The 144,179-nt window shown below is 38.7% G+C and overlaps 1 protein-coding gene across 2 annotated transcripts; it reads right to left on the bottom strand.

Annotated features, from left to right (window-relative positions):
- Positions 1 to 24,222: 24,222 nt before the first annotated feature.
- Positions 24,223 to 127,039, bottom strand: Atp11b (ATPase phospholipid transporting 11B (putative)). 2 transcript variants are annotated; one of them, XM_038347541.1, is made up of 30 exons: positions 126,744 to 127,039; positions 113,786 to 113,902; positions 108,842 to 108,931; positions 106,442 to 106,522; positions 93,239 to 93,346; positions 92,835 to 92,963; positions 91,573 to 91,676; positions 88,311 to 88,358; positions 85,904 to 85,968; positions 84,092 to 84,173; positions 76,976 to 77,126; positions 75,851 to 76,048; positions 72,640 to 72,882; positions 71,959 to 72,134; positions 71,531 to 71,599; positions 69,530 to 69,603; positions 69,246 to 69,349; positions 67,130 to 67,311; positions 65,722 to 65,925; positions 60,543 to 60,696; positions 58,836 to 58,938; positions 47,787 to 47,932; positions 46,360 to 46,419; positions 43,678 to 43,805; positions 42,690 to 42,828; positions 41,237 to 41,302; positions 40,465 to 40,568; positions 38,886 to 39,051; positions 28,429 to 28,559; positions 24,223 to 25,495 (listed from the first exon to the last, which is right to left on the bottom strand). In XM_038347541.1, the coding sequence occupies exons 1-30, from the start codon at positions 126,768 to 126,770 to the stop codon at positions 25,414 to 25,416; spliced, it is 3,531 nt and encodes a 1,176-aa protein (XP_038203469.1). In that variant the 5' UTR covers positions 126,771 to 127,039; the 3' UTR covers positions 24,223 to 25,413. The 2 variants fall into 2 exon arrangements, with proteins under 2 accessions (XP_038203469.1, XP_038203470.1); XM_038347542.1 differs by lacking the exons at positions 75,851 to 76,048; positions 76,976 to 77,126; positions 85,904 to 85,968.
- Positions 127,040 to 144,179: the final 17,140 nt, after the last annotated feature.

Here is a 144,179-nt window from a genome sequence, read left to right as displayed (position 1 = left end):
TCTGCTAACGGGCACAGGCTTATTTGGAGGATGACGATATTGTGAAATTAGATAAATGTCCACACTGAATCTTATGCTTTAGAAGGGCATATAAATTGAATATCATTAGCTTTTTTTTATGACAATATGTAGGATTGACGCACAAGGGGCCTCAATTTCCCCTTCAGAATGTTTCCTTTAAGAAAGATCTGACATTGCAATCTGATGAAAGGAACTTGGTCAACGCCTGCAGTGGGAACCACTGGTAAGCTCAAGTCTAGTCTTCCAGTCTTTGGAAGAGGCTGGCCTGGGACGGGCCTGCCTTGCTCCTCTTTGTGGAGCAAGAGAAAGTAGAAGAGCGCTCCTGTCCAGACGTTCACCTGCACTCGGCTTAGGCGTCTCCCAGCTGCACTGCTATTGAACAGCAAGGGAAGTGGTTGGTATTTCCTATGTCCTACTATTACCTGGGATAAATGCCAAACTGTCTTGATACCCTACAGAGTTTCCAAAAGAAGCCGTGAAGTCTACATTAAGAGAGTTCTTTGAATTAACTTTTCATGGCATTGTGATGTATATGCGGGAGGGTTGATTCTGTATGCTTCCTGAGCACAGCATGGTAAATTTGAGTGAGTCCCGTTTTCTCTGCTGTAGGCAGTCCAGTCTGGCTGGCTCTATGCCAGCAAACACCTGTATTCAAAAGCTGAGTGTCTTGTGGGAGTGAAGTACCCTTGAGTTCTAATTACCGAAAGGCAGCATTTCAACAAATTAGTTACACAATCCAATAGTTTTTTGTTCGAGCTTTGTGAATGGGTAGCATCTCAGGCAATAGGAGCAGCCTTGGGCCTGGCAACTCAGCTGCTTTTTGTAAGGCGATGAACAGGCGGGAGCAAAGGAAGTGCTGGAGCGGGAGCAGGCGGCTCAGCAGTGGGTTATTTCTGGCTGCTCAGAGACCACTCAAAGGCAGGCTGAAGCCGGTCAGTCTGTATGTCCTGATGACTCAGATGCTCACTTGAACAATGCAGTCTGGGTTTGGTCTGTGGGTTGATAGTCGGGGCTGAGTGCTGAAGTCCAGAGCGAGAACTTCAGGTGCCCTCTGTTCTACAAAAACAGTGTTTTACAACCATGGCCAAAGATTCTGTTTCACTGCAGAGGAACGAGGAAGTCACTGCAGTCAGTACTAAGGTTGGTTTCTACGTTTCCCCAGATCGGTTCCGAAAGCCTGTTTCACTTGCACACAGAGACAACAGCAAATGTCTCAGGCTTTGATGACGCCTGGAGCCTTCTTCTCATTCGTTTCCTCATTGGCACGGTCCATTTAAGAATCGTTTGGTTCTGAATGAGATCTCCACTTTGGTGAACATTTCCATAAAATAACAATGCATCCAAAGTTGGGTCCTTTTGAGACTATTTTTGCCGCTGAAACCGGCTGGCTCTGCATTTCTCACGGGCAGATCTTCCACATCAGCATCCTCCCTTGAGACTTCTAAGGGATGCAGCATATCGCAGGGCTTTGTAGATAACTTCAAACTTTTGTTGAGCTAGGTTCTTGCTTTGTGGCCCAAAGCTGACACTGAATTTTCCATTTTCTTGCTTTATTTCTTAGTAAGTTATAAGGAACTTTTAAAATAGGTTCTGGCTGAAGTCCTTTAAACAGATATATTTTGTACATAACATTCGCATCTGATGTCCTTATGTGTGTGTGCTGCTGGAATGTCTACACTTTCTTCTTCTCTCCCACCCCTCACTCCTTCTTTCCTTCCCTCTCTTCCTTCTCTCTCCCCGACTCCTTCCCCAGACCAAAAACTAATATAGTTCAATTGATAAGTTTTGTGATGTATTAGAAACTTTGGACTAATTGAAGGTCGCTAAGACTCCCTCCTACTTTTCTATGTATTTTATAATTTAGATCATTTGAGTTTCATAGCTCAATTTAATTTGAATGTGATGTAAGGGTCTAGATTCCAGTTCCAGTAGATCAGGCTACCCCCCCCCCCATCTAATTATATTGATACCTCTGCCAATAGGACAGTAGCGCACTATATGGGGTTTATTTTCCAACTCTCTTGTGTCTCATGATTTTGTCAAGTTAAATAAGAACAGAAGTGGAGGCTGGGGAGATGGCTTAGCGGTTAAGAGCACCGACTGCTTTTCCAGAGGACCCATGTTCAATACCCAGCACCCACATGCTAGCTCACAACTGCCTGTAACTCTTGTTCCAGGGGGTCCGACGCCCTCACACAGACACACATGCAGGCAAAACACCAATGCACATGAAATCAAAAGAAATAAGTCATAAAATAAGCATAGGTGTATTTCCATACACTTTACTACAACCGGAGAGCAGCGTATGCCTACACCGAGTGGACAAGGGCAGGCACACAGTGCTGTCTTATAATGAGGAGCGATCTGGTGCCTGACACCAGAGTAATGCTCTCCCAGAAGCCCTGCTGTAAATCTATACATTTATATGAAAGACAATTATCATTTTAGGAATAATGAGAATTTTACCTCAGAAGCATAACATGTATAACTTGCTTAGATCCTTACATTCCCCTAGCTGCAGATTTTATGACTTCCCTTATAAATACTGCACTGTTTCAAAAATTATTTTTGATGTCATTGTGAATGTTTTAATTTCATGTATGATTTTTTTGTGAATAGTATATAAAAATAAAACAGGTTTTCTCCATTTATCTTGGATCCTGTGATGTTGCTAAGCACCTTTATACATCCTAGTCTTTAATGAATCCTTTACAGTATACTAAATACGTCATTTTGCCATTTGTGAAAGAAGACAGCTTCTTTTTAACTCATGTGGATTTATGTTTTATTGTCTTATTTTACTAGCTAGTATAATGTTGAATAGGAGTGGTAAAGGGGCCAATTTTAAAGAGAAGAGATCTATTTTTACTATTAAGTATGACAAGTACTTTGAACTCCAATTTTTCCTAGTAAATAAAAGATTTTTTTTCCTGAGTGAGTTTTTAATGTCTATTTAGATAGTTATTTTGTCTGTTCTCTTTTTTCAGATGTACCACACTGATGGACTGTTTTGGTTATCAAAACACTTGCATTCCTGAACCAAACACACTTAGTTGGGTTGTCTTTTTGTATATCGTATCAGTTTGCAAATATTTTTATTATGATATAATTTAATAAGATTCATTTGCTTAAAGTGTATAATTTCAACAGCATTCCATATTTTCTTGAGGCCGCACAGTTATCTCTGCCGTTAAAATCTCTGAGCATCCTCCCAGGTAATGCTGCCTACTATCCACCCCTCCGCTGCCTTTCCCTCCATCCCTAACGATGACTGATGCATTGCCTCTGCAGGTCCCTCATTCATGGACATTTCACATGAATGAAATCATAAACACATGGTCTTTGGGGATTAGTTCATTTTGCTTAGTACAGTGATGCTAAGGCTTATTGTGTACTGTGGCAAACATCAGTACTTCATTCCTTTTTATGGCTAAATTATATTTCACTACAGATCTACATTGTTTATATATCTGTCAATTGATCGAAAATCTGGATTTTATTTTTGATATTAGGATGAATGATAGTGTGATTTACATTTATGTACAAGTGTTTGTTTAAATGTTTAAATAGAAAAAATGTTTAAATAGAAATATATTTAGGATTCTGTAGTCTAGTAAACATGTTCAACTTTTTAATTTATTATTTTATATTTCATGTGCATTGATGCTTTGCCTGCATGTATGTCTGTGTGAGGATGTCACATCCCCTAGAACTGGAGGCACAGACAATTATGAGCTGCCGTGTGGGTGTGGGGTATTGAACACGGGTCCTCTGGAAGAGCAACCATTGCTCCTTTCTACTGAGCCACCTCTCCAGCCTCTGTGTTCAGATTGTTTGTGACACATGATGAAGCCACTAGTTTCAGTGAGCTGTAGGAGACTGGACAATAGCCTTTCACGTGTAGGAGCCAAATGCAGGAGATGCCATGCTCTTTGTCCTGGGACTTGCTGTAACTCTCTTGGAACTTTCTAAAGAACATCTTCAGATTGGTCTCTCAGTCTCAGAGGTCACAGGTTATGAAGTATCTTGTACAAGCCCATGAAAGTCTTCCCTGAATTGGTATGTTTTTCTAAAACAATCCTTTGGGATGTTGATGAATGGCATCTCTGTTTTATATCTCCATAACGAGTAAAAATATGGCAATGCAGCTTTCTGGTCAGGTTTATTGTTGAAGCATGTGTATTTTTTTCCTCGATTCAGACCATTTCAGTGTTTATAAAATCAGTTTGTGAAATTCTGGACTCTGGCTTCTATTCCTCTTGAGTATTCCATGGCATGTGTTTTTGTTTTTATTGAGCTATACATTTTCTCCACTCCCCTCCCTTCTTCCTCTCTCCCCTTCTACCCTCACCCATGACCCCCAGGCTCCCAGTTTACTCAGGAGATCTTGTCTTTTTCTACTCCCAATGTAAATCCATGTATATCTCTCTTCAGTTCCTATTTGTTGTCTAGGTTCTCTGGGGTTGTGAACTGTAGGCTGGTTTTTCTTTGCTTTATGTCTAATATCCACTTATGAGTGAGTACATGTTATATTTGTCTTTCTGGGTTACCTCACTCAATATGTTTTTTTTTCTAGTTCCATTCATTTCTCTGCAAGTTCCAAGATATCATTATTTTTACCATTGAATAGTACTCCATTGTGTGAATATACCACATTTTCTTTATCCATTCTTTGATTGAGGGGCATCTAGGTTGTTTTCAGATTCTTGCTATTACAAATAATGCTGCTGTGAACATAGTTGAGCACATGTCCTTGTGATATAATTGAGCATCCTTTGCGTATATACCCAAAAGTGGTATTGTTGGGTCTTGAGGTAAATTGATCCTAATTTTCTGAGAAATCACCATATTGATTTCCAAAGTGGTTGTACAAGTTTGTAGTCCCACCTGCAATGGAGGAGTGTTCCCCTTACCCCACATTCTCTCCAGCATAAACTGTTATTCTGCCCTGTGTAAGATGGAATCTCAGAGTGGTTTTGATTTGCATTTCTCTGATGGCTAAGGATATTGAGTATTTCCTTAAGTGTCTTTCAGTCATTTGAGATTCATCTGTTGAGAGTTCTCTGTTTAGGTCTATACCCCATTATTTTATTAGATTATTTGTTTCTTTTGATGTCAAGTTACTTGAGTTCTTTGTATTTTATGGAGATCAGCCCTCTGTTTAATGTGGGGTCTTTTCCCATTCTGTAGGCTGCCATTTTGTCTTGTTGACCATGTCCTTTGCTTTACAGAAGCTTTTCATTTTCAGGAGGTCCCATTTATTAATTGTTGCTCTCAGTGTCTGTGGTTATATTTAGGAAGTAGTTCCCTGTGCCAATGCATTCAAATGTACTTCCCACTTTCTCTTCTATGGGGTTCAATGTGTTTGGTTTTTGTCGAGGTGTTTTATCTATTTGGACTTGAGTTTTGTGCATGGCATGTTGACCTCCAGTTATGGCAGCACCATTTGTTGAATAAACTTTCCATTTTATAGTTTTAGCTTTTTTTGTCAAAAATCAGGAAGTCGTCGGTGTGTTTTGATATCCGGTTCTTCATTTTGATTCCACTGGTCCTCCTGCCTGGTTTTTTTTTTTTTTTTTTTTTTTTTTTTTTTTGCCAGTACCAGGTTGGCTTTTTTTTTAAATTATTGTAGCTCTCTAGTACAGTTTGAAGTTAGGGATGGTGACTTTATTGTACAGAATTGTTTTGGCTGTCCTGGGTTTCTTGTTTTTACAAATGAAGTAGAGTATTGTTCTTTTGAGGTCTGTGAAGAATTTTGCTGGGATTTTGATGGGGATTGCATTGAATCTGTAGATTGCTTTTGGTAAGATTGACATTTTTACTATGTTAATTCTAACTACCCAAGAGCATGGGAGATCTTTCCAATTTCTGGTGTCTTCTTCAATTTTTTCCTTCAAAGATTCAAAGTTTTTATCATACAGGTCTTTCACTTGTTTGGTTAGAGTTACCCAAGATACAGTATTTGTGGCTATTGTGAAGGGTGCTATTTTTCTGATTTCTTTCTCAGCCCATTTATCATCTGTATAAAGAAAAGCTACTGATTTTTTTGAGTTAACCTTATATCCTGCTAAATTACTAAAGGTTTTTGTGAGTTGTAAGAGTTCCCAGGTTGGGGCTGGAGAGATGGCTCACAGGTTAAGAGCCCTGGCTGCTCTTCCAGAGGTCCTGAGTTCAATTCCCAGCAACCCCATGGTGGCTCACAGCCATCTGTAATGAGATCTGGCGCCCTCCTCTGGTGTGCGGGCATACATGGAGGCAGAATGTTGTATACATAAAAAAAAGTAAATAAAAAAAGATGAAATTTAAAAAAAAAAAAAGAGTTCCCAGGTAGAGTTTTTTTGGGTCACTTATGTATACTATCACATCATCTGCAAATAGTGAAAGTTGACTTTTTTTTCCAAATGTATATCTCCTATATATCTTTTTGTTGTCTTATTATTCTAGCTAGGATTTCAAGTACTGTATTGAATAGATATGAAGAGAATGGACAACCTTGTCTTGTTCCTGATTTTAGTGGGATCGCTGTGAGTTTCTCTCCATTTAGTTTGCTGTTGACTGTTGGCTTGCGGTACATTGCCTTTATTATGTTTAGGCATGTTCCTTGTATCCTGCTCTCTTCAAGACCTTTATCATGAGGGATGTTGAATTTTGTTGAAGGCTTTCGGCTTTGTGACTGAGTGAAGGTACATGGTCAATTTTAGGGAAGGTTCCATGAAGTGTTGAGAAGCAGGTACATCCTTTTGTGTTTGGGTGGAATGTTCAATAGCTTTTGGTTAAGCCCAGTTGAGTCATAACATCTCTTAGTTCCTTTATTTCTCTGTTAATGTTCTGTCTGGCAAACCTGTCAACTAGTGAGAGTGGGGTGTTGAAGTCTCCCACTATTAGTGTGTGTGGTTCTATGTGTGATTTAAGCTTTAGTAGTGTTTATTTTTACATATGTGGGTGCCCTTGTATTTGGGGGCATAAATGTTTAGGATTGGGAATTCATCTTGATGAATTTTTCCTGTGAAAAATATGAAATGTCCTTCTTCAATTTGAAGCACTTCTGGTCCTAAGAACTTCAGGGGCTAGTTATCATCTATAAAATTTTCTAACTTGCAATGTGGTAAGTCCAGATGTATGGGAAATGAATGAGGAGCTCTGTTATTGAAAACTTTCTAGGTATTAGGCAGATACTTTATTATATGGTTTCATTTGGTCTTCAGAACTTCTCTAAAGAATGTATTCTAGAGTTTCCCCATGTGACAGAAGAAGAAACTGATGCTTAAAAGAAACAAAAAATGTAAAGGAGTGAGGGATGGCCCAAGCAGTAAGTGCTTGATGTGTAAGCATGAAGAACTAGAGTCAGTCTCAGCACCTGAGTTTAGTTCCCCAGCAACCCACAGAAAAAGCCAGGACTGGAGAAGTGGACACAGACGTATCTTTGGGAGTTACTACCTAGGAGTCCAGTCAAATCTTTGTTGTCCAGATTCAGTGGAATACTTTAGTTTCAAAAATAAGGAAGAGGAAAAGAAAACTTGATAAAGACACCCAACCTTAACCTCTGGCTTCTCCATGCATATGCCTATACACTTGTGATGGTATATCTCCACACACAACTAAGTGAGAAGTTTCAAATAGAGATCAGTATAGCCCTAGGAGTCCAAAGTACCTCTGCCTCTTGGTGAAAGGCGAATAGTTTCATCAATGTAGTGTTTTGAATGAGAAACTCCCCCCATAGGTTTAGATGTTTGAATACTTGTTCTCCAGTTGACGGTGCTGTCTGGGTGGTTTATGAAGTATGAACTTGCTGGAAGAAGTGTGTCATTGGAGGTAGGCTCTGAGGTTTCAAAAACTCAACTACTCCAAATGAGCTTTCTCTACCTAATGTTTGTGGATTAATAAACAAACCAGCTGCTGGTTTGCTCCCATGCCTGCTGTCTGCTGTCGGCTGCTGTGCTGTCTCTAACATCATGGACTCTTGCTCTGTAACTAAAAGCAAAATAAACTCTTTCTCTGGAAAAAAAGTCCTTCTTCATCTCTTTTGATTAATTTAATTTGAAATCTATTTTGTTGTATATTAGGATAGCTATACCTGCTTGCTTCTTTTGTCTATTTGATTGGATAGTCTTTTCTCAACACTTTATTCTGAGGTTATATGTATCTTTGAAGTTGAGGTATGTTTCTTATATGTAGCAGAAGGTTGCTACATATCACACTCTGTTAGGCTGTGTCTTTTTATAGGCAAATTGAGTCCATTGATATTAAGAAATATTAATGATCAGTGGTTGTTGATTCCTGTTTTGTTTCTTTGGTTTTTTGTTGTTGTTGGTAGTGTGTGTGTGTGTTTCTTAATTGGGATTTGTTGATGTGGGAGTATCTATTGTCAGTGTTTTTGTGAGTTCAGCTAACTTTCTTAAGTTGGAATTTCCTTTCTAGTACTTTCTGTAGGGCTGGATTTGTGGATAGGTATCGTTTAAATCTTGTTTTGTCATGGAATATCCTGTTTTGTGTCTATGGTGATGGAAAGTTTTCAGGTTGTAGTAGTCTGGCCTGGCATCCATGGTCTCTTAATGTCTGCATAATGTCCGTCCAAGAACTTTCGACTTTCAGAGTCTCCATTGAAAACTGGGATGTTATTCTGATAGGTCTACCTTTTATGTTACTTGACCTTTTTTCCTTTGTAGCTCTTAATGTTCTTTCTTTATTCTGTATATTTAGTGTTTTGATTATTATGTGGTGAGGGGACTTTTTTGGGTCTAGTCTATTTGGTGTTCTATAAGCTTCTTATATCGTCATAGGCATTTCCTTCTTTAGGTTGGGAAAGTTTTCTTCTATAATTTAGTTGAATGTATTTTCTGTGACTTTGAGCTGGTCTTTTTCTTCTATCCCTACTATTCTTAGGTTTGGTCTTTCATGGTGTCTCAGATTTCCTGATGTTTTGTGTTATGACTTTGTTGGCTTTAACACTTTCCTCTATCATACATTCAATGCCAGAGATTCTCTCTTCCATCTCTTGCGTTCTGTTCATTATGCCTGCATCTGTAGTTCCTGTTCATTTATCCAGATATTCCATTTACAGAATTCCCTTGATTTGCATTTTCTTTATTGCTTCTAGTTCAATTTTCAAGTCTTTTTTTTTTTTTTTTTTGTTTTTTTTTTGTTTTTTTGTTTTTCGAGACAGGGTTTCTCTGTAGTTTCTAGAGCCTGTCCTGGAACTAGCTCTTATAGACCAGGCTGGCCTCGAACTCAGAGATCCGCCTGCCTCTGCTTCCCGAGTGCTGGGATTAAAGGCATGCACCACCACTGCCCAGCAATTTTCAAGTCTTGAACTGTTCTCTTCACATGTTTGTTTCTTCTTAGTTTTCTTGGCTTTCTTGACATTGATTTCTTCCAATTTTTGGTTTGTCTTTTTTCTCGATTTATTTAAGATTTTTTTCATTTCCTCCTTACGGGCCTATATCATCTTCATAAAGTTAATTTTAAGTGTTGGGATGTTCAAGTCTTGATGTTGTTAAATCACTATGTTCTTATGGTGCCATATTGCTCTTTGTTGTTGAATGTCTTCTTGTACTGTTGTCCTACCCATCACTTCTTCCCATTGGTGCAGGCAGCGCCAATGTGCAGGGAGCCAGTCCTGGGCTGGTGGACCAGTTCTGAGAACACATAAAGAGTAGGCAAGGGCCGGGCGGTGGTGGCGCACGCCTTTAATCCCAGCACTCGGGAGGCAGAGGCAGGCGGATCTCTGAGTTCGAGGCCAGCCTGGTCTACAAGAGCTAGTTCCAGGACAGGCTCTAGAAACTACAGGGAAACCCTGTCTCGAAAAACCAAAAAAAAAAAAAACCAAAAAAAAAAAAAAAAAAGAGTAGGCAAGGAACGGAGTGAGCATGCTTGATGGTCAGGAAAATCTTGCAGCTTGACTGACTTACAGAGTGCTTCTTTATTCATACAGAATTCAGTAAGCAGGGATAGATTCATGTTGTTCTAAAACATAGATTATATCATTTTTGTTATTGGACGTATGTTTCACTTCCTCTTGCATAATTTTTAGTCATCACTGATAACCCATGACGGAACAGAGTTACATTTCTAATCACTTTCCCTCAAGTTTTGACATCATTAATGAACAGAATTATCATTTTTATTCATTAACCCTATAACCCAATTTTTAAGAATCTAGAGGCACATGATAGCCTGCTCTCAGGTTGGTAGCTTTTGTGGCTACAAGGACACTAGACCATAAGAAAATATTCAAGCCAACCCGGACATATTGCCATGTCCAAAGCAGTGTATTATTAACTCTTAATGGTTAGAGTATCCAAGAAATATCCTCAGGCCAAAGCTGCTGCAGTATTATTCAAATTCTGGCATAATACAATGTTCATATTTATATCTTTATAAAATTTGTTTATAATTCTAATCCTGGTTATTCTGTTATTCCTTGGTCCTATGATACCATAGTGGTCTGCATGAGATAACTTTTCTAAGAAAGGGAGGTCCTGACGTCTCATACTTTTTTCATAATTTTTCTACATAATTCTTTGCCCATCAGTATAAGTCTCTGTGTAGGCAGAGGTAACTTTAGCTAATCTTAATTTTGTTGCTGTCTATGCCATATGATTGCCTGAGTGTGTAGTGGGAAGAGGCTTGCAATCTGCTCTGTGGCCAACTCCTCCAGCCCACTGAATTTTGTTGACCTCCCTAAGTTTAGTTTTGATTATCTTGTTCTTCAGTAAGCACATGGACAGAAGTTTCAAGAATATCTCCCAGCCTCATAAAGAGACTTCTGGCTTCTTTACATGTGTCACAGCCTCCAAGGCCTTCAAGTAGATAAGGGCATCTCCCTAAAGGCGGGAGGAAAAGTGTGCTCAGGAGTTTTCTGGGGAAGCTTATGAGCAGTACTCCAGAGAGAAGACATAAATGATTTATAAGTAATTTCCATCCATCCAATATCCCCAAATTGTACAAATATTGAAAGTTCCCCACGTATGTAACAGGTGGAGATGAAAACCAAAGGTGGCATGGCAGCCATGATGCCGCTCGGCTTTGCTGGATCTTTGTCAAGCAGCTGTGCTTCTATGGCTTTTGCTGGTACCATCAGATATGGCTCTGCCACTTACGCCTCCAGGGGCCTCATATATATATATATATATATATATATGTGTGTGTGTGTGTGTGTGTGTGTGTGTGTGTGTGTGTGTATGTGTGTGTATGTATGTATGTATATATATATATATATATATTTCCATTTAAAAATTTCCACTCCCCCTCCTCCCTCCCCCTCCCTCCTTAAGAGAAGTCAGGGTGCCCTGCCCTGTGGGAAGTCCAAGGCCCTTCCCTCTATATCCAGGCCTAGGAAGCTGTGCATCCAAATAGACTAGGGTCCCAAAAAGCCAGTACATGCAGTAGAAACAAGTCTCAGTGCCTTTATCAATGACTTCTTAGTCAGTCCCCATTGTCAGCCACATTCAGAGAGTCCAGTTTGATTCCATGCTCGTTCAATCCCAGTCCAGCTGGATTTGGTGAGCTCCCATTAGATCAGGCACACTGCCTCAGTTGGTGGACCAACCCCTCGCGGTCCTGACTTCCTTCTCCCTCCTTCTGCTCTTCAACTGGACCTTGGGAGCTCAGTCCAGTGCTCTGATATGGGTTTCTGTCTCTATCTCCATCCATCACTGGATGAAGGTTCTATGGTGATATTCAAGATATTCATCAGTGTGGCTATGGGGCAAGGCCAGCTCAGGCTCCCTCTCCTCTGCTGCCTAGTGGCCTCTCTCTGTCCAGTTGGTTCAGGCAGTGTCTGTCCTCTGGGATGTACTGATACCCCAGTGTGTGGTTGGGTTTGGGGGGTGGGGTGGGACTTGTAGATTACAGGGTTCAATGGGAATGGGTGGTGGTGGAGCAGTCTGCCAGCAAGGAATCTTACTTGTCTGGCTAGTGGGGCTGCAATGGGTGGGTAGAACATGAGATGTGCCCTGGGGCCTAGGGCCTAGAGATGGGGCTGTCCAGCCAGGAGACCAGTCACTCAACTCTTTGTCCAGTTGGTACAGGCAGTGTCTGTTCCTTTGAGGGGTCACTAGGGCCATGGGGGATGGTTGGGTTTGTGGAGCAGAGTGGAACTTGTAGTTTACAGGGACCAATCAGGTGCTTTTAGACAGGCAAAGTATACAGCTTCACAGAGTTAAACAAATGCAGCATAAAAGAATGCAACACATCTTTGCACCATTCAACAAATATTCCACAGCATAATTTTTTTGCCATCCACATCCTTGCCAGTATTTGTTGTTACTTGTTTTTTATTGATCTTGGTCATTCTGACAGAGTAAGATAAAGTTTCTAAGTAATTTTTATTTGCATTTTCCTGATGACTAAGGATGTTGGACATTTCTTTGTTTCTCAGCCATTTGAGTTCCTCTGTGGAGAATTCTGTTTAGATGTGAACCTCATTTTAAAAAATATTTATTTTTATTTGCTTTTGTGTTTTGTCTGCATGTATATGAGGGTGTCAGATCTTGGAGTTACAGACAGGTGTGAGTTGCCATGTGGGTGCTGGGAATTGAACCCAGGTCCTCTGAAAGAGTAGTCAGTGCGCTCAACCGCTGAACCGTCTCTCCAGTCCCCAGTTTTTAAATTGGATAGTTTTCTTGATAATCCAGCTTTTTGACTTTCTAATATATTTCAGATGTGTAGCTGATGATAAACTTTTTACATTCGGTGTGCTGCTGCTTTGTCCAAACGACAATGTCCTTTGTCATACAGAAGCTTTTCAGCTTCACGAGGTCCCATTTATTATTTTAGTGCCTGCACTATCAGTGTTCTGTTCAGAAAGTCTTTTCCTGTGCCAATGGGTTCAAGGTTATTCCTCACTTTCCCTTCTATCAGGTTCAGTGTATGTGGTTTACAGTGAATTTTGTGCAGGGTGATAGGTATAGACCTATTTAGAGTCTTCTACATGCAGCTATTTGTTGAAGAGGTTGTCTTTTTTTCCCCAGTGTATATTTCTGGCTTATCAAAAATCAGGTGTCCACAGGGATTTATGTCTGGGTCTTCAGTTTTGATTGACATGCCTGTTTTTGTGTCAATACCATGTTGCATTTATTACTATAGCTCCACAGAGCAATTTGAATTAGAAATGGTTCAAGTTCCTCCAATAGTTCTTCTGTTGTTTAGGAATTTTAAAAAATTCTTCTCTAATACAATGCATCCTGACCATAGTTTCCTTTTCTCTCGCAGATCTACTCTTCCACTTCCCTTTAGGTAAGAGTAGGCTCCCCAGGGATAGTAACTGAACACAGCATAACAGGTAAGACTGGGCACAATATCAGGGCTGGGTGAAGCAATCCAGTAGGAGGAAAACATCCCAAGAGCAGGCTAAAGAGTCAGAGACACACTCTACTTCCACTGTTGGGAGTCCCACAAAAATACCAAGCTAATAATCGTAACATATTTGCAGAAGACCTACCTAATGTAGACCCATGTAAGCTCTGTAATTGCTTTTTCACTCTCTTGTGAGCCCCCATGAGCCCCACTTTGTTGATTCTGTGGGCTGTTTGCCCCTGGTGTTCTCAACCCTCTGGCACCTATAATTCATCCTTGTGGGGGGGGGGTTCCCAGAGTTCTGAGGGGAGGGACCCAATGGAGCTCTCCAGTTTGGGATCTCTCTCCACCTAATGCTTTGCTGTGGGTCTCTGTATCTGCTCCCATCAGCTGCCAGAGGAAGCCTTTCTGATGGGCAGACTAGGCACGGATCTATGAGTACAGGAGGATGTCACTAGGAAACATTTTGTTGATTTTTTTTCTATCCTACGTCTCTGGGATATTCAGCCTTTGGTACCTGGTCATCCAGGCAGTTTCAGGCATGGGACTCAAATTAGACCAGTGATTGGTTGGTCTCTTCTATAAGTTCTGTGCCTCCACTGTCCTGACACATCTCACAGGCAGGATGAATTGTAGGTCAAAGGTTTTGTGACTGGGTTAGTCTCACCATTGGAAGTTGTGTGGGTACAGAATATGGCTGGCTGGTTCAGGTTCAGTATCCTTCATTAGTAGGAGTCCTCATGAGGGTGACCTTAATAGAATCCTGGGAGTTTTGACTGCACTAGGTCTCTTCATTGACCACCAAAAACCCTCCAGTTTTACTTCCCTCTCCCAGTCACTTCTCTCTCCATCCCTCCTTCCCTCCCTGATGCCTCCTGTTCCCATTCCTACCAGCCCTGAGTCCACCATATTTCCCCTTCCCAGAGAGATCTGTACATCCTCCTCCTAGAGCCTTCTTGTTACTCAGCCTCTCTGGGTCTGTGGGTTGTAGCGTCATTATCATTTACTTAATAACTAATATCTAGCACAAATTCTAATCGGTCTTATCTGGAGTCAGATATCAGGGTAAGTGCTGAATGATCAGAGAAGTAAAGGAAGCAGCCACTAGAGAGTCCTTTTACCTTTACCAAATCTTCAGACCAAAGTGAGCAAGATCCTGTCTCCAGAAATACTCAGACTAAATGTAATATACTCCTGTCTCCTCCCACCTTATATTCTTTTCTCTGTCCAGTCATATCTTTTCCTGTGTCTACCTCCTTAGTGCTGGGATTAAAGGCATGTTGATGTGGGATTCCCTTCTGTATGCTGTGAATACCATTTGCTAATAAAGAACTGCTTTGGACCTATAGCAGGGCAGAACTTAGGTAGGTGGGGAAAACTAAGCTGAATTCTGGGAGAAAGGAGGCAGAGTCAGAGAGAAGCCATGGAGCTGCAGCCAGAGACAGATGCTGGGAAACTTTACCCAGTAAGCCACAGACATGTGGCAATACACAAATTAATAGAAATGGGTTAAATTAATATGTAAGAGTTAGCCAATAAGAAGCTAGAGCTAATGGGCCAAGCAGTGATTTAAATTATATGGTTTCTGTGTGATTATTTTGGAAATCTGGGTGGCTGGGAACCAACAAGTGGCCTCATTACTACAGCGTGTGACTCCCAAGTACTGGGATTAAAGGTGTGAGCTACCACTGCCACCAGTCTCTGTTTCTCTTTTAGACTGGATCAATCTCGTGTAGCCCAAAGTGGCCTTGATCTCAAAGAGATCTATCTACCTCTGCTTCCCAAATGCTGGGATTAAAAAGTGAGTGCCACTTCTGCCTGGCCTCTATGGCTAACTGGTGGCTACTTCCACACTCTTATCTTCAGGCAAGTTTTATTTGTTAGATCACAAACAAAATATTCTTTATAAGTGAGTACATACTGTGTTTGTCTTTCTGGGTCTGGTTTGTCTCACTCAAGATTTGCTCCTCCAAGTTCCATTCATTTGCCTTCAAATTTCCTGGTGTCCTTGTTTCTAAGAGCTGAGTAATATTCCATTGTGTAAATATACCACAATTTCTTTATCCATTTCTCCATTGAGGGACATTTAGGTTGTTTCCAAGCTTTGTTTACTACAAATAAAGTGGCTAGGAACATAGTTGAGTTCTTGTGGTATGAATGAGCATCTTTTGGGTATATGCCCAAAAGTGGTATAGCTGGGTCTTGAGGTAGATCAATTCCCAACCCGCCACATTGATTTCCAAAGTGGCAGTATAATTTTGCACTCCCACCAACAATGGAGGAGTGTTCCCCTTGCTCTGGGCTCCACATCCTCTTCATCATGATCTGTCACTTGTGTTTTTGATCTTAGCTACTCTGACATGTGTAAGATGGAATCTCAGTGTTCCTTCACATTTCCATGAAGGCAGCCGGGCAGTGGTGGTGCACGCCTTTAATCCCAGCACTTGGGAGGCAGAGGCAGGCAGATCTCTGTGAGTTCGAGACCAGCCTGGTCTACAAGAGCTAGCTCCAGGACAGGCTCTAAAGCTGCAGAGAAACCCTGTCTCGAAAAACAAAAACAAAAACAAAAAACATTTCCATGAAGGCTAAGAATGTTGAATATTTCTTTAATATTCCTCTTTTGAGATTTCTCTGTTGAGAATTTTTTGTTTAGGTCTATACTCTATTTTTTAATTGAATTATTTAGTTTGTTGCTGTCTAGTTTCTTGAGTTCTTTATATATTTTCTGTATTAGCCCTCTGTCAGATGTGGGTTTGGTAAAACTCTTTCTCCATTTTGTAAGCTGCTACTTTGTTCTATTGACAGTGTCCTTTGCCTTTACAGAAACTTCCCAGTTTTATGAGGTCCCATTTGTTAATTGAGCTTAGAGTTTGTGCCTTTGGTGTTCTCCTGTGCCAATGGGCTCAAGGCTACTTCGTACTTTCTCTTCTATCAGTTTCAGTGTACCTCATTTTATATTGATCTTTGATCAACTTTGACTTTTTTTGTGTAAAGTGATAGATATGGATCTATTTGTATTCGTCTACATGCCAACATCCATTTGACCAACACTGTTTGTTGAAGACACTTTCTTTTGTCCATTGTATATTTCTGGCTTCTTTATCAAAAATCATAGGTGTATGAATTTATCTCTGGGTCTTTGATTAGATTTCATTGATCAACCAGTCTATTCTTATGCCAGTACCATGGAGTTTTTAATATTATATAATTTTAATATTATAGCTCTGCACTACAGTGATGATGATGCCTCTGAAGGCTTTTTTATTATAAAGGATTTTTTTTTGTATTTTTTTCCCTTTATGAAGTTGTTTATTGTTCTTCCAAGATCTGTAAAAAGTTGTGTGGGAAATTTTGATTTCTTTGAATCTGTAGACTGCGTTTGGTAAGAATACCATTTTTACTATGTTAATCCTACCAATTCATAAGCTTTCCATCTTCTGCTATCTTCTTCAATTTCCTTCTTCAACTTTATAAGTATTTTTTATCATACAGGTCTTTCATTTGCTTGGTTAGAGTTACTCCAAGACATTTTTTGTAGCTATTGTGAAGTGTTTGTTTCTTAGCCCTTTTATCATTTACATATAAGAGGGCTATCTTTTTTTAAATCTTGTATCTAGCCACTTCAGTGAATGTGTTTATCAGCTGTAGGCGTTCTCTGGTAGGCTTTTTTGTGTCACTTATATATTCTACCTCATTTATCAGCTGCAATACTTTGAAATCTTCCTTTCCAATTTTTATCTACTTGATCTCTTTAGTTGTTTTATTGTTCTAGCTAGAACTTCAAGTACTATATTGAATAGATAAGGAGAGAATGGAAAGCCTTGTCTTATTCCTGATTTTAGTGGAAATGCTTTGACTTTCTCTGCATTTAATTTGATATTGGCTATAGGCTTGCTGTCTGTGGCTTTTCTTATGATCAGGTATATTGCCTTGTATCCCTGTTCTCTTCAAGACTTTTGTCAGGCAGGGGTGTTAGATTTTGTCAAATATTTTTTTTCTTTCAGTTTGTATGATGGATTACATTGACATATTTTTATATGTTGAACCATCCCTGAATCTCTGGGATGAAGCCTACTTGATCATGGCAGATAGTCTTTTTGGTTTACAAGCATTTAATTGAGATTTTTGCATCTTTGTTTATGAGACAAATTGGTCTGCAGTTCTTTGTTGAATCTTTGTGTGGCTTGGGTATCAGGATGACTGTGGGCTCATAAAATGACTTTGCCAATGTTCCTTCTGTTTCTATTCTGTGGAATAATGTGAGTATTGACATTAAGTCTTTTTTGAAAGTCTGGTAGAATTTAATGCTAAAATCTTCTTGCCCTGGGTTTTTTTGGGTCACATCTTGTCTGTATTCTGTCAATTATATTTTAAATAAATGTTGTTTGGCCAGTAGCCAGGCAGGAAATATAGGCGGGAAAAGCAGACAGAAAGTAGAGGAGGGTCAAGGAGAACAGGAGAATTCTGGGAAGAAGGAAGTCCTGTGTGCAGTCCTGACCCAGCCCCAAAAGAAGCAAGATGTGACTGCCCCGCCGAATAAGGTACTGAGCCACGTGGCTAACACAGACAAGAATAATGGGCTAATATAAGTTGTAAGAGTTAATAAGAAGCCTGAGATAATGGGCCAATCAGTTTATAACTAATGTAGACCTCTGTGTGATTTCTTTGGGACTTAACAGCAGGACAGAAACCTCAGACAACACTTGAATTCTATATTAAACAGCTATGGAGATAGTGGATAACCTTGTCTTATTCCTGATTTCAGTGGAATTGCTTTGCATTTATCTCCATTTAAGATGATGTTGGCTATGGGTTTTCTGTAAACGGCCTTACATCCTACTTTGCTTGAAACAGGATCTCTGATATTTGCACCTGCATACACTAGGTCACCTAGCCTCCAAGCTTTTATGGATTCTTCTGGCTTTGTCTCTCACTCATCAATAGGACATTTGGATTACAGACAGTTACTAGGCCTGGCTTTAATGTGGATTCTGGTGATCTCAACTCAGATACTCACACTTAAACAATAAGTGCTTTATACAAAGTGCCACATCCCTAATCCCATAGTTAGTCTTTTTAAAAAAGCATTATTTTATGCCAGGCATGATGGAGGAGTGTCTATGTGTTACTTTCATTGATTAATTAAAAAAAACTGCCTTGGTCCTTTAAGAGGACAGAAAATTAGGTAGGCGGAGTAGACAGAACAGAATTGTGGGAGAAAGGAAGCAGAGTTGGGGAGACACTTCAGGCAGTCACCATAGTGAGTCGCCATGCCTCTCCTCTCCGAGATGGAAGCAGGTTAAGAACTCTCCTGGTAAGCGACCACCTCGTGGTGCTACATGGATTACTAAATGTGGGTTAATTAGCCAATAAGAGGCTGAAACTAATGGGCCAGGCAGTATTTAAAAGAATACAGTTTCCAGGTAATTATTTTGGGTAAAGTTAGCTGGGTGGTGGGACAAAGCCCCGCTGCTCCATTCTACAGATTGGCGCTGCAACGTGGTGACTAAATCCACTTAAAAACCTGAGAGGGCTTTAAATAAAGGAGATAGAGAGTTTAACACAGCTTTTTGCTGTTTGCTAGGAAGTGCTGTAGAGAGATTTCCTGTTTTGGCAATAGCGGCAGAGAAAACGCTGAGTCATTTTAAAGCGAGGCTTCCTGGTGCTGTGCCGCCAGTGCAAACTCTGGCCATAAAACATTTCAATGGCTTTTATGGGACTGGATGTTTATGTGCCCGCTCAGGATCGGAAAGAAAGTACTCTGAGACCATGCCCTTGGCTCAGCTCTTCCTGCCTGCTCAGACAGCGGAATTAGACTTGGTCAGGTGGGAGAGCATGGCGGATTTCTGCCGCCATACAGAGAGATGGTTCCAGGCTGCGCGGTGCGTATCAGATTTGGCTGTAACTTGGATGAAAAGAGTTTCTGTGCTGCACGCTCAGTCTCAGAATTAAACTGCTGAGTGCAGCTCCAATGTGGACTGCTATGTGCCTGGAACTGTGTGCGGCTCAGGGGCACCAAATGACTGAGGCAGGAGCAGCTCGGGCAGGAGGGGCTCTGGCTCTGCTCCGCCATGCTGAACTGTGCTGATCTCAGGCAGGATCTATTGTAATTACCATAATAAAAGCACAGTTAAGGTTTAGACTGGGCAGGACACAGGCGGTACCATATTACCTCTACATGGTGTGGCTTAAGTTTTTAAGAAGTGCTTAACATTTTAAGAAGTGCTCCTGGATAGTAAAAAAATTACAGATTCACAATAGGACAGATTCAGACATAAAAGACTTTTAAATGAGTCACAATGTTGGATAAATGTACATAGGCTTGAGAGAGAGGGAAGAAAAAAATATAGAGAATAAAGTTAATGCCATTAAAAAAAAGGGTAAAGTCTTTAAAGAGACAGAATAAAGTAAAGTGATAGAGTAAAAATAAGCCACGTAAAAATGGAAAATTCACAGAGTCTGGATTGTGTATTTTATTGTGTTTTCTTTGAAATTTTTGACTATAAAGGAGCTAAATACAGAGAGTCATTTCATTATATGGGCTGCCAGGCTAGACCAGAATGGACATCTTAACGGTATGACTTCAGAATTTGGATCTAAGAATGTGATGCTTTGGAAAAGAGGGTCTTCTTTTGTTTTCACAGAGGATGACACCCTGTGGATTGCTTCTATCCCAATATGGTATGATAGGCCACGCCCTCCTGAAAGGTTGCTATGAACATCTTCAAAAAAATTACTTCACTCAACTGCCGACTGAGATAAACCTGACACACAGGTTACACCATGAAAGATCTCAATAACAGCGGCCCCATTCAGCAGGAAGCAGTTTGGAGAGAAATAACTGCACCCATATTCCCAAATATTGTTTATAAATGTTCTTTTACATTTAAAGGGGGAGATGATATAGATATGAATAATTTGCATTGGTATGGATTTTCAGGTCAATTTTGTTATATGTATTTCTGATCTTGATTAAGGTATTGTGATTGTGTAGTTCATTTAAAATTATAATGTATAATTAGGAAATTTAGGTTGTTACTGGATAATCATCAATAATAGTAAAGCTTGTAGTCATGTTAGATTTTCTAGATATATAGATAATAGACATTCTTCATATCTTTCAAAGACTGCAGAATATGGCATTTAATGTTTTAATAACTTAGGGTTTTTCATGATAATGAGACACATCTGCTCCTGGCAGCACCAATCTACTTCAAGAGGAGGATGGGCATCTAAGAAGCTCCTTATGGAGTTTGATAGCCATTTGGGCAAGAAACTGCTCTTGCCTGGACTGTTGCATAAACTGGACACAAAGAACCCACAGAGAGAGGACTGCTGAACTTGCCTAAAGGTGAGATTGTCTTTCGGGGTTCCTGATTTGTGAAAGAGTCTGCAAGACATTCTGCAGGACACAGCAGAAAGTGACTGAACTGTCTTTGGAATGTCCTGCTTCATGGAAATGTCTGCTGGACACTATGGGCCTGAAGGCTGAAGATGGATGCCCCAAAGATACAGAGGAACTTTGGGTGACTATCCAGGCAGTTAGTTGTCTCTGTCATTTCTAGAATTTGAAAGTTGCATATTTCTTGTTTACTTAGGTAATATTATATCCTTCTGGAGTCTTTGATGGAATTGAAGAATGGTTCAATAGTTATAGTTTTCCTTAATTATGATAAAAGATAAAATAGATTTCAATATTGTAACTGTAATTCTTGCTTGATAATTGTTTTGTTATATGTAATTTTACTATGTTAAAGCCTTTTTTGTTTAAACAGAAAAAGGGGAAATGATGGAGGAGTGTCTATGTGTTACTTTCATTGATTAATTAAAAAACAAACTGCCTTGGCCCTTTAAGAGGACAGAAAATTAGGTAGGCGGAGTAAACAGAACAGAATTGTGGGAGAAAGGAAGCAGAGTTGGGGAGACACTTCAGGCACTCACCATAGTGAGTTGCCATGCCTCTCCTCTCTGAGATGGAAGCAGGTTAAGATCTCTCTTGGTAAGCGACCACCTTGTGGTGCTACACGGATTACTAAATATGAGTTAATTAGCCAATAAGAGGCTGAAACTAATGGGCCAGGCAGTATTTAAAAGAATACAGTTTCCGGGTAATTATTTTGGGTAAAGCTAGCCGGGTGGAGGGACGCAGTCCCGCCGTTCCTTCTACACAGGCATTGTGATGCACATTCTTCCTCAGGAGGCAGAAGCAGATGAGTTCCAAGGTCAGCCTGTTCTACATAACTTCCAGGTCAGCCAGGCTACAGAGTAAGACCTTATGTCAAAAAGCAACCCCCATACCAATACAGCCAGTGAAAGCCATGATATTTCTATATAATAATGGAGAATTAACTTGGGAAACTAACCTGAAGCAAGCTTGGCACTGCTGGTTATGATGAGAAGACAAAGGATGAATTCAAATAATGGAGAAGCACTCAAATATCGGACAATTTTTATTTGATAAATTTCATAAACGTGAAAAGACTCGAGATGTACAGTCAGTATGATATGGTTATTGATGATCAGACACTGAAAGGATGACCGTAGATGCTACAGAGCCTGTGGCCAACACGCGACACTGCTGCCATGTCTCCAGCTACTCACTCCTCACAAGAATCTAGTACTTGCCACCACAAACATATTATCAGGGATGGTTTATTTTTGTGGAATATCATTCAAGCTAGTTTGCATCAACTAGCACTTTAGTAATGCATCAATTTCATATAAATGATTCATTTTAAAATATAAATAAAATGCCTATAAAGGGAAGCCAAAATTAATACAACATATGTCTCTTTGGTTGGCTAATTTATACCTGCTTATATTCTAAACTGGACAGGGTATACACAAATATAGAAGATTCCTTTTCCCCCCAGGCTCCAAACTTACTTTGAATATTCTACTTTTAGTTGTAAAGTTTTAGTAGCTTTAACTTCTGTCCAACAAAAGTCTCAAGCATCTCAGAAAAGTTCAGTTCCTGAATATTGTGCAAGAGAAATAACCTCAGTCCATTAGTATTAACTAATAACAGGGCTAATCACAGGTTTTTCCATAGGGCAATTTGTCTAGTTACAAATCTCAGGATAGATTTATCTCAGAATATTGCTCGAGTTTAGGACAACTCTGGGAGCTTTTCTGCATTCTAGAGTTTCAGACCCAAAGAAGAGGTAGAGGCAACAAAACCATAAACTGTGCATCTCTCCTCACCCCACAGAAATCGTTGACAGCTGCAGTTCTCATTGGCTCACAGCTAACTCTGGGTGCCTATAATGTTAAAGCCGGGTGGGGTGCTGACTGGCAACTGTGCCAACTAACTTGATGCTTGCCATTATTTCCAGGTCTAGCCTTCAGACGAGGCAAACAGATCTGAGACCACTGGGAAACTAACAGTAACATTTGACATTTACTGTCCTTTGATAGAGGAAAGAAGTTGGTTATTAGTATTGACCTATCCAAAGACTTGGACAGAAATATGCAAGGGGAGCTCTTCTGGCATTTTGTAGTAAATTTTAACCATATGAACAATAGCACCAGAATATTACAAAACCAAAAGCAAAACAAAGCCTCAGCTGCATTATTACATTCTTAAGTGAATACAAGAAAACCATGTTTTCGAGAGTAGAAAATATTCCTCCCTGAAAGCAGTTGTTCTGAACTACAAAGCAGAATGAGTATACCAGTGGTGTCTTATTTGTTTACTGTGGTGTTGGGGATGAAATCAAGAACTTCAAACATGTTAGCCAAACATTCTACCACTAAGCTATCCCCCAACCTATCCACTGTTATGTGGAATATAGGCTGGAGGTGTATTTAGGTTTATGCTGGCATTTGAGCATCTCCTAAGCATGCATAAAGCCATGAATTTGATCCTCAGCACCACTTAAAAAAAAAGAGGGCCGAAGAGATGGCACAATGGTTAAGAGCACTGACTGCTCTTTCAGAGGACCTGGGTTCAATTCCCAGAGCCCACATGGCAGCTCACGACTATCTGTATTTCCAGTTCCAGGAAATTCAACACTCTCGCAGACACACAAAGACAAAACACCAGTCAATGCATATAACATTTTAAAAAATTATTAAAAAAGAATAAAAAAGGAAGTCTTCTTAACTAAATAAAAATGGTATAAGAATAAAAATTACTACCACTCAATGCTAGGCCACATGTTGGCCAGCTGAATGCTGGTCTTTTCATGGTGACTTTGTAGTACTCTGTCAATAATCAACACCATAAGACATGGAAGGCATACCTATTCAATGTCATTTTGTTGTATGTATGTTCTTTATTCTAACGGATAAAACATCTATTATCTTTCTATCATCTATTCCACTGAATGTATATGTAATATATCATTTCTAGAATATAAATAAGAGTATTTTCAGAATAGGTCATTATAAATATAATTCTGTAATGTCTAAGTTAAAAAGGGCTACTTATGAAAGTTAATATTCAGATAACATGGATAATAGCCTTGCATTAGTTAAACAGATAAGCAAACAGTTAATCTGCAAACAGATAGTTCTCATGCATTACTCTGTGATTCTTGCCTTTTCAGCACAGGCCCGAAGTCCCACCCACGTGAGGAGCAATGAGCAATGAGTGGAGAGCCGCAGGACAATCTCAAGCAATCACCATCTTCTCAGAGGAGCTGACAAAAACTCACTGCTCTGTTTTCTATGACGTCAGGTGCACACAGAATCACATGCTCAGAGCTAACTGCTAGTTCTCTAGTAATCATTCACAAATCTTAAAACACTACTTCTACATAAAACAATTAACACTGATTCTCAGTGATAGAGATCTGTAAACTAAAATTTGAGATTCAAGAATTTAAGAATAATATGTCCGATTAATCATCCATAGCATACTGACTTATTGCTGATAAAATTCATTTTTTGCTGACAAAATTCAGCGTCTTAGACTTTGTTTTATTTTCATTCAACAACCATACCTTACAATGAGAATGTAAGCATAATTCACTTTATTGTGGCAGTCTGCTTTAAATTAGATAACATACAATAACCTAAAAATAAAAAGATTCTTAACAAAAATCCTTTATTCTAAAGGCTGGTTTACAGAAAGTCAAGAGTAATCCTAAATGGGTCATGGAAAGATTTTATGGCTTATATTTTAATTTGTATAATTCAATGTATTTGCAATATATAAACACTGTTCAACAACTTGTTTTTTTATTGATACATCTGAACTTTACAACATTGTTATAAAATTATGAACAGAGTCTTTGGAGAGGGAGCAGGTAATTGGGAAGGGGGGTTAAATATATTAGCCAGTTAAAGCATGCAAAGGATAAGACAGATTCAGTAAATTAAATGTGAAATAATGGTATCTATTTACCCACTACAGACTTTACAAATTCGACTACAAAAATGTTAGCAAACACCACTTTGAAGTGTAGTGAATGGCTTTACTCTGACTTGGACATGAGATGTCAAACTCCCTGTGCCCTTGTTAGATTAGCTTCCCTGGCTGTGTTACAGTTTCATTAAAGAAGTCTGGGGTCGGTCCAAGCTTTCAACCCACACTGAAGAAGACAATGGTTAGAAATGTGTTATCCATATTTGCTGTGACTTAAGAAGCACAAATGAATTAACAACACAGGTCACTGAAGGACCAAATTCCTTAATATTCACATTAACTTTTCCCACGAAAAGCTTCAAATATAATCTAATAAAAAAAATAGAGTTCTCAGGCAAATCTTTAGCATAATTTACAGAAGCAGATTTAAATAGAAGAGTCCCAAACCACACTAATCCTAAAAATACACATACCCAAGAGTTCCCTTTCTTCTATCTTGATATTAAAGTATAGCGGCTCCAGCAACGGCTGTAATGCCACCAGGAGTCCCATGAGCGGAAGGGACAAACCACAAAGAGATTGGAAGTATCTCTCTATTTCCCAGTTTTAGTATGCTCACATTCAAATGAAAGAGAATGGAGAAGGCCTGTTTCCTGCGGAACTCCAAGAAGCTCTCAACTGCTCCAGAGATTTCAGACAGAAACTGCAGAGGCAGTGTGGTCTTCTACTGGATGACCCCAAACCTGAGGACAGGGGAACTTGTCCCCACAGAGTCCTCCTGTCCTTTAACAAGTAGATGAGTCCATTGGGGAGAGAGTCAAGATGCTCCTGTCATTGGTATAGAAAGGATCCGATGCACTCCACAACCTTAAAGTAACAATAAGAGAAAAGTTTGGCTCACCATAATCCACAGTTAGTTAAAAAACAAACAAACAAACAAACAAACAACAAACCAGAACCTAAAATGTGGGAACAAAATACAATTTAAATTAAAACACAATTTAAATTTTAAAATAATCAAAATTTATTTTTTTTAAAAATATTTATTTATTTATTATGTATACAATATTCTGTCTGTGTGTATGCCTGCAGGCCAGAAGAGGGCACCAGACCCCATTACAGATGGTTGTGAGCCACCATGTGGTTGCTGGGAATTGAACTCAGGACCTTTGGAAGAGCAGGCAATGCTCTTAACCTCTGAGCCATCTCTCTAGCCCCACCAATTTATTTCTAAATGCTAAAGAGTTCTTCAAATTAGCACTGAACCCTACTCTAGATTATATAAATGCTTAAGAAAAATTATGCTATTTAGTTAGTTATCATACAGAAATTAGCCCAAATATACATATTCACTTTCAGCACGTTTCTTATGTAGTAACATAAGGTGCTGTTGAAGTCTTAGTAATATACATAGCAAATATACTATTAAGAATTATACACATCTGGGTGCTGGAGACATGAATGCTGGGGAACTGATGAAGGGTCTGCAATGCAAACACAAGAGCAACTACATAAAAAGCTGAGCATGAGCCGGGCGGTGGTGGCGCATGCCTTTAATCCCAGCACTCGGGAGGCAGAGGCAGGCGGATCTCTGAGTTCGAGGCCAGCCTGGTCTACAAGAGCTAGTTCCAGGACAGGTTCTAGAAACTACAGGGAAACCCTGTCTTGAAAAACAAAACAAAACAAAACAAAACAAAAAAACAAAACAAAACAAAAAAAAAAAGCTGAGCATGGCTGTGGGAGCCTGTAATGCCAGCACTGGGCAGAGACAAGCAGGTTCCACAGGCTCACTGGTGAGCAGCCCTGGCAAACTGTGGGTACTGGGTTCAGTCGTGACCTGCCTCAATAACACTGGGAGGACAGCTGGGGGGAGGCACTGACATCTACCTCCAGTTTCACATTAACTTTCCCCACGGAAAGCGTCAAATCATAATATAATAAAAAATAAGTTTCTCAAGGCAAATCTTTAGCATAATTTACAGAAGCAGATTTAAATAGAAGAGTCTCAAACCACACTAATCCTAAAAATACACATACCCAGGAGTTACCCCTTTCTCTCTCTCTCTCTCTCTCTCTCTCTCTCTCTCTCTCTCTCTCTCTCTCTCTCTCTCTCACACACACACACACACCGTCTCCTGTCTGTCTCTCTCTGTCTTTCTCTCACACACACTCTGTCTCCTCCGTGTCTCTGTCTCTCACATACTCTCTCTCTCTCTCACACACACACACACACAAATAAGAATGTACATATACACCACACACACAAATAGCAAAATGTAAAACAACAACAACAACAACAAAAAAACAAGCAGCAACAAAACCCTATACATTCAGTTTTACTGAAAATCAAGTCAGCTTGTATTTTGACATTACAGAAAAAAAAATTCTTACCTACTAAAAGCCTAATAATGAAGCATTCATATTATTGGTCACTTTTGGGTATAAATTCTACTCTAAGGATTTCAGCTTAATCAGCCTGAATGTCATAAATGGTTAGCATCAGAAGACACGTGCAGAATCTTTACTAGTCTGAAGAATTAACTACTGGCTGACTGGCAAGGCCCCAAGCCAAGCAATCCAATATATAATATTCACTTGCAGATGTCACTTTGAATTAGCTGGAATTAGCCTAAGATGAATTAAAAACTCCACAAGCAGTCTGCCATGCTTAAAACACATGCCCTTAGTCCAAGTAATTTTATAAAAACTGAAAGCGTGTAACTTTAAACACACAGCATGCACCTCCTGCCAGGGTCTCCACCGCCCCTAGACAGGGTTAAAGCTAGAAGTCCTGACTCGTTTGTATCCAGCATCTTGTTTCCCAATGACTCTCTCTGCATGTAACTTAAGCCTAAGTCAGCGACTGATAGAAAGTAAGCATAGTGGAGACTAACAGTAGGCTCATCTTCATAATATTTAGAGAAGCCTGGGACCCTCCTTGACTTAAGGAAAGTCTTGTTTACAACTCTCTCCATCACTGAGAACTCAAGCAGGCAGGTATTAGGCAGCCAACAACTAAAAAGTAAATAAAAGTGATACTATGAATATGTCTCACTGAGTATATGGGAAACAGTATCCCTTTAATTCTCAGTGCCTACACTCCAATGCAGTAGAATGTCCAATTCAAATCTGCAAGACTCTCACATTTGTTTTTCCTCTTTTCAAACACTGCTTACAGAGAAAAAATTATCAGGCAATGTATCTTTTGTTTTTCATCCTTTCAAAGCACATGTGCACTCACTTTAACAAAATACTAAACACCTAAAACATCTAAGAACTAATAACTTCTTCCTTCCCCTCACCCTTCCCTTGCAGGACCACCACCATGTCAGGCAGGTGCTCTGAAATGAACTATACCCTACCCCTCTATTACTTTTGAATTTTGACATCCAAGTCATCTAAGAAGGCCTTGAACTTGCAATCCTTCTGCCCCAGCCTCCCTAGTGCTGAGATTACCAGTGTATACTACTATGATGGTTAGTATTAAACCTTGATCCTCTGGAAGAGCAACCAGTACTCAACCACAAACCCATCTCTCCAGCCCTGAGATTCTTATTGCTATACGAGAGTTGCCAAATATTTTGTTCTTTGAAAGAGAATAATACTTTCATAACACTTATGGAACATGTCTTCCATACAGGTTCTGGTCGAGTTGTCAGAGGTGTTCCAGGCCCGGAAATAACTTTACCCTGTTTCGCTGGGTAAAGCCAGCGGACTCACTGCTCTCTGCAGCTGCAGGTCTTTCTGTCCTTTTACAGGACACTCATCTGCAGCAAAGGCCATGCAGTGAAATGTCGCACCTGCTGATATGGTTGGGACTACACCTTCCTATGACTCGCTCCAGCATTCTTCCAACAGACGTGCATGGGGTCTCTCCTGGGAAACAGCACATGGAGTCCAAGCACTTGACACTTGAATGTGCTTCAGCAAGCTGCAGAGGAACATAGTGAGTTATTCATAGATCTGGACTTCACAAAACCATTATGAAATCAGAACAAGCATTTCAAACAAAGTGACTGATACAAACATACATGGCTTACTACAATATGGAAAGTAAAGAGTTCTTTGGTGCACACTCATAAATTTAAACATTTAAAAGCCTTGTGTCCTAATCAGAAACCCAGTTATATAATGGTATAAAGATGAGTAGATAGGTATTTAAGTCTGTTCAAATTTATTATTTTGTCACTTAATTTGCTATGGTCAATTTGGCTTATATCAACTACAACTCTAATTCATCCTGCAGTTTGCTTAGGTGAAATGTCCCTGCAATTATGATTAAAGAACAAATGTCCAGCAACTGAGAACAGTAGTATAAACTATCATGAAGACTGGACATTATCTGGCAGGATGTTCATCGTCTGTTCAGAATAAGACCAACAGTACAGTAAGAACTTCAGTAGTGTTTCTTATATGCCAGGAACAAATACCCAGCACACAGCGAGTCTCATCTGCCCTTTAAGTTTTTAAGCTGTCCTGAACAACTCTAAGGTGCCATCCATGCCTATTATCAAGTTATCTTTTTAGTACAGAGTAGGTGGCACATGGATTGAAATTTGTCAAGTAAGTTACTAGGACTAATAAGATTTAAAGTTGAATTTATCAAATTTCTAAGGTTTATATTGATTCAGGAATAAATAGGCTCAGCAAGATAATTCAACCCCATACTACTAACATTAATTAATTATTAAATGAGGGTAAATGGTCTGACTATATGGCTGAATGAATCCCAACCCTGTTGTATTCTTTTTTTTCTTCTGTTTGTTCCGTCTGTCAGGATCTCATTAGGCAGCTCAGAACTCAGTGAATAGACCAGGCTAGCCCTGAAATCACAAAACCCATCTACCTATATCTTTTGAGTACAAATTAAAGGAACTTATTTGAATTTATTTTCCTTTATGAATACAATGTCCTGTATGAGGAAGAAGGATAAAATAAATTTGGTAAAGTTCTCATTTACAGGGTTGGGAATCATGCGCCATGTGAGGCATGGTAAAAGATGACACTGTGGAAACTAACAATGGACAGAGACACACATATGAAATGTAAATAACCTGATATTCTGAAAGCAAGCAAATGGTGGAGTCCTATAATATCCATGTATGGAGTCCCTGCTCAGTCCAAGTGGTGGGAGTAGAACAGGGTTTCTTGTTTTCCAAGTGCCTGGTCACACCCAAACTCTGGGCTCTGCTAAGCACTGAGAAAGCAAACCTCATATATTCTTTAATTAACACATTGTGGTTTAGGACTTAGTTTAATGCACTACTACTTTAATTGTGTTCTGTGAGATATTTACATAAACATTTCATTTTAAAAAGGAGAGGTGTTCCTTTGACCAAATAGGTAGCTTGAGAAACACTAACACAATGAAGCTTCAAACAGACTTTAGAGTGTCACGAATGTGCTTAAGCCTCAGCTGATGCAGCCTAAACCCACCATTCTGTTTTTTTTTTTTTTTTTGTTTTGTTTTTTGTTTTTCGAGACAGGGTTTCCCTGTAGTTTCTAGAGCCTGTCCTGGAACTAGCTCTTGTAGACCAGGCTGGCCTCGAACTCAGAGATCCGCCTGCCTCTGCCTCCTGAGGGCTGGGATTAAAGGCGTGCGCCACCACCGCCCGGCCAACCCACCATTCTGATCATGTTCTTTCTCCTCCCCCAACTCCTCATAGATCCTCCCCACCTTCCTACCCACCCAACTTCATGTTCTCTCTCTCCTTCCCTCTTTCTCAAAAAAATACAAACAAAAACCCAATAGGGCAAAAAATACCAAAACAATACAAGCATACACATACACATGTACACACACATACACACACACACACACACACACCCCATGGAATCCATTTTGTGTTGACCAACTACTTAAGGAACTGCTCCATTACCACCCCCCCAATGTTCCAAGAACCAGGAACCATTCACTACCATAGAAGTAATATAAATGTACAATGGAGGAATCCGGGTAAAGCCGGCTTAGGTAACAGGTTCTCATCAGTTTAGGCTTTGCTGACTCCTGTGTTCCCACACGCTCATGCTGAGGCAAAGCACTGGACTCAAGCTTCTTTCTTGATGGGAGGATGTTCCCTCCCATAAGCTCCTCACCAGCCTAAGAGGGTGCTGTTCATCCTGTGGGCCTGGTTAAATGCTACTATCTCACTCCAATGGGAAGGAATCTCTCTGGATTCTGTTTACTGCTTTGCAGTATCCCTTGAATCCTGAAAGTCAACTGAGAAGGCACCGTGGCAGTTCTGAGATGAAGCAACCCTGCACTCATCTAGTGAGGTGAGGGTAAGGGAAAGGCGAAAGATCAGCACAGCAGTGTGAGGCACAGTGAGACTGGCGACTCAATGTTAACCCGCAAAGACTGTCGCGGGGTATGAACTAAGTATTTCTAACCTGGGAGAGTCAGAGTTAAGAAAAACTTTGGAGCATTTTTAATCACAAGCATAACATCATTTTTATCACAGGCTTAACAGTATTGGTACTTGAAGGACAGGACATTAAAGTAAAAAAACAACCTAAAACCTAATCTTTTGGCACTTTGTTTAGGAAGTACCGAGCTATCCCAAGAACTGGAGAGGAAGGGTCTTGTCTGGAACTTCAAGTTTAATGTCCTACATTTTGCTCATAGCTGCTACTCAGCCAACTGACAAAGATTCCCTGAAAGCCACATCCACAGGCTACTTGCATGCTGGTGTCCATCTATGTGCAATATAACATTTGAATCTGTATCTGGCTTTAGGAATCTGACTTATATCACATAAACCTATGACCAAATGTTAAATCCTAGACACCCAAGTGTTTCAAAACTAGTATTTATAATGCCCTTTTCAGGTTATCTAGTGAAAGAAATAAAAGCACCCCCTAAAGAAACAAAACAAAGTAATGAGAAAAATTCAGGTGCACTGTAAACGCTGGATACTGCACAACTCTCTACAGAAACCCCTCCCCAGCAGGCCACCATGCTTTATCACTTTGCTAGAGGGACATCACCTATCTCTGTATTCAGGAAGTAAGAGCTCAGCAGAGAACCTAGAGTTACAGCAGCCAGTGTAATTGGGGTGGGAATGCCGTTTCAGTTCATTCAATGTATTAAGAGGGGAGACATACATATATATTAGGATTTATGGAATCACAAAAATTAATGGTGTGAGATCTCATCTGGTTGTACCAAGAATTAGCTCTGAGTATAGCAGACATCTGATCATTAATTAGTAGGTCACACTCTTCTGTTACACCTGATTCCAGGTTCCTAGGCAACATCCCTTGACTTCACCCCATGGATGCTCAACATGGCTATGGCTGCCTAGTGAAAATATCCATTTTTATAGATTTTGACTTCCGATATAAATTCTGACTTACTCTCCTTGCTTCCACATCACTGGAACTATATATATCATATATATGTATGTATAAACAAACGACACATATATGTACCTTGTCTAGACTTAAGGTTTGTTTTTAGAGAAATGTTTTCTTTTTGATGTGAAATCAGATAAAAAACTATTGCTGAATTTCAAATTTTGTTAAAAATCACAAATTTCCTAAAAAGAGCAAGAGCGTTCTCTTTTCATACAGCAGTTAGGGATGGTTCAGGATGGCTGACCATCTTATTCCAAAACTCCTGGATCCAGAACCTGTTTCCAGCTTACAGTTTTCTTAGTCACCCTTCAGTTCTCTCCTCTAAGTGAAACAAACAACTTTAAAATGATAAAACTTTGAAAGACATTTACAACATAAATGAAATATCTCCACCTTGGCTTGGGAGCTTTCTAGAGAGGTATTTCTATACATGTTGCCTCATTTCAACACAAAAATAAACATATAATTAAAAACTACATTGACTGGGAGCTGAGGAGAGAGCACAGCAGGCAGAGTTCGCTGTGCAAGCATGAAGACTGCACTAGAGCCCCAGTGCCCATAGAAATGCCCTGGGGCAGCACTGGCAAAGTGGACAAGGGTGCCTTTTCCTAGAGTCAGCTGGCTGGCTAAATCAGTTGAAACAGGTAGTGCCAGATAAAGTTGAGAGAGAGAGAGAGAGAGAGAGAGAGAGAGAGAGACACACACACACACACACACACACACACACACACACACACACACACACACAGGGACAGACAGACCCACCCTGCTGGATAAAGTAGAGACAGACTGAGGATAACCACCAGGATTGACCTGGGCCCTCCACACACGAACATGCCTAAACACCCCAGACACATGCACACATACTCCACATATGCAAAAATAAAAATATAAAAATTGTATTATTATATAAACAATTTAATAATTGAATTATTACTAGCTTCAGAGGAGACTGGAGAGCCCTTTTATATAAATAATATATTTATTCAACTGGTTCTTTAACAATATATGCTGGGAATTTAGTTTCGTTAATGAAGAACATCAGTATTTGTTAAACACTAAAATCCCCCAATATAATGGAAAGAGTAAGTTCATATATTAGGTGAAAAGGAGAAACTTGACTTATAAATTCCTGGGTCTCATGGATCCCAGGCTGACCGTGAACTCTTGACTGAAGTACATGCCACCATGCCCAGTTTACGCAGTGGTGAAACTGCGCCCAAGGCTTTGGCAGGCTAGGCAAGCATTCCACCAACGGAGCTACATCTCCAGTCACCTAACTATAATCTCTTGAAACATAACAAAGTGAAAATTTAGAATTCATTTAAATTTCTTCTGAATTACTACTGCTACTGGTACTATTACTGACTGAGAACCAATTAACTGCCCTCACCGAGGGCAATTTGCTAAAGGAATCTCACTTTGAGTCTCATGGAATAATTCATATTTTTCAAATTACTGTGTATGTTCCTTGATCAGATTTATATTCTAAGTGGCTTTGTGTTCAGGTTTCTTGATTTGCTTATTTTAGATTTAGATTTTTCTTAAACAGAAATTACAATAAAATGACAATTAAGGAAAAAGAGAATGACTAGTGTAGTATTTATAAGTACTACAAACCAAAATGTTCATATCCTAATTATACCTAGAAGTAGCTTTGATTTATTCTTCAAAAAGGAGCAAACTATTCCCACAAAATTAATACGTTTAAGATGTACTTATTTCATATGAGTGTTTTGCCTCATCTATGTATGTGTGTGTGTACCATGAACATGTCTAGGGATGGTTGTGAGTCACCATGTGGGTGCTGGGGACCCAACCCAGGTCCTCTGCAAGAACAGCCAGTGTTCTTAACCACTGAGCCATCTGCAGCCCCAACAATTAATGTTTTTATAGAGATACAACTATGAAAATATATGGAAAGACACCTCTGTTAAATGCCAGTTAATGGAAAGCCAGTCACTCAGTCTAAGCACACTTGCTCATTTGATTATTCAACTCCAAAGAGAGGACTTAAGTAATTCAGTGTCTCTATTAAAATGTATAAAAATTACACAATTACAACTTTAAAGGAGGTAATGATTTCAAAATGAGGAGGATCATATACTTTGAAAAGAAGGGGAGGACTAACTGAGCTGTGAGATAACGGGCTATGAAAACACCGCACTATGACAGAATCTGAGTGACGTGTGATTCATCACTGTAGATCCAAAGACACATGAGTAAGAAATTCAGGGATAAACATGAAAAATGAAGGGATACAAACAAGGGAAAGAACTAAGCCAAAACAATAAATGAGCACCAGGGAAGAATCAGTACAGTGGAATGGAAATGTGATGCCCATTCTCCATGGCGTGCCCCAAACATGAGAATGCAGTATAGGAGTTCCCAAGAAGGCCCAACAAAGTACTACCTAGTGCACGCAACAACTGTCCTGCTGGCTGCAAGCCTCAGCTAGCAGGTGCCTACTGTCCTCCCCTCTGTGCTGGCTTTCAGCAAATTCATATGCTGAGCCGACTGAACCCTTCTCTTCTTCCATCTAGAAGGACAGAAAAGCAGTAAGTCTTACATTCAGAATAATGCTCTCACAGCACAGTTAAAATCAAAGCAGTAGGTTGTTCTACAATCTGTGGGCACAGACACAAGTTCACAGAACAGCACAGTTACTGCCACAGGTCAGAGAGAGCCAAGGAGCTCCTTGGAGAATACAGCAAAGCGTACCACATGAAGACAGTGCGAAGCTCTGAAAAGCACACAGCCTAGCAAAAGCCAAGTTTCCTTTGGTTAAATTCTATTTCTCCTGTAAACTCAGTGTCACCAAGACTTAGCATTTGCTTTCTCATCTGCACTCTTGTTAGGGCACTGCTCTACTTTTAACTGGACTGCAGAGCAGAGGGTCACATGACCATAAACAGCAGCTGTAGAAAGAGATCATAACTTACTTGTAAATAAAATTAAGTTGAAATATTTCTTTAGAGAATGTCAACTTACAAACATAGATTATTTATTTTTTATGGGTATGAGTGTTTTGCTTGCATGTATGTATGAGCCTGGTGCCTGTGGAGCCAGAAGAGGGTGTTGGATCCCCTGGAACTAGAGTTACAAATAGTTGAAACACCAGGTGAGTGCTGGGTACTGAACCCACGCCCTCTGAAAGAACAGCCACTGATTTTAATCACTGAGGCCTCTTTTTTTTTTTTTTTCTTCGAGACAGGGTTTCTCTGTAGCTTTGAAGCCTGTCCTGGAACTAGCTCTTGTAGACCAGGCTGGCCTCGAACTCACAGAGATCCGCCTGCCTCTGCCTCCCAAGTGCTGGGATTAAAGGCGTGTGCCACCACTGCCCGGCCTGAGTCCTCTTGATAGCCCAGCAAAGGTCAACTTGTTTCTGTCTGGATTTGGCTGAGAACAGTATCTTCTTATTGTGTTTCTTTGCTGCTGATATTAAGTGAACAGTATAAAAACATCCATGTGCTATGTAACAATCCTAGACTCCTAGGAAGGGGAACATGCAGAGATGTGCATATTGCAACACACTAGAAGGAGCAGAGTGTGGCACTGGCTCAGGCCAGCCGTGAGGAGAGCAGCTTCTTCTTCAGTGACATCTGACCCAAAGGTCTGTTTCCATGGCAGTCTTTCCGAGGAACGTTAATGTTACTAGTTTATTACAATATTCTAATATCCGGGGTCTCACTGCACTTTGCTTTCCTCATTCTTTTATGTCTACTATTGCTTTTTTAAAAAGGGGTGGCTTTAAGACAAAATATGTAAAACTACAAATTCATAACAATATGATTAATCACAGTGTAAGTTATCATCCTTTAACAAGAGCTGGCCTATGTTCTTTTATATAATAAACTCTTCAAATATAAGATAGATAGCCACTGATTATAGAAATCAGCTATTCAAAAAAGTGAGGGATACATATTTGCCTCAACCAAAAGTAAAAATCAAACCTTCATTACAGATCTTTTAAATATGAAAAATGATTTACCAATCATTTGCTATACATAATTATTGTAGCTATCAAAGAAAAATATCTGAAAAATTTAAAACTAGGAATAAAAACACAAAAAGGTTAGTAAAACTTTAAAATACCTTTTAAATTATAAACGCATATTATATCACCTGACAGTTAAATGGTGTTATATCAAAGCTATTCATTTGATCAAGTGAATACACACAAATTAGAAATTTTGAGAATAAAAAATAATTTAAAATACACATAATTGTCAGACTGGTGGCATATGCTTTTAATCCCAGCATTCACAAAGCTGAGACAAGTACATCTCTGTGAGTTTGAACAAATGTATTTTTTTTTGACATTTTATAATACCAAAAGTTCGAGGATTTCAGCTTTCATTTCCTTCTATCAAAAGACATCTTGAGGCTAGTTTTTTTTTTTTTTTTTGTAAACTTCCAAATTGGCATGGCTGTGGAGGTAAAAGTTAAATATAAGATATAAAATATATATTTCAACTTATAGATGCAGTAAAGAACAGCAAAGATGTAAGATACTTATGTAGCCACTGTAGTATACAAAGACACACACACACGTATTTATATCACAAATTAAGGCAAGACAAAAACATAGGCAATTCTTACAAGTTATTACAACTTAGGTTTAAACTTTGTGATGACTTTTTAAGTACCCGACATGCAGGAGCACACACATGACTATGACAACATGCAGGAGCATACACGCATGACTATGACAAGCAGAAGCATTAGAATTATGCTAGAAAAAATAGGTGTGAAATATGTAACAAGGTACAGTTCTCTGTCCTCATGTTTAATTTCCATCTGAATTTTCTTTTTCAAGAATGGATGTCATTTTTAAATTTTAATATATGTATTAATTAAGGTCAAATTAGAGACAGAGCTGTGCTAACAGAAACACTTGACTCTATTGATGCCTCTGCCCATCTTTTGAGTGTTATGTAAGTGACCTCTGCATGCATAGGGTTACAAGCATCTACTCCTACTCTACCCAAGTCTGCTCAGCTGACTCCTTGCCCTCGACAAAGGCTGCAGTGCGATGAACTCGTCACTTAAAGCAACTGTGTTGGAGTACATCTATAAGTGGACAGAAAAGGGTGGGACACACACAAGTCAGTGAGCTGTATTCATCATTTGGGAGACAGACACAGGACAAGCTTTGTAAATACCAAACACCTGTTCCCACAAGAGCAGAAAATACGCATGGTACGCACACAACTGGTATTGTAGAATGCATGCCTTAAAAAAATTCTTATTCTGAAGAAAAAAGCACTTAGAATAAATGCTGGCAGCCCTCCTTTTGATGTGACTTTTCTTGTTATATTTGATAAGCAATGAGGCATCTGACAACTTAGTAGCTATTTCTGCATCATTTGAAATCGGAAGGGACAGTAGAAGCTGAAGTGAATACTGCTTACAGGAAAGGAGTAATATCACATTTGTGATATAAACGACATACTGTCACAGCATAAAAAGAAAAGAGAAGAAAAAACACAAAATGACAGCAACAGGCTAGAAGACCCATGAATAGAAGTAAAACTTTCCTTCCTTTGCCCAAATGAGAACAACCAGAAAATCTCATTTGTAATTGGATACTAATTTATATAGAAAAAAGGGAAAATTATTCTGACTTCACATATGATAAAATAATTTAGTGTAAATTCCCTTTTTAATAAATTTTAACTTATGTTAAAATAAATATATGGAATATTTTTAACATAAGTAATATCATACCTTTTGGATCAGTAAGCAATCCCTATGAAAATACACTTGAAACTTTCAAACCATAGAACAATTTAGGACAAATGCAAATAAACGTTGCTATGTTGCCACTCAACCTTTTGGGGAAATAAACTATAGATTACAGGGTGAGACAAACTACACTCCATAAAAATCTAGAAAAGTGGGGCTGGAGCAAAGGTTAAGCACACATACTTCTCATGCTGAGAAGCTGAGTTCAGTTCCCAGCACTCACTCTGGGTGGTTCACAACCACCTGTAACTCCATCTCCAGGAGATCCAACTCCCTCTTCTGAAATCATGTGCACATACCCCCATAATATACATACAATTGAAAATTAAAAACAAAATCTTTTATTTGAAAAGCCTAAACAAATACAATAAAAATGTTAAAGTAATACTTTGACTATATTTATGTCTGAAGATTAAAAATAAGATAAACCCTTCTGATATAGATTTAAATAACATATTGTAGAATGGAATTCTGTCCCTGCTCATGCACATATACACACAGGTAGACACAAAAATCATGTAACTTTTCTCAGCACCATTCAGAAATCAGTATGACAGAGTACTATGCTTATCCTCACCACTTTATACTGCACCAAATACACATTCACTAGAATTATATTGCCAAACTAAGAAAACGATAAATAAATGCTGAAGTGACCAATGGAACCATTTCTTTAGCACTTACTGACTGTGCTTAAATATACTTTCATTTAATCCTCACTGCAAAGGAAATGAAAGATATTTCTATCATAATTTCACTAATGAGGAACTGAGGCTAGAAGCCTTAGTGCTACCATGTGGCATAGCTAGTAGCTAAAATGATACTGGTCCCCAAATATCATATCCCTAAGCATTACCATACTTAATGTCTTCTGGAGTTTAAGGACATGCTATACACCTTAACCATAGCTAGCCGATGTAATACTGTGGCATTTGAAGTGGATTTAGTACTATTATCATCTGGACATAACTTGATAGTTTGATATTTAAATTATAATTACTAGCAGCCATAAAAATTAATAGAAAAAAATAAGAAAAAATTAAAGTAACAGACTTAAAACTACTGGAGATGCTTTGCTATAGGAACAAACAATCTGTAATTGTAGTGACATCACTAACTGTTCCCACAGGAGAACTGAGTATGAAGTGCGCACCTGTGCCTTTTCTGTACTTGTTGGACGAAGGTGTCGGTCAAACACTTTCCTCACAACATCAAGGAACAGACAAGAAACAACCATGAGGAGTATGGCAAACCACACCGGTCCACTTGACAGGAGCTGAATAAATACAAAGTACATATTCTGGGAGCCCAAAAATGGCCTGCAAAGAAAGATGGTAGACTCATTAAAAGCAAACACTGGCTATGCATAGTATCACATGCCAGTAGTCTAAACACATGCAAGAGTAGGCAGAACCCTGGGTTTGAGGCCTACACACAGTGAGATGTTGTGTTAGAAACAAACAAGTGAAATAAAAATTTAACAAGTTAAATCAAGACATCAGCAAAACTTAAATAACTGAAAGTAACAATTTTAAGAGTGCCAGGAAATTTTTCTAAATTGAAACTGGAAAAACTCAAATAAACTAATGAAATATAGACTGGATTAAAATGTAAAATCCAGTTTAATTATTTTTAACAATTATAATTTTTATTAATAGGGGAATGGCAAGCTATTAACTAGATCACCCTAGTTTCCTGGCAAGTTATAGAAAGAATAATGAAGACTAGACTAATGCAGACTACAGAAATAGTGCGTGAGAAAATACTCTCTACTGACTACAGAGGCACTGGGGCAGGCAAAGCGCCCGCTGTGCAATACTGACAACCTGAGCTCTCCCGGAGCCCAGGAGAGGTAAAGCGCGAGAACTGGTGCTGCAGAGTTGTCCTCTGATGTCCACATGGCTGTCATGACAACAATGATGACGATGACAACGACGACAACCACTACCACCACCACCCCCGATTATCCAAATCTCAGACTGAATGCTAGGTTTTTCTTTAAACACACACAGAGATGCTACATCATGGTATTATGAAGGTATTCTTTTTGGGTTTTTGTATATATCAATTTCTAGAGACTATAGGGAATATAGAAACAAATAGGGCAAGGTTTACAGACAAACAATATGCATACGTGTGCTCTTTTGTGACCCTTTTATGGAAGGTAATGATCAGTCAATTCAAGTTGTTTGAGCTTACCTTTAAAAAGTTTTGCCTGGTAAGTGGACCTAAGGTACAATAGACACATGTAATGTATATGCTTTCCAAAAGAAAGGTACCAGTTGACCATCACTTACCAAAAAAATCTTAGGGAAGCATAATTGTTAATCTTTCAAAAAGCCTACTAATGATCTACATTTAATGAAGATGAAGCATACTATTAACCTTTGAGAGAGATGTTATCAATAAAAAACTAATGGGTTTTTATGACTTATTATACACATGAGAAAATAATTTAAAAATGATTAGTATAAAGAACATACTAATGAAGTCAGACAAATGGCTTATGGCCTAGCTTTCTTCTGTTTTCACCTTTGTGGCCAAGACGCTCAGTTTTCATGTAGAAAAATGAGGACAATAGGATTTATTATGAAGATCAATTCAAAGGAATGAACTTACCAGCATAGTTTCTAAGAACAATTAGAATCAGAATTTGGTCATCAAGGAACCTACCATAATAAATGTTCACTATAGTTAAATCAACATAATTAAGACATAGTGTAATCACTCACCAGAGAATCCCACCATAAAACAAAGAAAATATAAAATAAAATATAATAGATCCCCAAGTAACAAGATGGTTGATCCAAGTCCAGAAATGAGTTTCCAAAGCCATCTAAAAGAAAAAAAAGTTTTAACAATATAAAATAATTTAGTTTAACTTCCAGATAAAACTTAAGAATTACACATATCAATTACAGATGTCTAGAAGTTCCTATTCCCATAGCACAGTTCCTTAGAAGACACAATATTAATAAGAGTCTTCATAGGAAACAGTGTAGTATTTTCCTTCTGAGGGAAAGCATTATTAAATATCATGTAATGATACTAACTTAACTCCAAGGCACAAAATACACTGTGCTATTTTAGATGATATACAGTGAAGCAAAATTTGCAACCGAAACTATATGAAGCTTTTAAACAGAGAGGAGAATTTATAGCAACATTTAAATGAATGATTAAAATTTAGTGAAACCATGTACTGTAAAAAAAAAAAAAAAAAAAAAAACCAGCTGGGCGGTGGTGGCGCACGCCTTTAATCCCAGCACTCGGGAGGCAGAGGCAGGCGGATCTCTGTGAGTTCGAGACCAGCCTGGTCTACAAGAGCTAGTTCCAGGACAGGCTCCAAAGCTACAGAGAAACCCTGTCTCGAAAAAACAAAAACAAAAACAAAAACAAAAAAAAAAAAAAAAAAAACCAAAAGGGAAACTATATATGGATAGCTAAAAGGTGAAGTAAAGGAGATATACAAAGTATGCACAGGTTTCTAATGTGGTGGCATACCTTTACTGTGACCGTAATAACCATGACTGTGAAGACCAAAGTACCAAACGTCCAGTTTCCAAACATCTAAACACAAGGAACAGACTAATATGTTATATATATATTAGCATGATGTTAATTCCACTGTAAGATAAAAGTAATTTTACTCTTTATAAAAATTATCTGAATTATTATATATATATATATGAACTCTGACAATATTAATAGTTACAAGAATGAAGACAACAATAATGAGGCTTTATTATGGTATCTCTCTTGGATAATGACCCTTTGGGTAATACCAGAAATCCAAAGATGGTTCGGAATTCAGAGCTGTGTGTATCAAGATTGTTTTTACTTAGGATGATATTGTTATGATTGCTTTATTCCTGTGCCCCTGCAAAAATTGTAATAAAACCTTGCTTGACCCACAGTTATTTTCTGAAACATTTCCAACCAGAAGTTAAAATAGGAAGTTTGCTATCATGTGTCTGGATAAAAAAAATCTTAGTAAGCAAAAAAAAAAAAAAAAAGGCCAGTGGAACTATTCTTCAAAGGATTCCATATGAAAAATGGAATTTATCTGTAAGTAATTCAGTCAGAAGTATTTTTTTATCTTTATAGACCAAACTTACAAAGTCCATCAAATGCAGAATCCAAAAAGAATATCATTATCTTATTTCCATATTAAGACTGCTAAGTATGCGCTTATATGAATTTAGTTTACAAAGCAGTCATAATCTTGACACTTATTTAGACTTTTATGTAAAAGGCTGACTTGTTTTTTAATGTATACATGTCTACAGTGATTACTTGACGAATTACTTAAGCTCCCTGACTCCTTATATCATTTGTAAAATGAGGGTAAATCTCACAGATGTTAGTAAAATTTAAAGTATCCAAAAAGGATAAAGTTTCTAGGACATAAAAAGTGAATGGTAACTATATATGATTAACAATGGAGCAGCAATTAGAATTCCTTTATTTGAGGGTACCTTGTCATCCACCAAGAAGATACAAAATGTCGAAATTATATTGAATCAATGCTTATTTCTCAATCTTTTAAATATGCAGACTTAGAAATTCTAAAATCAATGGGTATCAACTGAAATACTCAAGTGGCAGTGTCTTCAGGAATATGGTGGCAAGTACTCTGATATAGGCAGGCAACTTTGACCTCTAGTAAGAACTCCATGTCCTAATTCTGAGGGTCTGATTTTACTTAAGACATCCTACGCTGTATTTCCCTAGAAAGAGGGCAGATAGCATTTTGCTTTGTAAGTCACATTTGGTGACTTCTTCGGAGGGTGAGGAGTAAGCTCATAAAGACCAGCTCTCTGCACACTGACATCCCATTCAACTACAGGTGAGGCAGAAGGCATTTGGGGGTCAGGCTACGGAGAAGTGATTTAAACATACATATTTATCAACATTTTAATATTTTTAAAGCATTCTCACTGCTTTTTTTTTTTACCTGGCCATTTCCAAGCAGAGATGTATCTTTCCCCACAAGAAAATAGGATCCAAAAAAGAAAATGAAGGCGTGGCTGAAACCCAGGATGGTCCAGTAAAGAAATGCTTTAATGCTCAAGAGACGGTTTTTACTAATATCCCTACAATTATTTTTTAAAGAAAAAGGAACACATTAGGATTAATTTTTTAAAATCTTCTAGGCAATTAATTTAAACTGATAATTTAAATAATAGGATTTTAAGATGACTAAAAATATCAGCATAAAGAATAAACCTAAATTTGCAAACAATCATTTCTAATAATTTATAACAGCTGAGAGTTCATATAATGGATTCTAATACCTTTTCATTTGATAATAAAACACAACCCAGGCACAGTACTTCAGTGTGACTGTGAAAACCTGTTTATCTGTATCATAGTCTGCTCCCATTCAGTCTCTGCCATGATGATCTCTTAGTGAGACAGAAGCTGAAGTCAGCACCAAGGTGCCTCATTATTTTCATTGAGAAGTTAACCGTTCTGGGAATAACAGACTGTCATGGGTTTCCTGGTAAACTAGAGCAAGCTACTCCACACCATAACTGGCTATGTCTCTGACTGGCAGCTCTATAGCCTCTACAACAGTTTATGAGGATCAGTGGCTGGGCCTGACAGACTCGACATCTCTAGGACCACTTAGTTTTGGGGGAAGTTCTGAAAAAAGCTGCAATTATTCTCCTTCACTTGCATTTTAACACTAATAAATTATCTGATAGTAGAACATAAACAATTTTTACGAGTTCTCAATGCTATTAACAAGCGAGTAACTTCTCTTGTGTACATGAACTAGAATACTGTGGACAACAGTCCAAGAGTTGAAGTGTTTACTCTTAACAACACCAGAAACTTATAGAAAATTTCCCTTTAATATTGAAACACTGTAAGCCATGCAACAATTATGCTTCAGTATTTATACTCCCTATACACATCCAACATTGGAAAATACATACCGATAGAGGGTAGGCTTGCTCTGTAACACATGAGGGTCTATATGTTGTTCCAAAAGACTATATATGAGAACAGGCAGGGAAGTAAAACAGATATTGTACAAAGTCAGGTACACGCTGTCATACAGTGTCTAAAAGAGAAATAAATTGGAGGAATTTTTAGATTTTAATTATTCCTATTACACATATAATGGAAAAATATTAAAAATATGTACCTTAATTTTTCAATTTATGCTAAAATCCATTTTAAAGAGTTTCAATTAATAAATGTGATTTGTTTTAGTATAGAACCTATACTGTTCCTAGATTTATATCTGTGAGACTGAAAAATTTCACTGATAGGTTTTTAGTTTTCATAATGTAGTAAATTGGATCTCCATCTCAGAACTCCTCAGTTTGGTCAGTGGGATGCAGTTTTACAGTCCTCCTAAAAGCATTCTAGAATCCTGGGGTGTCTCTGTTGGGCTACACATCATTTTCCTACCTACCTTCATCTGTACTGCCTGTAGTTCTGAACCCCGCCCCCTTCCATGGAAGCTGTTTTGTTTTTTAAGTGGCTTAAGTCCTCGATCTCTTCCTCTCAAGTGTTCTAGTTGCTGCTGCTGGTACTAATGCTTTAACTCTTTACTTAGGATCCATACAATGTTCCTATTGTCATTGTGCTGATGGGTTCTGGTCAACCTGATACAAACCAGATGTATCTGGGAGAAGGGAAGCTTAACTGAAAAAAATGCCTCCATAATGTTGACCTGTAGGCACTATCGCTCTGATTAATGACTGATGTGGAGTAGTCCAGGCCACTGTGGGTGATGCCATCCCTGGGCAGGTGGTCCTGGGTTGTCTAAGAAAGCAGGCTTAACAAGTCAACAAGCAGTGCCCCTGCATGGCCTCTGTTTCACTTCTTGCCACAGGTTCCTACCTTGAGTTCTTGCCCTGACCTCCCTCAGGGATGGAGTATGGCCTGAGAGCTGTAAAGTGAAATAAACACTGTCCTTCGCAAATTGCTTTTGGTTATGATGTTTTATCATAGCAATATACACCTTAATGAAGACACTTATTAATACTATCTCTTTGAAAACCCAGTCAAAATATATCTGGTTAGCATTGTCATATGATCTTAAAGTATTTAACTCAGGTAAGCTATTGCTAGTAATCAATGTCTATGAAGGCATTTAAAAGTTAAAGCTCTGTATTGTAAATAGGGGAAAAAAGAAATTATGAAAATGAATCATTTTTTTCCTTTTCTTTTTCTATTTTTTTAGGTGCATAAAGTTTACTGAACAGATCATATAGAATTATTCCTCCCTAGAGGCATTCATGATCTTCTGTGGATCATAACTGGGGTGTGTGCACACTCAGGGCCCTCACTGATATCAATACCTTGATGAACTAAAGCTCTGGGAAGTTATAAAACTAACAGACATCTTGGGAAGCTGGGGGTGTCTCTTTCAGCCATTGCGGATACGTGGAGACCGTCAGGCTGGCAGAGCTGTATGCTATGGGATGTGTTCTACTGACAGGAGCTCCTGGATGTTGTAATAGTGCTATAAAACCTGTCCCTGATAATAAATGGGAAAAAATGAAAAAACTGAGTGGGGAAAAAAAGCATAATGCATGGTCACTAAAATGTGAAAATCATGTAATAGGCTTGAAAGTACATTTTCACATTTACCTACTCAATACATAAATTTATCAGAACATAAAATGTTTTCTCAAGGAACTGAAAGACTGCTGCTTTCCACTTCAGAAAAGAAAAGGCAAATGAAAACAAGCCAATCTTTTTTTTTTGTTGTTTTTTGAGACACTGTTTCTCTGTAGCTTTGGAACCTGTTCCGGAACTAGCTCTTGTAGACTTGGTTGGCCTGGAACTCAGAGATCCACCTGCCTCTGCCTCCCAAGTGCTGGGATTAAAGGCGTGCGCCACCATTGCCTGGTGGAACTAGTGAATTTAATCATAACTGAAGATTGTGTAATGTAGCGATCATTTTAAGATACATAGTGAGCTATGTGAAAGGGTGATTATGGAAAGCCAGTTTTTGAGGTGAGATTTATGTAATCCCTGAACCAAATCACTAAGGCTATCCCCAAACATTTAAGACTTCAGGATCAGGAATCAAAACAAAAACAAAAACAAAAACAAAACAAACAAACAAAAAACCCCCCAAAAAACAAAGTGAACCTCTGTTAATTCCTTGGTCTGACTTGCTGTTGATTCTATGGAAACACCATAGATAGTTTGTACAAGCAGCCAGTTATTAAGGTTGGGAAGTTGCTAAGAGTATTTGATGGAGTCTAATACTTAGCATTACTGGAGGTGGCGGTGGTAACGCTCACCTGTCATCCTACCACTTGGGAAGTAGAGGCAAGAGGACCACCGGTTCAAAATTATCCCTGACTACATAGTGAGAGGACACCTGAGGTACATAAAACCTTACACAAACAAACATACAAATAAATGAAGAGAGACTTTTTTTGAAAAAAAAGTCCACAATTAACATATATTTTGGTATTAATAGTAGTTTCAAAGTAAAAGTCAGAATAAATATTATGACTGTTAGGTGAATTAAGTAAATATACCTACTTACTTATACAACAACAAAATAAATGAAGTCTGTTCAAATACTTGTCAAGATTTGAACAAATTACTTTTCTAAAAGGACAAACACAAACTTCTATTTTACTTACTTGCTGAGAAAACAAACAGTAGAACTGATATAAAAACTGGGGTGTGATAAAGCACACATTCTGAAAAACAAGACAAAATGGGAAGTAATTTAAATATTTACAGCCAAAGAGAAAGATGTCTTAAAATGGTTATTAAAGTATCTAGAAACAGAATCTCAGTTGACACTGTAAGATGCCTTTTCTCTAAAGACACATCCATGGAAAATGAGAACACAGAATTCTCATTTTATTAAATCATGTTTAAAATCTGCTTAAGGAATCATATAGAATATGTATTATAGTATGTATTACGTATGATACATATAATATGTATTCTGGATATTCTTAGATATTCTTAGTTCCCACCTGTTCTAAGCAGTAAAAGTTATGTTTTTAACTCCTAATTCGTACCATAGATATTATAATACGTAATAGTTGCTCATATTTCAGGGCTATGAGAATTTGATATTGCTGAACTACTTAAAGCACGTAAGTGGCACTATCTTAACATCTACCACAATATCTTTCATATCACAAGTGAAGCTAGAACAACAGGCTAGAAAAACTGTCACATCATCTCTAGGTAATATGACTTTTTATGTTCTATCAGTCTGCAACTATTAGTTACACAACACATACAAGATATTCTAGTGTAGTAAATGTTTATTAGTAAGGACTCAACACGGTTCCACTGAATCTCATCTTTCTTGAAAGGGTCCAATGAGAGAACATTATTTCAATATTATAATCTGTTTTATTATACAAATAAACCCTCTGTAACTGAGAGGCTGATATTATATATTACACAGGGCTACCCTTGAAACAAAAAAGATTAAGAAGCTCTGCTATGAATCCATGCAATTAGAGTTTCAATTAAATTTACTACACCAACATAAAATAGCTTTAAGCAAACTACATTTGTTTGCAGTTGAGTTTACAAAGGATATATTTAAGTGTAAATTTTGATGCTTGATAAATTTATATACCATAAGATTAGAGAACTTTCTCAAAGTGTGTGTTTGTGAGCTCTCATTTTTGACATTTTATTGTGTGTGGGGGAGAGACGGGCAGACAAAGAGAGAGAGTGAGCAAGTTCACACCATGGCAAATATTTAAATCAGAGGACAACTCACAGGAGTTCTCTCCTACCATGGGGTCCTGGGTTTGAACGCAGGGTTATCAGACTTGTGGACAAGAGTCTTCACCCACTGAGCCCTCTGACTAACCCAAAAATGCTCTAATAGCCCTCCCTTTCAAGCAGTCCTACTCGTGTCTTGGTGGAACAGACGACCACTGATCTGCAGTCGGAGCAATAAATTTCTTACAAAATAGTTATTTTTTGTTTAAAGAAACTATTTTAAGAATAATTTAAATGTCTGTATCATTCTTAAATTAGAATTTTAAGTTAAAATATCAGTAACTGATCCTTATAATCCAATGAAACTCACCTTATAAAAAAAATACTGTACAAGGGTAGCTATTCTAATATAATAAAAATGACCATGAACAAACAGTAATTTGGAGAGGAATTTAAATCTAGCTACTGCATAGTCACTGTTCCTTGCAGCTTGTCTTCCTTCTTTACCCATGATTCCTGGAATAAAGAAGACAAAAAAGATGTTCACTAATAAACAATGTGTAATTTTCACAATATATATCACTCTGAACTATTTATACTTGCTGTAACACTAAATACTTATATACAGTGGTTAGCTGCTATCCAAAAAGCTGTTCTACTTAAATATGCTTAATATAAAACTCAATTATATACCAGGCATGTAACATCAATTTTCAAAGGATCAGAAGAAAATACTAATACTGAAATGTTCAGATCTAGTGGGGCATAAATTACACACTGATAAGCACAAAGTGCTAAGCTTCTGATGAGTAGGCGCTCTAGGACATCTTTAAATTCACCAGTTCAAAAGAATATAAACAGATGAAAATTCAGGAATTTTAACCCAATAAAAATTGGTGTGGGAGGGTCTTCTGTCTATGTGTTACTTTCATTGGTTAAATAAAGAAGCTGCCTTGGTGTTTTGATAGGCCAGCCCTTAGGTGGGTGGAGTAGACAGAACAGAATTCTGGGAGGAAGGCAGTGTGGCAGACGCCATGGCTCTCCTCTCCAAGACGGACGTCGGTTAGACTCATCCCGGTAAGCCACAGTCAAGTGGCAATACAGATTATTAGAAATGGGTTGAATATAAGAGCTAGCTAATACGAGGTTAGAACTAATGGGCCAGGCAGTGTTTAAATGAATACAGTTTCTATGTTATTATTTTTGGGGCTAAGTTAGCTGTGTGGAAGCTGGGTGGAACGAAAATCAGGCCTGCTCGCCTCATCACTACAAAAAATAAGCATATTTTTATGATTTTTAAGCTGTAGTGTATAAATGAATGCATTTTTAAGTAAAAAATAGGTTTTCCTATAAATTTTCAATAAATAAAATAAGTAAAGACTGTATACCCTGAAAGCAATGCATCATTTTACCTGGAAAATAAAAGTCTTTTTTAACAAATACACATTTTCATAACATTTTATTTATATTTTAATGAGTGACTAACCATAATAAACATTCAAGTGTGTATGTCTGTACAGTGTTTGATCTGTTTTTATTTTTGTCTTCTTTTGTTTTTTTAAAAATCAACAAGTCTTATATAAAAAACTACAAAACAAGGTGTTTTTTGCTCTCAAGAATAAAAACACTCTTTTTAAAGATTTACAGTGGGGACTGTGGTGATGCACACTTTAATCCCAGAACTCAAGAAGCAGAGGCAGAGGCAAGATGATCTCTGTGACTTTGAGGACAGCCTGGTTCACACAGAGTTCAAAGCCAGACAGGGCTACATAGTGAGACCCATTTAAAAGAACAAGTGCGAGCATGAATGATGGAGATATCTCTTCCAAAAGCATGTTAAGTGAATGATATGCACACAGAATCTATTATATTCAGCCAAGATTGCTCAGGACAGTTCAGGACCTTAGAGGCCAAGTGTCGAAGCAACTACACCAGAGACATGGAGGATGATGGGAGTTTTAAATCTATGTTTAGGTACAGAAGTGGATTATTATTAAGATAGAGGTGCACAACAAACTCACTTCCACATTTGAATTCCAAAAGAATTCAGCCTCAAAGTACCCACCATGTCACAGAAACCCAGGATACCCAAGCTGCAGAACTCTGCGGTAACAGGCAGATAATCCCAATACAGGTTATGACCCTCAGGGCCCAGTATGGTTTCGGTTCTCATAGTAGCCAGTGGTACCTTGACTTCAAAGCACATCACTTGGCTCAATACCTAGGACTTGATCTGCTGGCTACAGCTAGATGTCACCAGCAGCCAGGCTCTTCTCCCTCTTGGGGAAAGGCAGGCTACAGAAAGTCAAGCCAGTGACTGTGTTGCTGTTAGTAAACACTTAACCCCAGTGTTTCCAGTGTTATGGGTTTTGCCATAACAGGTAGCTAAGCTGTGTGGGGACTGAGCTGCCTCATGGCCTCAAAACTTACATCAAGAACAGGACTGACGGCAGTGCTGATGGTAGTACAGAGACATGAAAAGTTAGTATGAGCGAGAAAAGGAGAGAGTGCGTGCAGAGACTTGGGGGTGTAAAATGAATATTTTTTTAACTTGGGGAGATATATCAATCAATCCTGTGGCTTTGGTGAGAAAGTTTTCAGAGAGCAATGACAGCAAATAACGTTTTGCGTCAAAAGACATCCACTTTTGTTGGCAGACTTTGAGCTGTGTCCTTAGGAATCCCTCTTTAGCTGGCTGTGTAAGGGAAATACTCTACTTCCCTCCCCATGCCACCTGCTGTGAATGCTGCCTGGCCTGTGCTCCCTGTTACTGAGCTGGGAGTGTGGGAAGAAGGTGAACTGAAGCTGAGGAAGCGAATGTGGACTGAGCTTGTTGTATGCTTTGCAGAACTTGGATGCAGAGTTCCCCAGGGAGCTCATAAAATAACAAAAAGGTCCTAACTGGACAGGTAAAGATAGTCATAATTTAGTTACAACACCTAGAGAAAACCAGGTTTTACAGCTTAGATCACGGGAATTCTTTCAGCATACTGTATATTTGACACATATAACTAGTTATCATTCACAAATGTGATTATCTGCTTTTCATCTTACATTTGTTTATTATGTGTATATATGTATGTATGTGTTTTTGAGATGAGCTACTCTGGCCTGGAACTTCACAGTCTGTCTTAGCATCTGAAGTCTCTGTAGTCAGCACTGAGATTACAGATGTGATCTGTACATATCCTGCTATACACATACACCTTTATTAATATGTTCAACAATTTTCTTAAACAAAACCTAAAACCAAAAATCCAAAGACATGAAATTCCTGGGTGACATGCTGGGAAGAATTCAATGGGAAGTAGGGCAGAAAGAAGACTAGGAAGCAGGATTAGAAATATAATTGGATATGTATAAAATTGTCAAAGAATACAAATTATTTTTAAATGTTTATTTTCTTGTCATAAAAACCTACATACATAATTAGAAGGTTAACAGGCATACAGTTGAAAGTTTTGTACAATAACAGTGTGCCAATTTATATTTTCAGTAGTGCTACCAAATTTATCAATTTTTATCATTATTGCAATCAGACTAAGTTGCATTTTGTCTGACAGACTGTTTTCATATACTTGGTGTTCATTTAAATGGTTTCCATTTTATGCTAGCTGATGGCTCCCCTCCCTTCCAGTGTCTGCATTCTTCTTCCTAGTGTGCTGGCATCTTACACTATGAGGAGTAAGGCTTTGCCATCTAGTTTGCAATTATTCTTTACTAGTTAGTCTTTAAAACGGTTTCAGAGTTTGTTTCCCTGCCACAAACAGTGATCTTTTCGTTACCATCAACTAAGTGTCTTGGTGTAGTGTTATGCTTCAAAAATCTTTACATGACTCAAATAACAAAATTACTCATAAAAATTTCTCCAGTTACCTTTTATGACCACAAAGAATTACTTAAATTCTTACCTCATCTGGAATTTGTTTTGGTAAAGGTACTAAAAAGACACACAACTTCATTCTCTTTCTTTTTGTCAAATAACTTGCTGTTGCTTTTCTTACTAAAGCTTTATGTGTGCATGTGTGTACCTGCGTACACACACTTGCCCATGTACAACATGTGTATGCAAACAGTGGGCAAACATGGATACAAAGCACCTTTCTCTATCATGTACCATGGCTTTGGCAAAAGGTCTCTCACTGAACCTAGGGCTTCTTATTTCAGTTAAGTGAAGCTGTGTAGAAAACCCCTGGTGTCAGCGGTCATCCACCCAGAGGGGACCCGAGGTTACAGATATGCACTACGGCTGACTTTATGTGGGCACTAGAGAGCTGAACTCAGGGGCTAACTGCCTAGGAAGAAGCACATTACCCACCAGCTCATCTCCACAGTCCCTAAATCAGTTTTATATGCTTAATATATAGTATAAAATTATTTAAAAATTATAGTTGAGATTTATTGGAAATAGTTTAGAAACCACAGAGAAAGTTGAAATTTCAAAATGAATTATTTATCTTTCCAAACAGGGAGGGCTGGTTTTAAGAGATAAATAAGAGCTATCAGGCCTCAACTCTACCCATCACGACACATCATGAAGACTCTTCTGGGACAAGGCTCACTCTCCTCTCCTGGGACTGTAAACTTCAGTGGAGCCACATACATACTACTACTCACACTTCCCTTCCTTGTTCTTCATTTGTAAAATAATGCTGACAGATCAGATTAAATAGTAAATCACTCATTGGTGAACCACTGACAATACAATTAATAGTATACTGAATCCAATAAAATGATTCCATAATAAGAATGGAAGCAAGGAAAATATTTTTGAGTGGTAACTACAGTATGGTCTTAAGAATACAGAAAATGATAAACCATTAAAATCAGAAAATTAGACAGCAGGCATCGGGCAGTGAACTTCATGAGAGCAGGAGTGGATCCAGACCAGGGTCATTTGTGGAAGCAGGTCTGGGCCAGCGACCTAGGCCAGAGCAGGCCTGATGTGGTGAGCTCCACGGGAGCAGGAGTGGATACAGTCCAGGGACATTTGCAGACCAGGACTGACTGAGCCAGCAACTTGGACCAGAACAGACCTGAGACAGCAAACTCCATGGAAACAGGTGCAGAGGAGCAACCGCTGAGAGAGTGAGCAAGAGACAAAAGACTGCTGTGGGTCTATATGTGAATCTGGAACCATCAAGGGAGTAGACCTAAGCCAGGACCCCTGTAGGTCTGGGCATGAGTCTAGGACCTCTGAGGAACTAGGCCTGAGCCAGGACCTCTGCACCTCCAAGGGACTAGGACCTCTGTGGTTCTGGAACCTCCGAGGGAGTAGGCAAGAACCAGAGATCTCTGCGGGTCCAGGCATGAGTCTGGGACCTCGGAGGGAGTAGGCCTGAGCCAGGACCTCTGTGGGTCCAGGCGTTGGTCTGGCATGTCAAAGGTAATAGGCAGGAACCAGAAACTTCTGCTGGTCTGAGCATGAGTTTGAGACCTCTGAGGGAGTAGACTAGAGCCAGAGACCTTAGCAGGACCAACCCCAAGTCAGGGACCTCTGCAGGAACAGATCCAGACCAGGGACATTTACAGAAACAGGTCTGAGCCGACAACCTAGGTTAGAGCAGGCCTGAGACAGCAAACTCCAAGGGAGTGGAACAAAGCCCAGGAGCACTAAGCAACCTCCAGGAACACGGAGTGACCAACTGGGTAACTAGAGCCGTGGCACTGACTGTACCATGAGGAACAATCATCTAAGCCTTGGATTCACTGGCACCTAGAAGATTAAACAACAGAATCACAGACAGCCCAACCACACCTATTAGAGGAAAAGATGAGTAGAAAAGGTAGAAAACATGCAACACCACAAAGAGCAAAACGACAGCAGTAAAATCTAAAGACCCTATAACAGCAAGACTTAAACAATCAAATATAGATGAAGCAGAAGAAAATGACCTAAAAAATAACTTGAGGAGAATGTTTGAAACTCTTAATGAGGAAATGAGAAATTCCCTCAAAGACATGGAGGAAAAGACAAACAAAAAATTGGAAGACCTAAGCAAATTCTTTAAAGAAAACCAAGAAAAAAACAATCAAACATATGAAAAAAACTATTCAATACTTGAATACTGAAATAGAGACAATAAAGAAAACACAAGCCAAGGGAATTATAGAAGCAGAAATCATGAGAAAACAATCAGGAACCACAAACGTTAAGCATAAACAGCAGAATAAAAGAGTTGGAAGAGAGAATCTCAAGCACTGAAGATACAATAGAAGAAATAGACTCATCAGTCAAAGAAAATATTAAATATAAAAAAAGCTTAACCCAAAATATCCAGGAACTATGGGACACTATGAAAAGCCAAATCTAAGAATAATAGGTATAGAAGGAGAAGCACAGAAAACATATTTAACAAAATCATAGAAGAAACCTTTCCCAACCCAAAGAAAGATATGCCTATGAAGATACAAAAGGCTTACAGAACACCAAATAGACTGAATAAAAAAAATCCCCTTGCCACATAATAATCAAAACACTAAACATATAGAATAAAGAAAGAATATTAAGAGCTGCAAAGAAAAAAGGCCAAGTAACATATAAAGGCAGACCTATCAGAATTACACCTGACTTTTCATTGGAGACAATGAAAACCAGAAGGTTGTGGTCAAACATTATGTAGACATTAAGAGACCAGCACAGACTACTATACCCAGCAAAACTTCCAATCACCATAGAAGGACAAAATAAGATATTCCATGACAAAACCATATTTAACTAACACCTAGTCACAAACCCAGCCCTACACAAAATACTAGAAGGAAAACTCCAACACAAGGAAGTTGGCTACACCAACAAAAACACAGTCAATTGATGGTCTCATAGCAGTAAATCCCAAAGAAGGGAAAAAAACACAAAACCAAAAACAAAAATTAAATTACAGGCGATAGCAATCACTGGTCATTAATATCCCTTAATATAAATGGACTCAACTCACCTATAAAAAGGCACAGGCTAACAGATTAAATACGAAAACAGAACCAATCCTTCTCTGTATACAAGAAACACACCTTAACCTCAAAGACAGACATCACCTCAGAGTAAAGGGCTGGGAAAAAAAATTCTAATCAAATAAACCTAAGAAACAAGCTGGTGTAGCTATCCTAATAGCTAACAAAATACACTTCAAACTAAAATTAATCAAAAGAGACAAAGGACATTTCATATTAGTCAAAGGAAAAATCCATCAAAGGAAATCTCAATACTGAACATCTATGCCCCAAACACAAGGGCACCCTCATATGTGAAAGAAACACTTCTAAAGCTTAAATCATACATTAAACCCCACAAACTAATAGTGGGAGACTTCAACACTCCCCTCTCACACTGGACAGGTCAGTCAGACAAAAAATGAACAGAGAAATAAGAGAACTAAAAGATGTTATGATCAAATGGACTTAACAAACATCTATAGAATATTCCATCCAAACAGAAAAGAACATACCTTCTTCTCAGAACCTCATGGAACCTTCTCAAAAATTGACCACATACTTGGTAACAAAACAAACCTCAACACACACACACAAACACACACACACACACACACACACACACACACACACTGGAATAACCTAATGTACCTTATCAGATAACCATGGTTTAAAACTAGAAGTCAACAGTAATACTAATTCCAGAAACCCCACAAACACATGGAAATTAAACAATGCTCACCTGAGTCATCAATGGGTCAAAAAAGAAATAAAGAGAGAAATTAAAGACTTCCTAAAATTCAATGAAAATGACCACACAACATACCCAAATTTATGGGACACAATGAAAGCAGTGTTAAGAGCAAAGTTCATAGCACTAAATGACTACATAAAGAAGCTGGGAAAATTCCACACGAGTGAATTAACAGAACATTTGAAAACTTTAGGACAAAAAGAAGCAAACTCACCCAAGAGAACTAGATGGCAGGAAATAATCATATTGAGAGCTGAAATCAACAAAATAGAAACAAAGAAAACAATACAAAGAATCAATGAGACAAAGAGTTGGTTCTTCGAGAAAAATCAACAAAATAGACAAATCTTTATCTAAACTAACCAAAAGGCAGAGAGAGAATATCCAAATTAACAAAATCAGAAATGAAAAGGGGGACATAACAACAGACATGGAGGAAATAGAGAGAATCATCAGGTCATATTTCGAAAACCTGTATTCCACAAAATCGGAACATTTAAAAGAAATGGACAACTTTCTGGATAAATTTCACTTACCAAAATTAAATCACGACCAGATAGGCAAATTAAACAGACCTATAACTGTTGAAGAAATAGACACAGTCATTAAAAGCCTCCCAACAAAAAAACAAGTCCAGGACCATATGGTTTCAGGTCAGAATTCTACAAGACTTTCAAAGAAGAAATAATGCCAATACTCCTCAAACAGAAGAAACATTTCCAAACTCTTTTTATGAGGTTACAATTACCCTGATACCCAAAACACAGAAAGACATTACTGAGATAGAGAATTACAGACCAATCTCACTCATAAACATTGATGCAAAAATACTAAGTAAAATACTGGCAAATTGAATACAAGAACATATCAGAACCATCATCCTCCATGATCAAGTCAGCTTTATCCCAGAGACGCAGGGATGGTTCAACATATGAAAATCTGTCAACGTAATCCACCACATAAACAAACTGAAAAATAAAAACTAAATGATCATTTCATTAGATGCCGAAAAAGCTTCTGACAAAATCCAACATCCCTTCATGATAAAGGTCTTGGAGAGAGCAGGGATACAAGGAACATGCCTAAACATAATAAAGGCAATATACAGCAAGCCAATAGCCAACATCAAACTAAATGGAGAGAAAATCACAGCCATCCCACTGAAATCAGGAACAAAACAAGGCTGTCCACTCTCTCCATATCTATTCAATATAGTTCTTGAGATCCTAGCTAGAGCAATAAGACACCAAAAGGAGATCAAGGAGATACAAATTGGAAAAGAATGTCAAACTCTCACTATTTGCTGATGATATGATAGTTTATAAAAGTGACCCCCAAAATTCTACCAACGAACTTTTACAACTCATAAACACTTTCAGTAATGTAGCAGGATAAAAGATTAACTCAAAAAAATCAGTAGCCCTCCTGTACACAGATGATAAATGGGCTGAGAAAGAAATCAGAGAAACATAACCCTTCACAATAGCCACAGATAGCATAAAATATCTCAAAGTAACTCTAACCAAACAAGTGAAAAACCTGTATGACAAGAACTTTAAATCTTTGAAGAAAGAAATTGAAGATATCAGAAAGTGGAAAGATCTCCCATGCTCTTGTGTAGGTAGAATTATCGTGGTAAAAGCTGCAATCTTACCAAAAGCAATCTACAGATTCAATGCAATGCTCATCAATATCCCAGCAAAATTTTTCACAGGCCTCGAAAGAATGGTACTCAATTTCATATGGAAAAGTGAAAAACCCAGGATAGCCAAAACAATCCTGTATAATAAAAGAACTTCTGGAGGCATCACAATCCCTGACTTCAAACTCTACTACAGAGCACAGTACTGAAAACAGCCTGGCATTGGCATAAAAACAGACAGGAGGTCCAATGGAACCAAACTGAAGACCTGGATATTAACTCATACACCTTTGAACACCTATTTTTGACAAAGAAGCAAAAAATACCAAATGGAAAAAAGAAAGCATATTCAACAAATGGTCCCGGCATAACTGGATATTAACATGCAGAAGAATGAAAATAGACCTGTATCTATCACCATGCACAAAACTCAAATCCAAATAGATCAAAGACCTCAACATAAAGCCAGCCACACTGACCCTTATAGAAGAGAAAGTGGGAAGTACACTTGAACGCACTGGCACAGGAGACCACTTTCTAAATATAACCCCAATAGTACAGACACTGAGAGAAACAATTAATAAATGGGACCTCCCGAAACTGAAAAGCTTCTGTAAAACAAAGGACACGGTAAACAAGACAAAACGACAGCCTAAAGAATGGGAAAAGATCTTCACTAACCCCACATTAAACAGAGGTCTGATCTCCAAAATATACAAAGAATTAAAAAAATTGGTCATCAAAAGAACAACAACAACAAAAAAGAACAAACAATCTAATAAAAAAATGGAGTACAGACCTAAGCAGAGAACTCTCAACGGAGGAATCTAAAATGGCTGAAAGACACTTAAGTAAATGTTCAACATCCTTAGTCATCAGAGGAATGTAAATCAAAACAATTCTTTGATTCCATCTTACACCTGTAAGAATGGCCAAGATCAAAAACACTGATGACAACTTATGCTGGAGAGGTTGTGGGGAAAAGGGAACACTTCTGTATTGCTGGTGGGAATGCAAGCTGGTACAGCCCCTTTGGATGTCAGTGTGGCAATTTCTCAGAAAATTAGGAAACAACCTTCCTTCCTCAAGACTCAGTAATACCACTTTTGGGTATATATCCAAAGGATGCTCAATCGTGCCACAAGGACATGTGTTCAACTATGTTCATAGTAGCATTGTTTGTCATAGCCAGGACCTGGAAACAACCTAAATGCCCCTCGACCGAAGAATGAATAAGGAAAATGTGGTACATTTACATGATGGAGTACTACACAGCAGAAAAAAATAACGACATCTTGAATTTTGCAGGCAAATGGATGGATCTAGAAAACATCACTTTGAGTGAGGTAACTCAGACCCAGAAAGACAATTATCATATGTACTCACTCATAAGTGTTTTTTTAAACATAAAGCAAAGAAATCCAGCCCACAAAACACAATCCCAGAGAATCTAGACAACAACCAGGACCCTAAAAGAGCCACACATAGATCTAATCTAGATGGGAAGTAGAAAAAGACAAGACCTCCTGAGTAAATTGGGAGCATGGGGACCTTGGGAGAGGGTTGAAGGGGAGGGGAGAGACAGGGAGGGGAGCAAAGAAAAATGTAGAGCTCAGTAAAAATCAATTAAAAAATCAGAAAAGTACTAGAAATTTTGTTTTTACCAATGTTTGGTATAATTCTTTTCTCTAAAACTGTCCTCAAAATGTACAGAATAATTCTTGGATTCACATAAAAGTAATAATAAGTATAAAATAAGAATTTAAAACCTTGATAACAACCATGTCAGAATTCTAGAGTTAAAAGGATAAATGATGTGTGAGAGTTCTTTTCAGATACAAAATGGGAGGTAAAAAAATTACTTTTATTAAGGAGAATAAGAAAAAAATTCACTAATGTGATGCCGCGTCCTTTAATAATTAAAATAATATGAATAGTGGACTAAACAATAATTGGTTTCTTGTGAAGATATACTATTATGTACTGTCATATTGTATTTGTTTTCAAACACTAGACATTGTACTTCACAAAAAGGAAAATTCAAAACTACCAAATAATTATACCACTTTAAAATTCAAGGAAAAGTCAATCACCTATGCCAACATGTGCTTCTTGTATCATGCTGACATCATTAGCACCATCACCAACAGCCAATGTTATTGGTTTCTCAGGGGAGATTTTTATCAGTCTTATTACCTGAAAAACACACAATGAATTCATTCTTTGTGATAAAGTTTCAACTCTCTTGTATTTGGGTAACATCTTTCATCTGAAATTTAATGCAGTAATATGGTGGTGAAGACATCTGAGTTCACGCCGGACAGTAACACTAAAGTAAGGTTCACTCTTCGAGAGGCATGGAGATTAAGGGTTTAAGGATGTCTTTCACAAGTGTTATAACAAAATCCATGTAGTTCTGCATTTTAAGAAGATTTTTTAAATGTAGTCTAAAATTTTTAATAACTTATTTAAATAAATAACTATATTTCACTAAGTTATCAAAACAAAATTCTCAAGAAAGAAAATACTCTAAACAAAGAAAAGACACCTATTTAATCTGTTTGGCCAAGTCTCAAGATTTAAGAAGATATTAACTCAAGTGAAATTAAAACACACTTATCTGGAATTTCTTTTCTTTTTTTTTTTTTTGTTTTTTTTTTTTTTTGTTTTTTCGAGACAGGGTTTCCCTGTAGTTTCTAGAGCCTGTCCTGGAACTAGCTCTTGTAGACCAGGCTGGCCTCGAACTCAGAGATCCACCTGCCTCTGCCTCCCGAGTGCTGGGATTAAAGGCGTGCGCCACCACCGCCCGGCCTGGAATTTCTTAAAAATATTTTTAAACCTCTGTGTGTGTGTGTGTGTGTGGTGGGGTGCACATGAGATGGCCAGTATTTGGGGGTCAGAGAAGAACTTTGTGAAGTTCTAGGTAGTGAATCAAGGTCACTGGACTTATCTGATAGTACCTTTATCCACCGACCCTTGGTCTCAGATTCTTGGATGTGTTTTTATAACAGCAGAGACATGTCTATCCTAGTTTTAATCTCCACAGACTGGACACACAAGTACTATAACAAAATTCCATGAATCTAAATAAACCTGGATGTCTCTATGCAAAACAACCAGTTCTTATATTTGTATTGTTAAGGACAGTATAAGATATTCCTTTAAAAAGTTTATGAGATTATATTTATTTGTTTGTGTATGCATGTGTTCTACATGTATGACTACACCAAGAGAAGTCAAAGAACAACTTATGGGAGTCATTCTCTCTTTCTTCCATGTGAGGCCTGGGCTGGAACTCAGGTAGTCAGGCTTAGCAGTAGGTGCCTTTACCCAATGAGTGAGCCATCTTGTTGGCCTACCAAGAATGGTTTTTGAAGGAAACAGTCCTAAACCTCAAAATATTCCAAACTGTAGATTTACAAAAAAATTGTTTGAGTGGCTTTTCAGTTGAATTCTAGGTATCTGAAATTTAAACATTTCTTGAATACAGCTTTACACATTTGGATGACAAAAAATAGATTGGATTTCAATTTTCCTTATTTATAACTTGACAGCTGCCTCCTCTCCTTCCTCCCTCCATCCCTCCTCTTCCGGATACTTTGTTAGTCAAGGATGGCCTCAAACTTTCAATCCTCTTGCCTCAGCCTCTTGAATGCAAGGATTTACAGGTGTGTGCCAGTATGCAGAGGCTGGTAACTTTTAACAAAGAATTATCTTGTTTGGTCTTTCCTTCATTCCTTTTCTCCCCACTGCTTCCTTTGGAAACTATTTTTAAGGAACTTTTTATGACATATACTTACTTTTGCTTTCTGTAAAGGTGCCATGCGGCAACACAACACAGCTGAGCAGTTTCTGCAAACTTCCATAAACAGCTTTTCATGCTCCCTGAGTGCAAGAGATAAGCTGGTCCCATCTACTACCAGCCCATGTTGAATCACATGGTCTTCTGTAATTCTAGAAAAGAATACAATTATATTCTCTATGTCATACTCTGAAGCCAGATTACTTACTTAATAAAATAACACTCTTATTGCAAGACAGACAGTTCAACCATGATTTGTGTATAAGTGAACAAACTCAGTTGTAGCATGAAAGGTAAGATGAAATACAGCTTTTGAACTAAATGAGAAACGCATACTAACGTTAATAACACATTTACAAAAAATATATATATAGAAGACCTAAAGAAAACACAATTAATGAGCATTACATACTTGTATAGTATTATCAAAACTCTATCTTCTTTATGATTTTCAGTATTTTTAAGTAGACACTAATTTTTAAATATTTTTACTATGTTTTATTTACTTATTGTTTATATATATGTGTGTAGAGTCAGAGGACAATGTGAAAGAGATAGTTTTCTCTTGAGTCACTGAACTCACAAAGTCAGCCTTGGTAACTGGCACATTTACCTACTGAGTCATCTCATTGGTACAACATAACTTTTAATAACCAAGAAATAATTTCAGAAGGTATATATAAATTATTTTGAGCAGTTAATTTCTCCCTGACATTATTCTTAATTACTAACTCACCACAAAGGTGTTCACGGGCTCTCAAAGTTGAAGGGTCTAGTAATAGGAATAAAAAAATATAAAACTGTAAGCCTAAAGAAATGGGAACAAACCATCATCAGCTTTGGATTTACTTTTAACAATGGTTTCCTTAGCTTGTGACCGGCAGCTCAATAGCTCTCAGCAGCTAGGGGGTTAGGTGTTTTTTTTTTTTTTTAAATGATAACCCCCCTGCCACTTACAACTGACAACAGCCGTGGACCAAGTTAACTTTTAGTAGAAGTTTGTACGTGATTCTTAGCATCCATTCTATCCTATAAACTTTGAGCAAAAGCTCCTCTGTGACTTTACATTTTGCATGATTTCATATCCTTCCCTGCTCTAGGAAACTGGTTGTGACAGAAAAAGCTGTTAAGTTCTTGCAAACACTATTAACTGTGAAGGAAATCTACAGATCTATGTAAACTCAACTAAAACACTATTATCAAAAATTGTAAATCTTAAATTGCAGTATGTCTCTGAGGTTAACTTCTAAGTTATAAAAAAATTTATTTTTCCACGCTTAATGCTTACTTCTTGCTATAAAAGGGGGCCCAAAACACATCCCCATTGCCACAGTTTCAGAAGCCCACACTCAGGCTGTGGTCCTAGTTAACTGGTAAGCTTTTTGTGCCCTACAGTGACATTTTTTTTTTTGAAATAAGTATGCTTCTGATTTCACAGACTTTGGTGGTAAGTACCCCATTTTTTGCATGCCTCTGACCCAACAAAAATAACAAGATTTCCAAGATGAAGTGCCTTCTATATTTAAGCAAAGACTTGTCTAGAAGTTATACTGGTGGCAATATAGAATGTGAGCTCTCAGCTTCCTGCTGCCATGCTATCCTTGCAATTATGGACTCTTACCCTCTGGAACCATCAACCCAAATAGCCTTATTCTTCTATAAGGCACCTTGGTCATGATGCTTCATCACAGCAATGGAAAAGTAAATAGGAGAGTGGGCTGTTGCTATGAAGAACATGATTATGTTGGATTTTTGTTTGTTTGTTTGTTTTTGAAGGACTGTGAAAGACTTTGGAACTCGGGACTAGAAAAGCAATTCAACGCTGCAATCAGAGCTCAGAAGGCCTTCCTAGTAGGAGCCTGGAAGATGGTTCTGCTGAAAGCAAAGCAGACTAAGGGTTGAATGAAGAGGTTTCAGATGAAAGCAAGGACTTTATCAGCAACTTGGTTAGAGGATATACCTGTGTTATTTTGGCAAAGAAACTGGCTGCCTTCTGTCTGTTTCCTAAAAAATTATCTAGGAATAAATTAAAAAGTAATGGACTAATTTCTTAGATGGGGAAAATGTCAAGACTGAATAGCACTGAGTCTGTAGTATGGTTATTAATGATAATACATCTACAGATCAACAATGAAAAAGAGTCAAGTGGGGCAGAAAGAAACACAAAATGTAGAGTCTGGAGAAAAACACTCGGAAGCTTAAAGTTACAACAAAGACATTTAATGGAAGGGAGGCTACAGTTATTAAGGAGATTAGTGTCATTAAGGAGAGGCATGCTATACACCGAAATAAAGAGAAGGGTGTCCTCAGGGTGAGACCCACCCAGATAAGCTTCAAACCTATAAAAGATGCTTGAGGCACTTTCTGGTACTAAGAAGAAACTGAATAAGCAGCTGCTCTGTGATTCAAGGAAGTCAGGATCCATCTCAAGATGGCTATGGAAGTTGGCTTTGTAGTGCATGTTATTATGATTATGCTGGGAGTGGATGGAGCTTGTCTCTTAAAGGAACAGGGTACTGGCAGGGAAGGCCTGCATAATCATAACACATGTAGTGTTAACTTTAGAGGCACAATGCACGCAAGAGTGGAGGAGTTATAGATTCTTTCTCCATGGTTTCTGAGAGGCCCTGGGGCCAGACAAAATGTGGCCTTACTTGCAAGAAGGCCCTGAGAGGACAAAAGAATATGAGACTTCACTGCATGAAGCTGTGGAAGCAAAACCAACATTGTATAGGAGACCCCCAGATGTTGGAGGTAGCAGAGACATAGGATATCTGCCAAGGAGAGATGTCTAAGAGGAACAGAAGCAACCCCCAGAGAGAGATTTATGTTGCATGTAGCAAAGCTGGAGGAGTAGAGCCATCTAAGTCCTTTGAGATCAGAATAGTGCTACAGGATTAGGAGCTTGCCCTGCTGTGTTTCAGTCTTGCTTTGATCCAGTATTTCCTCGCTATGCCCCATTCTTCCCTTTGGAATGTAAATGTATATTCTGTGTCACATGCTAGAAGTATGTAATTTGCTTTTCGAGTTTTATAGGGCCTTACAATTAAAAAGTTTACCTTGAGTTTCAGAAGAGACTGGACTTGTAAAGGGTTAAGACTACGAAAGACTAGGGACTTTTGAAGTGGGACTAAATGTATTTTGCATTGTTGATATGGGGATCAGGGAGTAGAATGTGGTAGTTTGAATACAAAATGTCCCCCAAAGGCTTAGGGATTTACAAACTGGGTCCCCAGATAGTGGCCCTATTTGGGGAGGTTTAGGAGGTGCAGGCTTGCTCTATGAAGTACGTCATTGGAGACAAGTTAGAGAAGTTAATGATGTGCACCATTCCTAGTTTTCTCCTCCTTCATGCCTGCAACAAAGGATAGGAGTACTTAGCTTCCTGCCTCAGCTGCCATGCTGTCCCCACCATTATGGATTCGGCCTGTGACACTGTAATACCAAAATATTGTAAGCCAAAATATCAACCCTCTCTCTGCCCCCCCCCCCCAAAAGAAAGAAAGAAAGAAAAGAAAAAGAAATTTTATTTGAGAAACCATCCTGGTATTGTCCTGAAAATTTTCTCCCTGTTAGCTAGCTTTAATCGTGCCAGAAGGTACCCTGTAGGCCAGTACAGGAGAAAAGCCTTTAGTGGTGTTGCCCACCTGTATGCTATAATACATACCAGGGAAGATGTGCCCATTAGAATAGTAGCATGACAGTTATGGGGGTAACCAACCACTTTTGGATTAGAGTTGAAGTCTTCTCCACAAGAGGGAATTCATGCCTTGTTCTATGAACCTGGTCAAAAGTCCTCAGCTTGAGTGGGAATGGTGGGATTGACACAGATATTAGTGAGCACTCAGTGGTCACCTTTTCTCAGCACTATGGCCACTATGAGTTATGAGTGTCTGCATTAACTAACTTTTGACCACTGCAGAGAGAAGTTTCTATTTTCAAGGTTGAATGTAGTGCTAATCTGAGGGTGTAAACAGATATTTAGAAGGCAGTTTGACCTCCCTAGCTGAGGACATTTGACCCAGCTATGTACCACTGTTAAGAGTAAGGCTGATCCAAGGCTCTCTCAGGGCCCTGGTCAAAGGACAAAGGGAGCCCTAGTTCTGTGTCCTTGCGCAGCGGCAGCGTTGGCAAGGTCCAGGCTGGGGCCAGGACCTTGCATGAGTTAAGGTTTTGTTTCCTGGGAACTTGGCTCCCTCCCCATAACCTGCAAGAGACTGGAGAGTTATCAATTCCAAGGTTGCTATGTGCTCAATCTGTGACACACTTGAGAAATCCTGTGTTCATCCCTTTTATGCAAGTTTTCTGCTGACACTGTTCTAGCCTCCACCACTCTCCTCCCCCATGCCCACAAACTGTAGAAGAGGCTGCACTTCTTAATAAACTTGCTTGGCATCAGACACAGCTTGTGAGAGACTTGACCTCAGCTTTCCTGTCTTCTCATCTCCTGGTCATCCTATTAGGAACCATTGCTGAAGAACAACCTGCTGGTCCAAGTCCATAATGCTCCTACATTGATAGAGGACTTATTTCCTATACAAGTACACTACATGTTCATCCATGTTCACCGCTGCTCTATTCACAATAGCCAGGACATGGAAACAGCTTATATACCCATCAACTGATGAAAGATAATGAAAATGAGGCAACTATTTACAATGGAATCTTATTCATCTTTAAGAAAAAATAAATTTTCCTCTATTGAGAATTTTCTTACAATCTATAACCCATTTTTAAATTGTATTGTTTGTTTGATATCTAGTTTCTTGAGTTATATATTTTGGATATTAGTTTCTATTGGTTGTGAAGTTGGTAAAAAAAAAAAATCTTTTCTCATTCTATAAGGTGTCACTTTATCTAGTTAATGGTGCCCCTTGCCTTACAGAAGCTTTTCAATATTAATTGTTGCTCTTAGTGCCTGTGCTACCAGTGTTCTGTTCAAAGTTGTCTCCTGTGGCAATGCATTCAAGTCTTCCCCACTTTCTCTTCTAACAGGTTCAGTGTATCTGTCTTATGTTATGGTCTCTAATCCATACACACAAAATCAAAATTTAAAAGTGTTTTTTTTTTTAAAAAGTGTTTTTAAATTACAAATTAAATTTAAAAAATCTTTTAGCTATGGGCTGATGAAAGCAAGAAGTGGCAAGCTGGCCTCCAGACACTGCTTGCTATCTTACCTCCTGGCAAGCTGCCTTAACTGTTCAGCACATCCACTGTCTGACTTCTGGTTGATAAGTTCGAGGATATTCATAGCTCTATGAAAATGTCCGCATGATAAGCTCACACTAACAGCTGTTTCATGTTTGTCTCCTGTAAGCACCCATACTTTGATACCAGCCATTCTCAATGCTTCAATAGTTTCTCGAACTTTATCTTGTAGTCTAAAAATAAAAAAAACAAATGGTAGAGAAAAATACTCCTGTAGCCTATGTTAAGTATAAGCTACACAGTACAGATAAAATATACTCTTTATAGGAATGTTACAGTACATCAACATGACTGAGATTTTCTTTCGTTATTCAGGAAACAAGAATAAACTACTAGCAGCCATCTAGTTAGAAGAAAACCAATGAGTTAAAATAGTCATCATAAACCCATTTAACTGGGAAATGGTATTGGGAGGAGCCTGAATTGAGGCCTGGGCATACTAGGCAAGAAATGTGACACTAATAAGTCTAAAATTTCAAGCAAAGATTTCCTCTCACCCCACCCAATAACAGAAGATGTTAAGGAGAGGTAAGCATGCAGCACACACAGAAGTCTAGGCATGACATCCTGAATTTAGGGCTTCTGCTTTTAGATGAGTCTCCTACAGTTTTCCATTTAAATATCACACTCTAAAATCTAATGAAAATCCCCATTTAAAATGTTAATACCTTTGTAGATACAGGGGACAGAAGAAAACAACAGGTTTAATTTATAAAAATCCTTTTGACTCAATAAAATTAAATTTAAGAAACTAAAATTGATACAGAAGCTGGGTTAAAAAAAGCAAACAAGTTGCAAGGCATTTATATGCTAATAGAGGAGAAAAATGTTTAAACAAATAATTTAATATAGCATCAAAAAGTCAGCAATAAACAGGACGTTCATAAAGAAGAACATTTTCCATCATCTTAGCTGTCAGAAAAGGCCTTCTTGGATGAGGGCTCGTTATGAGTACCTTATTCACAAATGCCCTGGAAAAGAAGAATCATCCAGGCAGAAGGCAAAGCCTTGCCGAGGAACAAAGGCATGAACACAACAATTTCAGTTCGATGTATACAGGAGCACAACAGTCAGTGTGGCATTACTGAAGCATAAAGCAGACTGGGCAGTAGTGGGTGAGGATGGAGAGATATGTGAATGTTTGATGATGGTATGGCACACTGACTAACGATAGTAAAATGGAAGAATAATACAAGTGCTCCCTTTATCTATTTCAAAGATCTAATGATGGAATAAAACAGCATTATTCTGAGTACAAAAATGAAAGCTTTAGTTTTCTACTTTGTTACAAAATGGTAATTAACAGTATTTATTTTAATATATTAGAAGCATTTGACAAAACGTTAAAAAATGATACTGCCTACTTCTGATACTTGCCTGTCTTCCACTGCTGTAGCTCCTAGCAATATCAGGTCTTTCTCAATGTACTGGAAGGCATCAGCCAGCTTCTCTTCCCGTCGCTGCAAGGCAGTCCTGGCCTCAAACAGGCGCCTGTCTATATCATCATACTCTTTAGCTGTAAACTGCCTATAAGCTATACATAGTGTCCGCAGTCCTTTCTAAAAGAAAAGAAGATAGGCACACACTTCTAAGAGCCAGATTCACAACCCGACTTTAAATACTGTCATTTTATCTTCACCGGTGAACTGGAACTACACAAACTTAGGAATCTGTATTGACTACGTGAAGTCTGTATTGTCTACTTGATTACATGGGCCTCAAATTTTCTTAATCTCTGAAAATTAGTGCCTGAATCTAAATACTTCTCACTATATATTTTCCTTAGAAAGGCCGAAAATAAATGTTCTAGCAATAAACTTGAAAACAGCAGATTTTTAAAATACCATGACTATGTTTAGCAAATTTCTAAATAGTACCATTTCCTGATTTGTAAATAACTCTCATAATTAACATTTAAGGCCCCATCAGATACTAACATGTACTGACTAATTCCCTCTACAGTAAGTATATGTGGATACTACTCTAGATAGTAAAGCCTTTGCTGCTAGATATTACAGTGGATAGGTCACAGGCAACTGCAAACCAGCAACAGCAGTAGGTGAGGAGAGAGAGGGAAGTATGCAGCACACACATAAGTCCAGGCATGAGACATCCTGAAGTTTTGCTTTTGGATGAGTCTCCTATAGGTTTTCCTTGTTAAATTAGTCATATTACATAAAATTAACTCTCTCAAATAGTGTCACGCAGTGTTTTTTAGTATACTTTACAAAATTGTATGATCATTTACCACTACCAGAATTTCACCCCCAACAGATTCCCTATCCCTTCTCTTCCCTTTGTTCAGTAGCCTTTGGCAACCACTCACCTGTTTTCTATGAATCTGCCTATCCTGAATTTGTATATAAATATAGTGTGCGTTCTCTTGTGGCTGGCTTCTCTAAGCAATCTTTTCAATGTTCATCCATGTTGCAGCATATAACAGACATCAGCACTTCATTTCTCTTAATGACTAAATAACATTCCATTACAAGGCTGTATCATATTTTATCCATTCATCAGTTGGGCACCTAGGCTTGGGCTATGAGCATCCACTCATTAGATCATCTTTTCCTTTCTCTTTGGTGTATACCAGGTATATAACTAGGTCAGATTTTAACTTCATTTTTATCTTTTGAAAAGTTGCCAAATAGTTCAAAGGCTAATGATTTATACCATGTGTACAATCTCTAGTTTCTCCACACCCCTAGAACAACTCCTATTCCTTTAGGAGGTCCCTTTCTGTCATTCTAGTATGTTCATTCTAGTATGTCCTCTACCACTGAGCCACACCCTCATTTTTTTCTTTGAAAGTCAAGATCTAATGATGTTGTCCCATTTGCCCTTGAATTTCTTTTCTTTCTTTTTTTTAATATTTATTTATTATGTATACAGTGTTCTGTCTGCATGTATGCCTACAGGCCAGAAGAGGGCGCCGTATCTCATTACAGGTGGTGGTGAGTAACCACATGGTTGCTGGGAATTGAACTCAGGACCTCTGGAAGAGCAGTCAGTGCTCTTAACCTCTGAGCCATCTCTCCAGCCCTTGAATTTCTGGGCTCAAGCTTTTGTCTGGTTTCTGCCTTCATACCTCTGGCCCAGGATAAACTTGGGCAAGGGGAAGAGAAGGAGAGGGAAGGCAATGATGGGGAAAGGAAAAGAATAGAGACAAGCCATTCAGAGATGAAACCCAAGGATTTGTGCCTCACTCTAGGCACCAAATACTCATGTTTGTTAAGGATATAGTTTGAGTGGTACACACAACCAGAAGTTCCTACAACATCAGGTTGGAAGAGAGTTAAATGTTACCAGATTAAAAATCAGTTTGTACAACAAGAATAAAGAGCCAACATTTAATGCAAAAGAACTAAGAACTATAGAATTTCCAGAACATGGATGATCTATTAAATAGACAAAACCTCAACCATTTCACAAATACACTTTTGAAGTTTGTTTTTAATTTTTTTATGGTTAAATAATAGGTATCTATACTTACCAAAGCAAATTCATCTACATGAATTCTGGTTTTTGCTATTTCTCCACCTATACATTTAGGGAGAATTGAAGATTCTGCTCCTTTAGCAAATAAAAGCTTCTCACCTGAAAGAAAAAAAAAATTTTCAGGAGAGAATTCTATAACGATATGTAAGCAATCAAAGTTCTAAGTTGACAACAGGCTCCCTCATGAACGTGTCTTCAGAATGGGCCTTACTTTTTATTCTTTGGTAATCAAGTTCTATATTAGGTAAATAAATATTCATAAAAGCTTAGATTGGTTACCTGAAGGTGCTTGAACAATTACACTCATTCTCCTACGATCTGAATCAAATTCCAGAATATGAAGCAATTTGTACCTAAAAATGAAGAAAGATAATACTTAATTTTTAGAGTAATAATGTGACCATTTGGAAAGAATAAAAAATAAAATACAAGTTTAAAGTAAGAAACCTAGAACTGCATTTTCATGAGGATGGGCTCCAAATAGTCATTAATAGTACAAGACATGAGGGAGATGACATCACATTCAACAACTAACATCTACTGCACAGACTTTGGGTCTGTAATTAAATCCCACAGAAGCCAATATGAAGACTAGTAGAGAGACTAACATTCAAGAAGCTGCTGTGCAGTAGAGAAGAACTGGGACCCACATCTGCCCAGGTGACTGACTCGCCATCATTTCCCGTCCTAACACATCTCACCAGGTCTCCTTTGATGCAGTCTTAGGTTTGTCAGCAATGATTCTCAACTTGGGCAGGTATGAGGGTGGAGGTCAGGCAGCAAATGCCTCTTTAGAGAACTGAGAGGAAACTTACGAGGATAACTGAAGTGGGGCTTGATAATTTTTCCAGGAGAGAATTCTATAGTGATATGTAAGCAATCAAAGTTCTAAGTTGACAACAGGTTCCCTCATGAAAGTAGCTTCAGAATGGGCCTGACTTCTTTAGTATGAAAAAGCAGAACAAGGACTGAGGTACACAAGCAACAGGCATGGGCTAACTTATCAGAGTAGAAATAGGATGAGTAGACTGGTGTTCCTGAATGCTTGAACATGGGTTCATAGGCAGCACAAGGGAATGTGTGCTGGGGTGCAGCTTTATGGTACAGCATTTGCTTAACATTTCTGAGACACTGGTTTTGATCCCCAGCACTACAAAAACAAGGATTAAAACAAAAAGCTTTCTTCATCCGATGACCTATGGAATCTCAACCTCAAGAGTGTTTAAATATATAAGTAAACAGTAAACTAAAGTATAGCATACTGTTGTAATTGTGATGAGATACAATATAATAATGCCATTACTCTAGAGAAATGGTTAGCAAGTGTTTTTAGGTAAAGAATCAGATAACTTTAGACTTTACAGGCCATATGTATCTATCTCTCTGATGTATATTAGGACTTATTCTTGCATGCAAGGCAAACTATATCCCCAGCCTTTCTTTTCCTTTCTCAATTTTGAGTTAGGGTTTTTTACCAGATTTCCTGGGCTAGTCTCACTCTGTGGCCTATGCAGGTCTTTAACTTGTGACCATCTGGCTATAGCCTCCATTCTACCAGAGTCATTTTATTCTTTCTCCTTCTATCCCTTATTGGAAGGCAAAAGTTTCTGTCTTGCCCAGTTCCGCAGCCATTCAGTCCCAACAAAACACAGATGCTTATATTGATAATAAACTGTATGGCCTATTAGCCCAGGTTTATTATTTTTTTCCTTTTTGTTTTGAGACAGGGTTTCTCTGTAGCGTTGGGGCCTGCCCTGGAACTAGTTCTTGTAGACCAGGCTGGCCTCGAACTCACAGAGATCCACCTGCCTCTGCCTCCTGAGTGCTGGGATTAAAGGCTGCACCACCTCTGCCTGGCTCAGGCTTATTATTAACTAGCTTTTAGAACTTAACCCATAATTCTTATTTATGGTTAGCTATGTGGCTTGGTAACTTACTCAGTATGGCATTTTCATCTTGCTTTCACTGTGTCTGGATGGTAAAGTCCGCATCTGGGAAGAGTCCTTTCCTCTTCCCAGAATTCTCCTTAGTCTTGTTATCCCTCTTATACTTTCTGCCTGGCTACTGACCAATAAGAATTTTATTAAACCAATACAAGTGATAAATCTTTACAGGGTAAAAGGGCATTATCCCACACCCTTACTCTCTTTTTCTTTCTTAAGCAACTCTAAATGCAATAGATCATAGGCTATCCAAAAACAGACTGGAGGACAAAAGTAGCCTATAGGCCATAATTTGCTGATACTTATTATGGACTATAACATATTTGAAAGAGTTTACCTTTCCAGTCTTCCAAGTACTTTAACCTCCATACTTTCTTCAGAAATGCCTATAAATATAATACCAGCTCTAGGAATAAAAGGAACAAAGAAATTATAATATTTAAAGGAAAATATTTCATATTTTACATTATACCTTTATAATTTGGCTTGAATGAAGGTACGTGAATTGAAAGTTTAAGGAGTATTTATGCTACTGCCTTTGAATAATATGACACTATTCTTAAGAACATGACAGGTCAGACTATATCCAAAATAATACAAAGTATTTTTACTAGTTTTTCAAGTAGAATTCATACTAAATACTTTTTAAAAGATCATTGAAAAAAGCCTTAAATTTACATTTGAGAACTTTATATGACATCTCTAATTTTCTAACATTTATCTCAAGAGTACTCTTGGAGGATCAGAAAAGTCAGGCTCAGTCACCTTGCTGCAGCTTCCACCAGAGCCTTCTCATCTGGCGAAGACGCGTAGTACTCCAGCTGTGCAGGCGCTAGGCTGGACTGCCAAGGGCCATCCCCAATGCCATCAGTTTGAACACTGCTGATCTGTACAGTATGGCAAAGACTGACTGCTTTAAAGAAGAGGTCATGTTCTTTCATCTGCAGAAACATAACATTCATGACCAAAGCACATTTCCAACACCATATAGGAAACCAGGCATAAAACCTTGTGAGCTAAAACAAGAGTGCAAAGACCTGGAATGCCTGAATAAGAGCTGCAAATTTTGCATTTCAATCTCATACTGTTTTAGGAGCCTTTGGTTAGTGCATATTTTTAGACAGCCTATACAAACTGCAAGCTAGGGAGACGATGTCCTTGTGAAAGAGTAAGGTCTTAGGAAGAAAAAAATACATTTTTCCTCATTTTACTTCTAGGTAGTAATAGCACTTACTAACTAGTGAGCTAAGGCATTGAAGACGCTCAATACTGACAAACTAAACTGGGCTGTAACTACGGTCTCAGAATAGTGTTTTGTGGTGCTAAATCAAGACATCTATTTCAAATACATCTTTCTTGCTTCACTGATAGAAATTTCCCATGTCCACCTATTGAAGAGAATTAATTCATATAAAACCCATAATTACTAATTTGAGAGTTGCTTACTAGTTCAGTTTCACTTTCAGGACTGGTTCTAAATGAAGAACTGGTGGTGACATGTGTTGAGTTGTTGAGATGCGATAAACTACCAAGGTAAGATAAGCTTTCTTCTGCGGTGTCTGGGGTTGGTCCTTCAGGTACAAGTTTACCATTGATTTCTTGGTATTTCATGCCATTAATTGAACATTCTCGAAACTGCATTTCATTTTCTGTCAGTGTTCCAGTTTTATCTGTAAACACGTATTCCACCTAGAGAAAGAAAACAAAAGAAACCTTTGTGGTCATGGGTCAGTGTTGAACAAGAAAACTTTCTCCTGTTTTCTAAAGTCTAGTTTATTAACATCAATATACCAAAGCCAAGATTCTTACAACTAAAGTTATTATTGACATAAAGAAAATAAAACACATAAAATATTTAAAATTTATACATATTTTTTGATATATGTTGATTTGCAGAGGTGACTGAAAATAAGGTTGAGAATTTCACGTCTATCTCTCGGTTGAGTTTCATTTAAAATAGTATGACTTGACGCTTACACTGATGTAAGGGTAGAAGGAATGCTTACTAACCTAGACAGTAGACAGAGGCCAGGAGAGATGGTATAAAAACAGGTATAAAAATAGTGACAGCAACACAAAATGTTAGAGATGAGTAGTAGTTTATAAAGGACAGAGAAAGTTAAAACTGAAGACAGGAAACAAATAGAGTGAAAAATATAAATGTTAAAAATGATGTGTTTCAAAAGGAATGTAAGACAAATTATATCACTGCTCTTGAGGGCTGATCCAGGGAGATGAACTCTGAACGAGAGGACACAACAGTGAAGTCTTGACAGCAAACTAGTGGTGAGGGTTTGATTGTACAATGATGGATGGGAGGAAAGTCTTTTCAGAAGAGAAGCAGTGGGGCTGCAGAAAAGAATAACTGCTTCTCCAACAAGCAGAGCAACACTCATGCATGACAGCAACCCCAGCACTGAGGGGAGCAGGGAGATCGGTAGGGCTTGCTGACTGCCAACCAGCTGAAACATCCAAGCTCCAGCTTCATGGGAAAAGGCTTGTTTCAAAAGGAACAATATGGAGATTGATAGGGGAGGATCCCCTCTGGCCTCCATATGTACACACAGAGAAATGTACCTCCCAATCTCTCTCTCTTCCTTTCTCCCCCCCCCACACACACATACACACATATTCAAAACAAAACTAAAAATACAGATAAAAAGAAGAAAGAGAGGCAGCCATCACAGGAAAACAAAAGCAAAGCAAACTACAGACCATTATTTCTCATGAATATATATGCATATACATGTTCAGAATGTATAAAAAGGATTATATATCATAAGTATATGAGACATCTCAGGAATCTAATTATTAACTTGATGTGTACAAATTATCAGATTGATACGTGTCCTTTATTCTATTAATGACCATCTCAACAGATACAGAAAAATCACTTAATAAAAATCCAATACTCTTTATGATAAAAACACTTAACATACTATGATAAAAGCTTCTTCAAAACTTAGTAATATCATACTGAGTGATTTCTTCCTATAAGCAGAGATATAAGACAAGGCTGTCTGTTCTCACATATTTTATTCAACATTGTACTAAAATTTCTAGTCAGGAAAAAGAAGCGAGTTATCTGATTGGGGAAAAAGAGACAATGTTATCTCCATTTGCATAGCAAATAAACTTACATATACATCAAGGGAATTCACTTAAAAAATCTATTAGCACTAATAAATAAGTTTAATGAGATTCCATGATAAAAGATCAATGTGCAAAATCAAAGAATCAAATGTGCAAAAAATCAAAGTGAGAAAATTGTTTTAACCATGAAAAAAAGAGTAATAAGAAACTACTTTAATGTTTATACTGTTGGGGACAATAAAGGTAACTACAATATTTGAGATATAGGAAATGTCTACTACATAAAACAATAATTTATTGCACATAGGCCACTATCAGTCTACATATGTAATTTTTAGCTACAGGGAAGGCTGAGATAGGAAAATCATTTGGCTCAGGTTTGTTTGTTAGTTTTGAGAAAGGGTCTCACTATGTAACTCTGGCTGTCCTGGAACTCACGGAGAACAGGCTGCCCTTGAACTCAAAGAGATCCTCTTGCCTCTCCCTTCCAAGTCCTGGGATTAAAAGTAGTGTCAGATGAACTCAGAAGTTTAAACATAGATTGGGCATCAAGAAGTGGGGCCCCATCTCAAAAAGAAAACAAAAAAGGCAAACCAAAATTATACATGGGGACAGGGTAGGTAGATCCTAGATTAACTGACACCTTTGAATACAGAGAGAGAAAAATATATTTATGAAGACTTGTCTGAAGTATAAAAAACTAAGCAAGGAAAGAAACAGCAATTAACTCCAGAGAAAATAAAATACATAAAGAAAACATAATTATAGTACTACAAAGAAAAACTAGGAAGAAAGGGGTTTGGAAACAATATTATGAATCATAATGTAAATATTTATTAGATGTCAAATTGTAACAGCACCAGAGTAGGCAAAGTGGGCAAGGTTTTGGATATGTGTACAAAATGGTAAAGTAATAGTTTCCCCCTGTTGTACCTCCCCTCTTAAAAGATTTATTTACTTATTTATTTATTTGTTTGTTTGTTTATTTTTGAGATAGGGTTCCTCTGTGCAGCTGTCCTGGCACTCGCTCTGTAGACCAGGCTGGCCTCGAACTCACAGAGATCCACCTGCCTCTGCCTCTCGAGTGCTGGGATTAAAGATGTGCACCACAACTGCCTGGCAACTTTATTTTTTTAATGATGCATATGCATGAGTGTGTGTGTGGCTAGTGCACATGACTCAGGTGCTTGCAGAGGTCAAGGGCATTGCAATCCTGGAGCTGGAGTTAGAGGTAGTTGTGAATCTGAACTCACACCCAATGTGAGTGCTAGGAGCTGAACTTCCCTAAAACTGTGTGCTCCTGACAGCTGAGTCATCTCTCTAGTCCCAGCTATAGCTTTATATTCCATAATTGATGCCTAAATAATTTTAAATCATGATAAAATATCATATAGAAACATACTGGTAAATAGTGGAAGAAAGATGTTAGGACATAAAGTGGGAGTAATAATTAGCTGAAGGAAAGTAAAAGGTGTTCTGGCCTAAGTTTTATAGTATTTTCTATTATATCAGTATCTTTAAATATAATTTGCTGAGAAAAACAAAATTTCAGAATCATCTTCACCTGTCCAAGCTCTTCATTCAGGTCAGAAGTATTGACTTGAGCTTTCTGATCTGACTCTTCATGGTATAGATCAAGATCCCAGCCAATAAAAAATGATCCAAGAAATTTTTGCATCTCAACCGTCACATACAGAGAAATTGGAATGATGAAATTGTAGAGTACCAAAAAAGCAAGGAAATCAGAAATAAATCTCAGAATCTAGAAAAAGGAGAAATGATTATTAGATAACATACATGAGAATTATCAGAAGATTCTTATCTAAGTAAACTATCAACTATATTCTGAGGTAAACTAATATGAAATTCCTTGACTAAATTGTTTTAATATTGCATTTCCTCTGTTTACTTATATTATTGCTTAAGGTAAAGGTTAAATTTTCACATCACAGTTTGTTCCCTTTTGGAAGTTACTGGTATGATGAAAACACCAAATCATCACTATGCTCTGCAGTGTGCTAGCCATCCTTCTACGACTCTTTAAAGATCGCAGGCGACTAAAATGTGAATGTAACCTAGACATATTCGGACATAATTCCTCAGGAGAATTGTTAAAAACAGAAACCGAAGAACACACACTACACAGACAATAGCACAGCAGAGCTGCCTTTCAGTATGTTCTCTGTGGATGTACATGGCACTGGTAACAGGGCCCTATACTGATCTGCTTTGTTGTCTCCTGGATCAAGATGTTTTCTAACATGTACATATTGATTTAAAAGAGAATTTAAAGAATGAGTATTTACCAAAATTGCAGGTTAAGTTCTCTTGGTAAATCAAGACTGTTATGACTTCTTCAATTATTCAAACATGAATGAAAACAAATATATTCTTTAATTCATTTATATGGTACAATAAAGCACTGAATTTGTAATACCGAAGTGGAATGCACATGTATTGACATATAAATTTTTGTGATCTAATTATTCAAGCCATGCTACTACAACACACAAAGAGTTTAGGCCCTAAACTAGGGAAAGTACACCACTGCTAACATGCTGATTGCTCTTCTGCAAAAGCATCCTGTCAATACCAATGCTGTGATGAGATCACTGTGGTCCTTCCCATCAAAGCATCAATTGTCCCCAAAGAGTTTCCTCAAAGTTGAATTATGAATAACACATAATACCTTACTACTGTTTCTTTGATGTTCTGTTTTTTGGTTATACCAAGGTTCATCCCATTTTTCTTCTGCTTGCCAGGTATATTTCAAGATAGTACTGATGATGGCCTCAGAAACAAGGATTATTAAATAAATTATTAAAAATGTGTTCATTGATCTAAAGTAAGAAAAAGAATATAAACATATAAATATATCATATGTTCATATGCTTACACATTAATATTTGTATTGAATACATATTATAGCTGTTTTAAAGGAAAGTCTTTATTTTTTTGTAATGACCATTAAATAAAACATAATTACCAGAAAAACCCAGTTGTAAAGCTTATAAATCATAACAGCACAGCAATATATATCCAAAAGTACCTTGGTGACACTTCTATCTTGGGGGTTACCAGCAAGTATCTAATTGGACTTAAGGCCTGCTCAGCAGGAGGGAATTCATATCTGGTACTGTAAACATTGCCGTCTGTAGCTAGTGAGATGATGAACCCTAGAGAAGAACCTACTACTATCATTTTTGTAAGCCAGTGTAATTTCCAGCTTCATTCTAAATACCTATCCTTACAAGCAAAGATAAGCGTAGTTCTCACCTCTCATTAAAGAAGCTTCCTTTGGCAGCAGAAGTCTACAACTAATAAATGCAAAGAACAACTGCCCATGAGCTAGCCAGCTCCAAGTGGTCACCTACAACACAACTCCTGCATCTAGAGCTCAAGGAACACTGCAGAAGGTAGAGAATAATCTAAGAGCCAGAGGACCAGGACACCTGCTGTGAGATGGTGTTAGCTAGCAGTTTTACTGTGAGAATGAAACAGTCCATACGTAAGAAAGCTCCTTAGGCAGGAAAGTAAACAACTCAGAAGACTTGAGAAAATCCCTGAATCTGCCCAGACTCACTAGGCCTCTCCCTGCCAGAGTAAGCATTAAATGCTGAGAGAGTCTTTCTCAGAAGAGTAGAGCTGAGCTACAGAGAAGACTCTCAGATAAGACCAGCTGCCTAGAAGTTTAGGCCAAATGAGTCACTTGGAAAGAACACTTTTCACCCCGTTGAGCTCCCTGCATGCTATGCTGTGTGCTTCAGGTTTCCAGGTGTAAACTGTCACCTATGCGGGGAAAGGCTTTGGTGATGCAGCTTTCTTTGAATCTTTTCTGCTCTTATAAGTAACCCCAATAAAACTCACTGGTTCACCAAGCTGGATTTTTGTACTTTGGTCTGTTGTGGGTTCCCTATCTGGGGTGAGCAGACATGTGTGCTATATTTTCCCAGGAAAAGTTTTGTCACACAAAAGATGGTGTCTTCTATATATGACAGGGACTTACATAGATGAAATCTTAACAATATGGTCGCCTAAGCAAGATCTGAACAATGACAACAGCAGTTGATACGCCAATATGGATGGGGAAACCTCACAAGGTCCCTCTCCTGGATAAAGAGCTATAAACATTAATTATTGCCTGTGAAAAGAGGAAGAATCAGTCTTCTCTGGAGATGTGCCCCATTATATGCTATCCAGTCTGAAGTAGTCAGCTCTAAACAGTAAGTTTCCTTAGCAAGTTGTATAAAAAAAGACATTAAAATGTCTTTTAGGGACATTATCTCAGGTCAAACTGGGATTCTTGGCTCTGACACTAAAAATAATTCAGGACTAGCCAGTATAAAAGTAGATCTGGGGATTTTATTAAAGATATTTATTAAAGACTTTACTAAAGTTAGACTTTAAACACAAAGGTGAAGACAAGAGTGTCCAGAAAGAAAGTCTTTATTATCCAATTTTCACTGTGTATTAGTTTTAATTTCCAGTTGAACTAGAAAGTCTAAAGGAGGAAGAATTGTATCTCAAAAAACCTAACACATAACAGATGCACACTTTATATATATTTCTAGACTGAGTTTTCTCAAGTAGAAATCTGTTAATAGTTTCAAAGAGTCTTATGGTTCACAAGTGAGACTTTGGAATAAAAACAACTATAATACTAATACCATGGTGAATTTTAATAAATAAAACCCTGCAAGTTCTGATTATGATGATATTAACTCACTAATACTCCCTCCTCTGTGTCTATTACTATAACAAGCTTTCTATGTCATATTTTATATATCAAATGGAATCCTTCAGGTTTTGGTTCTAGTCTTGTAACAGGTGATGCTCACCTGTGCATTGCTACAAGGCTGAGTAGTACTGCTGAAGCATACAGATTCAACTTTAAATTTAAAGTCTTAAATTTAAAAACATAAATTTGTTATAAAGAAACATTTTATCACCAAAAACTTCAGAATACTACAGAGATTCACAATTGTAGCATCTGATACATCTGCAAACTGATCTCTACACATAAGGCTCAGGGAACATTGAAGAGGGGTAAGAAAGTTCTAAGAGCCGTGGGACCAGGATGTCTGCTGCTAGACAGTCACCCCAACACACGACAGGAAAAATGTGAACTCTCAACAATATGCTGCCTGAACAAGACTACATACAAACATCAGCTGACATTCCAACATGGATGAGGAAAGTTCCACAAGGTTCTGCTCCCAGGTGAAGAGTTAGGGCTGGCAACGGTTGTTGGGAGGGGGAAATCAGTTTCTTATAGAGATGGGCTCCCATATAGGTTATCTAATCCCAAATGGTCAGCCCCACAAACATGTACATATGGGTGACACTAAATGAACTCAATAGGTAAATACATATATGTATAATTAAAGAAGATGCATTCTCCATAATGAATCTTCATGTGCACCACATAGCTTCAACAACGGTCAACATGCTACCATTCTCAGTCCACTTACACTTTCTTCCACTCCAATTACCCATTTAATTTTTTGGTGGTTCTTTTATCCTGCCATTTCATGAATAAATTTTTAAAGAACTTCTTGATTTAATGTTTGAAACCGTAGCCTCACAGAAAACTGTAAAATAAGTATAAAATGTTTCATCAACTCTAAGTCCGTATTTTTTCCACCTCCATGACTTTTCAGAGAAGCTAGGTAATAAGGAGGACTCTAAGAGGGATACATGGATTGCTCTGGGGAAGGAAAATAGATGAGATCTCCTGGATAAACTGGGGGCAAGAGAGATGCAAATATGAAGGAACAGGATGATGGAGTTGGGGGAGGGACGAAAAGGGAGTAATGAAAGAGATACCTTGATAGAGGGAGCAATTATGGGGTTAGGGAGAAACTTGGCATTAGGGAAATTCCCAGGAATTCACAAGAATGACTCCATCTAAGAGTCCTAGCAATAGTGGAGAGGGTACCTCATCTGATCTTCCCCTGTAATGACTACCCTAACTATCACCATAGAACCTTCATCCAGTAACTGATGGAAGTAGCTACAGAGATTCACAGTCAAGCACCAGGCCATGCTCTGGAGTCCAGTCAAAGAGAGGGAGGGGCAATTTTATTAGTGGGGGTGGTGGTCAAGATCATGATGGGGAAACCCACAGAGACAGCTGACCTGAGCTTGTAGGAGCTCAGGGACTCTAGACCGACAGCTGGGGAGCCTGCATAGGACTGAACTAGGTTCTTTGCATGTGGACGACAGTTGTGTAGCCTGCTCTGTTTGTGGGACCCCTGGCAGTGGGACCAGATCTATCCCTGGTGCATGAGCTGGCTTTTTAAAGCCCTTCCATATGATGGGATACCTTGCTCAGCCTTGATGCAGGAGGGAGGATCTTGGTCCTGCCTCAACTGAATGTGCCAGGCTTTGTTGACTTCCACTGGGAGGCCTTACCCTTTCTGAGAAGTGGATGGGGTCTGAGTTAAGAGGAGGTAGGAAGGGAGGGGAGGAGGGGAAGGAGAAGGAACTGTATTTGGTATGTAAAATGAATAATTTTTTTTTTTTTAAAAAATAGGGATCAAACCCAGAGTCTTATGCTATGCAGCATACTCTACCACTGAGCTACGTCCCCAATTCAATGGTGGCATCTTATTCAGCTGTAGCATAATATCAGAACCAGAGACATTACAGGGAATTAGATTTGATTAAGATTCATATTTATAAAACTTCATCTTACTGGTGTAAAAGTAATCCCACTTACAGATTAACTGCCATCATGAAGAATTGTTCTATCGTCACTTTTAAAAATGCATTCATCTAAGGACCAGCATCGTAGCACATGCCTTTAGCTCCAGCACATGAAGGCAGAGGCAGGTGGATTTCTATGAGTTCAAGATCAGCCTAGTCTGCAGAGTGAGTTCCAGGTTGTTGTAGAACATTATATTTTAAGGTATGTTACTTTTGTTTATGCTCTGGAACATTTGTTTAATGATGCAAAGATGAGCTTGATTTAAAAAAAATTGACCTGTGGACAGGAGGCTGCATCAGCAACTAGCTGACAGGAAGTGGTAGGGAGGAGCCAGGCGAAGAAGGGTTTTTAAGGAGGGGTGAGGAGAAGCATGAGAGGCTTTTGGAGAGACGCAAGAAGGAGAGGAGGTGAGCTACTTGCTATTCAGCTTCTCTGAGAAACTGAATCCACCTCAAACCTTGAATTTTCAGTTCTTTAGAGGGACAGAGATTTAGTTAAGTTCCCTTCATAGCTCTGAAAGAGTTTGTGCCTGAGCTCAGGAACAGAATTCCCTCAGGCTGAGGCCCTCTAGGCCTAATCACTGCTGATAGCAGCCGAGTTGCAGTTGCTGATTCGAACAGCCGTGGATTAAATTAGGGCAGCAACAGGTCATAATACAGGGCTACATACACAGACTCTGCCTCAAAAAAATAAACAAAATTTAGAATTTTTATTTTATTGTATGAGTGTTTTGCATGCATATTATGTATGTACACTACATGTGCGACTGGGGCTTGTGGAGGTTAGAAGAGGTCAGATCCCCTAGAACTGGAGCTATATAGATGGTTGTGAGCCATAATGTGGGTGCCAGGAACCAAGCCCAAGTCGTCTGCAAGATCAACAAGCGTTCTTAACCACTAAGCCAACTCTCCAGCTTCCATCACTCTTTATATTGACTCACCCCATACCGAATCAGTCCCCTGGCAGCAATAATCTTTCATCCAACCTATACAGTTTTATAATTTAGAAAATGTTCCACAACTGGAAACACAGTATGCAATCTTTGAATTTGACTTTTTCACCAAATGTAACTATTTTTGCAGCCTGTTCTAGCTGAGCATATACTATAAATCCTTTTTATTGCTGAAGAGTACTCTATGACATAGCTGCACCAGATTTTCTTGTTCAACTATTACTCATGTATGGACAATGGGCTGTTTTCCAGATTTTTGCTGTTATAAAGCTGTTAAATGAAACTGCCAAATTATATCCCAAATGGGAATGTCATCATCTGACATTCTTCACAATAATGTGTGAGATCGAGTTCCTCTGCCTCCTCCTAGCATGTACTATTACTACTCTTTTAATCTTGTTCCTCCAACAGTGGGTTAACCTCACTGTGGTTGTGATATGATATTCTCCTAACAACGGTGTTGACTGAGCATCTGTCTGCTCACCTGCCACCTACAACTCCTTTGATGAAATGTGATTCATGTTTTTGATCGCAGCTAACTAAATGTTTGTGTTACTGTTTGGTTTAAATGTGAGCTTTGCAAACATTTTCCCTCAGTCTGTAACTTGTCTCCATACTTTCAAGATGGTTTGAGAACATTTTTAATTTAGATGAGAACATTTTTAATTTAAGTAAAATTTAATTTATTAATCTTTTTACTTAGGAGTTATGCTTTTCTGCCTGCCTAACAATCATTTGTCTTAGAGTCCGGATCCTGACTTCTTCTAAAAGTCTTTACAATTCTGTTTCATATGTAGTCAATCATCACTATTTTTGGATGCTGAAGACTGAGCCCATGGCCTGATACATGCTTTCATATTGGCAAAAGCTCTCTACTCCCTCACCTTTATTAAAAAGTTCCCGTTGGGTATTATAAATAATGGGTCCATAGTTTTTCATGTTCCTCAGAAGAGTGTTGACTTTTTGTTTTAGTGGGTAGTTGACTTTAAGTACCTAACATCACTGCAATTGGTGAAAGTAAAATTCTCTCTCTCAGCATTCTTTGGGTTCTATTGTTTGTTTCTTGCCAATTTGCACCTACAGAGTTTTATCAGCCATACAGGAAAATTTGGGCAGTTTTTACATACACGCTTTCAGGCCCAGCCCATTTCTTTCTATGCTGGATTACATATTTTCCCCTAGCTTTCTAGGTTCTCTTCTAGTTTTAAACTGTGTCCTCTGATATTTCAACTCAGTAAAGAAATAACACTTTCCCCATCTTATTTCTTCGACTACCCTCTATCCTTCCTCCCCCATTTGTTTTCAGGACTGGACTCACTGCCAGGTTTGACATGCTTTTGGTCACTTGCCTCAACTCATGATCCTCCTGTCTGCCTTCCAAGTATTAGGATTACTGGAGTGGCCTCACCATGCATGGTCTGACATTATTTATGTACTTGGGTGTGTGTGCCTGTATGCAGGTTTGCATGCCTACAAAGGTGTGTGTTATGTAGAAGCTTAAGATTGATGTCTTGTTCTGCCTTATATTTTGAGACAGGATTCCACACTAAACCCAGAGTTCACTATTTTTCCTACAAAGGCTGACTGGCAAGCCTCTGGGATCTTCCTGTCTCCACATAGCAGCAGGTTACAGGTACATACCACCACGGCCAGCTTTCTAAGAGGGTGATAAGGGTCGGAACTCAGGTCCTAATGCTTGTATAGCAAGTGTTTTACTCAGAGCTACCTACATGCCTCACACCCTGCACTGATTTTAGTCATATTTTAACACTTATAGTCAATGCTAAGTATATATAAAACCAGAAGATATTATCTTTATCCAAAAAGAATATCATTTTGCATATGTAATATGAAATGTCCTTTTAAATGACTTATTTTTAATTTTATGTGCATGAGTGTCTTGCCTGCATGTGAATAACTGCACTGTGTATATACCTAATGCCTACAAAGATCCCTTGGAACTGGAATTACAAATGGTTGTGAACCACCATGTGGGTGCTCGGAACCAAACCTGGGTCCTCTGTAAGAGCACAGTGCTCTTAACCACTGAGTCATCTCTGTAGCTCCTGAAATATCTATTTTTATATATGTTACACATATATGAGTAAGATATGCATAAAATTACGTGAAAAGAGTTTTCTTACTTTTCTACTGCAGATCGTTTCTGTGACTTGCTCTTGTAATTTAATGCCATCTTCGTTTCCATTCCGGTGTACACAGCCACACCTATAAAATAAACCTGTCTTAAATGTACTTGCTAGCATGAAAGCTTCAGTGAAAAAGCACTGCCTGAGAGTTTGTATAACTTGAATTTTTCTTGAGTCTTTTACAGTTTCTCCAGACCTGCTAAGTCTAAAATTTTGCTGATCTAGACATTCAACCTCCATGGAGTCTCATTTCTCAGTTGCAACAGAGTTGAGACTAACGGAAGAAAGGGGTGGGAATAACAGATGACCACTGCATATGACACTGAGGATGCTAATAACAGTAAAACCCTCCTGTTAAACTGGAAAATATGGATTGGGCTAAAAACCCAGAATGCCAGAATCTGGAGTCTTCATGTCATTCCGTAAGTACTGAAGAATAATATTCATGTCTTTCAGAGTAAATGAAGTAAGCACAAAGAACTGCTATGTGAGACCATGAGCTGAGAGCATATAATCTTAATAGTGGGACTAACACTGCTGAATGAAACTAATTAGGCAAGACCAAACTTTAAATGTTCCTTTAAATTCCTACATAGTAAGATTAAAGAAACAGGATAGGACAGACCAATTGTGCCTTTTTAATAAATATTTGACTTAGAATTTTTAAAATAAAAATTATTCTTTGAATTCAGAGGTAATAACTAAAATAAAAAAAGACACTAAAACCATGCAGTTTGGAAATAAAAACAGAATGAAATAATAGCGAAGAAGATGCTGAGGCAAACAGCAGACTCAGCTAAAGGCACTCAAATACACAATTGCTTCTAAAACTGCATAGTTTGGAGCCCCATTTTAAAGTAACAAGAACAAAAAGTATTACCCCTAGGAAGTCATGTAAGCTCCAGTGTTTCATGAGAAAACTAAACCCTGGAGGTTTAGTCTGGTTTCTGATATCAGAACATTATTATAATTTTTAAAAAATAGTTGCAAATTATATGTAACCATCTAACCATTTAACATGGATAGTTCAGTGGGGATAACAGTCATAATTTTGTGAAGTCATCTTTTCAATCTAACTAGAGAATACTTTAATCACTTTAAAAAATGCTGGACCCATTAAATATCTATCCCACTTTCTAGTCTCTAGGCCCTGGAAATCACCTACTGCGTCATCACCATGGATATACCCATGAGAGGCATTTCAAATGAAAGGGAGAATATAATCTGTGGCCTTTCTGCCTGGTTTCTACCAGGCAAGGGCACTATTACGCTTCCTTTAGAGAAATAAAGTGTTTTCACTGGTTCAGTATTCAGAGCTCAGTAAGATTTTGTTGAATACGTAAATATGTGAATGAAAGAACCAGCAGTTATTAACAGAACTGAAGGGGTGTGGACTACTATACTACCATGGCACTGAAAAGCGCTGACTTGTACCCATGTTATTGGGATTCTACTAGAATTGTTTTCTTAGTGCTCAGCTTCACAGGTATCCACAAACACAGGAAGAGAAAGGCTCTAGCACTATTCAAAAGGAGAGATCAACAACAACAAAACACAATATTAAAACAAACTTTAAAAGAAAATTATCGTGTCTTACATTGAATAAAGTAATATTATGTAATCAAATGACCATGAAATGCTATATTTTACAGAGGTTGGGGATGCTGTCTAGTGCTATACGAACTGCGTGCCTACTGTGTGTTAGACCCTGAGTTCAGTACCCAGCACCTCAGAAGTAACAGCAAAGCTTTATATAAAGCACCAATACAAAACATACAAACAATTAAAAAAACTTAAGTGTGTACAAACCAAAAATTTCTTTTGTATTTTTTAATCTGGCTCCACGAAGCAAGAGACTCTCTGGTCCCAGAGGTCTAAAGAAAAAAGAAACCCAAAAGGCACTAAATATATTAAATATTCAATTAAATTAAAAGGCATCTTTAGTCAGAGGTACTTAACCTATAGTTAACAACAGTTTTCATATAAAATCAAAACCTAGCTACTGAATACTACCTGGGTTAATGTCAGTTACTAGGACAACCAGCATCTGCTTTAGCATTTCAGTCATTTTAAGATCAATGGCAGGACTAAAGAGATCGCTCAGCAGTTAAGAAAGCTGGCTGATTTTGCGAGGATCCTGGTTTGATTCCCAGCACTGACATAGCAGCTCACAACCATCTGTAACTCCAGTTTCGATGGATCCGACATCCACTTCCGACCTCTGTGGGCTCAGACACATGCTGAGCCATATACATAAAAATATAAAAAATAAATTAAGGTCTGTGACTTAAAAAGAAAACTAAAACTTTAATAAACTTTCAAAGCCATCAATGTCAAAAATTTAAAAACAAAATAAAAAATTAAGCAATGATTTAAAAAAATTTAGCAGAACACAAAATTTAAATTTTGTTAGCAAAATTAACCATCAGTTTAAGAAAAGAAAACACAGAATTAAAATGCAGTGCAAACATAAAATTATCATGAGAGATTTATAATATAAATGCATGAGTTCTGCATAATTAAAATTGTTAGGCTATAAAATATAAGGTACAAAATATGTTAGTGTTTTGTAGGCAAGATCACAAAACACCAGTTGACTACTTGTACTGCACATGTCTCATGTACAGTCCTTCTTGCTGCTTGGATTCCTCTCCTTAAAAGAGATATAAAATGACAAGAATAACTGCAAAGGAAATTGTATTTTTTTAATGATAGCAAGATGATTAAAAGTTTGTTATAGTCCTCTATTTTGTTGAGAGGCTTTAAGATTTCTGAAACATAAAAAAAACTATTCAAATCAAACAAAACCTGGATCATTTATAAATATATCAGCAAACCCAAATACTGTGGTGGAAAAATGCACTGACCAGGAAGGTCAGAAACTTGGGACATGTTTTCCAAGTATGTTCACTAAAGAGTCCTGTTTGGTGACTTTTCATCTCTGCTACCCCAGAACTAGTGTGGCAGCTAACTACTCAGAACCTACAAACCACGTGTGTCACTGAAAATGCTTTCGCCACTAAGCCACGTGCCCATTCAAGACTCATTCCCTACTCCTTTCTACTCCCTAGCGTGGTGTTAGTTCCAATAATAAAATAAAAGGCATACAAAACTGGGATACCATGATAGCTTCCAAATTAATACAATTCAATAGTTAACTGCCACTGTTTCAGGAAAACACAGTTCATTTTTCAGGCATACAGGAGTGGGTGTTCCATACTGCCAGGGTTCCTTTACCAGACACAATGCTTTAGAACACAATTCAGACAATATACCCACAAAATTTTCACTATTTCAATGTAGAAATGAAAATAAAACTTAGTCACAGTTATTCATCAGGGATCGTGCGTGTGGTATTAAAGTTTATTGAAGGTGCGTCTATGAGAATGTTTATTAAAATAAGAATCAGTGCTGGCACATGACATTTTGATGGCATATCTTGAAGATCTAATTTTAAAATACTCTACTCTTTTTGCTACTGACTTATTTCATGTAGTCAGCACATAATGAATGTGTCCCTACAAAAGAGATGACAAAGTCAGATTAAAATAAAAGTTTAATAGCTGATTCTATGATTGGTTTTAAAGTAAGCCTTCAGGTCATAAATAAAAATGTGATCTCATCATATTAACAAATCTTTAAACAGACTCAAAGTTTCTTTCTTATTTAGATGCCAAATTATGTTGAGAAAACAGATCAAAACAATCAACTGACCAAAAAAGCTAAACAGAAGAAAGACTGTAACAGTTCAGAATTGGTCACTAAATACTATAATTGTACTCAGTAACTTTGAAACAAAGCCAACCACGGGGTTTACATTTGCTAAACAGTATGTAAAGCATGCATCTTTTTAAAAGCTTTTTTGTAGGAGGACTGAATCCTGAACTTCACACTTGGGACACGTGCTGTATGACGAACTGAACCCAACTCACTTGACTTTGTGTTAGGAATTAAATGTTTAAACATCTGAATTAAATCAGCAGTGTTTCATTTAAAGTTGCTACCAAGAACTATCAAAAAATACAAATACTTAAACCTAAACAATTGCTTTTATGTCATTATATAGAGTGTATCATCTTCACTTGTTGCTGCTAAAACCTACTAGCTGGTTTTATGCTTTCTCATGATATGCTGATTATTTACTTAATCCTCTTTAACTTTTGGTCTCTCTACTTGTTTCCAAAAGAAATAATTAGATAATGTGATTTATTCTTACCTTACAATTTCTTCCATTTGTTGAGTTATTATCATCCGTCCCATAAATCTGTGGGAAGATGTAGCATATCACAAAAATAAGCAACATGAAATCAATGGATAGAATACATTTAGCACTGTAAGCCAAATGCAGTCAAACTCCTGTGTGTGTGCTTGTGTGAATCTGTGTGCACGAGTGCAGCAGGGTCCTCTGGCACTCCAGCACTGTCTTACCCCTCTAAGGAGCTTCTTCTCCAGACCTGAAGCAGTCAGTCTTTTAAGACAGCTACCAGCAACGTTCTATCCTCTTGTCTCTGTCCCCACAGTACTGGAGTTACAAGCACAAGAGGCCACACCAGGCTTGTTGCTTGTTCCAGGCCACAAATTGAAGTTCTCATCATTGTGTTGCAAGCCACCACTGAGCCATCTTTCTAGACCCTAATCAACCTTTTATGGAAATTTTGTTGTTATTATTTTGGTGCTGGGGACTAAAGCTAGGTCTTACAGACGCTAGGAAAGCACAAACTAACTGAGCCACAGCTCCAGTACATCTTTTATATATACAAGTCATCCGGTATTAGTGCTACACGGTAATTTTTAAAAGTTAGACCTTAAGTTTTAAAAATTGATTTTTATTATCATTATTGATTATTTAATAAGTTTATTACTTATTATTATACATTTATTATTCTAGCTGTGATTGAAGTAATTAATGAAATCTCGAATTGACCATGTAACTGTCACATGTCACTATTTTTATTAATCTACATGTCATAACTTATAAATTACTACATAAAAATGCTTACATGACTTAGCCAACAATGAATGTTTATATATTTCACTATAGTTTACCAAATAAAGTTCCCTGTGACCTACAGCCATTGGACGCATTTGAAATATTTATTTTATCCATTCAACAAATGTCCAATGAGCAGCTACCATGTGTGAGATAAGTGTGGAGGTGAAGTAGCAAGTTCAAACCTGTAGTAAAATCCTGAGCATCTTTAACTCCATAACGCTTTGTGGCTAAACTCTAGGGTGAATGGCCTGCTCCTATAGTGCACTTCCATAGTCTAGATTTTCAGCTCTAGTTTCCACATCTGAAAGTAGCACCAAGTATACAGCTAATTCAAGAGAACAACTACCTAACATCGAAAACAAATTCTGGACAAAGCTTCAAGTTAATCTTTAGGTAAAGACATTTCTAAAAATTTTTAATTTATTATTTTTTGTTATATATATATATATGTATACACACACATATGTATGTATTTTGCCGGCACATATGTCTACATACTACATGCATGCATGCCTGATGCCCATGTGGTAGATAAATTTTAGCATTCCCTTCCAAATGTCTCCTTTACTGCCCTTCCCATTCCAGGCCAAATCGTTTATCTGCTGAAGAATTTGACTTCATATTTTTTTTCTGATTTCTCATTTTTACTTCTATCAGGTCTTTATATCAGGAAGAGTTGTTTTTAATTCTCCTTGTTCCAGAGAAGTTTATGTATCCTGACACCAGCCTAGACTTTAAATTTAGATCCAATTCTGCCAGTGTTTCCCTGAACAACTTTAAGAACTGATATCTTATCCAGTTTTTGTTTATCTGTTTTTAGTTACCAAGCCAAATCCAGAAAGGACTTTGTTTTCTTTTTCCATATGCTGTTAAACTTGTTTGTCGCATTCTAGTATGTGTTCAGGCCAGTTCTATGTTGTACCAACCCTTCTTGCAGTCCCTTGTCCTTTCTTCAAATCTGTTTTTTTCCAAAGTAAAAACAACTGTAGAATTCTTATTTTCTGATCAGAAATATATGCTATACACTGGTACATACATATACATTTTATAAACTGATTCTGATGAAATAATATGGCAAAAAATTAACATTTTATTGATGAGGGTTTCGTTGTTGTTTTTTAATCATAAAAACACAAGTTAGAGTCATCTGTGAAGAAAACCTCAACTGAGAAAATGCCTTCATCTGGCTGGCCTACAGCAAATCAGTGGAGCGTTTTCTAGATTATGGATTGATGTGGGAGGGCCAAGCCCACTGTGAGCTGGTGGTACTTACTGTATAAAAAAGCAAACTGGGAAAGCTATGGAGAGCAAACCAGTAAACATTGTTCCTTCATTGTTCCTGCTCTGACTTCCCTGCATGACGGAGTATAGACTGCAAGATGAAGTAACCCTTTCCTTTCCAAGTTGCTTTTGGTCATGGTGTTGAGAGCAAGAGAGAAGCAAATGAAGTCAATAACCATTAGGAATCTCACTATTTAACACTGTAAATGTTTGGGAGTATATATGCATTCTAGACTTCACATACACACATTTGAGCCCTTATATTAAAACCACAAACAGTGTCACGACGTAAATATTTTTGGTAACATTTTCCTCTTAATATGTCCTATAAAAAGTATTTACTAGGCTGAGGAGATGGCTTAGTAAGTAGAGTTTGCTATCAAGCATGAGAATCAAGGTCCATCTTTAGTCTCTAGAAAAAAGCCGAGGGCAGCAGTGCACCTGTAAACCTAATGCTGATGAGACAGAGACAGGCAGAACTCGGGAGCTCATTGACCAGTAGTAGTCAGTCTTGCCCAGTCTATGAACTCCAGGTTCAGTAACAGATTCTGTCTCGATAGGACAAGAAATAAGGTGGAAAATGATCGAGAAGGCACTGTACATTGACCTTTGGTCTCTATAGGTATGCACAAAGGTGCACATAACCAACATGACCACATACATAAGTGCTCTCTCTCACACACAATCTAATGTAAAATTTTAATTGGTACCTTTTGCTTAGAATTCTATTAAATTCTGCTTTCTGTTTTTCACCTTAATTTCAGTCCTCACAAATATTATTATCAAATCAGATAAGAGTTTCATTTTAAAGGCCAACAAGATGTCTCATGAGTAAAGGCACTTGCTGCCAAGTCTGATAACCCGAGTTCCCCAACACTCACATGTTAGAAGGAGAGAACAGACCCCTGAAAGTAGTCCTTTGACTTTCATATACACACAGTGGCATGAACGCGCCCAAACACATATGCACACAAAATACATAAAATGTCATAAAATTTTTAAAAAATTATTTTTATGTTTATGGTTACAAAAACAAGGTCTTGTTAATAGAAGCTGAGCTTTTATTAGGATTTTTAATATAAAATTAATAAATTTTATAAAATAATTTTATAAAATAAATTTTATTATTAAAAATTTAATAAGATTCTATTAGAATCTTACTTCTAATTAAGTGAGAATAAACTCACCAAATAATACCCCGTACCTGTATAAGTCTGCTTCTGGCTGCTGGCATTCTATCACAGCTATGAGACTGTCCAAGTTGGCAACTGTTTGTAATACTGCTGTTTCTGGAACTGACACATGTGTCTGAAAAATGAAAGTTGAAGAGGATCAATGTGTGTATGACCTCAGGTATCAACTTCTTCAAATGTCTTCTAGATGAAATCATGGCCTAGATTGTAGATCACTCTGCTAAGGTAACAGAGGAGAATAAATGAGAAATAAGCAGGGACAAATGGGTTGCTGCATTTACCTGTATATGGAATCCATTAGCAATCACAACTGTCTAAAGACTCATTACATCCTATTTAGTAGGAGAAATATGAATTTTCACACCTCCTTATTAGCCTCTGAAAACTGGGCAAATTTATACTTGTTTCTCACTAAAAATACATTAAACTGGGTATGATGGCTCATATCTATAATCTTAGTATTGCCTGAAGTTTAAAGCCAGGCTCGGTTAAAAAAAAATAGAGAAATATAGTATTAAAAAATTTTATTTTTTTTTTTTTGTTTTTTTTGTTTTTTTTTTTTTTTTTTTTTCGAGACAGGGTTTCTCTGTGGCTTTGGAGCCTGTCCTGGAACTAGCTCTTGTAGACCAGGCTGGTCTCGAACTCACAGAGATTCGCCCTTTTATTTTTCTTAAAACATTTTTCATTTCCACTTTCAACATGAACACAGCCAGGGTGAGATTGCCCTTAAATACATAACTTTTTTTTCTTAAAAGTTATACTTGTTAAAATTTAAAACTTACTTGCATACATGTATGGAATCTGTGTGTCCATCTGTACAGATAAGCATGCAGATGTCAGATGTGCATGTCCAGAATTGATTTGGGAGTCATCTTCAATCTTTCCACCTTCCTTCCTGAGATGGGGTCTCTCACCAAACATAAAGCTTACCATTTGGTCAGACTAACTGGCTATCAAGCTCCAGGGATTCCCATCTAAACATCCCCAGTGCTGCTGGGTCACAAGCATGTGCTATTGTGCCTGGCTTTTTATTTAGTAGATGCTAGGATCCAAACTTAAGATGCCAGTATTGTGTAACAAGTGCTTTACCAACATAGCCATTGTCTCAACCCAACAACTTCTGAAATTTTTTTAAAAGTTTGAGTAACTTAAAAAAACAAAAGCAAAACCACTTTATTAGGACAAACTTGATCACTTCACCAATAGAAAAATATTATAAACATGAAATGTTATATCCACCCAGAACAATACTGACACATATATATGAACAAACCTTCAGGTTCGTCTCTCCATCCAAACTGGCAGTTGTAACATGACATGAACCATCGAGTCGATCTGAGGACAGAAGCACCAAATCTGCAGGGAAAATTTCATCTTTGGCTATACGGACAATATCACCCACCTATGAGAAATTAGGAAAGAAGGGATTACACACACTTTAAAAAAGCAAGGATTTGTTTTCATTCTGTCCCAGAGAAATGGCTTATTTAACTTTTTATGTAGTTTTTGAAATGTAGAGGAACGCAGGGGCTTGAGCATGTGAAGTAAATACTCTGCCACTGATACACACACACAGAGGGTTTTATTATATATATATATATATATATATATATACTTAAATTAAGACTAAAACTATGACACCTAAATATAATTCTACACGATTTTCCATCTACATACCCGAATATTTTTTGATCTAGTTTTCACAAGGCCACCACTTCTAACAACATAAACAGGAGCTCCATTTACTTCATTATCTGAGTTATGGCGCAACCAGTCTTCATATCCCTGTAAATAAACACAGAAGAAAAATTACCCTATCAGAATATTTTTAAAGATACCTTATCAAATGAGAAAACAAATACCGCGCGCGTGTGCACACGCACACACACGCACGCACACACATACACACACACACACACACTTCCCTGAAACATTCACTAGAATTCTATTAGACTACTTAGATGCCTACAGAAAGAATGACATTTCTGACATTATTCTTACCAGAAACATTATCTTTGTTTCCATTACATACATGCTCCTAGTGTTCTGAGATCCTGACCTTCCTTGTTTTCCTGTGAAGGTTTCTCCTGTTACCTTTTGAGTTTTTTCAATAAACTTATTGAAACTTATCTTAGCAATAAAATTATTCTATTCATTTCTATATGTTCAAATAATATAAATTATGCAGGTAATTCTAAAATACCTTTTCTCCAACTCCTACCACTTCTGGAGTCCAAAAGTGAATATTTAACTGCATTACTTATATCTCCACTTGAGGACTCATAAATATCTTTTTTGATACTCTGACATAAAAATGTGTGTGTGTGTGTGTGTTTCCTAGTCATTTTCACCCTCACCCCTAGAAGCCTTCCTCTCAACAAGCTTACTCCTGTAATGTCTTTTTTGTGTGTATGACCCATTCAGTTTAATTTTGGTTGCTGGCATGGGCATGTGTGTGTGTTTGGGGGGGTGGTATACATTTACCCTTTTATCCACAGATAAATGTCACCTTCACCTCTCATCAAAGGAACTTCTCTTTATAAAAGAGATCACTACAGATAACCAAAATTAATCAAAATGCAAAGTTGTGGAGCCAGAACTCAATGGATGTACAGAATACCCACACACCTAACACTCAGGGAACATTGTAGAAGAGGAGGCAGAGAGCATAAGAGTCAGATGTTCAGGGAATTTGGTTGACACTGTATCTGCTAAGCAACACCAGAAACTACACCCATGAAGTCTCACCAATATGACTGCCCAAACATGAGCAATTCAAGGAGAACACCAACAAACATGCCAAATTGTATGGGGGAAAAGTCCATGAGGTCTCAAGCCTACACAAAGAACTACAGGCAACTGTTTAAAGCTTGGAGCAGGAGAGGTAGTACTCCCCAGGAGAGCACACCAGCTGGTTGTTCAGTGCCAAACAGTCAGCTCTGAAAACACATAAACATGGAGGCTGGAGGGACGGCTCAGTGGTTAAGAGCACTGACTCTTCTTCCAGAGAACCTGGGTTCAATTCCCAGATCCCACATGGCAGCTCATGTCTGTAACTCCACTTCCAGGGTGTCTGACACCTTCACACCAATGCACAGAAAATTAAGTAAACTATCTTTGGGCTGGAGAGATGGCTCAGAGGTTAAGAACATTGCCTGCTCTTCCAAAGGTCCTGAGTTCAATTCCCAGCAACCACATGGTGGCTCTTACAACCATCTGTAATGGGGTCTGGTGCCCTCTTCTGGCCTGCAGGCATACACACAGACAGAATATTGTATACATAATAAATAAATAAATAAATAAATAAATATTAAAAAAAAAACAAAAAAAAAATAAAAAAAAAGAAAACACATAAACAAGTACCATTACATAAACTCAAACAGGTTATATTTAGAAACAAATATATATATGTATATATGTATATATACATATACATACATACATGCACACACATACACACACACAAACGCAATAACAATTGATGAAAAAAAGAGGCCATGAATTTGAAGGACAGTTGGGAGGCATATGTGTAGTAGGGTTTGGAGGGAAGAAAGGGAAGGATGAAATGTTGTAATTAAAATACAATCTTTAAAAAAATGGAGGAAAAGGAAAGAAAGGAAGAAAGAAAGAAAGAAAGAGAGACACACTTCCTCTCAGTATTCATTAACTCCTATTTCCTTAGTAAAGGATGGGGCTCATAAATATTTTGAGGATATTCAGAGCTGATTTTGGATACTATTGCATCCTAAAGTCCATATTGACAAATGCTATGGCTAAACATGCCAAAAGCCCAGGATGACATTAGTGACTTCTGTATTTTCCTAAAACTATTCAATCATTAAATGACTTTTATGTACAAATAATGTTTTAGTCATACTGCATACATTCACTCAGCATTGTTGCAGGCAACAAACAGAAGCAAAACAAAACAAAAAGCAACCAAACTTCCAATCTGAAGTTGATTTCTTTTCCTTTCTTAAAATATAGACCACAGAACTAATTATAATTTAAAATACAAAACTTTTAAAGCCCTGGCATGATATGACAAGGGAAAATTCCACATCTTACATCACATCTAAAACATTATTTTATATATAAAATATTAGAAAATAATGCATAAAATTACCTTCAGGGTAAGGACATAAAGAACAATAGGGGAAACCCCACCCCGGAACATCACAGCTATTACTAAGGCTGTTGGTTGCTCTCCACAAATTGATGGTAAGGCCCTATTGCTGAAGATAAAACTTATGGCACTGAACACAAAGATGTAGAGCTGGTATCTAACTAGAAACCTCACTCCTACTGACTAAAGTTTATGGTACATGAAGATATTTTGCACACTGAGAAAGTAATCAACAATATTGTCCAGGTACAAGCCCTAAGACATACATCAGAGATCTGCCTATAAAATAAACTGGCATAACAAAGGCATATTATAGGAATAACCAATAACTTTCTGATTGGATTTAAGGCACACTCCATGAAGTGGAACCTATACCCAACACCACTAAAGTAGCCAAGAACTGAGACTAGATAGATCATGAGCCTAGAGGAAAACCTAATACCGTTATTCTGGTAAATGAATATAGCAATAAAATGACTCCTTATGACATACTGCTATACCCATAGATCAGTGACTTGCTCAGCCCTCATAAGAGAAGTTTCTTCTTGCAGTAAATGGGAATCAACACAAATACCCACAACTGGGTAATGTGCAAATAATGAAACACTGTAGCACTAAGTCCTAAATGGTTGTCTTCAGCAAAGCCCTCCTGTCAAGGCTCAGGGCGCTATGTAGAAGAGCTGGCGGAAAGCTTATAAGAGCTGGAGGTGATAAATCAAATTACTGATAGTTGTTTTTTGAAGGTCTACTTTTTTGGGAGAAAACATTTGGGGAAAGCACTGTAAGACATCTAAATTATATTGGTCCATTTTAAGCTACAATATGTCAATTTTAGAAAAAAGCTGATACTTTCTGAGGCTAGGAAAAAAGTTTACTTCCTTTTATAGTCAGATAATAGCAAAGCAATAACAATAAATGCATTACCTTTTTAATATAAGTTCATAAATTCTAATTCATTTGTACTTCATTGCCAGATTCATTCCAATTCATTGTTCTAGTTGAGTAGTCTGCTGAAAATCATTTCATTGAATCTCAATGCTTACAGCAAAGAATCTTTCAGTTACCTTAAATGGTATCACCATTTCAAATACCTTAGCATTTTTCTAAACAAGCTCAAACAGATGATTTTCCTCAATAATCTATGATTTACCAGAGCAATGTTGTGGTGATACTTTGTTTGTGATCTGACAAAGTTTGTCTGAAGATCAGAGTGTAGAGCTAGCCACTAGTTAGCCATAGAGGCCAGGCAGTGATGGCACACACCTTTATTCCCAGAGGGATGCAGAAGTACAGATTTCTGTGAGTTCAAGGCCACACTGGGCTACACTAGACTAATCCAGTCTAAAGGAGAAACAGAGCCAGGTGATGGTGTCTCAAACCTTTAATCCCAGCACTAGGGAGGTAGAAACAGGAAGGAATATGGCTGGGCAAAGAGGAATATAAGGCAGAGGAGACAGATCTTTCCCTCTTCAGCCTGAGGATTTGGTAGAGGTAAGAAGTCTCTCTAGTGACTGACTCCTTTACTTCTTTGATCTTTCAGCATTTACCCCATTATCTGACTCCGGGTTTTTATTACTAAGACCAATTAGAATTCGTGCTACATCTTGTGCCCAATGTGGGACACAAATTTAGGAAAAAGCCACTTGCCTGTGCTTTTGCAGCCACCAGCACAGGCCAGAGCTACACTTGGTTGGAGCCACTGCCCTGCTGGCTAGGTTTTCCTCTCTCACAGTGGGTTCTGGGCTTTCCCTAGACCCCTCTTCTTGGGCTACTGCAAAACTAGGTAGCTGCCTTGAAACCCACTCATGTTTCTACTGTTCTAGACAGCAGCAATCAGCCTCACATCTCACATCTTCATTGCCATCAGCAGCAGATTTGGTGAGACAATTGGGAATTGTTAAAGACAAGAATTAGTTAAAAGAGAGTTTTTTTTCCCCATGTTAAAAAATGGAAAACACTATTACAATGGAGAGTTAGGTCTCTGTATGATTACAAACTACATGGTTTAAAATTGGAAAATTAAATCAATTAAATGAAGAGATAATTAACTTAATCGGCACTGAAATAATGTTAATTATCACTTTCCTTATTTTTGGTTTGATAATTATTGGTTTATCTCTTAAAAAGTTGGTTGATATGAGCACAAAGACACAGGCCTTAGAAAAACTTATTAAAACAGATCATAGAGCTATTCAGATCCAGAAAGAGGAGTTTATAGGAGAACCAATTTCAGCTTTACATTATAAGGTTAGAGAGAAATAGCCTAAGGTTTTCAAACAACCAAAATTAATTTATCCAGTCACCTTATAAGAAATGCCCAAATGCCAAATATCCACAAGGTTGTTTAAGTGTTCACTGGAATCCTGTGGAAATGCTAGGTTTAAGGAGATTCAAGGAAGCAATAGTCTCATATGGCATGAATTCACCTTTTGTGAAGCAGATGATATACTAATAGTCAACTTAAAATAGAATTATCCCTCAAGACTGGAGAGAATTGGTTATAGCAGTCTTGGAGCCTGGTCCTCAATTACAATGGAGGACCTGGTGGAAAGATGAGGCTAAAACCATTGAACAACGAAGTAGGGCTAGAGGTATTGAAATCTCCCAAGACCAACTTCTTGGAGAGGGAGATCATGCTAATGTACAAAGTCAATCTCTGAATGATGAGCACACCATGGTTTTATGCCATCCAGCAGCGTTGAATTCTTGGGATAGAACTGAAGAGGTAGGAAAGAAAATTGAGTCATTCACTAAAGTGATACAGGGTCGAAAAAAAAAAAACTTAGCTAGGGCTGGAGAGATGGCTCAGAGGTTAAGAGCATTGCCTGCTCTTTTAAAGGTCCTGAGTTCAATTCCCAGCAACCACATGGTGGCTCACAACCATCTGTAATGGGGGTCTGGTGCCCTCTTCTGGCCTGCAGGCAAACACACACAGACAGAATATTGTATACATAATAAATAAATAAATATTAAAAAAACCCTTAGCTGATTTCTTATATAGATTGACTTCAGCAGTAATAATACCAAATTTAAAAGTCAGACAAATAATAATTAAATCTCTGGCTTTTGCAAATGCTAATTCACAAATGGATAATCAGACCATTAAAAGCAAGATCAGCATCCTTGGAGGAATAGATTAGATATACAATCAATATTGAATCTCATGATGATGCCTGGGTAAGAGAGATGATTGATTTCCAGAGGTTTAAGGAAAAATGGAAATGCCAAGTGTTTCAATGTCAGTAAACAAGGTCACCTAAAAAGGGATTGTAAACAGGCATTCCTAGAAACAGTGTTTTTTTTCTAGGCATAATCCAAATAGAACTCTCCCTTTTGGATAAAGCAGAAGGTGTGGCAAAGGCAGACATTGGACTAATGAATGCAGATCAACAAGGGCCAGTCAAGGTAACCTTTTGACATCAGGAAATGCTTTGAAGGGCCTCTCAAAGGCTCCCATGTCAAGTTTGGTTCCAGTTTCCTGTCACTGTTGACCAGAGCAATTAAAGAACCTAATGCTTATTGTAAAAAAAAAAAAAAAAAAAAAAAACATACTTCTCTGGATGATAAAACAGCTTTACAAAATAAAAATTTCAGGAGAAACCATAAACCAAAATTGATAAATGCCAGATTTGAACAAGAGAAACCTCTTAATGAGAAACAAAATGATTTAGTTAATCAAACGGTGAGACCATTCAAACTAAATTAACTTACATAACTAACAAATTCTTTTCATTTTATCAGATGTAACTTGCTAAGAGGGAATCTCCCCAAAATTAGGGTTGGAGAAGGGTTTTGTTTTTGCCTTTTCAAGAGAATGAAGGAATCCAGCTAAGGAATCTGAAGACCACTGGACAAATGAGATATGTGAAGAAAAGGAACAAATAACCTAAAAAAAAAATTTCCCAAGAAAAAAAGAGTATATTGACCTATTAGTGTATCACATTTTCAACAGGATAAAATGTCATAAATCTTCCCAATTGTTTGTTTCTATAACAAACAATTTCCCTACAGACATATAATGCAAATGGTCTTTTTGTAGTCACAGTTCCAGTTAAAGATTAAAGCTGGCTTTGGAGTTCTCTCCTTCTCTAAACCCAAGCATGCTTGCTTATTAAAGGAAAATCCAAAATCTTTGTCTCAAGTCAGAAGAGGCATCTGATATGGAACATAAGAAAAACTAAAATTTAGGAACTATTTTATTGCCACTAATATCATAATTCTTTGGCTTTATTTTGACTGTTTTAAGCTTTTCTTAAGGTATAAATATCTCAAAATTTATAAGATATTAATTTTTTGTCATGATATTAATGGTCATATAGAGTATTAACTGATTCTAGAAAAAGGCTTCATCTTGTTTTCTGTACATGATTTTGAGTTTGAGTCTCTATCAGTTTTCTGCAGTGAACCATGACCATGCCTACAAGCAGCCTTTGAAGTCTCCAAAAGGAGGACGGGGCTCCACAACAACAATTCTACCAGGACTACAATAACACCACTAAGCAGAAAAATATCACTTAAAGATTGGCTTGGACTACAAACTGCTCAGGACAATGTCGAGGCAGACAGTTGAGATGATCCATCCTCTCAATTCTAGCCAGGATTTGACAAGTTCTGCACTTTCCCATTATGCAAGACAAGAAATGATGCAGCTACCTCTCCCAGGACTTGACAATTAACCCAAAACTTTCTTCCAGAGTTCTCTAAAAATGCTGTTGCCCCCAAGGCAACAGAACATAAATTTAAGAACACAACACCCACATTCCCAAGAGGTAGAGTGTTGGCTTTTGGTTTTTCATTGTTTTATGGATATCTGTTATTATTTAGGGTGGTTGGTTAGAAGTTGTTGCTGGTAATGGTCAGGAAAAAAAAGTTGAACATAGATTCAGCGTTCTTGTTTTGAAAAGAAAAAAGGAGGAATATAGATATGATAGGATAAAAGGTATATTTTTAAATCTTCTATGAAAAGGAAAAGGTGGATATAGAAATAGGATAAAAAGGTAGACTACTGAAGCTACTTTTAAACCAAAAAATGTAACTTATAGTCATAAATATTTTATGTTGATATGGATTTTTTATATTGATACAAATTTACAATTATTTTTGTTAGAACATACTATACATATGTTCTGACCTGGTTTAATGTATTGTACCTATACAGCTCATTTAACAATGTAATGCAAATTTCTAGTCCTTGAAAGTTATTATTACCAACTATCTAGGATAATAAAGAAATACAGGTTAGTAATTAGTCACCTATTACAATCAAACTTGTAATCATGTCAGGAATGTTTTAAATGATGGAGGAGTGTCTATGTGTTACTTTCATTACTAATAAAGAAAACTGCCTTGGCCCTTTAAGAGAACAGAAAATTAGGTAGGCGGAGTAGACAGAACAGAATTGTGGGAACAAGGAAGCAGAGTTGGGGAGACGCTTCAGGCATTCGCCATAGTGAGTCTCCATGATTCTCCTCTCCGAGATGGACGCAGGTTAAGATCTCTCCTGGTAAGCCACACCTCGTGGTGCTATATAAATTACTAAATATGGGTTAAAGGAAGATGTGAGAATTAACCAATAAGAGGCTGAAACTATGGGCCAGGCAGTGTTTTAAAAGAATACAGTTTCCGTGTAATTATTTCGGGTGTAAAGCTAGCCAGCGGCCGGGTGGCAGGACGCAGCCCCGCCGCTTCCTTCTACATTTAAAGATCAAACAGATTTATTTATTTATTTATTTATTTATTTATTTATTTATTTATTTATTTTGGTTTTTCGAGACAGGGTTTCTCTGCAGCTTTTTTTTAGAGCCTCTCCTGGAACTAGCTCTTGTAGACCAGGCTGGCCTCGAACTCACAGAGATCCGCCTGCCTCTGCCTCCCGAGTGCTGGGATTAAAGGCGTGCGCCACCACCGCCCGGCTACTAAACAGATTTATTTTATATAGACAGATCATCTTCAAACACTTAAGAGATCTACAGAATATGGCACTTTAAAATGTTTTAATAACATACGTTCTTTTTTTTATGACATGTCTGCTCCTGACAGTAGCAATCTACTTTAGAGAAGATGATGGGCATCAAAGAAACTCCATATGGAATTTACTTTGTGAAAAAAGCCACTGGGCAAGAAAGTACCCTTGCTTCAACTGCTGACAGAATGCTGTACAAGTTGGACAAGCAGGATACATGTAAGCAGAGACTGCTCTTACATTTCCAGGTGTCCAGACCCGAATAATTACACAGAATCCTTTTCTGACCAGGAGAGTTTCTTTAAAAGCTAAGTAGTGTGGCTAGGATTATGGCTTTGCCTTTTGGCTCCATCCAGTCCAACATGGCAGAGGTACATTCACCACCAGCTCTGCAAGCCATTCTCACTGCCCCAGCTCCAGGGACACAGTGGGTTTATGTTGCTGCTATTGAACAACTTGTAGCACTCTGCTCACAAACCCATTCAAGTGCTCTATAACAGAACCTCCAGAAAGAGCCAGAGCCATTTGTGCCACCAGCATGAACCAGAGAGCTGTTTCTTAAAGGAGCCATGTAGGTTTTTGCTGCTAACACAGCAAGCCTTCTCTTAAAGGAAGCACACCTCTGCTTTGCCTCTAGCAAGCAGGGCTCACCCAAAGTCGTGCTTAACTCTGTTCTTTTATGTCTAGAATTCCTTCCCAAGCGCTCTCAGGTTTTATGTGGATGTAGTTGGCCCCATGTTGGGCGCAAATTTGTAGTTGTACCAATGAGTTTTACAATAGCATGGAATGGAGTATAACAAAGGTTTATTTATTTGGGGATAAACTCAAAGTAATAGTAGCGATCTGCAGTCCTCTGTGTGTGCTGGCAACTGGAACCAAATCCAGAATAAAAAGGGCCATGCAGGCTTTTCATCGGCACTTAATTAGTACATGAGACCATGTTCAAAGTGGGCTGGTATCTTAAAGGCTATTGGCTGAAGGTGTTCCCACAACAGATACAAGAGAAAGTGACTGCCATACTTTGCCAAGATAAGGTAGTAAAGCCCTTCAGAATACCCTGCTTCACACAAAAGTCTGTCAGATATGCTAGGCCCTTAGGCCAAAGATGGACACCCCAATGTTGCAGAGGAACTGTGACTATCCAGACAGCTAGTTGTTTCTGTCATTGCTAACATTTTTTTGGAAGCTGCTTACATGCACATCCTGCTTACTCAGTTAATATTATTTCCTTCTCAAGTCTCTGAGGAAGTTGAAGACTAGATTGTTATAATTTTCCTTGTTCACAGATTCAGAAAAAAATTCACTAAAGATGTGTAAAATGTATAAGGTTGAGAGACAGCAAAAGATAGTTTTGGATGGTAATACAAGTTAGGTTAGAAAGCAAATTAGGTACAACCTTTTGAACTCACCAAAATAGGATATATATGGAGTCTTTTCTCTAAATTTGTCAAATGTTTATGGAATAGACATTGCTGATGAGTTTATTGCCTGTATATACTATATATCATTATTATACTTATTGTATATAGTTTTTCTTATATTAGTTATAATCTTTTTTATTTTAGACAAAAAGGGGGGAGAAATGTGGTGATATTTTGTCTGTGATCTAACAAAGCTTGCCTGAAGATAAGAGTGTGGAGCTAGCCATAGAGGTCAGGCAGTGGTGGCACACAGCTTTAATCCCAGTACTCAGGAGGTAGAAGTAGACAGATCTCTGTGAGATCAAGGCCACACTGGGCTACACTAGATTGATTCAGTCTAAAAGAGAAACAGAGACAGGCAGTGCTGTCTCACACCATTAATCCCAGTACTTGAGAGTCACAGGTCTTTAATCCCAGCACTAGAGGGGGTGGAGACAGGAAGGAATGTGTCTAGGCAGAGAGACAAATATAAGGTGGGAAGAGACAGGAGCTTAGCCTATTCAGTCTCATGATTTATGGAGACAGGATCTTTCCCACTTTGATCCTAGGATTTGGTAGAGGTAAAAAGATCCTCTAGTGGCTGGCTCCTTTACTTCTCTGATCTTTCAGCATTTACTCCATTATTTGACTCTGGGTTTTTATTATTAAGACCAATTAGAATTGTATCTCACAATACATGATTAGAAAAGATACAATATACAATACAGCTGGAAAAAAATGAAATTCAATAACTGGTAATAGAGCATTTTCCTTACAAACCAGATTAAAGAGAAGAGAATAAAGAAACATTTACTTGGATAATTTCTCCAAATTTTGTTTGATAGATCCATGGTGATGGATTCATAAACCTGAATAATATATGAATGCACCTGTGTGTTTATTAAATGAGTAAAACTTACAAACTCTTATTACATGAGTAAATATAGGTTTCTGAAATCTAGAAAGACCAATAGAGAGGAGAAAATGAATGAATTGCATCAGAACAAATATTCTCTTTGAACACTTGCATTTTATCCCCTTTGTCTTTACTGTCTGGCTTTTATTTAAACTTAGTACTCATCTCTAGCAACCATATTAACAGAAGTGTGAGGTATTTGCTTTCTCCCTTTAGATTATATATATTTTTAACCAGTTTTGGAAAGTGAAATGTGGTCAATTATCATTACTAAACTAATTTTACAAAGATACATCCATCAAATTTTTTTTCAATTCAGTTAATGGTATCATTTTCAGTTAAATGCAGTCTACAGTTGGCCAAATATTTATTGAGAGTTAAGGATCAAAATTACTATATTTTCCTTTGCTTTAGTAAGTATTCAATGGGATCACTCATTCATTTATTCAGCAAATGTTTATCAAAGTTCCCACACATGAATGGCTTTGGTCTATCAGTCACTGAAAACACAAGGCAGTCTCTGCCCTGGCTGTGCTAAACATGTGAACAAAAAAATAACAGAACACAAGTTCATGACAAATGATATGAACAGAAAATATTTAAAAAGGAAATGGAGGGAGGTAAATAGTCAGGAACAGTCAAAGCTTAATATTTGAAAAAAATCAGGGGCTGAGTTATGCAATTATGTGGGAGAACCTTTCAAGAAAGGTAGATAACAAGTCATAAAGCTTGTGTAATAGAAGCATGTTTTCTGTGTTTGATGATGAGGTGAGGAGTGTGGTCAAAGACATGGAGTAGCAGTAAAAAAAATGTAGGAAGCAGGAACGACACTGTGTATGTCTCCATTAACAACTAAAGACACTGACATTTAAAGAGAATTCCCTCTACAGCTTTAAACAGAAGGGTAACATGATCCAATGTTAAGAGATCAATTCAGCTACTATAAGAAACAGGGAGGTTAAGAGTAGAAGTAAAAGACTATCGAGAGAATAACACAGTGGTCTAGGAAAGGGATGCTGGTTATTTAAACTAATTAGGTACATTTAAAACGCAGAGGTAGAAGCAGTCAGAGAACTGTAGAATCATTAATAAGCTAGGAAACAGTAGGAGTAGAATGGCTTCACAGAGGAAAACAGTTCTATGTAAGATTCTTGTGAGGTTTCAAATGGAAGTATCCAAATGTGTGCGTGCGTGCGTGCGTGTGTGCGTGTGTGTGTGTTTATATGGTTCTAATAGTTTTAGGTTGTAAACTTGAGAACATCAACATAGAAACTGACCAGAAATCACCTAGTGAAAATATAGAAGACAAGCCCAAAGGACAAATGTATGTTACTCTGATGAAATAAATGACACTTGGAAAATTAAGAAAAAACGTAACTAGAGTGATTCAGATGCTTACTGAATAACACAAACAAATCCTAGTCTCCAATAGGTGAAAAAGAAAGAGAAATCAAATTTGGTGAGAGCTAAGGCTACTATTCTGACATACTAGTTATATGACATAATTGATAATCTATAGACACTTATCCTTTATTTTTCAACAAAAATAAAGTAGGGTTGGTGGAATGGCTCAACAGGTAAAGGCACCTGCTACTAAGCCTGATGACTTAGGTAGGTTCAATACTTGGGATCTACATGATGATAGGAGGAAGAATTGATCCCATGAGTTGTCCTCTGGCCTTCTCCAGCAAATTATGGCACACACACACACACACACACACACACACACACACACAGTACTTAATTTTATATAAACAGATAGAGAAAAGTAAAGATAATTAAGTAATACACTTCATCCCAGAACTGCAAATTATGTTAATTTTATTTCTCCATTACTCAACATGTTATCCTTAAATATTATAAAACAGAAGATTTAGGTAAGACAACATAATGAACTCTCTGTCTCGTAAAAGGAAATCATCTCTGTATCACAAGACCATGGCTAGATGTTTTTGAGAAGTGATAGCAATATCAATTTGACATTTCAAAGAATTTATTTCTTAATTAGCATGTTGATCCAAAATCTATTTTTTTCCTAGATCTTAATGTCAATTTATAATCTGGTTGAAATTATTTCCATTAGGGTACTAGGACACACAAAAAATAACTATCAAGGAAAACTAAAATTTAGGGAAGTTCCTGTCAAAAACAAATGTTCCATTCTATAAACTTACTTCCTTTAAGCTATACTTCTTTTTAAACTTCACTAAAATCTCAACAAAATGATTATACTAACTTACTTCATAAATTAGCCTGTACATATATATGTTTTAGATTAATACATATGTCAAGACAACATATTTTAAATACTGCAATCATTCATGAGTCACAAGGTACCTGAGTATAATTTTTATGTACTAAATAAATCCGATGCTTTGTTGTATAAATTGTTTGCATAATAATGTTAATTTGGAGGGGGACTACTTAAGGTTTCTGAATGAATATTGTAAGAACAAAGGCAAGAAGTATTACATACCTGTTTTATGGCAGTTACTGTTATCACAAAGAATAATGGGAGTCCACTGGTAATTGGACTGGTAGGTGTGTCAATCATAAGCTAGATTTAGAGAAAGAATGAAGAACATTACATATTTATATTACACATGTTATATTAATAGCTAATATATCATACTATTGTACAATGTATATAGTTTGGTTTACAACTTTGCTTTCTTGACTACTTCATAGGTGTGGTAAAGTCTTTCAACTGTACATTCTCATATACTGCTACACTGACTGTTTTACTGTTGTTTTGGTTTTTGAGATAGGATTTTGCTATATGCATCCCTGCAAATCTGAACTACTGTTGATCCCCTTGTCTTTGCTGCTCAAGTGCTGGGATATAATCATGTACCACCATGTATAGGCACATTGCTTTAACAGTTCTTAAGTTCTTCAATGTTTGCCTATGATGGGCCTTTCTTCATTTCACATTTCTTTGTACATCATACTATATGCTAAAAAGTCTGTCCGCAATTTTAACCTAAGATTTAGGATAAATGGACCCTAGAAAAGAGAACTAGAAGTTGAACATGGAAAATGATAGTTCCTACAAGTGATTTTGTTATACTCAGAAGAATCAGAAGACGAGAGCTAGGAAAATGGTGCTGCAATCATGATGTAATCACATAATGAAGTCTCTACAAGTTGCTGAAGAATATTTACACAGTAATTACACAGGTTAGCAAGAACACAAATCTTATGATTTATTAATTTCCCTTGACTATGAATTGGAGTCAATTGAATTTGCTCTATTCTATACACATGTTGATCTTAGCAATTTGAAAACTGCATACATGGCAATGTGAATATAGTTAGCAGTTTCATTTTCCCAAGAAAACCACTAGATGCTCTAGAAATATAAAATTAAAAGCTCCTTCTCCATTCATGAAGAAAAGCATTTTAAACTAAATGTTTCCTAAAGCTTTGAAATGGTTACCTGAGTAATTTTAACTTTTCTTTTGGAATTTTATTTCTGATAGACCAGTTTAGAGTAAAAACAAACTTTTAACACTGAAGAAAAATTTTAAGGTTTTATCAAAAAATAATAACTGTAAGGAAGTGATAATCATGATATTTAAAAATTGACTTACACTTGAGTTTCAATTTCATCTTGAAATATATATATATACACACACACATATGAAAAGCAAAGCAAAAATATTTAGATTAAGAAGCTACTGAACATTTATGAAAAACTTGTAATTAAGCCCAGAAAAGTACTCTTGTAAATACTTAAGAATAATTGATTGACTATGGTAGTAAACATCTGTAATTCCAGAAGTAAAGACACAGATAGTGAGTTCATAGCCAGTCTAGGCTACATAGTAAGACTCTAAGGTACATTGTAAGCATTACAGCTCAGATGGAAAGGTATGCTGGCAGCTGAGAGCCAAGGAATATCATAAAGTCATACTGTAAAACAAACCTCACATAAGAGATTTACTGGAAGGGCAAAAAATTATGAGGGTGGTTGTCTCTGTTCAGGAGAGTAACAGTGGAGTATTTACTGAACAAGATACGGGCCTTATATTCAGTTTCTTGGGAAGGAGATGGAACTTTTCATGGTAGAGCTTTCCAGGGTGGAGACTGGTGGTATTGCATGTACAGAGAATGGGTTTTTTACTCTGTCGGGTGGGGGGCTGGATCCAGCAGTTAGGGCAGTTATCCTGTGGCCTGGACACTTGTGTGGCTTGAGAGCTTACATCCCCTTTAGAGCTGTAGGTATCCTTGGTAGCTGAAGCCAAGGATACCTTTCTATCAGAGCTGTAACACTTAGGAACGCATGCGCACACATATATGGACGAAGAAAAGAAAGAAGGGAGAGGAAAATATTAAAAAAATTTTAAATATAAATAAAATTTATTGGGGTGAGGTTTTGCTATGTTGTTCAGTTAGCATCAAACTTCTGGGTACAAGCAATCTTCATCTGCCTCAGCCTCTTGAGTATCTGTGACTGTAGACTCATGCCATATCTGATTTAAAAAATTTAAATAAACACACACACAATCTTGTATGATGACGATTCCACAGGCAGACATGTGCAAATGATGCACTACATGGCAACAGCCAAAACATGTATACTCCAAGGCAGATGTCTGAAAATCACAAGTAACACTCCTTGACTAGGTTACAGTTTTCAATACTATGGCACACTAGTAAAGAAATAAAATGAAACAGATCTTAAGATTTATAGCCTATGTTTTAGAAATCTAGATTTGATTTAGATAATTTATTAGTGAATACAAAGTTGAAGTTACAGGATAAAAATAAATCCCACAGTCAAACAACTAAGAATACAATGTATTTTTCCCTATTGTAAAATATATGCTTAGGCAGTGCGTTTATAATTAATCCACTGAGTGATAAAACTTACCTGAACCAAAAATATAATAAGAAAATAAAAGTTTGCCACTCTTCTGAATTGTTCAAATAAATTTTTGGGGACAAAATTCCATACAGTATACTAGGGAAAAAAAGAAAAAAAGAAATCAATAAAAAATATTCAAAAACAGTATGTACTACATAGATGCAATTATAAGAAGTATAATTGGGTTTATAAATCTCTTAGGCAAATTGATATAACTTGATGCCACAAAAACTATCTGGTTTCTATAATTTAAGACTTTTATGCTACTTTCTTTTACCCCCTTTTTATTTATTGGCAATTTTAGTATACTTTTAAAAATGAGATATGAAACCCTTTAATTTTGCATCTAGTTTTTGATTTGTTTTGTTTTGTTTTTTGAGACAGGGTTTCTCTGTAGCTTTTAGAACCTGTCCTGGAACTGGCTCTGTGGACCAGGATGGCCTTGAACTCATAGAGATCTGACTGCCTCTGCTTCCTGAGTGCTAGGATTAAAGGCATGCACCACCACTGCCTGGCTACTTGTTGGTTTTTTTTTAGAAACTAGAGATAACATCTTAACACTTTAACAATACATTTTGGATTTGGTTGGTTACATAAAAGTGAAGTAAAAAAGATGAAAAAACATTGGCGAAAATGCTAACAAAACTAAAAGCATTTTATTTTACTATCAGTGTCAGAACCAAATGAAATGGCCTAGTCAATTATTCTCTTTTTACATGAAATATAGAAAAATGACCTAGGATGTGAAATAAATAGACAAGCTGGTGTAGGAGGTTCTTCTATCTATGTGTTGCCTTCATTGGTTAATTATTAAAAAAAAAAAAAACTGCTTGGCCTGATAGGGCAGAACACATGTAGGCGGGGTAGACAGAACTGAATTCTGGGAGAAAGAAAGCTGGGTCAGAGACTGCTGCCATGGAGCCAGCCACCAGGTCAGACATGCTGAATCTTTCTCAGTAAGCCACAACCTCATGGTGAAATACAGATTATTAGAAATGAATTAAATCAAGATGTGAGAGTTAGTCAATAAGAGGCTAGAGCTAATGGCCAGGCAGTGATTTAAATGAATACAGTTTTCTGTGTGGTTATTTGGGGGTAAGATAGCCAGGTTGGGGGACGCGCGGCCCGTTCCTTCCTACAACAACAAGCAATCAATGGGATAAACACCAAAACAATTTATGAAGGATGCAAAACTGCCACAAAGTCCTAAGAGCAAGGCAGCTGAGTATAATGGTCAATAGCACAGATGGATGAGAGTAAAATCCTGTGGCTCACAGCTGTAACATTTGTTGACTAAGCTTAGACTTAATCTCTGTTCTACAGATCCTCCTGTGTCTGACTCCCCAGCACTGGGATTGCAAGTGCAACTCAACTTTACTTTATGTGGGTGCTACAGATTTAAACTCAGGGTTCTCAAGCTTTCGGCAAGTCCATTACTGATTGAGTAAAGTCCAGGCATAATTAAAGTCCTGATCAACCAGGCTTTTCTGGTTAATCCCAGCTGTAGTAAAAAGCAACTGTTTTATAGGGGATCAGAATGTCTCCACAGTAATTTCTTGATAACCTTATTGAATGTACAAAACTTTCTAAGAATTAAGTTGGCAATGCCCTGTGTTTTCAAATGTCTATGTAGACCATGATACAACAATATTTTTCCTCCTATAATTTAGAGTAAACAATGATATAAATTGGCAGTAGGCAAATGGTTTCAAGATAGTTCCTATAAAGGGAATGGGCAGAAGGTTACACAGTTAAGAGTGTGTGCACTGCACTGAGGACTTAATTCTCAGCACCAAAGTCAGGAGGTTCACAGTTGCCTGTAAGCCCAGCTCTAAGAAGATCTGAAGCCTCTGGTCTCCACAGGCACTTGCGCTCATATGCCTATATTCACACAGAGACATACACAAATAATAATAATAAATTCTTCTAAAATTTTATGTATAAGAGTCTTATATGTGTGGACCACCATATGTGTCTGGTACGCACAGAGTGCAGAAGGCATCAGATCCCCTAGAACTGGATTACAGACAGTTGAAAGCTGTCATGTGGATGCTGGAACTATGGTCATGGAATTAAGATATATCATTATCCAAGCTGGGCATAGAGCACATACCTTTAGGCCAGCAGTTCTCAACCTGTGGGGTCAACTGACCCTTTCACGGGAGTCTCATATAAGATAGCCTTCATATCAGATATCTACACTATGATTCATAACAGTAGCAAATTACAGTTACGAAGTAGAAAGAAAATAATTTTATGGTTGGTTGTCACCACAACAAGAAAAACTGTATTAAAGAGTTGCAGCATTAGGAAGGTTGAGAACCACTGCTTCCCAGCTTTCAGAGGTAGGCACATTTCTGTGAGTTCAAGGCCAGTCTGGTCTACACAATGAGATCCAGGACAAACAGGGCTATATATTGACACCCTGTCCAAAAAAAAGCAAACAAACAAACAAGATTTATCATTATACATCTCCAACATGTCAGTTACACTAAGATGCTTAAAAGTAAAATAAAGAGATTATGAGTTAAATATCAACAGTTGTAGTTAAAATACATAAATGAATACATAACACCAAAGAAAAAGCAGCAAAGGTCCTTGTGGTTTTGTAGAAAGTGTCTCAGAGAACAATACAGGACTCAAAACAAGAGGTACATCATGCCACCCTCACTGAAGCTTGAGAGAACAGTGTCAGCAAACATCTATACTTTTAACTGACACGAACTCAACATCTTTAGAAAACAAATCTACACCCTCCTTAGATTTTTACATTTTAAAAGCCACAATGGAAGCGAGAAATCCAGCCAAGCTTCAATGGTAAAAGAGTTCACTGTGAGCTGAGACAGCCAGCAATACAGTTACGAGGTTCCAGAAACAACTGAGATACAACAGTAGGGAAGCAACATAAGGAGACTTTGACTTATGCTAAAATGTTTTAAAGAGAGTACTTATTTAAACACACTTCTGAAAACTTTGGTCAAAACATTAAACCTAAATGGCTGCAAAAGAAAACAGCCCTATAAAAGCACTTATTTAATTACAGCTTTTTGGGGGGACTCTCAGTTTCCAACAGCAGCTAAAATGTTTTATGTGGACCTGTGAAGTCCTAGCAGATGAGAATTTTAAATATTAGAATTTAACAGAACTCAGAGGATCTGCTCTGAAAGCCTCCTCCTTGAAGACTAGCTTCTGTAGTATCGGAAGGTGCTACACAAGCTGCCAACAGAGGGAAACAACCAGTAGTCCCACCCAGCTGCGATGCCTATTAGCCACAACAATGACCGCATGATAATACTCCTAAAAGTTTATCTTTATCAGTGGTAAATCCATATCTATATCCATATTGGTGGCAATCATATTTTATCAGTAACCAATATCTCTCTAATTGGACATAAGGCCCACTCAATTGGAGGGAAGTCATGTCTGGTACTGAAAATCTACCCAGGGTTAGAGAGGTCATGGATCTTAGAGAACCCAATACTACCACTTCCATAAACAAACATAATTCCTAACTGTATCCTAAATTCTTTTCTTTGTTTCCACGAATAAGTGTAGCTCTCACCCACCATCAAGGAAGCTTCTCTTTACAATAGACAGAGATCACTGCAAAAAGCCACAGTTAGTCAAACTGCAGAAAGCTGATTGTGGGGTTCCCAGTCCCAATGGATATATCTATAACAGTTCCTGAACCTAAGACTCAGGAAATAGCATAGAACAGGGGGTAAAAAGGCTGTAAGAGCCAAAGAACATGGAAATCGGTTGTAAGACTGTGAGAGGGAAATATGACCCCAAATACCTCAACAGTATAGATACTTAAACAAGACCAGAACAAAGAAAAAAACCAACAAACATGCTAACATACAAGGAGGAAATCTCAGTGGGCTTTTCACCTAGACAAAGGCAGGTAACTGAGGAAAGCTAAGAGCAGTAGAATAAGTCTTCTCCAGGGATCAGTCATGAAGTCACAAACATACAAGCAACATTAAATGGACTCAACAGGTTGTACTTATACATGTAAAAGTAACAAAGAAAAATGGGTTATAAATTTGAGACAGAGTGACAGCTGGGAGTGGGACATGAGAGGAGTTTGGGAGAGGAATGGGAAAAGGGAAATGACTAAAATTAAATTTTAAACACAGAAATTAGACTTAAAAATTAGGCCATTTTAAAACCTATAAAATGTTCAAAATATAGATGAGAACGGGAGCACTGCACAAATGATCTACTATGTTAGCATCATCATATACACAGAAATAATGCGACAGCAGAAAGAAAAGGACAGGGAAGAGGGACTGTTGAGCTAAGGCTGACATCTAAGAAAAGATGAAATCAGTGTTTGAGGAAAAGCATTAGCATTATAGCATATTTATTATTCTAAGATGTGCTACATTCGTTTATGCTGGGGAACATTTGTTTAATGATGAAAAGATGTGTTGCATTCTTTTATGTTGTCTTTGTTTAACTCTGTGAAGTTGTGTTACTTTGCCTGTCTAAAGCACCTTATGCTCTAATCAAGAGCTGGATGGCCAATAGTGAGGCCGGAGAAAGGAGAGGCAGGGCTGGTAGGCAGGGAGAATAAACAGAAGGCAAAATCTGGGAGAAGGAAGATCAAGGAATGAGGAAAGGAGGGAGGAGGATCCAGAGCCAGCAATGGAGTGAGAGTGAAAGGAGGAACACAGAAGTCAGAGAAGGAGGAAAGCCCAGAGGCAAAAGGTAGTCGGGATAAGTTAAGAAAAGCTGACGAAAAACAATTCAAGCTAAGGCTGGGCATTCGTAATTAAAAATAAGCCTCTGTGAGTGATTTATTTGGGCGCTGGATGGTGCCCCCCCAAAAAGGCCAAAAGAGTAAAACACCACAGAACAATGACAGGTATGCATTCTAACAAATGAGCTACGAATGTATCCCCAGCTCTACATCTACAGTGTAATAATAAAATTGCTTATCCTTACCTTAGATGAAATGATCCGGTTATCTATAAATTTCTGAGGTGTGTAAAGGCCATTCTGAGGAAATCTGTTGGCTATGTAAATAGTTCTTGTGTCACTTTGATGTGGTGGGTCAAAACCCTACGACCAAACAACAGAAAAAAATACTAGTCAACAGGCCGGTTGGTATATTTTACTATTGGTTTAAATAACTGATCAGATTATATATATTATTGGCTGTAAACTGCATGTCCGCTGAATCCCCTTAAGTCGTACAGTTAAGCCACCAGTGCTTTTCTTCAAAGGTGAACAGGTACATTACCTTCAGAAATAAATGAACTAAGTCATACCTTCAGTAAGAAAAAACAGTTCACACTCTCAAATATGCTACAAGAAAAAAAATCAGATATGAGAGCTATAGCTTTCTTTACTGCATTCCTTTTCATTCCTGTGAGTACTTTGCTTTCTGCTGTGACAGATTCTTACTGACAGAAAGAGAAATATGTCTAGCTAATCTGACTACCATGCCTGATAGATTATTTTTAGCCTCTTCTATACCCAGATCAACTTAGTTTCAAAACGTTTTACTCTCAAGAGACTATGATTCACGTAATGGATTATACCACCCAACCTTTTCTTTATACTAGTTAACGGACAAGACTTCCTGAAATATAGATAGAAGTATGTTTATAATATTTCTTGAGGAACATATACTCTGCCTTCAAATTCAGAAGACTATCTGTGTTGGTTTTTTTGCTGACTTGGCACAAGCTAGAGATAACTAGGAGGAGGGAAACTCATCTAACAAAATGCCTCCATCAGACTGACCTGTAGGTAGGTCTATGGGTCATTTTCTGAATAAATTATTGATGTCCTAGGGTGAGAAAGAGATTGAGAGCAAGCCACAGGGAGTAAGCCAGTAAGTGTCACACATTCCTCCATGGCCTCTGACTCAGTTCCTGCCTTGAGCTTCCTGCCATGACTTCCCTTCATGAACGATGGACTATATACTGTAAGATAAAATAAGCTCTTTTCTCGCCAAGTTGCTTTTGGTCATGGCGTTTATCACAGCAATAGAAAGCAATTAGCATACCATCCCTGCAAACACAGTAGTAAAATAATCTTAGCAGAGGGTCTTAGTTACGTCTCTATAGTTGTGATAGACAGTATGGCCAAGGAAGGTAATTTAAAAAGAAAGTATTTCATTTGGAGCTTGTTGTTGAGAGGGTTAGAGCCCATGATGGCAGAGCAAAAGCACGGTGGGGTGGCAGAAAACTGAGAGCTCACATCTTGTCTGCAGGTTGGGAGCAGAAAGAGAGAGAGTGCTAACTGGGAATGAAGTGAGCTTTTTAAACTTCAAAGCCAGGCCTCCAGTGACACACCTGCTCTAGGCCACACCTCCCACAAACAGTTTCACCAACTGGAGACAAAGACGTTAATTAACATTGGCAAGGAACTACTGCATCAACTCCCTTTAAATCTGCATTAAAGAACTTAAAGTTTAGGGGGTCAGGGAGAGGAGAGGCTCTAGAACAGTGGTTCTCAACCTGTGGGCCAAAACCACTTTGGGGGCTGAACAACCAATTCACAGGAGTCACCTGAGACCATTGGAAAGCACAGATTTTTGCATTATGTTACATAACAGTAGCAAAACTGCAGTTATGAAGTAGCAGTGAAAATAATTTTATGGATGGGGTCATCACAGCATGAGGAATGCAACATTAGGAAGTGGTTCTGGGACATCCAGGGCTACGTGGAGAAACTCTGTCTCAAAAAAAAAGAAAAAAAATAGAACCTAAATAACTCAAATAATACTAAAAAAACTATAGGCATAGCTAGAAAAGAAAAACCATCATCTATAGCTATAAATATTTATTAAAAGTCTTTGAAATTCATTTTATTTTTACTTTGTGTATTCCCATGGGGGAGGGTGTCAGCATGCCATGGTATGCTCATGGAGGTCAGTGAACATAGGAGAGAAGGGGGCTTTATCAAGGAACAAAAAATACAGTATTATAAAAGGAGAAAGGGGGAAGGGGAAAATGGAACAGGAAAGATGAAATGGCCTGAGGGATGGAAGGACAGGGTACAAGAGGGAATATAGGGAGAAATAACTGACCTGGAAGGACTTTTGAAAAAGTCACATAGAAACCTATCATTGTGGAAGCTTCTAGTTTAAACTGAGTGACTCTATAGTGACTGGACAATAATCCCAACTAGATCACATCCATTACTAAGTGAAGCTCCTAGTACTAGGAATGAGTTACCTTTTTGAGTTGTTTGCCAACCACCTCCTGCAATTACAGGTTACCCCCAAGAACTTGACAGTAAAACCTACTGCTGAAAATCCCATAAACTTGAGTTATAAAACATGTACATGTTCAGCTGGCACTCAACTGGAAACATATCTCTACTGGCTAGAGTTCATAGTTCTGCACACTACCAGAAGAGAAAAGTAATCAACAGTCCCATCCAGCTATGAACACTGAGAACTACAGTCACAACCTGAATGGCAAGATATGCCCACTGGTGCAACAGCAGTGTGACTGTCCTGGGAGTAACCTACTCAATTAGCTTTAAAGCCTGCTCCATGAGATATGAGACACTCTTAATGAGGACAAGAACCTGTGGCTCGATAGACCATGAGCCCTAGGGGAAAACCTACTACTACCCTGCTAAATGGACATGCCAATAAATGACTCTTAATGGCTTGTAGCTATCTCCATGGATCCCTGTCCTCCCACCCCCAACTGAGAGGCTTCTTCTTGCAATATACAGCAATTAGCACAGAGACCCAAAAGTGGTCAATATGTAGAGAACAAAGACTTCAGAGACTTCAGAGTGCTGAGCCCTGATTGGATGTCTGTATAAAACCTTTCCCCTCTGCTGGGCGGTTGTGGTGCACGCCTTTAATCCCAGCACTCTGGAGGCAGAGGCAGGCGGATCTCTGAGTTCGAGGCCAGCCTGGTCTACAAGAGCTAGTTCCAGGACAGGCTCTAGAACTAGTTCCAGGACAGGCTCTAGAAACTACAGAGAAACCCTGTCTTGAAAAACAAACAAACAAACAAAAAAAAAAAAAACCAAAAAAACCCTTTCCCTTCAAGGTTCAGGGATCTAAGTATAAAAGGTTGGACAGATTTTAAGAGCCAGAGGTGTTAGATGACTTCAAATAAACTTTTCCAGACACAACAAGGCAGATATACATACAAATTCATATCAATTGTGAAAATAGAAATACAAGACCTGCATGAGATCAAGCTTGAGAAAACAAAATCTCAGTATGGAGGAGGTGAGTTAGGCTTGGAATCACACCCTTCCCTAAAGAGCCATCTGCATTTGATTGTTGCCAGGGGAGGGAAAATAGGTTTGCTTCCATGGTGTGACACCTGGCGTACTGGCCTTGCTCTGGGGAAGGCCTTAACCACAGGAGCAGTCAGCCAACACAAATTGGCCTTACCCATTTCATTTCTTCAGAGGGAGAAAAAGGGAAGGAGAGGAAGAGAGAGCAAAGGGGGAGAGGGTGAGGGAAGAATGAAGGAAATAGGAATGCATGCTCTGAAAGTTGGTGGGTAGGGAGGAAAGGGAGGATCTGGGAGGAGTTGAGGGAATGAATTTGAGCAAAATATATTGTATGAAATTCTCCAAGAATTAATAAAAAAAACTTTATTAGAAAAAGTATATGGGGAGTGAGAAGTAATCTGGAGAACAGGCTAAGACACAGATGAAAAGAAGGTAAGCAGGGCCCTGGGGAGGCTGCAAACAGAGGTATTACAGGCAGGAGAAGCATGTGAGATCTCTCTGGCTGGCTGCTAACAGACCACAGGGCCACCGGGAAGCACTGCAGCAATCAAGGGAAGAGGCCTTAGCCTGGTGTGTGTGTGTGGGGGGGGGGGGCTGGCAGAGAGAGCAGAAAGAAGCAAGACTGCTTTAGCCTGGGGGAAAGAGGGAGGAGAGAGAATGGGTTTGGTTCATCCATTTTATTTATTTATTTATTTTTGATTTTTCGAGACAGGGTTTCTCTGTAGTTTCTAGAGCCTGTCCTGGAACTAGCTCTTGTAGACCAGGCTGGCCTCGAACTCAGAGATTCGCCTGCCTCTGCCTCCCGAGTGCTGGAATTAAAGGCATGCGCCACCACAGCCCGGCTCTTGGTTCATCCATTTTAGAAAGGAAGACAAAAGCATGATTTGCACATAGAAGTGCACATAGACTTTTCATATTTCATATCATAGGCAAAGCATCTTATTTAAGTGACAAGTAAAAACTACACATGTTCAAGATATACAATATAATATTCTGAAGCAAGATGTTTTAAAAATTCATTTGATCTCTCTATGATTTCTTCTCCTTAGACACTAGCACAAGAAAAAGGCAGTATACTTTAAAGAACTGCTTTCTAAAATCTGAGACTAGGAGGAAAGAAAGGAAAATGAAAATACATAGAATATTACAGTAGTCATACTTATATACTTAAGATTTCTTTTCTTTGGAGATAGAAACATAATGGGTAATAATGTCTAAGGTTTTATTTAAAATTAGGAAGTAGAGACAGTATGCGACGGGACCCAGTAACACTGGCTCGAGCTAATAATTACCAAGTTGGTTAAAGGATAAATGGGGTCTCATTATATGTCATTATATATATTTTTATATATACTTGAAATTTTTCCTAATATAAACCATAAGTAGCATATCATGAATGTCTGCTTCACATAAGCATTAACTGCATATGCACTGCATGCATACATATGTTTTGTTCATAGCCTTTGTAAAATATAGGAGAATGACTGAGTTAATGTATTATGAACATTATCCTATTTATTCCTTTCTTGGTGGTATTTTACTTCCAAATGAAATGTGGAAATTTGGCATATAATGTAATTTTCCTGAAGACAAATCACAGTTTAGGATGTTCTGCACAGGTTAACTCAGACAGAATGTAGTACTACTGTGGTCCATAGGGAGACGCAACCGAGAACTTAAACTGGGCACGGTGATACGTGACTGTAATCCCAGGATTTGGGAGGTTGACGAGGAAGAGAGTGAGTTCCAGTAGCCTGGGCAACACAAGCCAAGACCTTGTCTCAAAAATAAAACAAACCAATAAAAACAAAAATACCCACTAAAACAAATAAACAAACAAATGGTGTCTCTGCTGAATACACAGTCTCTCATTTTTTAAAAATGTTTTCTATACCTTATTCTTACTCTATAATCCTGGAATTTATATATATAAGCCTGGAACTCGCAATCTGCCTGTCTCAGCCTCCCAAATTCTGAAATGATAGACGTACTACACCTATGTCAGACTTTGTTCTTACTGCTGTGCTGTTCCCTAAATAATTCACTATAACATTTGTGCTACACTTCCACTGAAACTATAGAGATAACTTTAAGTGAGCTAGTCAGCATTAAAAAACAACAGCATCCTAAATGTCTCACACAGCCATTTTCAAGTGATAAGAAGCAAAAGAAATTTGTTGTAGGACTTATTCACAACATTGGGGAAAGCTTACTTGATCCATTTTAACTATATATACAGAAGAATTAAAAGTGAACATACACTTACAATCCCCAAAACTAAAGTAAAAATAAGCCTTAATATCTCCCATACTAGTAAAATAAATACACATTTCTTATACTGAATTTGATAAAGAGATTCCAGGGAAAAAAGCAAAGAATGGCATCTACTCTGTACATGAACTCAATTTTTAAAAGTTTTGTATTTTGACAAATAAGGTATTCCTTATTTAGACAACTCTGGAAACAAACTAAAGAACAAATGCATGAATAAAATCAAGAAGTCCTTAGAACTGAAAATTTTCTTAAATATATTTATGAAAGGTTACAGTTACCGCAATGTAATAAAACAGAAATACCCAAATATGTTATTTCCTTAGCTTTCACATTTAAAGGCCAATAAAAGTAAACATGTGACATTAATTTAATATTTTCATATTTACGTATCTCAACATAATTTCAATTAAAATTATTATGTGATAGTTAATCCTAATTTCCTCAACAAATTAGGTTTTCAAAGGCGAGTATGTACTTACAAACACACATCAGAAGTCATATTTTTTAAGTCTTTCATAGTCACATGTGAATACTAGTATGGACAACATGAACCCAAAAGGCATTTAATGACAATAACGGTCCTCACCAGGCCCTCACCAGTCTCTGATGCAAGGTCCCTGAGTGAGCCTGCGAATACTTAGATACCTCGAACACTTCACCTTGGCCAAAAGAAAACCTTCAGACTTACGAACACACTTTCATAATTACTACATTCAGGAGCTCAAACAGGAAAGCCATGAGTTAAGACCAGCCTGGGATATTGTAGTGGTATTTCATTTGTATTTTAATAAATTAAAGCTTGCCTGAAGGTTAGAGAGTAAAACAGCCCCACTGGTCAACTTTACAGACTAGGCAGTGGTAACACACACCTTTAATCCCAGTAGCCATACTAATTTGCCATAGAAACTGGGTAATGCATGTCTTTAATCCCAGTGGTACACACCTTTAATTCCAGCCCTAGAGAGGAAGACAGCTCACAGACTCAGTCTCATGGCAGGATCGCCATTTTTGGACTGAAGTTGAGGTAAGAGCCAGTGGCTGGCTGCTTTGTTTTCCTGGTCTTCAGGTTAAACCCCAATTTCTGTCTCTGAATTTTTATTAATCGTGCTTCATTTGGCGATCAACTTTTGGGATGCACATTTATGAAAAATCAGTTTGCCTGAAGGCTTTTTAGCCATAGGCACAGGCCAGAGCCTGACACAAACCTAGCCACGTAAGTTCAGAAGAAAAACTAGCACTCTCAGATCTCCTCTGCCCCGGCTTAGCTTCCATGTAAAGATAGAAAATACACAGAGAATCTGGACACTATATGTTATTGTGATGTCTTTGAATTGTTTGACTGCTGAGGAAGGAGCAACAGCTGCTGAAAGTCATTTGATTATAATGTTGTTGGATTAATCCAACCTATATATTTTGAAAATGGCTTCACTTCAAAATTTAAGTCAAAAGTAATGTTACTTTGGAGAAGAGATTTTGATTTTGTTTCCAAAGGAAGTGAGAGGCTATGGAATCATTTTGGGTTAAGAAAAGTAAGATTTGATTAAGGAAGACCTCCTAAAAAATCTCCAATAGAAGTGGATGGCTCAGATGAGCCAACGTTTTAGAGCACCTCTGTTGCAGTTTCTTCTGAGGTTTTTGTTTGTTTTGTTTTGTTTTTCAAGACAGGGTTTCTCTGTAGCACTGGAGCTTGTCCTGGAACTAGCTCTTGTACATCAGGCTGGCCTCGAACTCACAGAGACCCATCTGCCTCTACCTCCCAAATGCTGTGACTAAAGGCTTGCACCACCACCACCCGGCTTCCTCTGAGTTCTCTCTCTCTCTCTCTCTCTCTCTCTCTCTCTCTCTCTCTCTCTCTCTCTCTCTCTCTCTCTCTCTCTCTCTCTCTGTTTTTTTTAAAACAAAAAACAAAACAAAACAAAAAAAAACAAAAAACTTTCTCATCAGAGGTTAGATAGTTCAATAGCCCAAGAGACCTAGGATAGAAACCAAACATGACCACGACCAGAAAAATATAAAATAAAGCTAATGAAATGATTACTAATGATACTTCTGAGTTGAAGGTTAGCATAATTTTTTTAGCAGAGAGGCTTCATTCAGCAACTGATGGAAGCAGATGCAGAGATCCACAGTCAAACATTAGGCAGAGCTTGGGGAATCCTGCAGAAGAGGTGGAGAAAGAATTGTAGGAGCCAGAGGTGTCAAGGACACAAGAAAACCCAGAGAATCAACTAACCAGGGCTCATAGGGGCTCCCAGAGACTGAATTGACAATCAGGGAGCCTGTAGAGGTCTGACCTAGGCCCTCTGTGTATATGTTATGGTTATGTAGCTTGGTGTTGTCCCCTAACAGTGGGAACAGGCAAATGCTATCTCTGACTCTTGCCTGCTTTGGGGACCCTTTCCCTCCTGCTGGGTTGCGTCATCCAGCATTAATATGAAGGATGTGCCTAGTCTTCTTGCAACTTGAAATGCCATGCTTGGTTGATATTCCCAGGAGGCCTGTCCTTTTAGGAAGGGAAATGGAGGAGTGGATTTAGGGGAAAAGAGAGGCTGAGGGAGTGTAATCAGGGCTTTATCTTTTAGGTCACCAAATCATAACATGGAGACTTATTAGTAGTTCTGAATGCTAGGCCTAGCTTACGCACATTTCTGGTTAGCTCTTTTAACTTAAATTAACCTGTTTTTCTTTATCTACCTTTTGTCTCAGGGCTGCTTACTTTTCTCTCCTTCTTACTTTCACTGCATCTCCCTTATGGCTAGCTAGCCGCTGCCTGGCTTCTGGCCTCAGACATCTCCCTCATTCTCTTCTCCACCTCCTGTGGGATTCCCCTCTGTATGCTATGAATATGTTTTATTACCACTGGTTATTAAAGAAGCTGCTTAATTAATTAATTAATTAATTAATTATTAAATGGCTTAATTCCAAACAGATATAGAGAAAAATTAGGCAGTGTCAGGGAGGAGCCTTGTAGCTGCCAAAGGAGAAAGACACCAACCAGAACCTTGTGATGATTCACAGATTAATAGAAATAGGTTAATTTAAGATGTAAAAGTTAGCTAGAAATAAGCTTAAGATATTGGCCAAACAGTGTTGTAATTAATATAGTTTTTGTGTTATTTATTATTCGGGTCTGGGTGGCTGAGAACGAATAAGCAGTCTCACCTACATCCTCTTATTTATTCTTTCTGCCTACCAGCCCCACCTATCCTTTCTCTGCCTAGTTATTGGCTGTTCAACTCTGTATTAGACCAATCAGGTACCTTAGGCAGGCAAGGTGAAACAAATGCAACACATCTTTACATAATTAAACAAATGCAAGATAAACAAAAGTAACACACTTTTACACAGTTAAAGTAATATTCTGCAGCATAAACAAATCTTGCCCAGTTAAATAATAATATTTCACAACAGGGGGAAGGACTGGGAGGAAAGGAAGGAGGGGAAACAACTGTAGTCAGGATGTAATATATGAGAATAAACAACAACAAATAAAAAAAAACCTTTATTAAAAAATTAAAAAAAATAAAGATACAGACTTAATGTGCTCCATAGAAACCAAAGCTTACTTTTGATGTCATATATAGTGGTACTTGTAAAAATAAAACATGAGCAATGGATACAAGCCACATATGTTATTTTTAAACTTAAAATAGCCACATTTTAAAAATAAACAATTTTTTTATATTTATAGTTGGGGAGTGGGCACATGTTACAACACGAATGTAAAAGTCAGAGGACAAACTTTCAGGAGACAATTCTCTCCTTCCACCAAGTGAATCCCAGAGTTTATCAAACTGAGCACATCAGGCTTGGTGACAAGTATCTTTGCCTGCTAAGTCATCTGACTATCACAGAAATAGATATAATTGAGATATGTCACATTTTTCTTCTGTTCTTATAAACCATTATGTTTTATAGTTAAAATTTCAACCGAACCACATTTCAAGTATATTAGATAGAACTATTATGCAGGATAAACCTTTTTTCAATTTTATTCAATTAAAGAACATTTGGCAGTTAGGTACAGTGCAGGGAAAGTTAACAGAGGGAAGCTTAATTGTGTTTACAGGTGAAAGGTAAAGAGAAAGGACACACACTCTCATGATAACTGACCGGGACTATAAAGAATTATGATGAAAAACAGCATCAAAACCACAAAGGAACTGGCCAACTTGGAAAAAGAGGGCTTCACTTTCTCTGACAGCAGAAAGAAAGGAAGAATTAAGCACGGATACAAGCAAGTGTGGAGAAAGACTAGAAAATAAAGTTGCGGGAGTTTTGCTAAGAGCTGCCAGTGTTCTCAGTGAAGCCGAAGACAGTCCTCAGCCTCCTTTCACAGTAACCAGTACAGATCTGAAGGACCTTTACGAACAATTTAAGAAATCCACCCTACCCCAGCTCCCAACGCTCCTTCCTCCACCTCCCAGATGCCGGGATTATAGGCCTGCATCACCAGGTAAAGAGACACCTGCCTGCAGGTTGTGCTTGTGTAGTCACAGCCATTTTCTGTATTCTTCTGCGTCGGTGAAACTTAAGTTTTGTCACTATATTGCGAAACACAGAAATAATATTTCCTCATCTATTCATAAAACAGACTCCAGACTAAGCCTACACTCAACATAGGTGCTGAGAACGTTATGAGTAGAAGCCTCATCATGGCCTCCATATCCATCGCCAGGATTAGCACACACCCACACAGCGGCTCTGTGAAAACACGCTGTCATGTTGTCCTATAAAGAACCCTACATCATCTATTTCCTGACAAGGACTTTTGTTTAAAAGTAGAAATCAGCATTGTATGCATAAATGTGTTATTGAAAACATTCTTCTCAGCCAGGCAATGGTGGCGCACGCCTTTAATCCCAGCACTTGGGAGGCAGAGGCAGGAGGATCTTTGTGAGTTGGAGGCCAGCCTGGTCTATAGAGTGAGTTTCAGGACAGTCAAGGCTACACAGAGAAACCCTGTCTTGAAAAACCAAAAATAATAATAATAATAATAAATAAAGAAAAGAAAAGAAAAAAAGAAAACATTCTCTGAACATAAATTTAAAATTTTAATGACTGCATGTGGTCAACAGCTACCACGAGCATGCATAAAGCTATGAGTTTGACTGCCAGTACTGGCAAGATAATAGTTAATAACAATGATAATAATAATATACCAGGCACCTAATGGTGCTATGTTATTATAACTGAGATGCTGTTAATGATATAATAGTTACTGAAAAATGTTATTGGAAAAAGGATACACTATGAATACAAAATACACCAGAAATATGTAATAACATAATAACTTTTAGCATAAATGATTTGAAAATTGTGTTGTGAATTAGAAATATGAAATTCACTATTTTCATTAAGGGAAAATACCAGTTTTTGTCATGATTTTTCATCATGTCAGGCAGCAAAAAATATTTTATAGAGATAAGAAATCAATCATTTTTCAATTGCAAATAAATAAGTAGAACATAGAATTGTCTCTGTAATAAAATGACAGAAAGGTAAGTGAGATTTCTCACGAGGTAAATGAGAGTGCCACCAAGCCTCAGGACCTGAGTTGTACTCCTGGGACCCACAGGTTAGGAAAGAAATGACTCCCACAAGTTGTCCTGACTTACTTATTTACACACACACTTACACACACACACACACACACACACACACACACACACACACACTAAGCAGTTAATAAAAAATTTAAAAACAAAAGTATCCTTTTTTGGTGAAAGTATTAGTTGAAGTCAGGATTCATATAGTGTTCTGTAAATGCAAAACAATCTGTTCTTCTGATTTATCGATTTCCTCTAATTTTTCCATTTATAAATTTTACAATTAACCTGTTTGTGACTCAACCCAGTGAGCACTTATTAGAATAATCTAGACTTTTTGAACTGAATTATGAGTGTAGCAACTAGAATGGCCATTTATTACTCAGTCAGTGTAAAATATTTTCACTACTCTATACACACTGTCCTTAATTTGTAATTTAAGTAATTACACAAACTTAGCCAGCAATGCAAAGTCCTGCTTTGGCACAGGTCCTGAAGACCTGATTGTCTTCAAAGAAAAACCAGAGACAGGCAGCTAAACAGCAGAGATAGCGTTTTTTTTAAATGCAGGGCAACTTGTTCAACTTGCTTTGTTATTCAGTCCAGTAAGACAGCTGATTTGTAAATGATCACAGAGCTTCTGGTTCTTCCTTCAGCTGTGAACATTTAAAGGTATATTCCCCAACATTACCAGATTTCTGTCAAGTTAACATAAGTACCTCACACTGTCTTAACATACTGGGAAATACTTGAAGAGACCCACTTAAAAATGATCTTCCTGCCACACAAAACATCAGACAAACTGTGTTAAGCCAAGCGGTCTTCACACGAAGTCTGGGAAATCAAAAGGCACATCAGATTTGTAATAATTAATTTCTGTACTGTACTACCGCCTTACCGAAAGGAAATCAAGGCAGCCAACAGTGTGGATCAAATGACATCATTAGTTTGGATTCCCAATAAAGCTGGAATACTTCAATTTGCAACAGTTGCTAAAAATAAAGCCCCACCATTTGTATGAGGGAGTGGCAGGCAGTTCTAGTGTTATTTCTGAGATTGCTTTATTTAAGAATGATTGCCCACTGTAAAATAAACAAGAGACTGACTGAAATACATACTTGTTAGTTTTTACTTGAAAAGCTGTTGTACCGCAGGGGAAAAGAAGCATGAATATTTTGGTCTCAAAACAGTAAGTTTCTGCCTCGCTAAGATGTATCACTGCCTTGAAACCTAGTAACCAGAAACACTGCAGTTGATGTGGTATCGAAATTTTAAAGGTATATAGGTTAGCGTTCCTCGCACTGAACTGGTGTCTAGTCTGCCACCGTGGCCTCCGTTGTATTTCCTGGGCTGCAGATGCCAGGAGGCATGAGAGGTTTTTATCTGTGAATCACTTCTGGGAAAGGTGACCATTTTTAGACACTTAAGTCACCCTGAGGTTTTCTCTTTCTTGCTCCAGGTAACCCGGTAATGTTCAAGAGTTAACTACCCAAGGGTTCCAGCCCCGTGCATTCTAACCGCCTTGAGGAGGGGTGACAGAGTCACAGAGAAGTTGCAGGGGTGTGCGGTGAGGACCTTCCGGCGCTCCTCCCTCCTAGGCCCGGGGCCGGCTTCCGCCAGGAGGCTGAGAGGACCCATACCTCCTCGGAACCTGTACGAGCCTAGTTCTGGGTCCCGGAGAGCCGCCTGACCTGAGCCCCGCGCCGCTGCCTCAGTCTCCCCGAGACCCGCGCCGCTCGCGACCCGCAGCGGCCGCAGGCAGCACCGCATCCCCGAACAGCGGTGAGCACGGGCCGAGGGAGAGACGCGCGCCCTCGCCGCGGCCTAGCCCGCGCCGCCCGGCCCCAGCCCTCACTCACCAGCTGCTGCCGGACCCAGCGCCACATGCCCCTGCCGTCGCCAACGCCGTCGTGGCCCGCCGGACGCGGGGCCCAGCGGCAGCAGGTGGAGGAGGTCGCCGAGTCTGACCGGAGCAGGCGAGCCCCTCCGGCTGAAGTTCCGCTCGCAGGCGTCTCACTACCCGAGTCGGGTCCCCATCCCGTCACCCCGGCCTGGGGGTCCTACAGGCGCGGCCTGGCTGCCAACCGCGCTCCGCGCAGCTGAGCTTCCCGCTGCGCCGCGGCCACCTTCATCTCCGACCGTTGTCACCCGAAGCACCGCCGCCCCCACAGCGCCGCCCCGCCCTCGCCGCCATGGCCCCGCCCCTAAGCCCTGCGCCCCGCCCTCGCGGACCACAGCCCCGCCCCCAAGCCCTGCGCCCCACCCTTGTTCGTCGTGGCCCCGCCCCCAAGCCTTGCGTCCCAGCCTCGCCTGTCGTGGACCCGCCCCCAAGCCTTCTCTCCACTCTCGCCCGTCGCGGCCCCGCCCCATGCTTGCGCCCCACCCTCCCCCGTCGTGGCCCCGCCCCCAAGCCTTGCGAACCAGCCTCACCTGCCGTGGCCCTGCCCCCATGCGTTGCGTCATACCCTCGCCCGCCGTGGCCCGCCCCTAAGCCTTCTGTCCCACCCTCGCCCGTCGTGGCCCCGCTCCCATGCTTGAGCCCCACCCTCGCTAGCCGTGTCTCCGCCCCCAAGCCTTGCTCACCCTCCCTCGCCCGCCGTGGCCACGCCCTCAAGCCTTGCTTTCCCCCCCCTCGCCTGCTGTGGCCCCGCCCCCAAGCCTTGCGTCCCAGCCTTACCTGCCGTGGGCCCGCCCCCTACGTTGCCTCTCCGCGGTACTCCTTTCGCCGTTTCCGGATGGGATTGCCTTTCTCCTTTTGAGTACCTGGTGTGTGACGGAAGCATGGTCGAGAGCGCGGCTGCGCCCGCCAGCGCTGGGGGGCCTTTCCTGAGTCCCCGTCAGCCGGCCGGCGAGCCTGCAGCGACTCCTCACCCGGGAGTTGAGCAGGCAGTTCTCCCGCTCTGCCCTGTTGCAGGTCTGTGTCCCCCAACACGCATCCGCACCAGAGAATGTTTGTGACCACAAGGTTCGTTTCCAGGAACCATTAAGTTGTCAAAGGCTTTCTTTTGGGAGATAAATATGATCAAAATAAATAAGTATAAAATTCTGAAAGAATTGGTGAAAATATTATTTTAAGAAAAATGTTAAAGGCATGTAATTGCTTCACACATAGCGAGTGATCGCAGCTGGTTCATGCGGGGGGGAAAGGTTGAGATTCCTCTGTGAGAATCCAGCCTGCGCCTTGGTTTCTGGGGTTATTCCTGAGGTCCTGTCCTGCTGAGCTAAACTGCAAAGGTTACTGCAAAAGCTTTCTGTTCTGTGGAAAGCTAATTTCCCCTAATCGCCACACATGCAATGAAAACTACCCTGGAAGTGACCGCACTAACAAGGCTGTGGATAACTGGTAAGAAGGAACAGAGAAGCTTCTAGAACTGTTGAAACGCAGCTACCTCGATGTCTTCTGTCGGTGTGTCTACACGACGTGCTTTATTTTTTCCTGAGTCAACATACTTCAGCGTCAGACGTTTGTAATCTGAAAAATAACATGGAATAAAAACCTCAATCTAATATACCATGATGGGACAAATCAGTCTTTCGGTTACAGCAGAAATCCCTTATATAATCTTTCTTCCCGATATCTATGACCTATAAAATTACCCAACTTCAGAGGCAGATATTTAAAGAGAAAAAGTAACCTTAGTTTTGTTCCTATGATTGAGCCTTTCTTTATCACAGCAGCATGGAGTACAGGTATGTTTATTAAAGAGAATAGGTGATACTTCTGACCCTAAGAGAGTGCCAGAACCTACTGCATCAAAGTCTACCGAATGTTCTAATTTATCCATCAGTTCTTTGAAGTACATGTTATCACTGTCATGTGGATGGACAAATGGAAACTCAAGTTAAATAATTTGGCAAAGTTGTGATTCAGAGTATGGATCGCCAGGCAATAGAACATGTGTTTTTAAACTGTATCCCCAACAAGCTTATTTTTCATATTTCATTTCTAAGAGATTTGGTTATAAATTAGGCCTGGAAATTTTTACGACTATGCCACCAAAATTGGCCAAGATGACCTGTGAAGCAGCTATCTAGAGAATACTTTATGTGTCATTGTTGACCTGTTGACCTGGGTTCCAAATTTCTAAAGGTAGAAGTAGGCAAGGGGGTGGGAAATCAGGAAGGAGTTGATTCTAGGTGCTATGAGGCAACACGGTAGAGCAACTCAAGCATGTGAAGGCTGTAATGAAAGTTCAGTTGTCAGGCACAAAAAACCCAGCAATAGAGCAGCTTTTTGCTCTGAACATTTTCTACCAGGACCATAAGCTAGGAGAGTATTTTTATACTATAGTTATAATTCTTTAGTGGTGGTAAAAATCCTCTACATGTATAATTATCAGTGGCTTTTTTTTCATTTAATTTATTTATTGGATGTTGCAGGGAGGGAGCCACTTGTTCGTCCCTGCTGCCCAGCTAGCTTAGCTCCAAAATAACCACATAGAAACTGTACTATTTAAAACTTCGTATTGGCTAACTCTTACATCTTAATTTAACCCATCTCCATTAATCTGTATATCACCACAAGGTTGTGGCCTACCAGCAAAATTTCAGCACGCCTCCAGCGGCAGATCCATGGCATCTCTCTGACTCTGCCCTTCTTCCCAGCATTCAGTCCAGTCCTCCCTGCCTACCTAAGTTCTGCCCTATCAAAGGCCAAAACAGTTTCTTTATTCATTGATGGTGATCACAACACAGAGAAGGGACTTCCATATCAATTGGAGGTAGGAGTGTATGCCATGATGGGTGTGTGGAGGGCAGAAGGAAACTTTTAGGGATCAGTTCTTTCCCCCTACCACGCGGGGCCCAGAAATTGAGCTCAGGTCATCAGGCTTGGCAGTAGGTGCCTCTACCTGCTGAGCCATCTTGCTAACCCTTATGGGTATTTTGTTGTTGTTTCTTTTTTAAAACATTGATTGATTAATTAATTAATTAAAACATTGGGAAATATAGGACAGTATAAGTAATATCTGCTGTGTGATATCTTAGTTTCGGTAGTATGTATATACATATACACATATGCCTTCACACAATACAAAAGGGAATTTCATCCTGTTGCTAGTGATTGGGAAGGTTTGGGGGAAGGGGACACACAACCGAAGAAGGCAGGCATCAGGTAGAAAAAGAAAACGTCTGGAGCTAGTAGTATTCATTTATTCCACAGCTGTTTCTTCAGTGTTTCAGCATCAGATGGTTGTGTGAAGACTCCCTAAAACTGTGACTGGCACAAAGCACACGTTAGAGTGTGCCCTCTGCTCTGGGTGAGTTTATAGTCCAGATGGAAAGAGAAGCCACAGGAGCAAGTCAGTCAAGAAACAGTCAATCCTGAAGTACTATCCTGGTGATAGCCAATGATTTCAGAAAGTCCATGCAAGCACTTGCAATTGGGGAGGGTTTCAGGAAAAAGCTATCACAGAATATTTACTTATTTCATCTAGAGCCGGGCGGGTGGTGGTGGCACATCCCTTTAATCCCAGCACTCGGGAGGCAGAGACAGGTGGATCTCTGTGAATTCAAGGCCAGCCTGGTCTACAAGAGCTAGTTCCAGGACAGGTTCCAAAGCTACAGAGAAACCCTGTCTCGAAAAACTAATTACTTATTTATCTAGGACTCTAGGCAAGCATTTTACCATTAGACCACATCTGAATTTAAACTGAATTTGAAATGGGAGAATAAAGCAGGGAGAAGAGCTTCCCAGGTAGCCGTATGGAGGGAGCCTGCTCTCTAGTCTTCCCTTGTCTGCTCTAGCTCTCTCAGAGCCCATGTGCAAGTGAGGCAGAGTTGTAGGTGACAAGAAGGGAGCAGCTGGATGCTCAGGATACAGTCTTCCGGTCTGCTTCAACTTCTTCTGAGGTAGAAACAGTCAATGAGCCCCTCTGAGGTGATGATGTTTTGCAAGTAGGCAAAGTTGAGCACCCCAAGATGGCAGTCGCTCGACTCAGAGGAAAGTTACTCAGAACAATGAGGAAATCCTGGCGTCTTCTAAATAAGAAGACAGAAGGATTTTTCTCTAGAGTGTTGATCCACAAACATGTTATGGGGTAGATTGGAGGGGAAAAGGGAGGCCTGACAGGAAACTACGCACTGGTAGAATGAAGCATTGCATAGAAAGTGCTGGACTGGCAAAGGGTCAGAAATAAAGCTGGCTGCTGTGCAAGAGTGTCCTGGAAACCTGAAACTTGAGCCATTCCAATGGGGTGGCAGACACTCCAAGGCAGTGATTATCAGTGTCATTTAACGGCCACTACATTAATGATAAATATGGTTCCTTCATATTCATGTTGGCAAAATTATGTGCTAGCTATGTTTGTGAGATGTGTTCATTCTTAGGAAAAAAATGTCAAAGATCTCCTAACTTGGTATAACAAGCATTCTTAGGTATAACAGACAAAGATATTTTTCTTATACAGATTTTCTTGGTTGTGAGCTTGTTAGGTTGAAGGTCAGTGTTAATTCATTTGGTACTCATGGTGTCTAAAGAGCATTCAGTCTGTTCAGGGAACCAATGAGACCAATGACTGAGTAATCGAGGAAAGAATTATCTAGATTCATAATATCAAAACAATGCAGAGTAAAGCATAGCAAATGACGTAAGTAGATCCCAAGCTATGGGAGACGAATGGTCTCCATCCTTTAAGGTCAAGGGCAATTTCTACAGTGTGCCTCCCTGAATCTCCTGGGGTCATTCTTCCATGAAGGACACTGAGCCTGCCTAGTTTGTTGCCTCAGTTATTTCTATATTAACAGATTTGCTAATGTGCTAGGAAATCTTTTTAAATCTTACTTTTGAAAAGGGAAGCTTACAGTTTTTCTTGAAATCACAAATCCAAATTTGACAGATGGTTCTGAGAGTAAAGGTACTGATGACCTGGCTTCAATCCTGAGAGCCGGCATAAAGGAAAAAGAACTGACCACTGCGAAGTGCCCTCTAACCTCCGTGCATGCATTGTGGCAAGTGTGCTTACACCACACACACACACACACACACACACATACACACACACACTCACAATAAATAAATAAATTATGCAAATAAGAAAGGGATTATAAAATAGTCCACTTAGAAAGAAATACCTTTGGACTAATCATTTTTCAAGAGTTCTAGACCAGACTCGGCACAGAGGTAAAAGAAATGAGGCGAACTTTTCTGGACCCGCCTAAGGTTAGACACATTGTGATGCCCAGGACAACATGCACTGCATGGTTTTATCTTTCCATGTGCTGTGTATCAGTTTCCTCGGAGATCGAAACATTATACCCTGGAAGACCTTTAGGACAGATGGTAAGCAACTCAAAATAGCTTCAGGTAGTTCCTGAAACTAACCTGATTCACTAGGCTCCTCCCTCCCAAGAGTAAGCAAAAAGGACTGCTGGGAGTCACTCTCGGACAAGTGGAGACTGAAAGTAGACACCTGGAAGTGGCTCAGGCCAGCTGAGGTGCCTGCGAAGGACGCTCTCTACCCTGTGAGATCCCTGCAGGCTGTGTAGTGTGCTCCAGGTCCCAGCTTTGTGTGCTTTCACCCATGCTGAGGTAGACTTTGCTGATGCGGCTGACCTTGAGTTATTTCTGCTTCTGTAAGTAACCCTTCATCCATACTTCTGTAAGTAACCCCAATAAAAGTCACTGATTCACCAGCTCGGATTTCCGTAGTACTTTGTTCTTTTCTGGCCTCCCTATCGGGGGTGAGGTGATGTGTGTGTTGCATCTTCTCAGGAGAAGTATTGCCATATGACACCCTGAGAAGTCCTCAGATATCTGTAATGAGCTATGAGATATGAGCTCAGTTTCAACTTTTTTGGACTATTTGTGCAAACATAACTGAGATTCAATGCCTCTGTGAGAATTAGAATTCACAAAAATGACTTCTTAAAAGGCAAGAAAACAGGAAAACAAATGGATTTCTACTTCATTTCTTCCGAACTTTAAGTTGGCCTTTAATAACTTGATTCAAACTTTGGACTTACTGGCTATGGCAGTCTATGATTTATTAAAACAAAGGAAAACCAAAACCAGAATGAAAACAGCCCCGGTGACCTTGGTTTCTGCACGTTTGCCTAGAGAAGGAACTATGCTGAGTTTCTAACAACAGTTCCCGTGGAATTAAATTAAATGCAGCAAAAAGGGACTTTGTAATTTGTTGAGACTGCCTCCAGCACTTGACTTTCAGCGATCACAGTTGAGTTCACCAATCTTCCAAAGACAATGCTTTTGCAACAGCCTTTGCCACCACAAGCCCCTCCCCCCTTTTTGCCTCAACTTAAATAGTTTGAGGGTTTTGGTTTTTGTTTGTCTGGGTTTGTTTTTTTAATTAAAATGACTCATTAAGTAAAAGTTTTCTAGTAATTGCTACGTAGTTTTTTTTTTTTTCTGGGCTAAAATTGTTTTCTAAGGAAAAATATTTTGAATAAGTACACAAATATTTTTCAGCTTTCTTAAATTTTACCAAGCATTACTATAACTGTAGTTCACCTACTGGAGCAAACGAATTTGTAGTAAGTTGCCAGAACAGCTCCGCTTTGCCAGACTTAAATGCTCAGTTGAAAGAAGAGGTGTTGATGGAGAATTTCGTGGACGTGATAGCCTATTTCTCAAGATCTGGATTTTACTTTTAGGTTTTAGAAACTGTATTGAAATGCACTCTTTGCTACTCTTGTGGCTCTTCCTGTTACTGTCACAGGCCTGCCGTGCAGGGTCACACATAGTCTTACGTACAGGGACTGTAAGAGAAGTGGCCTGAAGATCCCATAACTGTGTGTGGGGAGGGGAACGTACTACCTTTTCATCAGCTGTATCCTCACACCAGATACCTACAGAAATTCACTGACGACACAAATAACTACACCACTGTTTGAGTAACTTGTTTGTTTTGCAACCTTGTGGGTATCTTGAATTTTGTAAGTCAGTGTGCTTCCTGTCATTGCTGTTTTGGTGGTTTGTAACTGCAGTGACGACCCAGATGGTGTACATTTGTAATTTTTTTTACCTCAATTTATTGCTTTGCCTGCTCTCGGCTTTCGTTTGACTGACGATTGCCTTTATTTGTGGTCTGCTGCGCTACTCACATTTAATAAGTGACCTTCAATCTTCCTGAATAGAAACAACAAAGGAAATTCCAACCGTCATTTATGAGTACAGATCATAAAGATTGGTCTTCAGATTAGAGAAAGCCCTGGATCATGAAGTCTAAAGATCACATGATTCTATTTGTTTCTGTCATAATTACAAGCTTTTCCTTCTTTACAGTAACTCTCTGTTAATTTATGAGAATAATGTTATGAGAAGACAGTTGATTAAAAGAAAACAAAATGATGATTTAAGACTTTAGCTACGAAAGGAAGACCACGAAGGGAGAAAATGTGAGGGGGGAAAAAGTGAGTCACAGTTTACACCCGCAAGATTTCGAGGAAGAAGAGTTGGATGTTGGGAATTATGAAATACTAGTTGGTTCATAGAGACTTCTATCTGAGAATAGGAAGAGCAACGATTTGTTGAAGGGCTTAGGCTGAATATCCAGCTTTGGTCACAGCATATCAGTGAGAAGTCAGTGTGTGTGCGTGTGCGTGTGTGTGCGTGCGTGTGCGTGTGTGTTGGGCATCTTTCAAATCAAAGTATGATGCCTGGGTCCTCTGTGGCCCTGGACGATAAGCAGATAGCCAGTTGATTCCGTACTGCTCAGGGGTGGGAGGTGAGGTGGGGTTAGAAGGTGTGAGCTGAGGACTGTGCTGGAATGGTTTGAGACTAAGGGAGACTTTGGTGCTAGAGCAAGAAAACTGTAAGCAGGAGGAGAAGCCATGCTTCTCAGAGAGTGAGAGATGAGACATATCTCCATAGGGAGAGTTGTTACACAGCAGTGCACCAGGGTAAGAGTGGGAGAAACCCTTGGACCTGCATAGCACTGGCCTGAAATCAGCCTGACAAACTGTGCCTGCCTGCCTGCCTGTGGCTGAGGCACGGCTCTCACCTCAGGAAAGATCTTCCATAGATCGCATGAGATCGTCTTTAGAATTGTCTCTCTACAGAACAGGGAGAGAGAGAGCTGGCCCCATGAGTCTCCACTCTTGACGCAAGCACCTTCAGCATCCCCTGGAAATCTGTTCTGTTATCCCCTTCCTTCTTACTCAGCTAAGTGTCAGCTTCAGTGACTCCTTCAGAGAAGGTCAGGATTCTGAACAGCGTTGGATTAAAGCATGCATAAGCTCCGAGGACTTATGTGCTTAAGATTCTGTGCTTAAAAGTTGCCCCTGCCCAACCTAGGGAAAATAATACAAAACTACTGTTTGTTTCTTGGAAGAATATACAACAGGTTGCACATTTACTCGGAGTGGCTCTTTCTAGATTCTCCTCTGATTTGGATGCTCTCCCTATCTCTCCTGTATAAGTTGTCTTAAATCCTTTTTAGTCTCCTTTCCTGAGGCTTTCTTTTTTATTTTATTTTTTTTATTAAAAATTTCTATCTCCTCTCCTCCTCCCACTTCCCTCCTCTTCCCTCCTCCCACTTCCCTCCCCTCCCCTCCACCCACACCCCTACTCCCTCCCTCTCCAGGCCAAAGAGCTGTCAGGGTTCCCTACACTAGAGGAAGTCCAAAGTCCTCCCAATTCCTCCCAGGTCCAGGAAGGTGAGCATCCAAACTGACAAGGCTCCCACAGAGCCTGTCCATGCAGTAGAATCAAAGCCCAGCGCCATTGTCCTTGGCTTCTCAGTCAGCCTGCACCGTCAGCCACATTCAAAGAGTCCGGTTTGATCACATGCTTCATCAGTCCCATTCCAACTGGCCTTGGTGAGCTCTCATTAGATCAGTCCCACCGTCTCAGTGGGTGGGCGCACCCCTCACAGTCCTGACTTCCTTGCTCATGTTCTCCCTCCTTCTGCTTCCTGAGGCTTTCTTTGACATTGTCCCAGGCAAATACTGAGGCTTCCCATCAGGTTGCTGTGCACTGTCACCTGTTAAGCATCTCTGTAGTTCTCGGGGTGTATCCTTGGACTCTGTACACGGGTAACCATGTGCATGCGTACTGTGAGCTCAGCTTCCTGTCTTCCTCCCTGAAAAGATTCTATGGAACAGGGATTGTGTGACATTCATCAAGAGCTCAGATATTTGGCAGCTTTATGAAAAGAAAATAACTTTTAAGTGACCAGTGGAGAAGTGAAGAAATCCTCTGAAATGGTAAACTAGATGGGTCACACAGAGAATAAAAGAAGTTGGCGCACTAGGGAAAAACAGATGAAACCAAGGCATCTTCCTATAAGATATTAATTTGATGAAAGACTTCACAGATTTCCTTGTTCTTAACTTTTTATTACATATTCATTTATTCTATCTTTCGGTGCACACCCACAAGTGGCGGTCAGAGGACACCTGGAGGGAGTCAGTTTTCCACTTGCAAGCTAGGCTCCAGGGACTGAATTGAGGTCCTTAGTGTTGACAGTAAGTGTTTCCACCTGCCGAACCTTCTCACCAGCACTATAGACCACCTACTGTCACACTTCTGATGAGAGAAATTGGTTTCTCTTTAGATATTTACTAGCAGAATATAATGGAAAGCTGTTATTGTAATGAGTCTATAATTGACACTTTCAAAAGACTCATTTGTAAAATTCTTTTCTATTCAATTCCAATGTTGGGAATCGACTGTCGTTCTGCTCTGTTCTGTTCCGGTGTCTGGAATCCACCCTCTCTCCGCTGTGGTTCTTCTCTATTCTGTACTGGTGTCTGGAATCCACTCATAGAAATGGTAGATTTGATCTGATTTAAACATTATCCAAAGTATTCATACATTAATACATTATTTGGTACTTCAATTTGGACAGAAGGAAGACTCTTCTGTCCTTATTACATTGTCCCCACCTTTGGGAACCTGGGAAGTGTCTTTTTTTTTAAAAAAAAAAAATGTCCAAGTCATAGACAGTCTGCTCTCCTTAGAGCCAGTCACTGAAAGGTCCACTTGCTTCAGTAATGAGGGAGATTATGTATGTATTTTATACATCATTTAGACATATTTTAAGTTTAAGTTTATAATTAAAAGCCTGGAAGGCCATTACTTCAGAATTAGATTATTAACCCTCAAATACTTTTATGTCTGCCATCTTGGATATGGTAAAAAAAAAAGTGCCATCAGAAAGTGCTCAAAAGGTATTTCTACCTGTAGGAAATTGTAAGTACAGAAGGTAAAGAAGATTAATTTAGAATCCTTAGATCTGTTTCCTCCAATTTAAGACCTGCTGCTCATTAACCAGCTCCTCACTTGTTCAACTCAGATGTGGTGACTCTGTGTGGGCTGGGGCTTCTTAGTAACGAGCACCTATATACCCAATGACACCGCAAGAAGGGACATCTTGTCTGCAGGACAGGAGATTGCACCTTATCTGCACAAAACAAGAGTAGCAGGGCTAGGACTGTAGTTCAACCGTAGGATTCTTATCTTTGATGTGTTAAGTCTCAGGGTTAAAGTTCTGGTACCTTCAAAAGAAAACAAAGCAACAAGAACAAAACCAAATCACAGAAAAACTGAGAGTTTTTGGTGATTTCCTAAGTATGTGTATGCTTTCACGAACAAAGAAAATGTGGGCAAGTAATGTGTGCATATTTCATATTTATCTCACTTCATTTTAAATAACGTCCTATTAATTTTTTCAGTATTTCATACATTTCGTGTGTATTAGTGTTTTGCCTGCATGCGTGTATATCCACTATGTGCATGCCTGGTGACTAAGGAAGACTCTTCTGTCCTTATTACATTGTTCCCACCCTTGGGAACCTGGGAAGTGTCTTTTTAAGAAATGTCCAAATTGTGGACGTTCTGCTCTCCTTAGAGCCAGTCACTGAAAGGTCCACCTGTTAGTAGCCAGGGAGATATGATCAAGGTGGTGAGCGCCTCCTTCTTTCCTGTGGAAGACCGCCATGTTTGTATGAGTATAGCCATGCTTTTAACACATTTATTGAGCACCTGCTGTTTTCTAGGAACTGTTTGCTGTGCCATAGTGCAAGAAGGATGAGGCAAGTGAGGCGTAGTGCCCGGGAGGACACAGCTGATTTCTGGGCACCATTCCTATGCATCCCACACATTTACATCCTGCAGTTGAAATGGGCTCTGAAAGGCAACCTGCTCACTAGTAAGAGAGACTTTGGAATTTACCAGTGAATTTGATATTTGCAGAATATATGAAGAAGATGGGAGAAATCACTGTTTCAGAGTTCTGTCCAGACTTGAGACTGTGAAACCATGTCCAATTTAGTAAACTTGCTAGCAAAATTCCATTTTAAATCAGAAGCAGGTATCATTGATTTAAATGAAAATGAAAATGTCAGGGGTTGGGGGGGCATCGTTAAACTCTTTCACTCATTGTCACTGAGTAAAAACCCCACAAGCAGTCAGGCTTCCCGACAGTGTCCTGAAGAGCATAGGCCTAGGCCTAGAAGAAAATGTGTTGAGTCTTCTGTATAGTGCTACCGTGTTCCAGTACCAAACATCTCCACACAAACTAGAGCTGGAAAACCTGCATTTCTTCAATTTCTTCAGTGTACCAAGTAGCAGGGCCTTGAGTTTCTCTTTTTTCCTCCCGTATTTATATTTTTGTGGTTGGCCATATCTCTTTACCATGCTTCCTGTCATAATATCAGTCAATGGCAGGCCGTTTTTCTTTCTTTAAAATCGCTTTGAGCATCTATCTCAGTGTTGATTTTTATCTTGACATTCAAAAGGAAAACTTATTCTCCCCGACCCCCACTTCTTCAGAAGTATTTCTTTAACTACGTTCTTTTTTGTTATTTTTTAATGGTAAGTTCTCCTCAAAAACAACCTTTATTTACTGCGTTCCTTGACAATTTCATATGTATGTATAGAACATTGTTGAGTCTCCTCCCTGTTCTGATCTCCTTCCTGTCCCTAGTTCCCCACACATTCCAGTACCATCTCCCCATCTTTTCCTTTATTTTGAGGCCTATTGCATTTAACTGGGACCATTAGGTTTAAAACTAACCACTGGAGCCTGGCATTGTGGGTCCACGACAGAAGACAATGACTTCCCCTCCTCCAGAATCCGTCATTAGCCAGTGGTTCAGCAGTGAGGGAAGGGCTAGGGCCCCATCATACTTGACGTATGCAGTCTTAATGCGGGCCTTTTGCTGACAGCCACAGCTGCTGTGGAACCATGACGACACTGGCAGTCGCATCTCCAGAAGACAGCTGTTCTAGCGTTCGTCCTATTTCTGTGATAAAGCCCTGCCCAAAGACAACTTGGAGAGGAAAGGCTTTATCTGGCACACATGTCTTGATCACAGTTGGTCACTCTGAGAAGTCAGGGTCGGAACTCAAGCAGGAGTAGAAGTAGAAAGCACAGAGCAAATCTGCTTACTGGTTTTCTCTTAGGCTCACATTCAACTACCTTTCCTGTATGTTCTGGGTCCACCTTCCCAGGAATGGCACCAACAGTGGACTGGTCCCTTGCACATCAATTAATAACCCAGAAAATGCCATCCACGTATGCCTACTGGCCAATCGAATGGAGGCATTTTCTCAGTTCCGTTCTGTCAACCCAAGTGACTCTAGTTTGTATCAGCTTGACCGAAATTAACCAGCACAATAGCGTTTCACTGCCCGTTTCTTATCCTCCAGGTCCCCCGACATTTCTCGCGTCTGCAGTGATGCCTAAAATTTACAGGGGATGGGATTAATGTCCTGTTTGGAGTTGAGCACTCAACACTTATTCTCAGCACATTAAATGGTCATGTAGACACATTGCGTTCGCCACTGCTCATTGCAAAGAGAAGCTTCTCCGATTATGTCTAGGAGGAGTATTGCCCATGTACATAAACATAAATATTTAGGAAGTAGTTTAATGGTGTGTCAATTTACCTAAACAACTCTTGGGACCTAAGAGCGCCTCAGCCATGAAGTTTTGACTGAGTGCCAGCCATAAATTCTCCCCCTCGTGAGATAGGTCTCAAATCCAATCAAAGTTGTGCAGCTCCTAGTTGGTTACATTCATCAGAGTCATGCTCTGTTGTACCAGTGGGCACTTCTTGTCTGGCAGGTTGGTATTAGAGTCAATGAGGCTCACAACTTGGTAAGACCTTTGATTCCTTTTCACCCCAGCAGCCCGCATAGCACCTTCCACCACTGTGAAAGCTAGCCAGCAAGGAAGCAGCTTCCAGCTCAGTTTCAGCTTGATTTCTTTGCATCTTGAAAAGCAAGGTGTGTGCTGTCTTCATCAGTAGGATCTTAGCATCCAGTTCTGGTGACCTTATAATATCTTGGGGTCTTTTAATTAAAGACTGGGTCCCCTATGTAGCTCTGGATGGCTTCAAACCACTGTCAATCTTCCTTCCTCTGCTTCTGAGTGCTAAGATTACAGGAATACAACACCATGCCCAGCTCCATGTATACTTTTCCCCGGTGTACTATGCATCAGAAGTATTACTAAAAATTTGGCTGTTGGTTATTTTGACATCATTTCTAATTTCACATTGGAAGTGGAAGTTTTGAGGCGCATGAAAATAGAATACACCAGTCACATGCTTAAAATGAGAGCTTCCTAATGCCCAAGCCATTGACCAATTCAGCAGGCTGGGCAGGATGACACACACCTGAAATTACACCACTCAGGAAGAAATTTTAAAGAAAATATGGCCTATGTTGAGAGTTCCAAGTCAGCCAGAACTATATAACAAGAGTCTTAAAGAAAAGAAAAAAGTGCTAATTCACAAACGCTTCACTACAGAGATATGTTGGTGCAATAGTAGCACAACCATTGTGGGAGTCACAGACCACTCTCTGATTGGACTTAAGGCCCACTCCATGAGATGGAGCCCATGCTTGACTGACACTGGTCAGGCAGCCAATAATCTAAGACTAGATAGGCCATGGTAGTAGGGGGAAACCAAGTACTGCTGTTCTGCCAGAGGAACACAACAATAGCATGGCTCCTAATGACATTCTGCTGTACTCATAGATCAGGGTCTCATTCAGCCATCAGCGGGAAGCTTCCTCATGCAGTAGACGGAGCTAATATAGAGACCCGCAGCTGGACAATGTGCAGAGTGAGAGACTTCGGAACATTCAGTCCTAAATTCAAAGTCTTCATCAAACTCCTCATTTCAGGAATCGGTGAGTCATGTAGAAGAGTGGACAGCAGGATCGTAAGAGCCAGTAGGGATGGAAAACACCAAGGAAACAGCATCTTCCAAACAGTAATAGTAGTACTGACATTCATGTGATCTCACAGAGACTGTGGCAGCATGCACAGGGCCTGCACAGGTTCCAACCAGAGGAGCTGCCGAGAGGGGAACTGGGCACTCACTCCCATCTTTGATGAGAAGCTATCTTCAATTGAAACCAATTATAATGGAAAAATATAGTTTTCTCCAATGGAGTCTCACTGGGTATATAAACCACACTTAAGGCAGACCCATGACCAGCCGTAGATAGCCAACACAAAACAACTCAATGATATTTTTGGAGATGTTTTGACTCACAATGTTTTGTTTGGGAATTTTTTTTTATCTTAGAGGCCTTTTACTTATGTATTATAGTTTCTGATTTCGTGTTTTATGGGTTTTGTGTGTGCATGTGTGTGTTTCTTGTGCTTTTTCTTTTGCTTGTTTTATCCTGGTTTGGTTGGTTTTTTTATTTCTTATCTACTTTCTAAAGAGAAAGAAGGCATGGGATTGGAAGAGAGGGAGGTGGGAGAATCTGGGAGATGAGGGGGGAAAAACCATAAACAGAATGAATTGTATGAAAAAACTATTTTCAATAATTTTAATAAAATTATTAAAGTTATATTATAAATGATATTTATAAAATTATAAAAATTATTTCCAATAATTATTACCAATAAAAGCCAATGTTATATTAAAATATAAGAGATAAAAATGTTAATTCTATATTATCACTGCTATTTTATTAGCACAACAGAGCTTAGAATGCAGACATCTCTGAAATAAGAATCCGTACCAGGCACATACACAAAACCAGCAGTATCCAGCTTCGCTGTTTCCTTCAGACACTGCCAAGCAGAGTGATAGACAATAAACGGTCTATAGAGACCTTGCCACATGAGTGCTGGCACAGTTCCTTTTGTATTTAATGGTCAAATGGGAATCTGAGTGCTGCTTCAATGGTGTTTTTAGACAAGATCAACATTTTAACTGGTAGAATAAAGCAGGTTGCACTGTACAATTTGGATAAGCCTGTCCAATAAGTGTGAGACTCGCAAAGAAGAAAATGGAAGGGAAAGACCTTGCAATGGGAGGAGGAAGTTCTCCAGTAGACTGCCTTTGGAATTTACGGTATCACCTTTCTCCCTGCTGCCTAGGAACACATGAGTTCATACTGTAGACTTGTACTTACTAGTCTTGAAAATCATATAAGCCAATCCCTTATAATAAATTTTTTTGGCTAAATGATAGATGGACAGATAGTAGATGACAGGTAGATACACAAATGATAGATAATGGTTGGTGGATAGATAATAAATAATAGGTGATAGAAAGATGATTCATGCATTCCATTAGTTGTCCTCTGGAGAACCCTAAATAATATGAATCTATCTCAAGATTCAGATTTCAAGTAGAAAGAAGGAATATTCAAAATACCACAGAAGTTTACAACACCGGCAGACACTTTGCATGAATGTGGTCTTTATCCCCCCATGAATCATATTCCTAAAATAACATGCTTCTAAAAAAAAATCACAGAGAGATGATTCGACTTGCTATATTTTTGTCTTGCAGAAAAGATCAAACAAAGCGGGTTTTAGCTTTGCCATAACCAACTTCTTTCTGTGTCATTCTATGGGAAATTTAGACTTCACTTGTACTCACTTATGGACTGCAATTAATTACTTTATTCATTCAAAGCACATTGGCAGGCCCCATACTAGACACTGCAGTTAGGCCCTGACTCTATGCAACTTTGTTGGGAGACAGACAAGTGAAAACTATCACCTGCTGTACTCGAGGCACACCCCAAGTTTAAGAGGCAGAAAGCATCAGTGTCTAACTCTACGGAAGAATAAGGAAGAGCAGGACTCCCTGTAGGGCAGGGTGCATGTTGGATCAGCACAAAGGAATCTTTCTTTTTTTCCTTCTGCTTACTCTTCTCTATCTGGTTCCAGTATTAATAATGATTTTACCTTAATACCCACAAGGCACTCATGTGTTCCTAGGCAATTTTATGTTTTCCTTCCTTCTCTTTTGCAGAGTCCTGGAAGGGTTGGCCAGAGACGGCATGAATAGCCCACCCCTTTGCTCTTACAAACTCCGGATTATTAATGTGTCTTTTATTCCAGTAGCAATCATGCAAACAAAGAATAATTTACTTCTCCATTGGATTTCCACACTTGATCATGGAGCATGAAATTGTAGCAAACTCTCCCACTTCCCTCTTCACTGGATTAGCTTTCCTTGTGAGCGATCCCTGGGAAGTCACATTCAAAGCTTGCTCTTCAACGACACTAATGAAATTAGTTGATGTTGTACAGCCTCTTTATGTCTATATGATCAATCAAAAACAAATTTAATTGCTTCAGTGTATATAAGAACTTAGTGCTCTTACATGGGACTCCAAAGGCGAATTCTAATTTTCAAAAAAGGCTTTCTGTCCCTACTTCTTTTTCTTTCTATCACAGAATGACTTTCCAATGACAATACTAGGAAAGCAGATGTTTTGAGCCAAGACAGATGTGCAACTAAATGTGAACGGGCTCCACTGACAACAGCAGACTCCTGTTACTCTGTAGGGTAGTGTATAACAACATTGTAACCTAGTGTCTTACTGTTTGGAAGGTATAACAGCTTGAGGACCGGCAAGGTGGCATATGACCAACGTCAGACTGTCTTATGTGGGGGTCAGTAGCCAAGAGTGATCTGACGTGAAGAGATAGAGTGTACAATTCCTAGTTTGGAGTATTTTAGGGACTATGTTATAAACGGAGATGTGTTTTTGAAGAAAGACATACCACATTGAGACCCTGGAAAGAATGCCAACCAGGAGACAGTGAGGTTCCTCAAGCTTGCTGAGGTTCTGAGCTGGACTCCAGTCCCACAGCGAGTCTTACAGAGGGGTGACCAGTGAGCAAGGGCAGGCTATGAACCTAGTCAGTTCCAATGATGCTCAATAGAATCATGGCTTCTTGGTGTATCCGGGGACCTCATCAGAAGGTGCTTAGAGGAACAGATACTCCTCACTCCCACAGGAAAGGCAGGTAAGCTCTAGGAGCTCTAGGAGGGAAAGGGCAAAGCTTCTACCCAATAATGATCTAAATCACAGCTAGAAACCATGACTGATAATCAAGAATTAG

The sequence above is a fragment of the Arvicola amphibius genome, chromosome 11, assembly GCF_903992535.2.
Source record: "Arvicola amphibius chromosome 11, mArvAmp1.2, whole genome shotgun sequence".
Classification (NCBI taxonomy): Eukaryota; Metazoa; Chordata; class Mammalia; order Rodentia; family Cricetidae; genus Arvicola; species Arvicola amphibius.
Note: the sequence above shows the minus strand (reverse complement) of the source record. Positions and strands in the feature narration are given on the sequence as shown.

Bases quoted from the DNA above. Each gene is read 5' to 3' on its own strand.
- Atp11b (XM_038347541.1), bottom strand. From the start codon at position 126,770: ATGTGGCGCTGGGTCCGGCAGCAGCTG. The intron at 72,883-75,850 runs GTGAAGATGATT...TTCTTTCTCTAG, and splicing joins TGAATGAAGAGCTTGGACAG to GTGGAATACGTGTTTACAGA. The intron at 71,600-71,958 runs GTGACTGAGCCT...TTTTATTCCTAG, and splicing joins CTGGTGGAAGCTGCAGCAAG to AGCTGGTATTATATTTATAG.